At 36.0% G+C, this 114701-nt stretch overlaps 1 protein-coding gene and 3 pseudogenes across 2 annotated transcripts; 1 reads left to right on the forward strand and 3 right to left on the reverse strand.

The window, feature by feature from the left end:
- Positions 1-1794: 1794 nt before the first annotated feature.
- On the reverse strand, positions 1795-66652 carry Pgm2l1 (phosphoglucomutase 2 like 1). Of its 2 annotated transcripts, none has more exons than XM_047518605.1 (14): positions 66246-66652; positions 42112-42279; positions 39964-40070; positions 38763-38847; positions 34370-34453; positions 30638-30831; positions 26175-26364; positions 25766-25863; positions 24461-24641; positions 22459-22552; positions 22012-22141; positions 21372-21561; positions 10047-10180; positions 1795-7377 (listed from the first exon to the last, which is right to left on the reverse strand). In XM_047518605.1, exons 1-14 carry the CDS (start codon positions 66354-66356, stop codon positions 7275-7277), a joined length of 1869 nt encoding a protein of 622 aa, XP_047374561.1. In that variant the 5' UTR covers positions 66357-66652; the 3' UTR covers positions 1795-7274. The 2 variants fall into 2 exon arrangements, with proteins under 2 accessions (XP_047374561.1, XP_047374562.1); XM_047518606.1 differs by lacking the exon at positions 66246-66652 and adding an exon at positions 45560-45621.
- Positions 8046-8730, forward strand: LOC124958367 (chromobox protein homolog 3-like; annotated as a pseudogene).
- Positions 66653-88839: 22187 nt separating the features above from the next.
- LOC124960489 (aldo-keto reductase family 1 member B1-like) lies at positions 88840-89780 on the reverse strand (annotated as a pseudogene).
- Positions 89781-91823: 2043 nt separating this feature from the next.
- Positions 91824-97546, reverse strand: LOC124960755 (5-demethoxyubiquinone hydroxylase, mitochondrial-like; annotated as a pseudogene).
- Positions 97547-114701: the final 17155 nt, after the last annotated feature.

Raw genomic sequence — 114701 nt, forward strand, 5'->3', positions numbered from 1 at the left:
AGTCTCTTTTAGTCTACACCGTAACTTTTGATTTGGTAGATTAATTCCCCCAGTATGACTCAATGGAAGGATAACTAGTGGCCTCCCCTCTCTACCATTCTAAGGGAGCTGAGGGAATCTGATTCTTCCCTTACCAGCCAGCAGGCAGGCGTGGGACCATATCCATCTTTTCTCAAGGTGGGCCTTCTCTTGAGGTCCTCTGCATCCATAGACATAAGGGGTAGATAAAGGTGATATATCTGGTGCTGTGGGGGCAGCGGGAATCATGTCCTGAACAGGACACTCAGGCAATGGTTACTATGTCTTTTTTCCTACTTTTTAGCCTTCTAGGGTGCCCTCTGTTCCTGTCCATTTCTAGGTTAATACATATTTATAAAACAAATGAGTAAAGCAGAGGGATATAGGTCAAAGACTTGATTTAAAACAAATTACATGTAATGTTGGACCACTTAATGATTAGAATCAGAGGTAAGGAGGAGGAAATAAAGAAGAGAATCATAAAGTTATAATGAGGAAGCACTAGTTCAAGGAGGACAGAGGGTAAATAACAAATTTTTCATTATAATCCCCCTCTAAAACTTTTATACACACCAACTGTTCTCCTTTGGGGGTGATAACAGTCTTCTTAGGTTAAGTTAAGCCTCTTTGTCTCTGTTTAGGTGGGTCTCAAACCAATGACCTTGTCTTTACTGTAAAGACTATTAAAAGAACTTGTTAATTTGCACATTTCCAGTGCAGAAGAAATCAAAGATGACCTAGAGTTTTCAAACCAGGAAGATAAAAAGCCCATAAGGAAAGTCAGGAAGAAATTTTTTTTTTTTTTTTTTTTTTTTTGTGGTGCTGGGGATTGAACCCAGGACCTTGTAGCTTGCACAGCAAGCACTCTACCAACTGATATATCTCCCCAGCCCAGGAAGAAAATATTGAGCCTGAGATTTCAGCAGGATGTGTACTGTGGGTAGAGATGACCCAGTGGCAGCGAGAGGCCTCTGAAGCAGGTGGTGTTGCTGCTGTGCATTTCTTACCACGTGCAACTCTGTGCACATGCAGAACCAAGGACTAATTTTTTTGTCTGCAAGAGGAAACATGAGATGGGTTCATTCATTAAAAAAAAAGTTATTGGGCACCTACTATGAGCCAGGCATTGGTCTAGGCAGTGGTATATTTAAAAAGCTACACTCAGGAAGACGAATGATAACCACTACTTCAGTTCATTTGTTTACTTGTTTATGTGCTATAAAGAATAATAAAATTAAGTAAGGGTTAAAGATAGGGTCAAAATGGTTCTCAGCATTTTCAGTTAAGAAGGTGACAGAAGCACCTTGTAGAACACTATTCTCACTCCTCTCTTCCCTTTGAGTTTGATCAGGGATGAGACAGACAATGAAGACCAGGACTACAGACAAAACCACCCCTGGAAACTCACTCTCCACCACTATCGCATCACACATCTGTAGTTGCTACCTTGATGGATTTCCAAACCTTTTAACTTTCCTATGTTATTATGGAAGCTAGTGCTAACATGGGCAAACAAATTAGGTCTGCTGAGGGAAAGAAAAAGAAGAAAACTGAAAGAACTCTAGTACTAGCGTTTACTTCTAGGACATCAGATGAGTCAATCAGGAAATACTTTACTGAGTGCTCAGAATATTTAGACTCAAAAGTAGATTCTTGTATCTGTCATGCATAAATTTCAAAAACATTTTCAGTTTGGATGGAACATTTTCAGTTTGGATAGCAAGTTTTATGAACTACACATAAATAAGATAATAAAAATTACACAGAAACTCATGCTTATGAAGAGACCTGTTTATTACTGATAACACTTCATTTGGCTAAAACCACAAGAAATCCACACACAAATACATAAAGTGCAAATTCTCATAGGCAGTATTTATAATACACCCTGGTATTTTGTTGGGGAAAATGAGATGTTGACAGAAATTGTTAAAATAAGGGCACAAGTTTGAACTACTTCTACACATTTAGTCAGAAAAATAATTCATTCTTAACTGTATTTTATCTGGGATAGTCAACAATGTATACCAAGAGTTTGTTCTAGCCTATAACAAGACCTCACCATATATAGATGCAGATTCTTGCCTGAGTTGCACATGATGAATCATAACGCTGGACAAAAAATATGCCAAATAATACCAAATTTAGTTGTGGCTCATTTGGAAAGTAGTACTAATAGGCTCAAAATGGCACTTAGACTAGTGATATTAAGCCTACAGAGATACATTCTGAGCCTTCCTGGTCAACACTTTGCTTTTGGATGTAAAATACACATTATACACAATTTCCACATAGAAAAATGCTCGGCTCTCTCAGAAGAAGTTGAGTATTTAAGGGTGTGCATTCTTAGTAAATATCACTTATTATAAATTTCAGTAATGAAAGTCTTTAAAAAATTGAGTTAGAAAATCAAAATTTTAATTACTTTTTAAAACTATTCATGACTTTAAAATAAGATCCCTTAGTTACTGCATTTAAGTACTGAACTAGGTACTGTAGATATGAAAAATAATGAGCCCTGATTCTCGCTCTTAGGGAGCTGACAGGTGGGTGCTCCTTCTTAGTCAAGGAATGCCAAGGAATTGAAGAGAATAAATAGGCCAACACCTCAGACTACCTTGTAAGGTTCAACAATAATGTGTTTCAGGTCAGTTTAATTAGGCGTTAATATTTTAGGAGATCAGCTTCTATGGGCAGGGAATATCCTAGATATGTTCTATGCTTATGTTTCTCACTTGAGAGTCAGTGTGTGAACCCCTAGGGATATGCAGTCACTGGGGGTGGGGGCAATGAGGAAGAAAGTTGAGAGGCCATGTGATAAAGGTGGTGCTCCTTTCTGGTAGACCAGTTTCATTCAAGATTGAAGATTTAATTTTTATATTAAACAGTTTTATTAGGAAAAGGCAAAATTAATTTAAAGTTTAAAGCCAGAACATGAAATTTCATTGTCAGTGATGGGCTACTTCTGATTTTGCTCTCAGGTCTCCTTCCCCTTCCTTAATGCTCCTCTGCTTTAGGATTCTGCTGGTGAAAAAAACTGAGAAGCAAACTCTAGGTATGTCCCTTTGCCCCATATCTTAGCCACTTTATTTATTCTTGTAGGTCCTCTTCTTTAAGAACGTAGTCTTGACTTAACCAAGAGGAAAGATACCTTAGTGAATGGAATAGTATGTGACTATTTTAAAATAACCAATAGTCAACATTAACTGTTTCCAACTGAAACTAAAATCAAGTTTTGTAGAGTCAAACAATGAGCCAGTCTCTTTTTTCTATTTAGATTTCTTATGGCGTATGGTAAAATGCTTTGAGAGACAAATATCAGAAAAATTTCCTTGAATTGTGTGCTTTGGCTACCCAATGTACAAGGAAATCTCAAATAAAATGCTAGAACAAGTGACCATTTTGGTTAGTATGTCTACTTCCTCATCAGTTTCCAGAATAAGCTCAGAAAACAAGTGAATTGTAAAAGGCTATAATAAATTAACATATAGTAGTATCCAGACAGACTAAAACAGGCTATGAAATAGATTTAAAATTACTTCTTACAATGTCTTAAATATTCTGATAACAGTAACAAAATTTTAAAAGTTCATAAACAGTTTATGAATAAGTTTAAAGCTCTGTGAATGAAAACAGTTAAATTTCTTATCAGTGAGGTAATAGGGCAAAAGCTTTTCACAGTAACAAAATGTAGAAGAGTGTGTGGCAAAAGAGGGAGGTAGAGAGAAAAAGGCATAAAATTAAATGTATCAAAGAGAAATTTGGATTTTTCAAGCATTACAAACATCAATGGAAAACATCTGGAAAATAAAAAAACAATATCAGCAGTTCATAGAACAATTTCTCCATCAGCCTCCAGGTAACATGCTGTTGTATCAGCTACAGAAGAATTCTTCCTAAGAAATGGGAGGTCTATTTTCTATATGCAGATTTTCCAAAATGTCTAATCTCTCAGATCCTCTCTGTGGAAGTTTCTACATCTAAATAACAATCCTTTATGTTTAAAGCAAAAACCTCAAAATATCCTATAACACTATACATTCTTCAAGATGAACACACTTGTGTTCAAGTCTTACTTGATTTGCAAGGTCAAATTAAAAATAGCATCCAAGCAGGTTTTTATTCATTGCATTCATGCATCTACTATTCAAAAAACACAAAATCTTGTGAGCTAAAGTCTTCTAGATGTGGAGTGAAATCCAAATGTTACTGTTAGTGCTCTTTACAACATCATTTTTGTTCCAACCTGAATTTTAAAAAAATGTGCGGGAAGGAAGGAACATTTAAAGTCATTTAATATATCCCTAAATATTTTAAAAAATATTTCCTTAAAAATAAAAATGATTCCAGATAGATTTTATGACAATCTCCACTGAATAAGTTCTTAAACATTTCATGCTGCCTATTTTTTTTTTTTCAATCCAAAATTCCCTCTGGTCTATCTTCACTAGAGATGGAAAACAGTATGGCAATAGTACTTCTTGTTTTGAGTCCTTCAACAAAAAACACTGATTAATGACTCATGACTTAGTAAATAATCTTAACAGCTTTCTCTTCTTCAGAATTAAATGATTATAATTTCTTGAACTTTTTCCTGGAGGTCTTATTTGTATAAAATTAAATGTATTCAGGCAGAATTGGGGTAGTTGATTTCTTTTTATTTCTGCTCTATCTCCTCCCAAGTTCTCCCATGATTCTGACACAACATCCTAGCAGGAACTGATTCCATAATTAGCAATACTTCTTCTCAGTTCCCAAAACTTGAACTAATAAAATAAAACAGGTTCACTGCCTGCTCATATTAACAACAAATAAACACAAGTAAAAAACTGTGTACATGGTTTATTCTCTGTCTTTATGGTGTTAAGTTTGTTCTTCACAAGAAGAATTTTCTGTCTTATTGCCCTTTAGATCATTTGTTTATTTTTTACTTTTAATTTATTCTTTGACCTTGTCCCACTAATTCTTTTCTTTTCCCCAAAGCTTCAGAAAATACCAGTTTTGATTTATGTGCTGAATTAGAATGTACATACTTCCATGATATTATTAAAAACAAACAAACAAACAAAAAACGGCCCAGGGTTGAGACCCCAGGCTAACATTTCTGTCTTTTGGGCAGTCTCTGAATGTATCCTGTTAGGCAAGGTACACAATGTCACATTCATGTTAAATATCATGCGCAGAAAGACTCAAGAGTTTGGATAGAATCAGAGAGTTCCCTCAATTTATATATTTCGGGAACCTTTATAAAATTTTGTTAATTTTAACTTCAGACTTAGAAATTTTGAGATGAGAATCCAAGCTTCAATAACTTTTCACCTTAAGATGACTTACATGTTGCATTATATTAAAGCACACAAATGAAACTGTTTTCTTCATAAAAGGACAATCATGACATGGCTTTAGTGATTCTGAATGGGATGTTGTATCACTTTAAATTCATTTCAAATAGAGTTTTTGACAATCTCTGAAACACAGATACTAAAACCAAATATACATGTTTTCCGTATATATATATATATATATATATAACATTGTTCATACTTTGTAGAATATATGCCATTTCCTAAATTACAATCTATATTACTAAAAGCCAATAAAACAAAAATGTTTTATACATTTTTAAATAAAAATTCTACACAAACTCATTCATAAAAATGGTATTCTACATTTAGCTAGCTGTCTATTATCTATAGTCATACAAGATCCAGCTGTAAGAAAGCAAGGAAGGAACAAATTAACAATAGTGGCAATACAATAATTTAAAAATTATGTTTGTATTATATCAGCTTAAAAGTTAGTTGATGTCTGCAACAAACCAAACCATGACATTCAATCAGTTCAAACTTTTATATCTTTGTCATTATTTTTAGGAAATAATTTCTCTAATACCAGTGCTATCTCCCATAGGCAATCTGTTTAGGTGATTACACTCAAGGCCTTGTTATTCTTACCTCTTAGTTATACCATTTGTATTCTGAAAACTGTACAAGAGAAAATACACTTTAAGAAGATTAAACTGTATTTCTGCACTAAGTCTTTTCAGATTATAGAATCAACCAAAAGTGACTTTCCTCAAAATTACTGTTTTCCATATTAAAAAAAAAATAGTACTTGTGATGAAAAATTCCACAAAAGTCAGCAAGATGTTATTTTCAAACAGTATTTTTAGTGTTCAATTAATACTTAAAATCTGGGTGCTTTATTTCTTAGTAAAATTAGCATTATTTCATCAGCTAAAGAATAAATCTACTTATAAACATGTGATTCAAAAGTTAGACTGTCAAATTGAGAGCTATTTCTAGTTTCCTTTTTTCTTTACTTAAAGATTAAGATAACTGATGCAATTCTAATTTGAAAACTCTTGACTACAGTTACATTAAGCTTGCTTTTATTAAGACCTTCTTCTACAATCATAGGATTTTAAAATCAACAAACCCATTTGATACAGAGGAAGCACCCGTAAAGTTTGGAAGATTTTTCCTTAACTATTTGAAAATTGATAAGATTAAATTCAGTGCAGGAACATTGTTTCAGTTCATAGCATTCTCTTGAGAAGGCACTGAGAAATTTGACAAGAACAAAAGCCACTAGGAGTGTTGCCACTATTGTTTTATGTTCAGTAAACATCAGAGTTTTTAATACATACAGTAAATTTACACTGCACCAAGGGCACCTGAAGCAGAGGTGCTAACCCACATATTGTAACATCTGTCCTAAACTGGAAGTACTAAATACCCTATTTCAAATACTCTAATTTATAAGTTAATACTTGTGATACAACAATGACACTCTTCCATAATGCTCTAGTAAGAGTACTATTTTCTTGCCAATTTTAGTATTTAATTTCCTTAGCTACTACTATAATTATATAACATTTATCTATTTACCCTTTTTTTTAACCATGCTATACACAATTACAAGATACAGAACTAAGCTTAATCACACTACAGTAAGAAAACTCACTTTTATATTGTTAGTTTTGTTTTAAAGGAAGAATGATATATCACTATAACATTTTAATGTATTGACTTTCATTCAAGATTAGGAAAAACTTGAATTTCATTTCCCTCCAGATTTTTATTTTCAAATTGATACTCTTAATTTAGTCAGCTGAACAAAAGAAAAAGAAAAAAAAAAGGAAAAAAAATACTTGGCCAGATGAGATAGAGAATGCTAACACGAGGTTCAACACATGGAGTCTTGGGTTGTCTGTGCCATAAGCCAGTGCAAAGTCGTGACATGCTGACATGCCCCTACACAGAACGCCAGATCAGTCCATTCTTACTAGGCTCAAGAAAATTCTCTATCAGAGCGTCAATGAGTTTCTTCAACTCTTCTTCTAGCAAGGCAGTATCACTAAGGAAAAAGATTTATAGTTTTGAAATTATTTTCATAGATTTTAAGTTTGTTTAAATTATTTTTACTTTTTAAGAGGTCATATGCTGATGTAATGATTAAATAATTGATAAACAAAAGACATATTCACTTAAAGCTACCCCTTCAAATAAAATCACACACAAAGAAAACAACATGGTCAATAAAACTGAACTTCATTAATAGGAATTCCTTGACTTATGATAAAGAATGAATTACAGTATATCTAAAGGATTCTCTTAGGTCAGGCAATTTAATAATTTTAAACATCAATACCAGTATTATAAAAGAATGGCTTCCTGAAATGCTTTGAAGGAAACTCAGTATAGGTGTTGGGGGATAATGTGACATTATCCTTCAGGTTGCTGGTAGCAGAAGAATGAGGTGTTTAAAAAAATAGATACACATAAACTTACAAGCAAGTCCTTCAAAACTGTCACCGAGGAGCCTCTTTCAAACAGGCTTCACAGTCATCTTATAAGCTACACAACAAATCAGTTATTACTTTAATAATTGTCCTTTGTTTTTAACTAAATACAGCATTACTTAATTTGGTTAACTTTAAATGCTGCTCTGAAGACTTTCAGAGGTCTTTTTTCTCCCCCAATGGAAATAAAATCTTAATGAAGATGTGAGGAAAATACAAAGTAATGCGCCCTGGTTGGGTTCTGAAAGTTATTTCAAAAAATAGAGGGGCTTGAGATATGCAGAGCTGGAGAGGCTGCAGATTCACAAATTGGAGCGTCAGAGATGGTGAATAATAGCTCTTCAAGTCTGCAATAAAAAAAAGGCCTCCAATAAAACTACATTGCAAAAAATGGAAATGAAAGAATGGAAAGAGTAAAAAAGTTGAAGAGCTAGAGCCTGAAAAATTTATGGTGGAAAAAGTATTAGAGTGGCGTGTAGTAAATGGAAAGGTGAAATATTTCCTGAAGTGGAAGGGATTTACAGATGCTGACAATATCTCGGAACCTAAAGAAAATTGAGATTGTCCAGAGTTAATTGAAGTATTTCTTAATTCTCAAAAAGCTGATAAAGAAAAGGAAGGTACCAAAAAAAAATCTATCTGACAGTGAATCTGATGATATCAAGTCAAAGAAGAAAAGAGATACTGCTGATAAACCAAGAGGCTTTGCCAGAGGTCTTGATCCTGAATGAATAATTGGTGCCACAGGCAACAGTGGAGAATTGATGTTTCTCATGAAATGGAAATATTCAGATGAGGCAGACTTGGTGCTGGCAAAAGAAGCAAATATGAAGTGTCCTCATATTGTAATTGTTTTTTATGAAGAGAGACTAACTTGGCACTCTTGTCCAGAATATGAAACTTGGTAACTGTTTGCATTATTTTTTATATATATTTATATATATAGAAAATCTGGGTCTTGGTTTTTGATTAACTAGTGTGAAAAAATAATTACATTCTAATGAAAATCAAGTCTGATGTGCTGGTTTTGAGAAAATAGTATCAGGGGAGTTGTTGTGTTTTATTTTTTTGATTTTGCATCAATAGCACTGGTTACTTTGAACAAACAAAAGCTTTCTGTAGTTGCAAAAAAAATGTTGGTCAATGACAACACAACAAGGACAGGCAGTACTATTTTCAATAAGTTTAAATAGTTTTTGGATACGTTTATTAAACATGTTAACAATTGTGACATAGTCATAATTCATACTCTTAGAAGGAAATGAACTGGACAGATTGTGTCAAATTGAATTAGACACAGAAAACAAATATTTGGCAACACATTTTTTTAATCATTTCCTCATGCTCATCATATAGCAGTTAAAGTTTAGAGAGTCTTCTCAAGAACAGAAATTCATGGGCTGGGGCTGGGGCTGGGGCTGAGCGGTGGAGCACTTGCCTTGCACATGTGAGGCACTGGGTTCGATCCTTAGCACCACATAAAAATAAGTAAAATAAAGGTATTGTGTCCATCTACAACTAAAAATATTTTTAAAAAAGAACAGAAATTCACTATGACTTTGAAATTCAATTCCCAAAAATATAGCTTCTTTGGAAAACTGTCTGGCAGTTTCTTAAAAGGTTAAACATAGAGTTATATAACCCAACAATTTTAATCCTGCATACCTAGTCAAGAGAAATGAAAACATATGTCCACACAAAAATAGTTGTTCACAACTGTTCATAACAGTACTATTTATAATAAGCAAAAGTGCAAATAATCTGAACATCCACTGATGAATGGTTTAAAAACTGTGATATATCTATACAATGGAATATTTGGGGCCAAAATTACAAATTTTTTAAAAAGTGAATAAAATACTAACTCATACTATTAACATTGATAAACCTGGAAAACATGTTAAGTAAAAGATGCTAGTCACAAAGGACCACATATTGTATGATTTCATTTATATGAAATGTCCAGAATATGCAAATCTATAGGGAAAGAGAGTAGAGTAGTGGCTGCTTAGGGCTGTGAGGGAGGAAAATAGGAATTGATTTCTACTGGATATGGGGCTTCCTTTTGGGGTGATGAAAATGTTCTAAAGTTGACAGTGATGGCCACATGACTCTGAATATATTAAAAACCACTGAATCATACCTTTTAAGTGGATGAACTTACAGTATGTGAATTATATCTCAATAAAGTTTTTAAATATGTATCTAAAAAATCAATTCTCACCTCTGGTCAGGTGATGCACACATCTCTGCATAATACTTTATCTTTGGTTCTGTCCCACTTGTCCGAAGAGTAGCAACACATCCATTTTGAAAAGTAAAAGTAATCATTTGACTGTTTTTACTCACAGGCAGCACCTATGCAAGATTGCAACAACAGCTTAATTACATCTGGTATCTTATTCATTTTTCAAGAATTATAACAAACATTCCAGTTATGTGAGGTATCTAAACTAGTCTAATTCATTGAAACAGAAAGTAGAATGTTAGTTGTCACGCTGGGGGAATGAGACTCGGGAGTTGTTGTTTAAAGGGTCTTAGTTTAGCAAGGTGAAAAAGTTCTAGAGGTCTGTGGCACAACAATATGAATATACTTAACATTATTTAACTGTAGCCTTAAATATAGTTAAGGCAGTAAATCTTTTGTGTTTTTAGCCACAATTATGAAATTTTTAAAATTAAAAAGAATGAAAATATAAAAGATTACCTACATAATAATTGATAAGCATATCATTTACTGAACCCTTATAATAATCCAGGCTTTGGTTTATATACTTTACATACATGATTTCCAGGTTTCAACAATAATCCTACAAAGTTAGTATAATTGCCATTTTATGAACAAGGCTCAAAGACAGTAAACAACCTACTCAAGACAACTAGCTAAGTGAGAACAAAAAGTGGAAGTTGGAGCTATCTGCTCCAAAGTGCCTCTGTATTTGCAAAGTACTTTCACAGTTTATCTATGGCCTCCAAAGATGAATATACATATCCTAGAGTATATGCAAAAGAATGTACTAGGTGCTGACAAAAACAATTATTTTTAAAAAAGAAATCAAGTTTTACTGACATTGAATGTATGAATCAACACTGGTACTCTTCCTTGTTTACACATTAACCTGTTGAAGTATCTCGAGGGGACTGTGCGGTTGTCCTATGACAGAGAGGTCAGCAGTGCTACTCCTCCTCAGGTCTCCCAAGCCCTGGTCCTGGCCTAAAGAACCCTCCCTCAGTCAATGCATTACGATACACCAGATGCTTGAAACAGACCTTCTGCTCCTCTTTTTCACACACAGTCCATTAACTACCATGTCCTGTTTATCATATCCTTCATTCAATTCACCTTTCCAATTCTCTCCATCACTACTGCTACTCTATTAAATCCTGGCCACGGTTATCACTCACCTAGACTGTGAAACAGCTTAGTAACTGATCTGTCTGCCTGGAAGTCTGCCCCAGAGGTAATCCACTCACCAGGCCATTCTTGCTCTCAGCCCATACTCCAGTTACAGACAACTACTTGTGGTTTTCTGAAGGAGAACAAGCCTTCTTGTTGCCAGGTCTTGCACTTACTGCTTCCTTTGGCTGAAACAGTCTCTACACCTGGGTACCTGGTAACTGCACCTGGGTAACTCCTAATTATACTTGGGAACTCAGTAGTCTCAGTAAGAGGTCTTTCCCATGCTCTTCCATCCCTTGGTAGCATGTATCATTTTGTAAAGTAACTGCTGTTTACTTGTCTCTTTCCACACTCATTTTGTGAGTGCAGGAATGACTTTGCTATCCCTGTATCTCTAGTGTACCTGGGTTTGCAGCACAGAAAGATTTTGATAAACGAATGTACAGATGAATGTGAATCTGAAATGTAAAGATATAATTCAGGAAGTCTTTAACACTTATCAGGAATCCTAGGATAACAACATCTATGCTACCCATCCTACAAAGCTGTTTCAGAGGAGAAGAGATGAAGAAGCACCTTAAATAATTAAATCATAAAATTTAAAGACAGGCAAGAGAAAAAAAACATCACAGCAAAGACTAAGCATAGAAACATTAGAGAAATAAAAATAAGTCAAAGATTTTAATTTACAAGGACAGAAACACACACACACACACACACACACACACACACACACACACACGCCTGTGCACATACCTAAGACATTGACAATTAGGAACCAATCTTTGTTGACTGAATGAATTTGCAAAAAAATGGAATATGAATAGGATAGGATTCTTCTTCCCACATTTTTATTGGTACATTATAGTTATACATAATAGTGGGATTGTTTCATACCTGTATACAATATAACAATATAATTTGGTACAGTTTTCAAGTATTTTCTTTCTTTTTTCTTTTTTTTTCTTGTAAACAAATGGGGTACAACTTGTTTCTCTGTACATGAAGTAGAGGCAAACTATTTGTGTAATCATACATTTACATAGGGTAATGGTGTTTGATTCATTCTGTTATCTTTTCCTCCCCCCCACCCCTCCCACCCCTCTTTTCCCTCTATACAGTCCCTCCTTCCTCCACTCTTGCCTCCCTACCAGTCCCCATTATGTATCATCATCCGCTTATCAGCGAGATCATTCGTCCTTTGGTTTTCTGAGATTGGTTTATCTCACTTAGCATGATATTCTCCAATTTCATCCATTTGCCTGCAAATGCCATAATTTTATTATTCTTTGAGTAATATTCCATTGTGTGTATGTGTATATATATATATACATATACACACACACACACAAACACACACACACACACCACAGTTTCTTTATCCATTCATCAATTGAAGGACATCTAGGTTGGTTCCACAATCTGGCTATTGTGAATTGAGCAGCTATGAACATTGATGTGGCTGTATCTCTGTAGTATGCTGATTTTAAGTCCTTTGGGTATAGGCCAAGGAGTGGGATAGCTGGGTCAAATGGTGGGTCCATTCCAAGTTTTCTAAGGAATCTCCACACTGCTTTCCAGAGTGGCTGCACTAATTTGCAGACCCAACAGCAATGTATGAGTGTACCTTTTTCCCCACATCCTCTCCAACACCTATTGTTGCTTGTGTTCTTGATAATCGCCATTCTAATTGGGGTGAGATGGAATCTTAGGGTAGTTTTGGTTTGCATTTCTCTTATTACTAGAGATGCTGAACGTTTTTTCATGTATCTGTTGATTGCTTGTAGATCTTCTTCTGTGAAGTGTCTGTTCGTTTCCTTAGCCCATTTGTTGATTGGGTTATTTGTATTCTTGGTGTAGAGTTTTTTGAGTTCTTTATATATTCTGGAGATTAGTGCTCTATCTGAAGTATGAATGGCAAAAATTTTCTCCCACTCTGTAGGCTCTCTCTTCACATTGCTGATAGTTTCCTTTGCTGAGAGAAAGCTTTTTAGTTTGAATCTATCCCAGTTATTGATTCTTGCTTTTATTTCTTGTGCTATAGGAGTTCTGTTAAGGAAGTCTGATCCTAAGCCGACATGTTGAAAATTTGGACCTACTTTTTCTTCTATAAGATGCAGGGTCTCTGGTCTGATTCCAAGGTCCTTGATCCATTTTGAGTTGAGTTTTGGGCAGGGTGAGAGATAGGGGTTTAGTTTCATTCTGCTGCATATGGATTTCCAGTTTTCCCAGCACCATTTGTTGAAGAGGCTATCTTTTCTCCATTGCATGTTTTTGGCACCTTTGTCTAGTATGAGAAAACTGTATTTATTTGGGTATGTGTCCATGTCCTCTATTCTGTACCATTGATCTACTTGTCTATTTTGGTGCCAATACCATGCCGTTTTTGTTACTATTGCTTTGTAGTATAGTTGAAGTTCTGGTATTGCGATACCCCCTGCTTCACTCTTCCTGCTAAGGACTGCTTTGGCTATTCTGGGTCTCTTATTCTTCCAGATCAATTTCATGATTGCTTGCTCTATTTCTGTAAGGTACATCATTGGGATTTTAATTGGAATTGCATTGAATCTGTATAGCGCTTTTGGTAGTATGGCCATTTTGACAATATTAATTCTGCCTATCCAAGAACATGGGAGATCTTTCCATCTTCTAAGGGTTTCTTTAATTTCTTTCTTTAGTGTTCTGTAGTTCTCATTGTAGAGGACTTTCACCTCTTTTGTTAGATTGATTCCCAAGTATTTTATTTTTTTTTGAGACTATTGTGGATGGGGTAGTTTTCCTAACTTCTCTTTCTGAGGATTCATCACTTATGTATAAAAATGCATTAGATTTATGAGCATTGATCTTATAATCTGCTACTTTACTGAATTTACTTATGAGTTCTAAAAGTTTTCTGGCGGAATTTCCTGGTTCCTCTAAATATATAATCATGTCATCAGCAAATAGGAATAGTTTGAGTTCTTCTTTTTCTATTTGTATCCCTTTAATTTCTTTGGTCTTTCTAATTGCTGTGTCTACAGTTTCAAGGACAATGTTGAATAAAAGTGGTGAAAGAGGGCATCCCTGCCTTGTTCCAGATTTTAGGGGGAATGCTTTCAGTTTTTCAACATTTAGAATGATATTATCCATGGGCTTAGCACAGATAGCCTTTACAATGTTAAGGAATGATCCCACTATCCCTATTTTTTTCTAGTGTTTTGAGCATGAAGGGGTGCTGTATTTTATCAAATGCTTTTTCTGTATCTATCAAAATAATCATGTGATTCTTGACTTTAAGTCTGTTGATATGGTGAATTACATTTATTGATTTCTGGATGTTGAACCAACCTTGCATCCCTGGGATAAAACCCACTTGATCAAGGTGCACTATCTTTTTAATATATTTTTGTATGCAATTTACTAAAATTTTGTGTCGATGTTCATTAAGGATATTGGTCTGAAATTTTCTTTCCTCGATGTGTCTCTGTCTGGTTTAGGTATCGGGGTGATATTGGCTTCATAGAATGAGTTTGGGAGGGTTCCCTCCTCTTCTATTTCATGGGCTACTTTGAGGAGTATTGGAATGAGCTCTTCTTTAATGGTTTTGTAGAACTTGGCTGAGAACCATCTGGTCCTGGGCTTTTCTTTGTTGGTAGAGTTTTGATGACTTCTTCTATTTCATTACTTGAAATTGATCTATTTAAATTGTGTATGTCCTCCTGGTTCAGTTTAGGTAATTCATATGTCTCTAGAAATCTGTTGATGTCTTCTAGATTTTCTATTTTGTTGGAGTATAGATTTTCAAAATAGCTTCTAATTATGCTTTGTATTTCAATCATGTCTGTCGTGATATTTCCTTGTTCATTCTGAATTTTAGTAATTTGAGGTTTCTCTTTCCTTCTCTTCGTTAGTGTGGCTAAGGGTTTATCAATTTTGTTTATTTTTTCTAAGAACCAACTATTCATTTTGTCAATTTTTTCGATTGTTTCTTTTGTTTCAATTTCATTCATTTCAGCTCTGATTTTAACTATTTCCTTTCTTCTGCTACTTTTGGTGTTGCTCTGTTCTTCTTTTTCTAGGGCTCTGAGCTATAGTGTTAGGTCCTTTATGTGTTGATTTTTTTCTTCTTTTATTGAATGCGCTCCATGAAATAAGTTTTCCTCTAAGTACTGCTTTCATAGTGTCCCAGAGATTTTGACATGATGTATCTTTGTTCTCATTTAGCTCTAAAAATTTTTTTATTTCCCCTGAGGTCTTCTGTTATCCATTCATCATTCAATAGTGTATTATGATCTCAGTAGTTTCTGTTTTTTATTGTCATTTATTTCTAATTTTAATCCATTATGATCTGATAGAATATAAGGTACTATATCTTCTTGTATTTGCTAACAGTAGCTTTGTGGCATAATATAGGGTCTACTTTAGAGAATGATCCATGTGCTGCTGAGAAGAAAGTATAATCACTATTTGTTGGATGGTATATTCTATATATGTCTCCGTTAAGTCTCAATTATTGAGATGTATGGTTTCTTTGTTCAATTTTTGTTTGGAAGATCTGTCCAGTGGGGAAAGAGGTGTGTTAAAATCACCTAGTATTATTTTGTTGTGGTCTATTTGATTCCTGGAATTGAGAAGGATTTGTTTGATATACATGGATGAGCCACTGTTTGGGGCATAGATATTTATTATTATTATGTCTTGCTGATTTATGCTTCTCTTAAGCAGTATGAAATGTCCTTCTTTGTCCCTTCTAACTTTTGACTTGAAGTCCACATTATCTGATATGAGGATGGATATTCTGGCTTTTTTGCTGTGTCCATGTGCATGGTATGTTTTTCCCCATCCTTTCACCTTTAATCTGTGGGTATATCTTTCTATGAGATGAGTCTCTTGCAGGCAGCATATTGTTGGATCTTTCTTTTTAATCCAATCTGCCAGTCTATGTCTTTTGATTGATGAGTTCAGGCCTTTAACATTCAGGGTTATTATTGAAATATGCTTTGTATTCCTGGTCTTTTGGCTCATTTTTGTTTTTTGACATGACTTGGTTTCTCCTTTATTTGGCTATTCCTTTAGGGTAGTTCCTCCCTTTGCTGATTTACATCATTGTTTTTCATCTCTTCCTCATGGAATATTTTGCTGAGAATTCTCTGTAGTGCCAGCTTTCTTTTTGTACATTCTTTTAGCTTTTGTTTATCATGGAAGGATTTTATTTCGTCGTCAAATCTGAAGGTAAATTTTGCTGGGTGTAAGATTCTTGGTTGGCATCCATTTTCTTTCAGAGCTTGAAAAATGTTGTTCCAGGCCCTTCTAGCTTTTAGGGTCTGGATTGAAAAATCTGCTGATATCCCTATTGGTTTCCCCCTGAATGTAATTTGATTTTTCCCTCTTGCAGCCTTTAAAATTCTGTCTTTATTTTGTATGTTAGGTATTTTCATTATAATGTGCCTTGGTGTGGGTCTGTTGTAATTTTGTATATTTGGAGTCCTATAAGCCTCTTGTACTTGATTTTCCATTTCATTCTTCAGATTTGGGAAATTTTCTGATATTATTTCATTGAATAGATTGTTCATTCCTTTGGTTCGTTTCTCTGTGCCTTCCTCAATCCCAATAATTCTTAAATTTGGCCTTTTCATGATATCCCATAATTCTTGTAGATTCTGTTCATGATTTCTTACCATCTTCTCTGTTTGGTCAACTTTGTTTACAAGATTAAATATTCAGTCTTGAATATCTGAGGTTCTGTCTTCCAGATATTCTATCCTATTGGTTATGCTTTCTAGGGAGTTTTTAATTTGGTTTATTGTTTCCTTCATTTCAAGGATTTCTGTTTTTTTTTTTTTTTTCAGAATCTCTCTCTATTGAAATGATCTTTTGCTTCCCGCATTTGCTCTTTTAACAGTTGATTAGTGCAATCATTCAAAGCCTGTATTTGCTCTTTCCTCTCATCATTTGCTTCTCTGATCATTTTAATTATGTACATTCTGAACTCCCTTTCTGACATTTCTTCTGCCATGCTGTCATTGGATTTTATTGATGTAGCATCTAGGTTTGTTTAGGACATTTTCTTCCCTTGTTTTCTCATATTGCTCAGTATCTACCCCTCTAGTAGTGAAACTCTTGAGATATTGCAGATTTCCTCTGTTGACTTATAGTGTCCCTGTAGATTTCCAATAACTCATCTCCTAGCCTTCAGTAGCCTGAAGTCTTGGAGGAACTTGATAATGCGGTGTACCACAAGGAAGCTGCCCCTCTAGGGGTGGTGGCCTTCAGGTGGGGTATATTCCCTGCTAGTGGGCAGAGGAGCCTCCACTTGTTGACTGATGGTCAGCCAAAGGGGGACTAGACTGTGGGCTGGGGCATGGCTGGTCTGTGCCTGTGTCTCTGGTTCTACCACCCTGGTGGGGAAACCTTGACCAGCAGGGAAGATTCACCGGGTGGGGATGTCTCGCTGGGCAGCTCTCCTCTGAGAAGTTCCCTTTGATCCAGAACTACTGCCCGGGCTGGGCAGACCTCCTCTGCGATGTTCCCTGGGTCCAGACCTACCACCTGGGCCAGGGAGCCTCGCTCTGCACCGAAGTCTCTTGCTGGGCGGCCCTCCTCTACAATGCTCCCGGTTGTCCGGGTTCATGGCTCCAGCGGGGGGAGTCTCACTGGGCAACTCTACTCCACAAAGTTCCCTGCGTTCTGGGACTACTGCCCCTTCCAGGGAGCCTCGCCCAGTGGGAAAGACTCACCCGGCGGCTCTGAGTTGGTCCCGAGTCTCTCAATACCTCCTCTTCTTGACTCCTGGGTCCTGTCAAAGGGCCTCCAGTCTCCTGTAGGTGTCTCAGGAAAGGAGCTGCCCTTCCAATGATGATGGCCACACCCTTAGGAATAATTCAAAATTCCTGCACCAGCCTTTAAAGAAGCTGGGGAGCCCCAGTGAGGGTGCGCTGAGTCAGCACAGAGGCAAGTGCAGTGTCCCTCAGCAGTAGTGGGGCAGGCAGGCAGGCAGGCAGGCTCAGCGATGGCGTCTGACCCCGGTGTGGGGGTCAGGTGGGTCAAGTATTTTCTTTTCCCTTCTTCTCTTCCCTCTCTCTGGTCCCCTTCTACTCTACTGATCTCCCTCCAATTTTCATGAGATCTTCCTCCACCTTTCTTTTCCTCTTTCCAGTTGTCACAGATGAGAGAAAACATATGATCCCTGACTTTAAGAGTTTGGTTAATTTAACTTAACATAATGCTCTCAAGTTCCATCCATTTTCCTGAAAATGCTATAATTTCGTTCTTCTTTATGGATAAATGAAACTCCATTGTGTATACACACCACGTTTTCTTTATCCATTCATCTATTGGTGAATGCCTAGGCTGGTTCCATAGTTTGCCTATTCTGAATTGTACTGCTAAAAAACATATTTTAACATTAGAGAAGAAGAGTTCAAAAAGCACCTTAAATAATAAAATCATAAATTTTAAAGACAGGCAAGAGGGAAAAAAATCATACCAAAGACTAAGCATATAAACTTAGAGAAATAAAAAGAAATCAAGATTTAATTTAATTAATTTACAAGGACAGAAACACACACACATACTGGTTAACATACACAGAATATTATTGCTGTAGTATTCTGACTTTAATTCTTATACTGAGGAGTAATTTAGCTGTGTTATATAGGGGTTCCATTCCTAGTCTTTTGAGGAAGCTCCATTCTGATTTCTGTAGTGGTTGTATTAATTTTCAATCCCACTAACAGAGTAAAAGTGTTCCTTTACCCCCCAGATTCTCTCCAGCATTTATAATTGTTTGTAATCTGTCATTCTAACTGGAATGAAATGAAATTTCAGTGTAGTGTTGATCTGTGTTTTCCTAATTGCTAAAGATGTTGAATAATTTTTCATATATTTGGGGGTCATTTGTATTTCTTCTTTTGAGAAGTGTCTGTTTAGTTCATTTGCCCATTTATCAATTGCTATTCAGTGTTTTGGTGATAAGTTTTTGAGTTCTTTATATATTCTGGATATTTATCCTCTGTCAGAAAAGTAGCTAGCAATGATTTTCTCCCATTCTATAGGTTCTCTCTTCACATTCTTAATCACTGCCTTTGTTGTGCAGAAGCTTTTCAATTTGATACCATCCTGTTTATCAATTCTTACTGAGTTTAAGAGATTCTATTGAGAAAGTCCTTGTCTGAGCCTTTATGTTGGGAGTATGGACCCTATATTTTCATCTAGTAGTTGCAAAATTTCTGGTTTCATTCCTAGGTCTTTGATTCATTTTGAGTTGACTTTTGTGCAGGTCCAGAGACAGGAATTTAACCTTATTTATCTGCCTATGGTGAAACCAGTTTTCTCAGAACCATTTGTTAAACAGACTGTCTTTTCTCCAACATGCTTTTGGTGCCTTTGTCAGGGATCAGATGCCAAAACTGGCATGAAAACTGAGTATGCAGTTTTCGTTAGTATACCTCTGTCGTATAATTTGAAGTCAGGTGTCATGATGCCTCTGGCATTGATTTTTTTACTTAGATTTGCTTTGGCTGTTCTGGGTCTTCTATTCTTCCAAAATGAATTTTAGGACTACTTCAGTGAAGAATGTCATTGTTATTTTGATGGGAAGTGCACTGAATCTGTATATTGCTTTTGGTATATATGCCTATTTTTTTTTTTTTTTTTGTGGTGCTGGGGATTAAACCCAAAGTCTTGAGCATGCAAGGCAAGCACTCTACCAGCTGAGCTATATCCCCAGTCCCTATATGCCTATTTTAATAATATTAATTCTGCCTATCTATAAGGAATATGGGTATTATCCCAAAATACATTATGTCCCTAGAATCTTTTAACAACATTAGAACATTACAAATGGAAATTTAGGCTAATAATCATTCATAACAATAACAATAACAAAATGAATATGACCAGCAATCTATTGTATATAAGTATTTGCTTGAGCACCTATCACACAGCCAAGGGCTTTGAGAGGCATAAAGTTCCATTAGAAATGGGCCTGCCAAGCAAAACACAACGGTAACATAAATACACCATGTAACAAAACCTCAGGAGGAAGCTATCTGATTGTGGAACCTGGAGGTCATATTTACCTTAAGCCTTAAATATTGTCAAGGTATGAATCTATAGCAGTGGAAGAAAAGGTAAACTAAAGAAACAATTTGATTAGAAATACAGAAATTACAGAAAGAAAAAAGGTAAAAATATAATTTAACAAAGAAAAAAGAAATACGAACTTTATATATATATATATATATATATATATATATATATACACACACGTACATATATTTGAAATTATGTTACTCTTTTTGGCTAGAGATACAGGAAGTAAAGTTGGAAAGGGAAGTTAAAAGTAGACAAATAGCCCCACATGGGAGGCCGTCACACCTGTAATCCCAGTGACTCAGGAGGCTGAGGCAAGAGGATTCCAAGGCACTAAGCACCTTAGAGAGACAAAAAAATGGCTGGGAATGTGAATGACTTTAAAATTCTAGGGTTTTAGAAAGACTTTATTTTCGACATTGTTTTAGCATCATTGTACATTCTCTTTTTCTCTCTGTCTATATCTTCCTCTTTCTGTCCTCATACCCTTTGCCCCAGGGTATTAGAGATGATTACCTGGAAATCTATGAGGATCACTGGTCACTTAAAACTACTCTGGGGATAAAAAATGGATCCTAGCCTCAAGAAACTCACAGGTCTGAATTTCTACTATTTTGGTATAATATGAATTATTACAAATTAGCAAAAAAATTTTTTTAAATTGTTTTTTAGTTGTTGATGAACCTTTATTTTATTCATTTAGTTATATGTAGTGCAGAGAAATGAACCCAGTGCCTCACACATGCTAGGCAAGTGCTCTACCACTGAGCCACAATCCTAGACCTTGTTTTTTTTTTTTTTTTCAAACAGGTACTTTCAGGAGCTTCCAGGTTGGTGAGCACATGGACCTTCTGAGAGGGTGGCGTGCCTGGAAAGGGCATGAGCTCCTACTCTATACCCAGCCCCAATACTCTTCCCTATGCATCTCTCTGTCTTGGTTTTCCTAAACTGTAACCTTTACAATAAACTAGTAAACATAAGGAGACAGGATTAAGCCTCATATAAAACCTACCTCTGGACTTTTTGATGACATGAGCCATTAAATTTTCATCATTGTTAGAAAAATAAGGTACTTACTGATTTCTTATTAGGCTGGCTGCTGTCATATCCAGTAGTAACATCCCGTATATGCAATATAGTAAATGTCCCACAAGATTTTGGATATTCTTTTGGAGAATCAAAATTGCGAAGCCTTTCGAATATACTTTTGATGGTAGGTGGATCATAACACAAGAAATATGAAGTTTTTGACATATGATAACCATATCTGCACAAAGATTTAAAGTACTAAAATCAGATTTCAGATAACTTTGAAAATGTACACATTAAAGACAAACCTATTAGAATAGTTAATAGAAAGGGGCAGTCCCTAAATCAATTTTCATGTTTTTTTAAAAAAGGATGTTAACTATTCTTCAAAAACAAATTTAGAAGCCAGGCATGGCGGTGTATGCCTGTAATACCAGTGGCTTAGGAGGCTGAGGCAAAAGGATGGGGAATTCAAAGCCAGCCTTAGCAATTTATAGAGGCCCTAAGCAACTTAGTGAGACTCTGTCTCAAAATAAAAATATAAAAGGGGGGATGCAGGGGATGTGGTCAGTGGTTAAGCACCCTGGGTTTAGTCCCCAGTACCAAAAATACAAAACAATACAAAAACAATTTATAAAACGAAGGATGGGACAAAAAAATTGAAAGAAAGAATTGCATATGAACTTACTTTTCATAAACCTTAATAAGTTGCTCAGTCAATGTTATATTCATGGTTTCCAGGTAAGACGCCATCTCAGCAACAACAACAGCTGCACTCACCCCATCTTTATCCAAAACAGAAGTTCCACATAGAAAACCTGGGAATTAAAAAACATCTTTAGAATAGGGAGAAACTTAATTCTATAATTTCATTAGTTTCATATTTCTTCAGAAAAGGACTAGTGAATTTAAGAGCCTAGAAACAGATGAAATCCACCAATATTGAAAGTATTCAGGGAACCTTTAAGTTTCTTTTTTTCTGATGAGACATGCATTTACATATTTTTGAATTATTTGCAATTTTTACAACTCAAAATATAAAGTCAGAAGGCAAAAAATTCCTCTCTACAGGATTGTCACATTTAAAAAAATGTTTTCAATCCAATTTCAAAAGATTTTAATATTTACTACATACCAATAGACTCTTCAAATGCAAAAAGGACTTCTTTCCCATTTTCCAGGAGATCTTTTATCCTACTTCCAATCCATTTAAAACCTGGTAATGTTTCCTGAAATGCAGAGGAAGTACTGTAGTTTAAAGTGACTCTTCCATAAACCTGGAGAAAACTCTATCGATAAATGCACATAATTCCTGAATGGTGGTCTTCTATTAGATTCTTGGGTCCACAAAGATTTATACAGTAGTAAACATATAGTCTACAGTATAGTAATAGATGATTTATACCAAATATAATCCCATGTTTATATGTGCTGCTGAATATAGTTACAAAGTAACATAAATATATACCTATATTATTATCTATAACATAGGTACTGTATTTATTTGTTAAGTACTATATTAGTCCTATTTATTAAATACTCTAATAGGTATTTAATAGCACTATAATAGCATGATCTTTTCTTTTTTTAATATATTTTTAGACGTTGATAGAACTTTATTTTATTCCTTTATTTATATGTGGTGCTGAGGATTAAACCCAGTGCCTCACACATGCTAGGCAAGTATTCCACCACTAAGCCACAACCCCAGCCCACAGCATGATCTTTTCTAAAGTTCATAAACAGTTGCCAGAAGAGAGGCTCAGAGATTAAGTAAATGTGCCCAAGATGAAGCATATACAAGATGAAGGCAAGTTTCAATTACACTGCTTCCCAGCAACTGTCCTTTAAGCCATACTATACCACTAAGAGAGCTGGTGATTTAGTCTTCCCAAGTAATCAAAAGTCATTATGTTTTTAGCAACACATTATCAAAACATATGCTTGAAACAAGTACACCTTTCCATAACACTGTGACCTAAATAAAACCACCAAGACAATTACCAAGTAATTCATTAATAATTATATTTGAGGAATTTTCATCGGATGAGCTTTAAAGACATGCCCTGTTCTAGAGTCAACACATGCACACTTTTTTTTTTTCTGGGGTTTTCCAATACTAACTTTTTAAAATATCTTTTTCAGTTGTTGATGGACTTTTATTTTATTCATTTATTTACATGCAGTGCTGCAAATTGAACCTCACACGTGAGGCAAGTGCTTTACCACTAAGCCACAATCCCAGCCCTACCATTACTAACTTAAATTTCCTAAATCACTTTTCTACCAAAAATTCACCAAAAATAAAAATGCTGGCAATCCCCTCAAACCAAAACAAATTTATAATACTGATCTTCAGAATCAGGTTCTTTTTTTTCTTTTGTGCACATACTTTTCTTGATATAGAAGAAAAACATTATAGTAATTCAGAATCTTAGGCTTGAATAAATTTTCAGTATTTTCTGCTATTGGTATTTTTGGAAGTCTAAGATTAAAAACTGTATTTCATAAGAATAAGTACAATTTTCTTTTACTCAGTCTTCAGACTTCTAGCTTGAGTATGACTCAAGGAAAATGCCTTGAGGTAACACTTTCACTGACATCTGGTAAAGATGGCTTTGGTCCAAGTAGCTGCAAAACTGGTCTGCCTAACTGTTTGAGGTTCACAAAGATTAATGATGTGGTTGAGATAAAGTCATTATGATGATGATGAGGAGGAGGATGAAGATGATGTAGAACCAATCGATCTTAGTTTGCAAGTTAGAAGTCTACTTAAAAGTTTATTTATTAATACTGTGCTTGAAGAGTATAAACAAAGGGTTGATGGCATTTACAAGCTTTTTGGAGTAAAGTCTGTGTTGGTGATGAGGTCACTAGGAAACAGATTTTCCATCTGAAAACCAGATGTATGAAATAATATGTGCTAATGTAATTTTTGGAGAAAATGTCATCAAAAATTCACGTACTAGATGAATTTGTCTCTGGGTGTCTAAGTAATTAAAAATATTGAGCAACTATCAATGATTAAAAAATGGGGGAATCATAAATGAGTCAATGAAAAGTCAGTTTTCCTGGAGTGTCTTTAGTGTATAGAAATAGGTTTAGAAAAGTAGCATGTAGATATTATTTATTCTTACTTCAAAATGAAATCCTTCTTCAAGTGCAATTGCTTTCAAAATTTTAGAAGAGACAGTGGTGGCTAACATATAAACATTCTTCACATCAGCATTTCTTGGTTTATTTTTCTTCCAGCAATCAAACATCCACCATCCAAACAATGCTGCCAGCTCATTTCCTGTGAAGACTTTCCAACGACCACTGTTGAAAGAAAATTCCAAGTCAAGACCTTTCTAGCTTCTCACTAAAACTTCTTTACTCTAAGCCCTACAAATTCTCATCCTTCAGATAGGAAAATCCTAAAGCTAGGAGACTTTAAAAAATTAATCATTTTTAGTTATATACAACATCAGGATACACTCTGAAATTATTACAAAAGCAAGAAAAACAACCCGTTCCAATTCAGTTCTATAATATGGGACTTTTGAGAAAATATTTACTACTACTTTTACAAATGACCTGGGGTAAGAGTGGTTATAATTGCTCTCTCTCTCCCCCACCCTTCTTTTTTGTACTGGGGATTGAACCCTGGGGTATTCTACCACTGATCTATATCCCCAATCCTTTTTATTTTTTTATATTGAGACAGGATTTTGCTAAGTTGCTGAGATTCAACTTGAACTTGGGATCCTCCTGCCTCAGCTTCCTGAGTTGCTGGGATTATAGACATGTTCCACCACACCTGGCTATTTTATTCTTTTACTTAATGAGAAAAAATTGTGATAAGTGTTTAAGTCTACATAAAGACATATGTCATATCAAAATGCTGAAAATACATAGCAACCCAGAGGACTAGGATTAGGAAATGATTATGTTGATAAAGCAATCTGTTGAAATAGGCTGTGTTTAAAATTAATATTTTCAAATATATAAGAATGAGAAAAATGCTCACAGTATAATTGGCATGGAAAATAAGATATAAAGCTATATATAGTATGACCACAATTTCACAATTTTATAAGAACAAACACATCTTTCTTTCTTTCTTTATTTTTGCGGTGCTGGGGATTTAAACCCAGGGCCTTGTGCTTGTGAGGCAAGCACTTTACCAACTGAGCTACATCCCCAGCCCCTCACATCTTTATTTGAGTAGGAAAAAAAGGAAGGAAATGTTGAAGTAAAGACTTAGGTAGTTATCTCTGGATGGTGGGGTTATATAAGATTTATTTTCTTTTCTTGTATTTTTACTTTTTTTTTTTTTTTTTTGATGCTGGGGATTGAAATCAGGGTCTCACACATACTAGTCAAGTCCCCCACCTTGTGTTTTGTAGTCCCAACCCTTCATAGCTCAAGCTTTTAATCAAATAACAGATTCTACTACTTACTTCTCCTGAAGTTCTGCCACTGCCAGTCGATCTGCATCAGGATCTGTGGCTAGCACTATCCGGGCATTTTCTCTCTCTGCCAGTCTCAGAGAAAGTTCCTGAAACAGTAACCCCAAATGCTGGATTGTATTGAAGAACCTAATCAATACTAATATTCCTAAATGTAGGCACTATGTTAGCAATATGAATTTTAGAAGGCATACAATTTGGCTAAATTTAAAATAAGTTGCTTGACGTAGGGACACCTATCATAGAGATTTCAAACAAAACACAATTATGACTCCAGAATAACTTAAATGATATAAACTAAAATGGTTTCTGCTTTTGTAAGTAATCTCTGAACTGTCAATAAGTTCTATTTATTCTGATGGTTTAATTAACTAATAATAATTTAAATATTAAAAAATACCAGCACAGATTCTCCTTCTTCAGGATTTGGGCATTTAACAGTAGAAAAGTCTGGATCAGGATCTTTTTGTTCTGGTACTGGAATTGGAGGCTTAAAACCAAACGCTTGAAAAGCCAACTGTACGTAGTCATGTCCGACCCCATGAAAGGATGTATGCACAAATTTCAAGGTGGTCTTTGAGTTTAATTCCCTGTAAGGTAAAAGTCACCAATCAACATCATAAAACTTGCTACCTGTGATATAATTCAAAACACTTAAGTTTGAGTGATTAAAGCCTTCAGCAGAACTGTAAGATATTTTTAAAAAATATTTTTAGTTATAGATGGACACAATATCTTTATTTTTTTAAAATGTGTTGCTGAGGATTGAACCCAGTACCTCACACGTGCTAGGCAAACACTTTACCACTGAACCAACCCCAGCCCTGTAAGTCTTTTTTTTAAACTATGTGGTATTAAAGTAAATTTCAAAAGATTTTTTATTCAACTACATTCTCCCTTTGTGGTTTAACTTCCTAACCTGGATTGCTTCCCTCCATATGCTATACCAATATCCTAACCAAGCTTCTATAGTATCTCTTGCCAGATCCATCACAAAAACTTCCTAATTAGCCTTTCTTATTCTCTGCAGACCCCTCCTTTTTTTCTTTCAAGTCCAGCCAAAGTACCTAATTTCAATCACCTTCTTTTATTGTCATTTTGGTTACCCTGATCCTTCAAAACCTTATCCTTCACTGAACCCAGCAATGTACCTTTTCCAGACCTGTACCAAAATAGCACAATACAGCTAGAGTAAATCTCAAAAAGGGTTGAAGAGTTTCACTTTCAAAGGGCACTCAACAATGCCAGGCAATCCTACTTTGTTACTCAAAAAGTTTACTATTTTACTCTCTAAAATGGTGTAAAATCTTTTCTTCTCTCTTATTCCTTTCCTCTCCCTTCACCTAATACATCAATAATATAGATACCATCTGATGGGAACTTCCTAATCTTCCTACATCAAATCCACAATCTAACAGCATCCATGTATCTTTTCCTTCTTCTGACAACAGTGAGAAAGTGTTCTTTTTTCTCTCAAAGGTCAGTGCCTCCACTTTGACTCTGGTCCCCATCTGTTCTCACTCAAGAACTTTACAATTCTAGTCACCCTCTCCCTTCTGCATCATTCCCATTAACATCCACTCGCAGTTTCTTTGGGTGTTCCACACCAAAACTTTCTACATTCTTACCTACTATTTACTAACCACTCTCTGTAATAAGTAAAACTATTAATTAAAATAAAATTTTATTATGACAATTTTCAAAATACACTTAAGGAGAAGAATGCCTAATATCAATATACTTATCACTTCAATTCAACATTTATTAACATTCCATTAATTTAGTTTTAAGACATCAAACTATTTCACATACAAACGCTTTAGTATTTAAAAACATAACCATAATACCAATATTGTACCTGGCAAAATCAACAATAATTTCTTAATGTCATCCAATATCCTACCTATGTTCAAATTTTCCCCAAATGTCTCAAAAATACAGTTGGTTTACTTGAATCAGAACATGAATGAGGTCCACACCATCTGGTCACTATGTCTCTCAAGTCTCTTGTTATCTATACACATTCTTTCCTTTCTTCTCCAATCCCCATGCCTTATATTGAAGAAACTGAATCATGTGCCCTGGAGAATTTCCTACATCTTGGGTGGGCAGATTACATCCTTTTCATATTAACATGTTCCCCAAACCTGCTTTTTCTATAAATAGGTAGGTGAATCCAAAAACAACATTAGATTCAATTTCAAATCTTTAGGCAAGAACAGGTGTTGAATCAGGAGGGGAGGAACATAATGTGAATCTTACTTTTGATTCATCATCTTGTCATCTTGATCCATCCATCAAAAATTTCCCAATAACTTTTCACTTACAAGTCTTAGCAGCCCTTGATGATCATCACCTTTTATTAGTGGTAATAAAATAGTGATGTTTTAATTCTTTTATTCATTATGCAATTAATTGTTTTTTCATTAAAAATATTTATCCTTCAGCAATTATTTAATTAACCTCTAAAGTCAGTTCATATAGGAAAGACAAAAGAAGATCTAAGTATTTATCAATTTGCTGATTGAAAATTCAGAATTTATCAAATTTCACAATGAGTAATTTTCAATCTAGCAACTCTCAAAGGTGACCAATGAAGTGTTTGTGTAGTGTTACTACCAGCCAATGACCTTGTATGTTTAATGTCTTAATTCATTACAGTGAATTTTGTTTTGTTTTGTTTTGTTTTTTGTTTTTTTGTTTTTGGTTTTTGTGGTACTGAGGGATTAAACCCAGGTCTTCAGGCATGCTAGGCAAGAAGTTCCCTATCAGTGAACTACTCTTCCAGCCCTTGTTTTGAGACAAGGTTGTGCACACCTATAATCCCAGTTACTAGGAAGGCTGAATCAAGAGGATTGCAAGTTCATAGTCAGCATGGGCAACTTAGTGAATATTCTTTTTGATGCCCAATTGTCCAGTCTTTGGTCAACAGAAGCCCCCTTCAAGTATGCTCTTACATCCTTCTGATATGATCCTGGTCTCTCCCAGTACTTCCCTCACTTTATAACAGAGAGGGACCGAGACAAAAAAGACAGACAGAGATAGAGATACAGATACAGATACTGAGATTGATCCCAGAAGCACATTTTTTTGCCCCAGTCCTGGATTCATCAATTTCTCCAGAAGCCCTAGTTCCTTTTAGTGGGAAATGTTATTTAGAAACTACAATCTGTGCTTTAAGTCTTTTTAGCAACAGAATTAGTAATTTGAAATAAAGTAAATAAATCATGAGTTCATACTGTTTCAAATTCAAACTTAAAATATAATTTTAGAATTACTTTAGTTTACATTTACTTCTCTTATAGTAAAATTTTAGTTCCTTGTTGACATCAAAATAATTATCCATTTGTTTTATAATACATCTATGTATATGTATATGTATATGCATATCTATATCAATAAAACCATCAACGGTACTAATAATAGAGATACCAAGTATGATTCAGGTGTGTGGTTCTTTATACTTAGATATGACCCATTAGAAAATATAGTAAAATTTAAAGTTATTTGAAATCTCTCTGTGTGATTATACTTTTAGCTTGATATATAATTAGATTCATTTGTTAATTTGCTTTTGCACATATACTTTTTAAAAAATAATTTAACCTTTATTTTATTTAGTTGTTTTTATGTGCTGAGGATTGAACCCAGAGCTTCACTCATGCTAGGCAAACACTTCACCACTGAACTACAGCTCCAACCCCTGCACATAGACTCTTTAAAAAACAAGAACTTAAAAAAGCAAAGATAGAAAAGATCAATTTGTTTTTGGTGGTACTAGGAATTGAATCTATGGGCATTCTGCTACTAAACTATAACACCAACCCTTTTTATTTTTTATTTTGAGACAGGAACTCAATGAGTTGCTGATGCTGGCCTTGAACTTGCAATCCTCCTGTCTCAGCCTCCTGAGTCACTGAGATTATAAGCATATGTCACCATGCCTGGCTCAAATTCCTTTTAGATTTATGATAGCTAGCATTTAGCTAGTACTATAGCCCACTTATCATTCTGAAAGGAGAAGCAAACAACTGATAACTGTGATCGGTAAACTTTTGAAAAATAGAGAAAAAGTTAAAATCAATTTTGTGGGATAGGCATCTTACATAGAAGAAATACATATAATTAAGTATAATTAGTTTAACAGCTTTACTGAGATATAATTTGCTTACTAAACAATTCACCCAGTTAAAGTATAACATGAAATGGTTTTTACTATATTCAGAGTTATTCAACCATTAATTATCAGAATTAATTTTAGAATATTCTTTTTTTTAATTAAAAAAATTTTTTTAGTTGGCAATGGACCTTTATTTTATTTATTTATATGTGGTACTGAGAATTGAACACAGTGCCTCCCACGTGCTAGACAACCACTCTGCCACTGAGCCACAACCCCAGCCCTAGAACATTCTTATTACTCCCAAAAGAAACTCTAAACCTCATTTTTGTCACCTTCCCAACTCTGATTTCTCCCACCCATAGGCAACCACTACTCTATTTTCTATTTTGGTCTCTGCAGATTTACCTATTCTGGACATTATATATGAATAAAATCATATAATATGAGGTTCTTTGTAACTGGCTTCTTTCATTAGCATGTTTTCAAGGTTTATGGACCTTTAACATAATCGATACTTTCTTTTTATTGCTAAATAATATTTCATTATATGGACAAATCACATTTTATTTATCCATTCATCACTTGATGGATGTTTGAGTTACTTCTACTTTTAGTCTGTTATTAGTACTACTTAGCTATAATTTTAATATAATGAATAGAAAACATTTTTATCACTTTTTCTTCCCTCACTTGCTAACCTTATCCTAAGGTACTACCATCCTATATTCCCACTTGATTACCTGTGAAAACAGATCTTTTTCAGATCTTCCATGTATCTCCTGCAAATGTCCTGCAGAGGATCTTTCTTCAGTGGACTGGTGTCCACTAAATTATCATTCCAGGAACCATTCCAGGGTTCTACACATTCCTCTATACATTTCAGAATTTCTTTATCATGAGGAGATGTGATTTGAGCACCATTTTCCCAATAAACCTAGATGACAGGTAAATATGGCTATAATTGATGTATTGAAATACTTAAATGACCTTTTCTTAGCTATAATAGAGATCTTTGGCTTTAAGAAGAAGCATATCAAATGAATCGAGAAAAAGAATGTCAGCATGAGACTAGTAAATACCAAAATACATTGATAATGATTCCACAGGCTCAATAATAAAATAATTATGTATTATTTCCTTTTTTAAGAATTTGCTTGGAAAACAATACAAGTAAAATATAAGCAGGGCAATATGACAACATTAGAATATGCATTCACCACAGTATCCAATCATACTCTTAGGTTTATAACTGCATATTAGAGATAATCTAAGAAACCACAAAATATCCCATAAAACTTCATACTATTAAACTCAACATTATAAAGTGATTCTGTTTTGTGATACAGAAGTTGTTTTTATATTATAAATTAAAGTAGAATTTATGTCACACCAAATAAAATCTGTATCAGGAAATATAATTAACGTCAATTATCCACATACATTTCAATAAGCTTTCAGTTTGTCAAGTACTTTAATCAACACAGCATTAGGAGCTGTTACCAAAAAAGCAAAAAACATAAATTCTAATAATTTACAGGATCTCAAAATTAAAAGGGACTTTGCTCAGAGAATATCTATGCTTATTTCTACCATGTATATGACATGAATTCTATTGCATCCCAAATGAAGGAAAGAAAAATACACTTGAATATGTACTATGTACTAAGCTCTATGTCAAGCAATATGGTGAACTATGTACATTGTTCTTGTTCTTATGTACATTATGTGTCAATTAAAATAAATATATATTTTTAGGGGATGGGGTTAGAGCTCAATGGTAGAGCACTTGCCTCATGTGTGTGAGGCACTGGGTTTGATCCTCAGTAACACATAAAAATAAAGGCGTGTCCATCTACAACTAAAAAATTTTTTTAATAAAATACAAAAATAAATACACATTTAAAAAAATTCTTGTTCTGGGCTGGGGAGATAGCTCAGTCAGTAAAGTGCTTGCCTTGCAAGCATAACGCCCTGGATTCGATCTCCAGCACCGCAAAAAAAAAAAAAAAAAATTCTTGTTCTGAAAACAAACACCTCAAATGAAAGATAAAATAGCAAAAAAATTACAATTAAATACACAGCTTAATTCACAAGAGAAAAGGGAAAACTCTAGGCAGTGGGGAAAAAGGAAAGAATTGAAAACCAGAGTGATAAGCTTGTAGGGCTAATGTTATGGGTTGCCTGGGGTTTGGGAACTGTTGGTTTATCTAGTTCCTGGGTTGAAATGACCATGTTCAAGGGAGGGAGCTGGAAATGAGACCCCCCTAATAAAAATGGGAATCTTAAAGTGTTTCATGATTAGTCAAAGTATAGAATAGAAAGAGTTCTGTTCACTATTATAGGGAGATCATGAGCAAGCAGGTCTATTTCTTCTTGGGTTCTAGGCAATTAAAAATGTTTTCCAACTCTTTGTGTCTGCTACCTGGTTCTAAGTCCCAAGCCACTTCCACCATGATGTTCTGCCTCACCTTGAGCCCAGAGCAACAGAGTTGGCCATCTATAGACTTAGACCTCTAAAACCCTTTACGATGTGACTTTCTGGAGAAATAAGTCCCAGATGCTTCTGAGCAAACAGTGATCCCACTAACATTAAAGCTAGAGGTGTTGCTTGGCCATTTTAAGCCTCTTATACCAGTAGACCAGCAGACATAAAAAAGCATTAACACACTGGCAGGGCCACTTGACCCTGATTTTCATGAGAATGTAAGACTGCTACTACAAACCAGGTGCCTAAGCAAATATTTTTTGCATTCAGTTTACTGGGGTATGGTACTTCTATGTCTCGTTTTAACTGTAAATAAAAAAAGTATAGCAGCCATGGACTAATATAAGCCTTATTACCAATGACCCATCAAAGGGTCACCTCACAGTGTGATCAGCTGAGAGATCTGACTCCATGAGAATGTTATAGGCCAGACTCTAAGGGAAATGACTAAACAGACTCCATTTTGCTCTGAGACTCCATGTTATGTAGGAAATAAGCTTCTCCTATGGGAACACCCCAACATCAGTTACTTAGTGTGACATGTTTAACAATACAGAAAGACAATTCCTATGTAAAGAAAAATTGCTTTCTTTTGATTTCTATTGCTCCTAAACAATATACCATGTAAACAGTGATTGTGTGGATGTTAGTAACCATTCTTTAGTTTGTACCTAGGTAAGGGTCATTTTGACCCACTTCCCCCTCTGTTGATGATCTCATGATGTTAGTTTGTAATTTTAAATCATAGCAACAGACACTTATGATTGATGTGATTTTTGGTGTAAGAACCCCCACAACCCTATGGTTGGGGCTGTTCTCCCAATAGCCATTTTTTGGGGCAGTATGTGAGACAGTCAGCCGGCCGGCTTAATAAAGACTCTCAAATTTGGACTTCTCAGTGGTGATTGGTCTGTTCTTAAGTTGCACCCCATAACAACAGGACTAGCACCTAGACAAGAAAAAAATAACTACCAAAGGAGCAGGGAAGTATAAATGGTGTGGTCAAAACCAGCGATATGAGTAATCAATTAATTCATCAGAAGCAAATGCAACAATCAGAGCTGTGATCCATCCCATAAATCCTCCTTTTATATGTATTTCCAAGAAATTCTGACCAACCAGAATCCTAAATAAGCTGGGCCTGAATGTAATGAGTCAAATGAGAATGGGAATGATACAAGTGAAGGACTACAGTGATATTCTTAGTACCCATCCAGATCCCCTTAGCCAGACTAATTTATCTATAAATTAGCTGTTATGTTGCCTGCAGCTGCCCCATTCTCTGGAGGACTGTCCTTGTCAAAAAGTCCTTGGGAAGTTACCCCATTACCACCCCCAGCAACTCCTGGTCAATGACTGACTAACATGGGGGTATGAAGCCTCAAGATGGGACCAGCTTGATGATGTCCTGTGACGCATAAGTTTTGCTCCTGCTGAGACTACAGAGTTGCTTGGTTTCTCCCCACCATCACTCCGCCCTCTATCTGCTTCTCTCATTTTCCTATTTCCAAGAGTATTCCCTTAATAAGCTACTTTCACAGAAATTCTCATTTCAGCTTCTGCTTCTGGAAGACCCAACCTAAGATACTATCCCTGATATTACTTGCCTACCTCTTTCAGAGGTAAACACTCTTAGAAATATTTTGTTTATATGCTTGTGCACTTTACTATATATGCATAGATATCTGAATAATATACAACATTGTTTGAATATTTACTAACCTTACATAAATTGTATTAGTCCCCCCCCGCCCAACCCAAAAATTCAAATGTGAGAATTGATAACATTGTTATCAATTGTTAACACAGAAATTGCTCCCAATGAAAGCCTTGAGATTCTGGCAGACATTAAACAAAACCTGCTCGGAAGAGATGCTCCCACATTCCAAGCTGTAAAAAAAAAAAAAAAAAAAAAAAGATTCTCTCTGTAAGCCCTAAAAAACTCAGTGAGAAAACTATAAGTAAAGGTCAGGAGTCTAAGATTTACCTTGTATCCATTGTCTTCCTTGCGATTGTGAGATGCAGTAATCATCACACCTGCAACTGCTTTGAGTTCCTGGACTGCGTATGGCTAAAAAATAATAACATCATATTTTAATTTTGTTTCAATTGATGTTAGAGGAACTTCGATTAAATAACAGAAAAAGGCATTATGGCTTAAATGACCAAAAACTTCATCAACTCCATGTTAGTTGGGTGGAGTTCATTTCTTTCTCTTTTTTAATTTTTTTAGTTGTGGATAGATGAAATATCTTTATTTATTTATTTTTATGTGGAGCTGAGGATTGAACCTACTCCCTCACATGTGCTAGGCAAGCGCTCTGCCACTGAGCCACAACACCAACCCCTTCCTCCCAGTCTTGTTTAACTTTGTCCGATAAGCATTTCTTATTCTTTTGTTATTTAACAATATTTAATGAATACCTACTATCTGCCAGACATTCTACCAAACTCAGGAGATGTGACAAATAGAATCATAAAATATTGGAGTTGGAAGTAAATTTAGAAATCATCTAATCCATTACACTTTACATTGAGGGTTATCCAACATTATACAGTCAGCAGTAGAAAATTCAGAGGGAGAACATAGGTTTCTTTTTTTTAAATTTTTTTTAGAAGTTGATAGACCTTTATTTTATTCATTTATTTCTATGTGGTGCCGAAAATTGAACCCAGCACCTCACACATGCTAGGCAAGTAAGTACTCCACCACCTGAGCCACAACCCCAGCCCCAGAACATGTTTCTTGCTTTCCAATTTAAAGATTTTAAAATATATTTTGTGGCCTCTATGTCATATAAGGTTCAACTCAACATCTTCTCTCACAGTTAATTCTTAGGTTGCATTTCCCTTCTCAGTAGTAGCTATTATTTGTCTCCTTAGGATATTTCCCCTGTTTCTACCATCATGTCTGACCGCCCTCCTGGTCATAGTTGTGGGAGGGGAGTGTTGGATACATGAGCCAGGTCTGACTATAGTAATCTATTGCCTTGGTGTGATTCATTCAGAAACTGTTTCATCGCCCAAGGCTGATCAGAGCCTTTCCCCAAGATATTCTGACAATAGTCAGTCAAGGAAAACTGCCTTTCACTTGAAGTCATGATGATAAAAGGGTGTGAAATCTGGGATTGCTAAAAATAACTTCCCTACCAGCTAGAGCAAATCTACCTGCAACAAGAGAGAAAAGTCAATACAACAGGACTGATGATGACTGGAACTAACAACTCAGTGGCAGAATCTTACAGAGATGGTCTATATTTCTAGATTCTCCCTGGATTCTACTATTTTATTTTATTTTGGTACCAGGAATTGAACCCAGGGGTGCTTAACCACTGAGCCACATCCCAAGCCCTTTTTACTTTTTATTTTGAGACAAGGTCTTGCTAAATTGCTTAGGGCCTCACAAAGTTACTGAAGTTAGCTTTGAATTTGCAATCTTCCTGCTTCAGCCTCCTGGAAATACAGGCACGCACCATGGTAACTGGTTTTGGCTTCCATTATTCATTGGAGATATGTGTGTGTGTGTGTGTATGTGTGTATGTGTGTGTGTGTGTGTGTGTGTGTATACACATTTTATATATATATATACTTTATATATATAAATAAATTTATATATAAAAATATATATAAATAAATGTATATATAAATATATTATATATATAAATATATTAATTTATATATAAATATATATAAACAAATGTATTTATATATAAATATATTATATTTATATATATAAATATTATATTTATAAATATTATATATATAATATATATTATAATATAATATGATATAATATAATATAATATAATATATATATATTTTATAAAATATATATATTTATATATATATAAATATTATATTTATATATATAAATATTATATATTTATAATATATTATAAATATAATATAATATTATATATTTATATATATAACATATATATTTATATATATATGTAAATATATATACATATATATAGCAATTACTTTAATTCTTGAGTCAATAAATTTCCAATAAATCACTAGAATATTTATATAAACATTTCTATTGCTCAAATATTTGGTAAAACTTACCTATAAAATCATCTGGACATTGCATTTTAGAATATTTAAAAATACAAGTTCAATGTATTTAATGATTATAGGTTTATTTCAGTTTCTATTTCTTATCAGTTTTGATGTATCAACTATTATTCTAGGAAACTGGCCAATTCATTTACTCATGCAAATTAATCTGTGTTAAGTTGTTCAGAATGTTGTGATTTTCTTAATCCCTACTTTATTATGCTCTCCTTTTAATTTTTAAATTTGTGCCTTCTTGGTTTCTTGAGGACCCTTTATGGAGTTTTGCGTATTTTGTTATTCTCTTCAGAGATCTAACTTTTGCTTTTGCTGACATCTTATTTATTTTTTATTTACTTGATTTTTTTCTCATACCTTTATTATTTCATACCTTTTACTTAATCTGGATTTGTTCAGTTTTAGGACAAACATATTAAGTTAAAGCCTTAGCTTATTATTTTCTAATCTTTTTTCCCTAATGTATTTGTTAAAGCTATAAATTTCTCTTTACATGGGGCTTAGCTTTAACCCATAATTTCTGCTATTTATTTTTTTCATTATTGCTCAGTTTTAAATACAGGCAGCCTTTGCTTTGCACAGTTCCAATAAACACTAATTTCTACTACCATAATGTTGTTGAATAGTACCAACTTCCCAACAATAGGTTCAAGTTACCATGGTATATTAACCACTCAAGCACAAATGTGATTGCTAACCCCTCAGTTCACAAATCACTATATCCATCCTGATCAATGACCAACTACATCACTCTTTTAAAGCCTGTCAGTGTTCAATCACAAACAGCAAAAGCACGTAGCTATGTTGCCTCTTTATTTCCCGGTGATAAATCCACATGACAGTTTATAAAAGTGGATAACTGAAAGTGAGAATTAGTCAACAAAGATGGAAGTGCTGCAAAGAAACAAAATATAATAATGGTGGAAGGGAAATTTGAGTTGAACATAAATGGAATTATAAAAGAAAGAGAAATGCTTAGACTGCCACCATTCAAGATGCAATCAAAGAATCTCACCTGCACCATCTGCAAGTGAACACATGGAGGAAATGAGGAACAGGTTGTAATTAAACAGAATGAAAAACATTTCAGAAGAAGTGATGTCAGCAAAGCACTTTTTAGGCAAAACACATTAAAGGAACTCTCAGATATTTCACTACATTAAAAATAACACAGGATAAAATGTTGGAAGCTGATCCAAACTTACTAAGATATGTACTAATTTGTCAAGACATAGAAAAAATGGTTACTCATATCAAAAGTTACATAACAGGAAGTAAATACTATTCATACTCTTGAAAAGTTTTTTTAAAATAAAGAAAACACTTTAGTTCTCAATGTTTCTATTATTTTAAATTATACGGTTATTTTTACCATTTTCCTCTTCCCTTAAATATTTTTAGTCAACAGTAAACTTTGGTGTTTTTAATGTATTGTCCAGATATTTTAAAGATCATGGAACAGCTGAAGTTTTCCCCACTGATGACTAAGATTACTTTGCATGCTTTTAGCCTGCAAGCTGTCTTTACAATTCTATAGTATCATTCAAAGCAAGAACTGTCTGTACCTTTTCATCTTCATTATGGTATCTTCTTTAGCCATGAATTAGTTATGAATGTGTTTTAAAAATTCCAAACACAGGTAGTTTGGGGGAATTTTTTACTTTTATTTTATTGTATTGGGGCCTAGGTATACAGCTTGTTTGCTTGTTTTTGGTACTGAGGGTTGAACCTAGGGGTACTTTACCACTGAGCTACATCCCCACCCTTTTTATTTTTTATTTTGAAATAGGGCCTTGCTAAGTCACCGTGGGTAGGCTTGAACTTGCAATACTCCTGCCTTAGCCTCTGGAGTCACTGGGATTACAAGTGTATGCCACTGTATCTGGCCAGATATACAGCCTGATAAGCAGTTCTCTGGCTATTGAGACTTCAATAATAATGTGCATTCTACCATCATGGAATACAGGGTTTTTACACACACACACACACACACACACACACAATCATACCAGTTAACATTCTTCAAAACTATCTGTCAGCCTGATTAATCAATTTCCGAAAGAAGGGTAATGCAATTTCCCAACATAACTGTGAACTTGTCAATTCTTGATCAAATTCGTTAGTGGTTCAACAATTGATTGATGAAATAAAAATAAACTCAGAGTAAAATTGGTTTTCCTTCCTTTGGTTCCTCATATCCCTCAATACAGAAACATATTCATGACAAAGATTTGAATTCTAATTGATTTAAAAAAATCTTTTCAAGGATTGAAACTGAATGCTCATTAACACAACATACTTACTACAAAAGGTGTAGGAACATATCTTGAAAAAAGGTACACAGGAACATCTTTAGCCAGCAAGACTGCAGCAGTGAGTTTAGCAAGCCTAAAATAAAAGAGATCTCACTTATTCCTTAGTTTACCACTTTTTCTTTTTTCTTTTTCTTTTTTTGGTACCACAGATTGAACTCAGGGGCACTAAACCACTGAGTCACATCCCCAGTCCTTTTTATATTTTATTTAAAGACAAGGTCTCACTGAGTTGCTTAGGGCCTCACTAAGTAGCTAAAGCTGGCTTTGAACTCGTGATCCTTCTGCCTCAGTTTCCCAAGTCACTGGAATTATAGGCATAAACCACCATGTCCAGATTAGTTTACCACTTTTTAAAAACCAACCTTCCACATAAATAAATGTTTCATATTGCAATTATTCTGAATATATGGTATCTTAATATAAACCAGTTCTTATAACCATTGATTATTTAAGCATTGTGTTCCAACTTGAAAATGTTAAATAAATACTATTTTTTTTAAAGAAGCTTTGGGGTATGGATATAGCTCAGTGATAGAGAACCTGCTTAGCATATGCAAGAACTGGGTTCTTCCCCAGTACCACACAAAAAGAAAAACAAAAACAAAACCAACACAAAATAAGCAAAAAAAAAAAAAAAAACCCTAAACTAAAAGGAACTTAACAATTAACAGAATTGACAGAATTCAAAGAATTCAAAGAATTCTTCTTTTTTTCTCAGTCATCTTTTGATGGGTCCTTTACTAAGAAATATAACCTGCAAAAGGTAACAAGAACGGAGGAAAGTGGAAAAAATAAAATAAATCCAATATGTATAATTACCCTGAAAAGAAGGTATCACATCATAATTATCTATTTGTGAGAAAACTCTAAAAATAATCAGATAGGATTTTAATGAGAGAATACAAGCTACATAATCATTCCTACCCAGTACCTTCACCAATATATTAACTTACAAGCTATCACATCATTCTGAATATGACCTCTAAGTAGTTGAACAGCTTATTTCTTTCTGTAAAACTAAAGCTTATCTTTGAAATAATTTTACTTCTATTCCAGCTCTAAAATAAACATTGGCATGTGTTCACACTTCTGTTTGACAGTTTCCTGCTTCAAAAATTCTACTACTTGAAAAAAAAATTAATGTTTTAGTCCACTTCAACTTAATCTTTGAAACAAATTAACACTATACCTCTGGCTGCTGCAGCTGCTAGTTACTTGACCCCGAGTGTCATATCCAACAACAAAGCCTCTCTGCTTGAAGTCTGAGAAACATCTCTCAAGGTATTTGTACATCCCCTGAAGCAAATAAACACAAAAGATCAGTTCCTGCTGAATGCTTGCATGTTCTAAGACTTCAAACCTCTTTATGTTTGGTGAGCAGCTTACTGGTTTCTGCCTTTATGCTCACATTTACTAATGTGGACACAACATTGTTCAATCCACAAATGTGGATAACAAACATTTCTTGGATTTTTAGACACATTTAATACAATACAAATATAAATTTAGAAAATATAAAATTCATAAAACATGAGAGGAAAAAAAGGTGAAAGGTGAGTCAGTGGCTAAAAAATATTGTCGAAGAGCCAAAATAAGTCGTTTCCTGCTTCAAGGCTCTAGAGAACAGAATTTAGCCATTTAGGCCCTTGCTAAATCATATCATCGCAGTTAACCAAAAGATCTGACCTATTTATGATAAATATTTTTAATCAGCCACACAGTTGGAACATTTCTTAAGATGACTGATACCATCTATAATTTCTTGGTTTTAAAATCTCACAGGAAAAGAAGTCAGATTAGTAACATTCGCAATCAAGGGGGACAAAAAAATGAAATATTTCACTTTGAAACTATAACAATGATAAAATAAATCTATTTATCTTAGAAATAATTTATAACTTTAATAGGCATTTCACCTAAAAATAACATTTATATCCTTACAATTTTTTAAAATTACACACACACAGATACACACAAGGATAGGAAATTTAATCATTATAACAACCCTGAAAAGAAAGAAATACAAATACCATTTTTGTCTTTTAATATTTCTTTAAAAAAAGAGGAAACAGAATAAGACTGAAGCCCCATGTAATGAGACTTGCTCAAGGCTCTTCATTCAATTAAAACTTAAGTTATTTCAGTTTATTGAATACCTATGATAGGGCAGGCACTGTTAAGTATGTGGCAGCAACAAAGCCCCAGTGACGTGCAGTACATGGGTCTTTCAAGCACACTTATTTCTTCCAAGTACTCCCTATGAGTAATTGAGTGATGGAGATAGAGACAGGTTACTGGGGCCCAAATGGGCTAGTTTCATCAATTTATTTCTAATGACAACACTATCCTAAAACCTTACAGACCCTCATATTATTGTCTACTATGAGAATCCATTTTATCTTATTCCCTTACACCCAGAGTATGAAAAGGGTTAGGGCTTAAGAACCAGATCTCATTTGGCCATGTTTATGAGGAAACTCAATAGATACATTAAAAAAAAAAAAAAAAAAGACTGAACTGTAAGCATTTCTGGGTGAGGACAAGAAAAGATATGGAGAAGGGGAAGGTAGGGAAGGTGACATGTATCCTACCTATCTGGCCAGCCTGTCATCCCTTCTTCTCTATCCCCTGCATTAGCCCTTGGTTTTAGAGAATTCTTTTAGAACAAAGATAAAGATGATTTCGTTTGGCAGTATTGATTAGAATTATGTCCACTGAGGTATTCTACAGCCTGGAACTATTTTTAGTATATGCTAAATGCATTACTGGCCTCAAAGTGTGGTTCCTTCAAACAGTGAGGATGATTCACTGGGAAGAGAAGCAATTTGTTTCTAAAATAACTTTCATAAAAATAGAAATAAAAACAAATTATATCTTATAAAAAAAACTCTCAAATGGTTTGGAAAATGATGTTTAAGTAGAATATTTTCAACTAAAATTTCTGGTTAACCTTTATGAATACCAGATCTTAGTTTGTTTCTTTGTGTTGTCTGGACACATCAATATCCATTTCTTGGTTTCAAATGCAAAGTAACACTGGCCAGAAGTCCACAATGGCTACCAAAATAACTCTTAATCAGAAAGTTAGTCTGTGATCTTGAAGATACAAAAATTACTTCTAAGATAAGTCTCAGACAAGAACAAAGGTCAGAATTTGGTCTATACTCCTTACTTATGTGAGAATACAGTCCCAGACAAAAGGTTCCCCACTGTCCCCAACCCATCTACTGCCCCCACAAGCTCTATTTTTTTTTTTTTTGTAAAGAAAGACACTACCTAATTTATAAAGCTGAATGACAGAGTGAGAAAAAGTACACGACTAATTTATAATACCTACCTGTGTTGACTGTATTACTGTAAGATCATTAATATAGCAAAACCCTGCCCCCATGGCAGAACGAAGTCCTGCAGTCCCAAAAGTCATTCGGCAGCAAAGACGATCCCGCAACTCCTTATTCATCCCATTCCGTAAAAGATTTTCAATTTGCTCTTTTGTTTTAGGATTCTACAAAAGAAGTTAAAGCTAAATCAGGATTATAGTCCTAATAGCAAACTCTTGCTATATATATGCATATATCACAAGGTTTTACATTCACTGCAAATTCCATAGTGCTACTTATTAAATTAGTATATAGCATAAATGTAATACCTGGTTTTATTGAATCCCACAAGGTCAGGTTCCATTAAAAGTGATTTATATACTTCCAATTTTTAGAACATTTTAAAAGAGCATACTCAAGAATGTTCTTCTTAACAATTTGATAAACTTAAAAGCTAAGGATCCCAAATAAACTTGTCAAAGTGACATAATTTAGAATCTATATTAAGTTTTAAAAGAAAGATGAATGCTACTGGATAAATACTATCCAAAACATGCCTACCAACTACCTACCTAAACCTCTGCAAATCCAAATAACTGGATAAACTTTACCAGTCTTCAGAATCACAGAAAATCATTTAATTTATCTGTAGCTGAATACAGAAAGGTCTTAGGTGTTGAGCATATTATGTTGGATTTTCAACATAGCTTGAGAGACAGGGCAATGCCAACATTCATGTTTTAGGATTCTGTATTTCCTTAGCATATACTGCAACATATTTTCATAAATCTCAAGGAAACCTATGACTGAAAACTGTGCTTTACCAAAAAGTAGCAGATTTGGGGCTAGAGGTAAACGTTCAGCGGTAGAGCATATACTTAGCACATACAAGGCCCTGCATTCATTTTTTAAATTAAAAGTATAAATTAAACAGTAAATTACAATACAAAACAAAATTTAAATGGAAGTTTCTAATATTTCTTTTTGGAGAGTCGATTACTAAGAAAATAAGGTAAAATACAACCTCTTAGGTTAGTACGGACTGAGTTTGTACTATTTATATCTTCTGTATCTACAACCTATAATGAATATTTAGAATTATAAACCAAGGCAGCTAAAAGGTGCTATTAGAGTATATTTATACTTACAAAGACAAAAATATATTAATATATAATTTAACAAAGCAGTTTTCTATTTATAAAGAAAATTAAAGTAAACAGTACATGGTCAAACTAACAAGAAAAACATTAAAATTCTGGTTAACTGGAATTTTAATCTGCTTACAATTGATGAATGTTGAATATATGTACGCGCGTGTATGTGTGTGTGTACTAAAGACTTAAGGCGTTTCCATTTTAAATGGCACAAACTAAGAAATACACAGCCTACATAAAAAGATGCATAGCTCTTAAAAGGAAAAATCTAAATGATAACAATAACAATATCTGGGTTACTGGAATATAATTCCCAAGTCTAAGATATCACCAGATTTGATAGAGACATCGAAGAGACTCACAGAAGGTTAATATTTAAAGATTGGCATAAGAACAGCAAAAATTGAATGGATTTTTCACATGTAGGAGGTACATGGCATTATGTCAGTGCTATTGCAAATCAGGATGATCTTTCCAGAATGATTTAAATTAAAAATAAAAGCAGAGTATTAAATTTTAAACTGCACATGCTTATTGGTTCACAGATTTTTCTGTCCATGGCACTACCTTAATACAAACAAAAATATTTATCCATACAGGAATATTCATTGCAGCATTACTGCTGGTAGTATTATTACCACAAAGAAACTAAAATTTATAGAAGGAGCTCAGAAGCACTGAGCTAGTACTGGAGATTTAGACAGGATTTGAACCCACACTGGTCTGGCTCTAAGGACTATATTATCTCACTAAACAAAATAACTGTATTGAGCAGGTTAATAATGCTTCTAATAATTTAACTTTAGCTACAAAGCAAAACAATATTCATTCTTATTATTGCTATAGAAGTATAAAATGATACCCCAGACACAAATGCTATGAATTTACTGAATATTTCCTAATGTTTAACTAAACAGCTACTAGAGTAGGCCCTGAAAATTCCATTTCCTACTACAAACCTCAAATTGAAATTTCTGGTTCTTAAAAAACTTATAAGGTTGAGAAAATAAAAACAGATAAAGAATTGGGGCTGTGGATATAGGTCAGTTGGTAAAGTGCTTGCCGCACAAGCACAAGGCACTGGGTTCAAATCCTAGCACTGCAAAAGAAAAAAGAAAAAAAAAAAAAAGAATCATGATGCATTAAACATAATTAGTAAACTTGCATGATAAGAGATAAATAATTATGATAGGCATTTAAATATACTTTAAATTCAGATTTCTCTACTATTTAATATTCAGACATTAAATTACATGTTGTTACAAACTAAAAAAAATATCTATGGGGGTTGGGGTTGTAGCTTGGTGGTGAAGTACTTGCCTAGCATGTGTGAGACACTGGGTTCAATCCTTAGCACCACATAAAAACAAAAAATAAAATAAAGGCATACTGTCTATCTACAACTACGAAATAAAAATTTTAAAAAACTATCTATGTAGCCATAATTAGCTTATATTTTCCATTCAGGTAATAAATTGCATTTGTATTTTGTTGTTAAAATCTTAAAACCACTATGATTTTAACATGACAAATGAAGATTTAAAAAACTATAAGCAAATTATTTTTAAATGCAATTTTCATATGTAAAACACAGGTATAGGAAATTAAAAGCAAAGCAAAAGAATTTGTAGAAAAAGAGTATGTATATATACCATCCAGAAATATTCCATGCAAAAAGGGTTAAGAATTATGATCCTCAAAAGGGGATATCAGAGATGGGGTTTAAGATAGAAAAGTGAATTTTTTTTTTTGTATAGCTATAGTATTGTTTGAGTATTTCCTGTACATATTACTTAATTTTTAAACTATGTCTATGTGAATACTTTTCACCTCACAAACTGCCTTTATTTTCCCACTCACAGAAAGCTTAGTAATACAATCTGAATTTATAAAACATATATTAAAGTCTTCTCAAATACAAATTATTGTTTGCTTTCTAAATGTGCTTTCTTATTTACAATTCATTCTGTACTTAAGGACAGGAGAAACCAATCAGGAGGGAAAAAAAAAAAAAGAAGAAGAAAATTGTTCAGCTGTAACCAATTATTTAAAAAGTACAAGTAGTGTTATTTAATTTACATAAAATGAAAATTCTTTAGAAGTAAATACATTCAATCTGAAGTAAATTTACTCTTAGCTGGCATCTTAGAATCTTAATAGTATCTCCAAAAAGTAATCCTGCAGAAAATCCAGAGAGATTTTAGTGACTACTAGCATTTTCTATACTTCATAATGAATAAAATAAGTGTTTAGTATGAAATCAGTAAGCTAAAGAATACAGAAAAATTCATGCATTATTTTCAAATTTTACCTGTATACCAAAAATTTTCCTTTAGGTTCTAATCCTATGGATTGCTGCAACTTTATATGGCTGAAATGAAGAAAAGAAAGTGTCCTCTTACATAATACTCATGGAGGGTTTTTTTTTTTCCATATTGTAGAACCATAAGGCCCAATGCAAAGAAAATATGGAAGGAATTATTTTTTAAATGTAAGTATATTAGAAGGGTTTCTTTTAACAAATATAACTTTTTATAAAGTTCACAGATGTGAAGAAAGCTACATGCCAGACCAAAATCACACCAACTCTTCATGCCATCAAGTGGAAGTATCAGCATTCACTTAAGGATCATTCTAGACTCACCAAAGTTTTCTGAACCTGCCAATAACTTGGGACCCCTGTATTATTTATGCACAACAAATACAAACATATATAAAAGTGTGTTAAAAAAGAAGTGATCAAGTTTGCCAAAGAAGAGTTCACCTGCCTTTTTTTCTATTTTATAATCCTAATAGTTTTATAAGTTGTATACAATTTGAATCTATTCTATTAATATTCTAGTTCTAGATCCAACAGCTTAGAAACAATCTAAATTATGACCTTCGTTATTTAGAAGATTGGAACAGATCTAAAAGAACATAATATATATTAATAATCCCAAATCCTAATATTGTTATTCATGTAAGGGGAGCAAATATGCAAAAGTGACTCTTTAGTAACTTGAATACATCTAAAGTTATAAAACTGCAAATAATATTCTAAAATATTACTGTCAAAGACTTGTGCCTAAATAACAATATTAATTTAATATAACTCCAGAGAAAAAAATGTAAAGCTTCTTTCTAAACAGAAGTTAAAATAGGAAACTGCAATCAAAAAGCTGAAGGGTGGACACAGCTGACATTTACTTCTGAGCGTCAGCCAACTAGACGATCCATTTCCAGAGTCCTGGAGTAGGGCAGGTTTTCCAAATTGGATGCTTCCTTATGAAGTTCAAAATATAGTCATGCTAAACCAATCAGTGTTTTTCTATTTAAAGGATTTTTGTATAATTTTAAATTTAAAATTTTGGTAGAAACTAGCATGAGTTGGCTTAGATAAAAAAAACTCAAATGAGTATACTTTTCATATGAGATTTACTTGAATAATCAATAAATACAAAAATCAAACAAGAAAATGATGTAATCTACCTCCAAAGCAGAAAATAAGCCTTGAAAAAGCATACTGTTATCATTTAAGGATAATATTGGATATGCCAAGATTAGTGTGAGATATAAAAATTAAAATTTTAATTATTTTAAAACTTAAGCCTACCTAAACGTGGTCCTTGGGAACTCACTAAGTTGCTGAGGCTGGCGTTGAACTTGAGATCCTCCTGCCTCAGCCTCCTGAACCACTGGGATTACAGGCATGTGCCACCATGCCAGGCCCTAAACATAGTCTTAAAACACACTGTATTTTTTTCTAACAAAGCACATATGTTGAGCCGAATTTTACTATTCAGTAACACTTATCTCTGTTAGGTTTTAACAAAAAAAAAAAAAAATGTTTAAAGAAAAAGTATTTCTCATATAAGTTAGCCAACATAAAATATTTCAAATGCTTATAATCTTGCTTAGATATTCTGACACATCATGTTTTTCTTGACAAATGAAGGATCCAATTATTGGTCAACAATACAGTGGATAATTACAGGGTACTGGAAAGATGAATTAACTATAATTCTGATCTCCAGTCTGCAAATGGTCAGCTAGATAATCATGAACAAATCATCTGATCTCCCCTTGACCTTTAGATTCCAAGAAGGTGTGTTGAATTTGACATCTTTTTAAGTTCTATGGGTTTTATCAGTAAGCCATCATGTAAGGTACTAAGAATACTAAATTCAAGGGCTCTAGTCAGTAGCACGTGTTACTAGTTTTATGACTCTGAACAGGTAATTTCATTGTAGTATCTTTACTTGTAAACATAGGCATAATGCTCTAATCTTCCTGGGCACATGGCTAGGATAATATGTTTTGGAGCCTTTCTTGGAGATATATGAGAGATGTGACAGAGGTATGGTCAGTGGATAAGAGAAAAAGAGATGTGCATCATTTCCAAGCTTAACCTATAAACCTCCCCTGTCTATCCTCTTTTTCCATTTACTTAGCAACCAAGAACCTAAAGGATTTGTAGTAAAAGGATGGAAGAAAGGACTTCATGGAGCAAAATGCCCTCTTCTTTACCTTCTACCTCATGGGCCAGCATTGCACTGTAAGGTGAATAGGAAATAAACTTTCATTGTTGGACCCAATGAAATTCTGGAGTATTTGTTACCACGGTTAGCCTGCACTATTTTAATACAGTTAGCATACAGAAAGAACAATTCATATCCCTCAAACATTTTATAAGGTGGTTTACTGAAAGAAACAGCTTCATTCTTCACGTCTGTTTATTTTCAGCTCATGCTGTATCCCAGTTGGGCTCTTCCACAATGTTCTTAGTCTCTTTATTGCCTAAGACTTGGAGGGCTTGAGTTCTTCTAAATAAGCCTTCTGAGGCTCATCAGTACAATTTAGGGGCTTAAATTTACCTGAAAAGGTCCCCTCCTAGTTTTCAGTTTCTTTATATATTTTTTAAAAAGAAAAGATACTTTCCAATTCTAACATTTTGATCGTCAGACCCAAGACTGACTTCGGAATCTAGTCAAGAACTCAACCTCTTCTTCACTATTTGATTTTTTCCCCCCCCAATGAACCTTAAGCTCTGAAAAATTGTTTATCTTAGCTAAGGGCTACATCTTAGTTTGCTTTATAGCTAGGTATAGTTACATAACAGCTCTGGTCAATAGCATGAAAATGGAAATATGTTCTACTTTCAGGTCTTGTCTAAAAAGGATTAAATGTATCCTTTCTTAAATCTTATCCCTCCTCAAATGGGCTCAGCAATATGAAAGTTGGAGTAGCCACCTAGGGGTAGTCACATATTGAGGACGGGACAGCCACCGTACCAGACCTGAATGTTGTGAGAGAAATTATCTTGTCTCTTCTTTAAGACACTATATTTTAGTCTTCAAGCTCAGACTGTGCTCTAAGTAATACAGTAGGTAATGTTTGTGCCCAGAGTGAAATGAAGACTGAGTCTTCTGATAATCTTGTCCCAACCTAATCTTTTCCATAGAGTTCTATCCTCTATCAGTTCTCCTTCGTATCCTCAATCTTCTTGCTATCCATACATTAAATCAACATTCACCAAAGTCCTTATTTTTCAGACATTTGAGGTAAATGATTATGTTCTTGGTATCCTATATTTTCCCTATAATACAAGTGCAGTGTTACCAAAATAAGCATTAGAAAAAAAAGTTAATAAAAGATAGTGGGAATTCCCTTAAAAACAGTAGTCAATTATTCACATAATGGGGGTACTTTCAGTTGAGAGTGTTCCTAAACTTCTTTATATCTGTCCTCCACAGTTCCTTGTATACAGAAGATGCTTAATATGTGTCCACTGGTTATGAATCATAATAGTGACAAAATAGTCATGATCTTTTAGAAAAAAGTAAATATTAGAGAAACAAAATATGTCAAGAACTTCCAATAGAAATAAATTTCCTAAATAAGGGTATATATTTTTAAGATAAAAGACATAAAGACAAATAATTTCATGTTTTCCTTCAGGATTAAATATATACTTCATGAAAAAAAAACACTCAAATATATATGTACATAGAACATTTACTTTTTATCCACCCTCTACTGGAGATTAAACTGAGGGATTGGCACTTAAGCATTCTAACACTGAGCTACACACCCAGCCCTTTAATTTGTTTTTTTTTTTAATCTTGGGACAGAGTCTCACTAAGTTGTTGAGTCTGACCTCAAACTTACAATCCTGCCTCAGCCTCCCAAGTAGCCACTGCATCCTGCTCTACTGAAATTTTAAATACACAACACTTGATTCCATAATTCCATTTCTAGGAATTGATTCCATAGAGATATTTATACATGATATTTATACAATCAGATGAAGATTGTACACTAGAAACATTACTTAAATATTGTAATAACAGAAAGAGTGAGAAAAGCAAAAAGAAATAGAAATATATGACTGGTTAGTTTAGAATGGAGCAGATATATATACATATGTGTTTATATATATATATATGATAAAAATATGTTAAATGGGAAAAAAGCAAAGGACAGAACATTGTCAGGACAGTATACTACTATTTATACTACTTATATTAGCAGCACATTAAGTATCTGTGGAAATATATATATGTATATATATGTATGTATATATACACGTACACACTAATGATAGTGTCTCTGGATAAAAAACTAGATGGTTACAGGAAAAAATTGAGAGGTTACATAGTCAAGTAGCTTTTTCATTTGTGTATATATGGGCTATTTTTTAAATAATTAAAAAATTATACAGAATAGAAAATATAATAAGCATGGAAATGTGTTCAGTAGGAAAAAACTACAAATTTAAATGCACTGTGCTAATAGGCAAAGAAAAAACTAGATAAGCTTATTGACAAAGATTAAATCAGAAAAAAGGGAAAAAAAGATAAGGATTCAAATTAAAGTGTAGGTTTTTCCATTAATTCATACTAACATATTAAAGTCATTTATATATATGTTATAGTTTGGATTGAGGTGTCCCCCAAAAGCTTAAGTGCGAAATAGTGCAAGAAGGTTATGAGCCTTAATCCAATCAGGGAGATAATCCCTTGATGGAATTAACTGAGTGGAAGCTAACGGTCGTGGCTGAATGAGGTGAGTCATTGAGGGCCTGCCTTTGGGGCATCTAGTTTGCACCTGGCCAGTGGAATTTTTCTCTCTCTTCTTTCTGATCATCACATGAGCTACTTTCCTCCACTACACTCTTCTGCCATGATGTTCAGCCTCACCTTAAGCCCCAAGTAATGGAGTCAGTTAGACTGAGACCTCTGAAACTGTGAGCCCCCAAATAAATTTTTCCTCCTCTACAGTTGTTCTGGCTGGGTCTTTTAGTCACAGCAGCAAAAAAGCTGATTAAATAATGTAAAATAATTGATGGAGGGGCTGGGGTTGTAGCTGAGAGGTAGAGTGCTTGCTAGCACTTTTTTTTTTTCTAAAGATGTTGATAGAACTTTATTTTATTTGTTTGTTTACATGTGGTACTGAGGACCAAACCCAGTGCCTCACACATGCTAGGCAAACACTCTACCACTGAGCTACAGCCCCAGTCCTTGCCTAGCATGTGTGAGGCACTGGGTTCCATCCTCAGCACCACATAAAAATAAAGAAATAGAACAAAGTATGGTATCCATCTACAACTAAAAAAATTCTTTTTTAAATAACTGATGAAGGAAAAAGATCTAGATGTGTGATCTTACATGCTTGAGAATGTATTTAGTGACCATGCATGTGAATGTGAGTACATCTAGAAAAGCCCTGTCTAGTACCTGGTCATTCACTGATGCTAAATATTATCTACTCCCTTCCTATCTTCACCCCTCACAACTACGCTAAAGGATGCAGGTCAATATCACAGCTTGTTTTATTTAGTCTTTTATAGATGGGTCACTGAGAGTAAATTCTGGGAGCCAGTCCAGGAAATTTGTGTCTAAACAAGCATGCTCTAGACAAATCTATATTTGGCAACATTTTAAGAGTATTCAGTATTGGATAATATGCTGGGTCTCACACTAAAATGATTTTTTTCTTTTTAATTTTTTAAACAGATCCTGGCAGATATAGGTACAGATTCTATCTGGAAGACAAAGATAAACATCTGTTACAAGGTAATCCAAAAGAGCACTACTGACTTGGACCTTAATGGAGCAAAATTTCTTTCTGTAGAAGCACCCTAAGACCTGACTCCAAAAAGGAAGAAGTTTCCTAAGTTCTATCACAAGTATACAGATCGCTGACTCAAAATGGTTCAAAGTAGTGAATTTTGGAATGTTTTATTCAGAAGTAGAATCTCTTGCAGAATCTCAACTCTTAGACTATACTTTGTTTGAAAAAAAATTTAAACATTCATTTTAATCTTTAATACAAAGGGCAAATTTAGGAGCACTCAAGTGTTTACTACATATTCTAAATTAATTAAATAGGGTTTTATCTATTACAAAGTTATAAAGTTATATATATACTTGCTCCAATTTATACTACAACTCATGCAAAAATTAAAATAAGTAAGGCCTAATGAACTTGTGGGCAAAATAAAATTATTGATATACTTAATAAATATTTGTCAAATATGTGCCATGTACTCTAAAATGTACATGAGTTTTTTTCTCCTGACACAAAATACATGGTATCTTTCCCAATATCAATCAATTATTCACTTCTGTCCATAAACTGAGCATTTAATAATTTAATTCTTGACACCATCAACCTAGAATTAGCATCAGAAATCACTAATTAAAAGGCTTAGCCCCACAAGACTGCCACCTCAGATGTCAATCCCAAATTCTGGGCCACAGTAACTTTTGATCTATGAGCTATAAGCCCACAAGATAGAATTCTCAAGACCATTTCTTTATGTTTAAGAACTTGCTAGAATAGCTCATAGAACTCAGAAAAACACTTAAGTTTACAAGTTTATTATAAAGGATACAACTCAGGAACAGCTAAATGGAAGAAATGAATATGGCAAGGCATATAGGAGAGGAGGCATGGTGTTTCCATTCTGTCTCCAGCATATCACCCTCCTGGTACTTAGAGATGTGTTTACCAACCAGGAAGCATTCTGGGTCTGGTTGTTCAGAACTGTAACAGAGCTTACTTTCCAGTCCCCTGGCCTCTCCTCCCTACAGGTGGTGGGTAGGTTGAAAGGTGCAATCCTCTAATCACTTGGGTTCTTCTGGTGACCAGCCCTATTCTAAGGATATTCAGGGGCTCCTCCACTTAAGTTACTTCATAAGCATCAACTCAGAACAAAAAACACAAAACACAAAAGACATTCCTATAACTCAGGAAATTCCAAAAGCTGAGCCAGGAATGAGGAACAAAAACAAATATATTCCTTAAAATAACACAATACTAGATCATTGTAAATCCAAAATTCTATGAAATTTAAACTGTATGTATATATATATATATATATATATATATATATATATATGAACACTCTTAAAATACAAGGACTAGAAACTTCCTGATTCCGATAATAGGTAGCTATATTAAAAATAGAAAAGAAGAAAAGAAAAACAATAGTCTTAACTGAGCCAAAAAAGGAAAAAAAACAAAATAAGAATATGAACTAAAAAACAAAGAGAAACAAAGCTCATATTTTTCAGATGAAATGATCTGCACACATGTGCACGTACACACACACACACACACAAATCCAAAAGACCTTGGCATGGTGGCACACACCTATAATCCCAGCTGTTAGGAAAAGAACTGCAAGTTCAACACCAGCTTGGGCAATTTAGTGAGATCCGATGTTAAAATAAAGATAAAAAGGGCCAGGGATGTAGCTCAGTGGCAGAGTGCTTGTCTAGCATGTGTGAGGTCCTGGGTTCAATCCCCAGTACTGCCCCCAAATATTCAAAGTCGCAAATAATTTTCAGATGTGTTAGAATATAGTAGGGCTGCTGGATACAAGATTAGTATACAAAAGTTAATTGTATTTCTGCACATCAGCAAACAGAAAAATAAATAATTTTAAAAGGCATTTTTTAAAAAGTCATATATTACCTAGTGTGGTAGCACACACCCATAATCCCTTCGGGGATCTGATCTGCCCTTTCTAACCTTTACATTTGATTTAACTGGAATTGGATCCTATTTTTTGTTAATTCCTGGCTGACTAATCTGCTGCACTATGGAATTAGGATGAGACAGATGGGAATTACAGAGGGGAATTACAGAGGGTAGTCAGAGATTCTTAGAGAAATGTTACTTTAGGATGCTTATAGAATCTTTGAAAAAAATTAACAAGTGATGAGACTTGTTTTTTCTTCTTGAAAAGACAGAAAATATTAATAAAGTTCCTATTTTGTTAATCATAACATTTTGCTTAATTTGAATTAGCTCTTTTTAAAGAAATAAATTGTGGATATAGTTTAGATTCTCCTCTACTGTCATTTGTAACTAAAAAGAAAAATAAAATTTAGAAAAAAGAAATTCTCACGTTCACTTCCCTGATCTTCCCTTCTTCCTTTCCTCATAGTTACTAATGCATATCTAGGAACTAGGGTTTTGTCTGGAACTTCTTGTTTGGTTAAAAAAATTTTCTAACCAGGCACGGTGGCACATTCTATAATCCCAGCTGTTCAGGAGGCTCAGGCAGAAGAATTGCAAGTTGAGGCCAGCCTAGGTAAATAAAAAAGTCTGGAAATCTAGCTCAATGGTAGAGTACTTGCCTCCATGCATGAGGCTCTGGGTTTAATCCCTAGTACTGAAACAAACAAACAAAAAGATTATCCTGGAAGTTAAATAACTCTATTAAAACACTTAAAACTATTTCAGTGCCAGAACACTCAAGCCAATATTTATTACACTTCTAATATAGTTAATATGTAATTTTTGAAATGTGGATGTTATCAACTGATCCCTAAATAATATAAGAATTTCAGAAGTTACAGTTCCTTAACAAAATGCAAGCCAACAATAAAATAACACTGCAAATATAGCTTAAGGTGTTCTCTAAATAACAATTTTATATTTTACAAAAATATTAATTTCCATTTTGGTTTCTATAAAATTTGGTTCTTCTTTAAAAAATTTTTTGATTTGTTATTTTTTAGTTATACATGACAAAAGAATGTATTTTGACATATCTAATGTACATGGAGTATAACTTCCCACTTTTGTGGTTGTACATGTTGTGGAGTTACACTGGTTGTGTATTCATATATGAACATAGGAAATTTATGTCCATTTCATTCTACTGTCTTTCCCATTCCTATCCCTCCTCCCTTCTCCCTAACCCTCCCCACTCCCTACTGTGAGTCAGCATCCTCATATCAGAAAGAACATTGGCCTGTTTTTTGGGGATTGGCTTATTTCATTTAGCATATCTCTCCAGTTCCATCCATTTATCTGCAAATGTCATAATTTCATTCTTCTTTAATGGCTGAGTAACAGTCCATTGTGTATATGTACCACATTTTCTTTATCCATTCACCTGTTGCAGGGCACCTAGGTTGGTTCCATAGTTCAGCTATTGTGAATTGAGCTGCTATAAGGTGGCTGTGTCACTACAGTATGCTGATTTTAAGTCCTTTGGGTATAAACCTAGTAGTGGGATAACTGGATCAAATGGTGGTGCCATTCCAAGTTTTCTGAGGACTCTCCAAATGCTTCCCAGAGTGGTTGCACCAATTTGCAGTTCTATCAGCAATGTATGAGTATACCTTTCCCCCAACATTCTCGCCAACATTTTATTGTTACTTTTACTCTGACTGGAACGAGATGAAATCTCAGTGTAGTTTCAATTTGCATTTCTCTAATCGCTTGAGGTGTTGAACATTTTTTCATATATTTGTTGTTTGATTATATTTTTTCTGTGAAGTGGTTGTTCAGTTCCTTTTTTCATTTATTCACTGGGGTTTGTTTTCTTTTCTTTTCTTTTTCTTTTTTGGTGTTTTTTGAGTTCTTTACATAGCCTGGAGATTAATGCGCTACCTGAGGTACAGGTGGCAAAGATAAAACTTGGTTCTTGCTTATACAAAATAAGTGGCTTAACCTCCTGTCCCTCAAATATCAAAAAAATTTTATATTACTACAAATAAAAACCTAAAAATAAGAGAACTGGGGCTGGGGTTGTGACTCAGTGGTAGAGTGCTTGCCTAGCATGTGTGAGGCACTGGGTTCAATTCTCAGCACTGCATATAAATTAAATACAGAAAATAAAGGTCCATCAACAACTAAAAATATATATATATAAATTATACATATGTGTATGTGTATATACATATATAAAATAAGAGAACTGATGTAGAAGCTAGAGAGAAAAAAAGGAAAAGAAAGTGGGGGAGACCTTATGAAAATCAAAGGGAAATCAGTATAATAAAGGAAAGGAACCAGGGGAAGGGAGGAGGGATTGAAGATGGAAAATACTGGGGAATGATATTGGCCAAATTATATAATTATATGGTTATATGCATGTAAGAGTATTTAACAAGAAATCCCACCATTATGTACAAATATAATGCACCAATAAAAATATAGAAAAGGAAAGTTGATAATATACTACAATACAAACAAACACAAATTGATTTTTTTGTTGTTTGTTTTGGCTTTTTTGGTGCTGGGATTTGAACCTAAGACCTGCATGTACTGGGCACACTTTAACACTGAGTTGCACTCCCATTCCTAAATCTATTTTTATAATTTGCATGCCTTGAAAAAAAATCTCTGCTTCATAAGAAGCCACTATGAATTCAGGCATATTTCAAGTATTAGGTTTTTTTTTTTTTTTTTTTTTTTTTTTTTTTTTGTGGTGCTGGGGATCGAACCCAGGGCCTCGTGCTTGCAAGGCAAGCACTCTACCAACTGCGCTATATCCCCAGCCCAAGTATTAGGTTTTTAACATTAAATTATATTTTCCAAATCTTTTATAAGAGAAAATGAGAATATTATCAAGTATTTTTGCCATTAATTCATATATAAAAGCAAAACACTACCTATTGTGGTTTATCCATACATCCTCTACAATATCAGTTTTAGACAGGATTTTTCTGTGTACTTTTTTTTTTTGTAAGTCAGGTTTATTGAGGTAAAACACATTTACATAATTAGCAATAAATATCACCCTTTTACATGTTCAATTTAGTGAGTATTGACAAGCATGTATAGTTGTCTAACCAATACTACAATAAAGATACCTATAGTTAGCAATAATGTATTATACACTTTCAGCCTTAGCAACTTAGCAATGCCCTAAGAAACTGAGCAAAACCCTAAAAATAAAATACAAAAGGTGGGTAGGGATATGGCTCAGTGGTTAAGTGCTCCTGAGTTCAATCCCTGGGACCAAAAAGTAATAATAATAATTAATAAATAAATATCCAGCGGTTATTTTAATACATATAGATCTGTGCTACATTTTCCACTGAAGAGTGTTTGAGTTTATTTAACCATTCCCCTATAGCTACATGTTATAGTTTGGATCGTGAATGTCCCCCAAATACCCACGTGTGGTTTGGTCCCAGAAGGATGCTACTGTGAGGATGCAGAAACTTTAAGAGGTCAGCCTTCTGGGGAGGTCCTCAGTCACTGGGGGTGTGCAGGGGACTCTGGCATCTTCTCTGTCTTTTGCTTCCTGTCCATCAGGTGAATGGTTTTGTTCTGCCACATGCTCCTGCTATGTATTGCCTTGCCACAGGCTCAAAGCAATGGAGTCAATGGCTCATGGATCAGAACCTCCAGAACTGTGAATCAAAATAAACCTTTTCTCTTTGTAAGTGGATTACCTCAGGTATTTTGTGTAATAGGAGACTGAAATACACAATGGGCATTCAGCTTTTTCTAATTTTCACTCATCTAAGTAATTAAATATTTCAAAGAGAAAATGATGTGAGAAAATTCTGAAGCAGAAATCAAACTATTACCTATGTTAAAAGATTTTCTAACAAGGTAAGGTTCTGTTTAGCTGAAAACTAAAATGCCTTTGTATCCAAGAAAATATATTTCATTTACAGTATTGCAGGTTTCATACTCTTTTGGCCATTAAATATGACCATTTCCATATTTTGGTAAGATACAGTGCTCATTCAGTTATTTTGTGTAAAAGATCCTATGCAGGATTGGTGACATTATCCCACTAAGCATCTCCCTGCCTCTTTTCCATCTGCATAAATCATTTTCTCCATTAACTCTCAACACCAGAGGGCAGCAGCCTTGGTAGTAACTAGCAGTAATGAAGAACAATTAACTAATGAAAAATATACTCCTTTAGTAAAACCTACACTAAATTACTAATCAAACTTTTATTGTGGGGAAATACTTCTACAAAACAGAACAAATGTGTAAATTAGGTAAAAATAATGAAACAAGTCAATCATGCTGTCTCTGCAAAAAGATGGAAAAATATAATTTTTACACAAGAAGGAACCATGAAAATCTGAACTAAAGGAATATAGTAGTATTTATATTCTTTTGTTAATTCAACATACCTCACAAGTAAAATCAGGGGGAACCAAATGATGATAAATTTCTTTTTATTAGATTCTCCATATACTGATTTTTAAAGTAAGAGTCAGGGAAAATAATTCTAGACCAAAGATATAAAACAAATAGGCTTTCTAACGGCCTTGTAGGAAACTTGAAGGAACTAAACAAAAATCTTTTCTGAAAGAAAAAATAAGGCAGAGTGTCCCCAAAGGACAATCAGAAGTAGCCAGTCTACCTATTTTGAAAATTGTCAGGTAGAAAAGAAAGGACTTTCAAATATGAATTTCTTCCCTTTCAAATACATATATTACTATATATATTATATATGTATAATAGACTATTTATATATATATATATATATATATATATTTTTTTTTTTTTTAAGTTTTGTATGTGGTGCTGAGGATCGAACCCAGTGACTCACGCGTACTAGGCAAGTGCTCTATCACTGAGGTACAATCCCAGCCCTAGACTATTTTTAGAATAGTTTTAGGTTTACTGAAAACTTGAGTATATATTCTCACATATACATCCCCCTTTCAGTTTCTTCTATTAACACTGTATTGTGGTACATTTCATACAATTAATCCAATTCTGACACACTATTATTAAAGTACATAGACTACATTAGGCTTCACTCTTCCTATGGTAAAGTTCTAAGGTTTTAGATAAATTATAAAGACATGTATCATTATTGTATCATACATAATAGCAATGCTGCCCTAATAATCACTGGTGTTACACCTTTTCCCCTTCCTTGGTAACTACTGATCATTTTACTGTGTCCATAGTTTTGCCAAAATTTTCCAGAATGACATGTGATTAGAATCATATAGTATGTAGCTTTTTCACATCCACTTCTTTTAGTCAGCAATCTGCATTTAATGTTTCTTCATGTGTTTTTATGGCTTTATACTCTATTTCTTTTTTTTTTTAAATTTTTTGTAGTTGTAGATGAACACAATACCTTTATTTTGTTTATTTTTATGTGGTGCTGAGGATTGAACCCAGTGCCTCACACATGCACTCCACCACTGAGTCACAACCCCAGCCCACCTATTTCTTTTTAATATTCCATTGTGTGGATATCCAGTTGGTGTATCCCATCACACAGTGAAGGACAGCTTAGCTGCCTCCAGTTTCAAGTACATTTTTAATTTGAAAACTAAAAGAAGAGTCTTAGTAAAATGAAATACTTAAATCACTTGTCTCCTCTCCTTCCTGAGAACTTATTAAAATGACAATGAGGAAAGAAAAGGAAAAAGTCAGTGCCTACAGTGGAGCAGATGTGACTTCAACAAATATTTGAATGACAAAGTCTGATGATACAAATCACAGTAACAAAGAACAATAAGTCAAAACCCAAAATAGATTGATTACATCTGCATTTTGATCTATAATCAAAATTAAATCTTATTGCTGGGCTGTCTGTAATTTCAGGAAGATTCGCGAGTTCAAAACCAGTCTCAGCAACTCAGGGAGGCTCTAAGTATCTTAGCAAGACCCTGTCTCAAAAAAAAAAGGGGGGAGGGGGCGGCTAGGGATGGGCTCAGTGATTAAGCACGCTGGGTTTCAATCCTGATTTATTAAAAAAAAATTAAATCTTATCTACAACATGGATGAACCATGAAGACATTATGACAAGTGAAATAAACCAGTCACAAAAAGACAAATACTGTCTGATTCTACATATATGATGTACCTAGAGTAATTGAATTTGTAGAAACAGAAAGTATAATGGTGGTTGCTAGGGGAAAGAGAAGGAGGAAATGACAGGTTGTTTAATGGGGATATAGTTTCAGTTCGGTAAGATAAAAATATTTGGAGATTTGTAACAAAAATGTGAATATACTTTCAAAACTATTGAACTGTACACTTAAAAATGGTCAAGATGGTAACTTTTATGTTATGTTTTCTACTATAATAAAAAAAATTGAATTGTGTGCTTTGTCTTCTAGTTTATCTTTAAAATAGTGTAAGCACTAGGTGTTATGGTTTGGATCTAGAATGTTCGCCTAAAGGGTCATGTGTTGCAGGCTTGGTTCCCAATGCAAAAATGTCCAGAAGCATGGCTTTTGGGAAGTGACTGGATCATGAGGGCTTTAAACTCATCAGTGAATGTGAATAGACTACTGGGAGGAGGGGGAAACTGTAGGCAGATGAAGAGTAGCTGGAGGAAGTACATCATTGAAGACATGCCCTTGGGGACTATAATTTGTCCCTTCCCCTTTCTTCCTGGCTGCCATAAACTGAGCAGCTTTCTTCCAAAACACCGTTCTGCTATGATGTTCTGCCTCACCTCAGGCCCTACATGATGCAGCCAGCTACCTATGGACTATAACCTCTCAAACCATGAACCAAAATAAACCTGTCCTCCTTTAAGTTGTTCACATCAGGTACTTTGGTCACAGGGACGGAAAAGTGATTAACACACTAAGTTAAAACCATCTAAATAGTCTTCACTTTAGACCCCACAGTGAATTCAGATTAAGCTTTCTTAACATTCACTTTGTGTCACCTGTGAGTTTTAAGATCAAATGCATTTTTTTCTTCAGGTTCACTGATTAAATTTTCAAAACGATGGCCTGTTTTAGTTTGCTTCATTTTTGGACTATAACTTACCTGTTCAAGTCTGTCCTCCCTTTTTTCCTCCTGTGGTGCTGGGAGGAACCCAGGGCCTCATGCATGCTAGGCAAGTGCTCTGCCTCTAAGCTACACCCCAGCTCTCCTTCTTCCCTCTTGCTTACTCAGGTCTGCCCTTCCAGCTTAGTTCCCTCCCTCCAACCCTCCTTTCCTTCCAAGAATAACTGCCTTTTTTTTTTTTTTTAATATTGTTGACAGAAAAAATGCCATCTTCACCATATCACCAACATCTTCCAGTTTTTTACTACTAATAGGGCACAGATATTGCATTCTTTTTCAAGACATATTTCTTGAAGCCCCTTGTGGATCTAGTGCACTGTTAACAACTAGAATATCTACATTAGACTGGGGTATTGCTCCACATTGAACTCTTCACATATTTCCTATTTCCTTTTGCCATGTTTTCCCAACTCTAACTTTAATAATTTTTATTATATTTGACAGAGGGTGGAGGTGAAATTACTTTTTATTCCTAATTTCCTAGAGCTCATTCTTGTTTTGTCTCTTTTTCATTGCATCTTTCTTTCTTTGATGCCATAATCCTCTATTTTAATTTAATTAGAAAAATTTAAGATCTTATGTTCCCAGATTTATCTTTGTATACGTCCACTGCTTTATCTTATTTTGCATGTAAACTCTTTTCTTCATATAGCTTGATCCTTAGTTACTGATATCCACAGACTTTTCGAGGAAGCCACCATGGGTTTTCTCTACTTTTGCACAAAGAATATATTTTCTGCCAGTATCCTCTAAACAGAATGGCCAGTCGGGAGGTCTGTGTTTATGACTTATTTTCCTGCAGACTTCTTTATTATTTAAACTTTCAAAGTAATAAATAAAGAATAATAGCATAAATATCAAAATTTAGGAAGTGTTACAATTTGGATGTGGTTTGTTTCCCTGTGGTTCATGTGTTTGAAGGCCTGGTGCTCAGCGTGGAGGTGTTGAGATGGTGGGAACTTTAAGAGGGTGGGGTCTAGTGGAAGGTAACTGGGTCATTGTAGGCACTGTCTTGGGAAGGAAATGCTGGTTTTGTGGAGGGAGTTCCCACACAGTTGTTATTTTAAAAAAATAAAAAATAAAGAAGGTTGGCCCCTCCCAGCTCTCTGGCTTTTCTATCTTACTATGTGATCCCTCTTGCCAGTGCTCCTGCCATGATTCCATCAGCCATGAGGCCCTAACTAGAGACAAAGCAATGGGACTACCGGGTCTTGTCTTTCTGCCTCCAAAATAGTGAGCTATATATGTATTATCCAATCTTAGGTATTTATTATAGCAATGTAAAATTAACTAATGAAGGAGACATAGAGAATATAGTGTGAGTGAGCGCCCATGTTTTTACAGCACAGGCATATGTTTGACATACTATCTAAAGTTTTTTTAAATCAAGAAATAATGACACTAGCATATTATTTTGTCTATTCATGGTAATTCCAAAAATAACTAATACACTGTTTAAAATGGCATTCAAGGAGCAAACTAAGGAAGGGAAGACATAATTAGGAGCACTGCTTTCCATGATAATCCCTTCTGTACTATCTTTAAAAAATCATAAGTATGTATTTATCCAAAATAAGCACAAATAAATTGAAAATAAAGTGATAGAAACTGAGTAGAAAGAAAATTTGGAAATAAAAAATTAATTTTAATTCTAAAAGAAAAAATTCAAACACTTATTTATATACTGCATTCTTGGACAAAGGGAGAATATTGTTGCCAAGGAGACCAAAGCAACTGTTGAGCAGCTCTTAAAAACAACAACAAAAAATCCATGACGGTTTATTCTGCAGGATCTTATGTCTTCTAGCTTTACAAAGGCAATAAAATGGTTTTAATGAGGTCCTTGAAACTTGGTTATGATATCACTAACATTACTGAATATTCAATTTATAAAGTGTATTACAGTGATAAGGTTGAAGTAAAAGTCACATGACAGGTTCTAATTCCAAATCTTCCACTTAAAAGGCCACATCTTCTTGAGTAAATCATTTTCCTTTTCCAGCCTATTTCTTTACTTTTAGAAATGGGCATCACTACCACCTTCTTATCACACAGGGTTGCAGTATCAGATGAGATTCAGAGCATTGTACAAAGATTGAAATACTATGCGAGTAAATACTAGGAATAAGTACTAACATTTCCCCAAATTCATAAGCCAATATGTATGCTATATTCTTCATTGATTAAATGCCAAATTGAGTAAAGTATTAGAAAAATGTGAACAAAAAGGTTATATAAACCAGTATCATAAAACTTGTATTAAAATGGTAGCAAATTCAAGTTCAGATTCCACAAAGGATGATTTCCACAACTTTTCTGGATCGCTACACAATGAAATTGGACTAGATCCAACTTTGCAGAGGTGCTTCATGGGTCTATTTTCCATCATACAATATTGATTTAAAAGGGAATTCATCCACCACCTCTTTTTACCTGGGCTACATTTTGCATGAAAAACCTTCTATTGTCAAATGTTTGAAAAATCACTGGCTTATACCAAAGTCTTTTATTTTCAAGCTTTTAATAAGCCTAACCTATCTTCAACTGTTTAGTCTACTCTTTCTCAAAGCAGACCTACTTTCTCAGACCAGAATACTCTACTTAGTATTTCTTAAAATTCAACAACCAGTTTCTGCCTCCACATTATCGTCAATATATAGGAAGTTCAACACCTTTGTTGTTGCTACTATGGCTGTGGTTGAGGTGCTCTGCACTGCCTCAGTCCCACTCCCTGTCTATCCATCCACCCAAGCTTTGCCAGTGCTAATATATAGAATTTATGACCACTTTCAGTTAAAATTTACAATGGATTATAAACAGGACAGTTACCATGTTAAACAGAATCTGGTTTCTAGGTAAGCATGACTTGTCTGTAATTCGACAATACATGATCACACTGAAAGAAAGAAGTGATGAGGCGGTAGGAGACTCAGCCCTAGAACACAGAGGGAGAGTACTCTGGTGGAAGAGTTATCTATGCACTGCCTGGAGGAGGAACACCTAGATCTATAGACTTATTGGGTTCTAGAGGCAGGATCATCCCATCAGAAGATGAATGCATTTACTTGTTATAGGCTGATGCTGTTAAATTTATATATATATTTGACTCCCAGTGATTTGGTTTCACAATCACCAAAACCTTCTTTTTCTTTGACTTCCCTTATAGTGCATCTATAAAATGTCCTGGCTAGAAACAAATCCACTTAGCTATTAGATCTGTACCATAAATTAATAAAATAGTATTCTTAAATAGGACATCAGTTTCTACCTTGAGTATGATGAGTCCATCCTGAGACAAGGTAGGCTTAACATATTAGACTGAAGGTCTGGAACTGGTAGGTTAGACCCTAGACTGGTAAATGTACCAACAGAAAGTCACTCCATGGAAACTACATGGAAAACTCTAGATTGCCCCCAATAAACTGTGTATTTTGCGCTATTTTTAACACTTACATATACTTTTATTTGTTTAAGGCCACTAACACATACTAAAGCCCTGCTATGACCCGGTCTTCACATACCTGTCCAAAAATTTTATGTATCCTGAGCTACAGCAGAAACAAATGTGCTAACTATTCACATTAAAGTGTTAATCTCTCTGCTTGTCATTGTCCTCTCTACCTTAACAAGTCTAAATCTTAACTAATTCTGAAAACTCAACACAAATAACCTTTTTTCATGAAGATATTTTAAAGTATCATCAAGGCTAAAATGAGTGATTTTGGTGGCCAAGGCAAATAGCAATCTGCCCTGAGGTCAGTTTATAATTTATCACATACCACTGGAGTCATTAACAATCAGCAGCATTTGGTACCCAGGGCCTTATGCTTAAAAGGCAAGCACTCTACCAATTGAGCTATAACCCCAGCCCCGGTAGGTTCCTTTTCTAATAGGTATTAATCGGGTGTTAAATTTATTTTCTCTATATTAAAAGACTATGTGTGCTATCAACAAATAATGGAATAAAATGCTATAAGTCTGATTTATTATTTTACATTTCTGTCCTCTAAATTTCAGTGCCCTGGGACTTAACCTATCTTACTTACAATATCCATCTACTGTAGATACACTTTTGTGTATCTACACAAAATGTATGTTTGTGTTTGTTGTATTTTTTCATTTTGTGAATGAAGCACATTTATTAAAATTTTAAATTTAAAAAGGGATCATGAAGATATTTATTATATCTACTAAAAACTAATAAATGTATTTAAATCTATCCTTTTGCTAAGGCACTTATTTTTGCTCCCTGCATTACATTTGTTAGCCTCTGTTTCATCTTTCCTTCTATATTCTTTGAAGGTCTGATTCATGTCTGTCTAATCTTTCTATCTCCACAGGTTTTCAACCAGTGCCTTGTATGTAGAGGGCACTTTCAAATAAATTTAGACTTTCTCTTCCACTTTTAATGAAGGTGCTCCTTGTTCTTTTTATATGTATTCTACCTTTTCATAAAGTATCCTTGACCATCCCAATCCACAGATCACTCCCACTTTTGAACTCCTATGAGACTATCTATAAACCATTAATTGCCACCAAAATTATCTAGCAGTTATTATGTGCAATTTATAGTTTTTAAAGATTTCAATATATCTCAACAGTATCTAGGCATAAGATGGGCAATTAATGAATGTTAATTCATTCAACCAATCTTTTAAAAATTAACCAGGACATTGATTAGGGAAAATATAGTAAAAACAAGCATCAAAGGGCAAAGTCTTGCTATTTCAAATGTGGTCCACAGAAAGGATCATTGGTATTACCTGGAAGCTCACTCTAAGGCAGCCTATCAAGCTCCACCCTGAATCTGCATTTAAAGACTGGTTTAGACTCTAGAAGAATGAGAATGCCCAAGATGCATATGACCACGCAATGCCGAATACCTCATCATATAGCTTATCTGTTGGTTATCCTTATCTGCTGACTGACAGCTTATTGAGGACAGGAACCCTTTCTATATTCCTTACTACTAGTATTTCTTGACCCTAAATAGGGCCTAGAACATCACCAAATGCTCAGTTTTTTTTTTCCACTGAACGCATGAATGATTGAACAAAGTAAAAACAGAACTTTTTCAGAAATCTAATCCTTTAGAAATTCTTTTGTACAACGTGATTTCACATACTAGCATGCAAACCCCTAATTCAACATTATTAATTCAATTTTAAATGTGTTGCTTTCTCAGCTTCAACAAATGTATTTTTTATGCACTTGACAAAGCAAAAGCTTGGTTTATCATCCTCTGTTAGAGCCTCCGATGGCCTGTATTACAAGTGAGACAGCTGTATTTTAATTTCTGCGTTCACAAATCTATCCCATATGCCTGCACAAGAAGGGCAGAGCAGAGGAGAGGGTAAGGCAAAAACAGTTCTGTATCAGGAGTATCATATGAAACCCAGTAAACGCTATTCTTTGAGCAGGATACTTCCAGAAAACAAAGGCCAGCAAGGAAAAGAAATTAGTGTTAAGAGAATCTTTGCCTTTGGCAAGAGCAAAAGGTGATACTACAGAATACCAGAGAGTGATAAAGACCAGTGACTACCTAGTGACAGAAGATGGAAACACACGAGACCAGCACTAAAGCGGATAAAGGTTAGAACCTCCGAGAAGGATGCCAGAAACCACTTGCAGGTTTGCAGAGAAGGAAGTTAAAAGAAAAGATATAGCTCTGTGAAGGGCATAACTTACGATGACGATTATTTTTGAGAATGAGAGATGACACACACTGAAGGGAGGAGAAAGAGGGGTTTGCAATTTAGTGCACTGCAAAAGGAAGCGACTGCCGATGCCCCTGACCAGCCCAGACTACCACAGGAAAGCAGCCCAAGCTTAAGCAGGTGGCAACGCCCGGCTCTCCTGGCCATCTCCTCCGAAGCCTGTGGAGCCCTGGATGGGCACTGGAAAGGGCGAACTGTGCGTGGGAAGACGTGCAGGAAGAGGGGCTGGATGACGGTTGAGCAGGTACCTACCTTATCCCAGCGGAGCCACTGCCCGATGGCCGTGTCTAGCTGAGGGTCGCCGGTGCGATAGGGGGCGTGGAGCAGGTTGGAGTTCAGGTCTCCCTCTGCGTTTTCAGCCATGGCAGCGAGACGTGGGTATGCGGGCCTCAGGAGCCGGCGAAGACACCGAATTGGGAACCTGGATGTGCTCACCAGGGTCCGGACTCCCCCTCCTCACTGAAGGGCATCGGAGACCAACTGCAGCGTGTTGGTGCCACCTCCAGTTGTAGCTTTAGGGAACCGAGAGAGAGGGCGGATACCACCGCCCGCGCCCCAGCGGACCAGGTCCGGGTCTCTGGGCGATCTGACTGCGGCGGGCGTGCGCGGAGAGAACAACAACAGTCCCAGATGTCTGGGTCGTGGCCGCAGCCGCCGCCGCCGCCACCACCCTCGCCGCCCCAGGCCCCGCCCCTCCCGCCGTCGGCCCCGCCCCTTCCCGCCCCTGCTGATTTGAGTCCCGGAGGCAAGAGGCGCGAGCCCGGGAGCGCGTCCCCGGCGTCCCCGCAGCCGCGCGAAACTGCGGTCCGCTGGTGTAGTGAAGAAAGGGTGCACGGCTCTATTTTTTAATTTGCGTTTCGCCAGGCGTCTTGTCCTCGCTACCATCCCCACAGTCCTATGCCTTTCCTTTCTCCTATCTTCAGTCAAGGCTCCCCGGAGTAGCCCGCCTCAGCGATTGCTCTCCGGTGCCCCCAGCCAGCTTTGTCTGGGGCACGCGCCTGGCGGCAAGGTGCGCGCTGGCAGCGCGCGGCCTCACGGGAGTGGTAGTTTTTTCCTTTCCGGCGCTCTGTGGAGACCGCCAGACCGTTCGCAGCAGTCTGCGCGCTCCCTTCCCTCAGAGGAAAAAGCTCTTCCTCGAGTCCGTGCCCTATCAACACGCCCTGTGCCTGTTATGCGGCGCTTTGTGGCATTAAGTTAAACAAGGAGTGGCGCGGTAAGGCAACAACGTGTATCCATTTATCCATTTAACGAGGCGCGTTTTGTGCCTCCAGCCATCCTGGTGAGGTAGGTGGGTGTGAGCCATTCTCCTTGAACACACAAAGAAGAAACAGGTGAAGCGAATTTTCTAAGAAGCAATGTTTTGCTCAGCTGCCACAGAGAGCTAGGAGATAGGAAGAACTAGATGACTACAAAATAGATAAGAAAGTGGTTAAGCGGAAAGATGACTAGAAAATGGATAAGGAAGCTGTTAACCACAATGTTAAGAATGTACAAGTCATGAATACACTAGGCAGTGACACTGGAATACAGAGGGAGAAGAAATCGGTTCTCCAAAGTGGAAATAATCTTTGATTTCTTCTCATCTTCAATGGCATGTACACCTTTCAAGTCACATAACTTGAGGTCGGGGAAAATGCTGTGTTCTTACCTGTCGTCCAGCCCAACTGCTCCCTAGTTTCTTGGTGTGGCCTTCTTACAATAGTTATGATTTTGATCAAGTATATTACAACTCCCCCTAATCAACTTTTTGTAAGGAGGATAGAATAATATTTACAGCACAGCTGCACAGTAACATAATAAGTGGTTTTAGAATGTTTTAAGGTTCTCAGATAAAAGACATAGTAAATTCAAAGCATTACTTTCTTTCCTTTAAGCTTCTGTTTGCCATAATAAAATCCAAACTACCAAAATACAAAAAGAATTGTGCCAGTTTCTAAAAAATGTCGTGCCATTGTTGGAAATTGGAGTTTTTGCTAAGCAATTGAATGTTTCTTTTATGGACTCAGCAGGTTCTTTTCATCACAGCAAAGCCTGGAAAACAACCATGTGTCCAGGAAAGAAATTAATCTTCTGTTATCATCATGATTATTGTCCATGACAAATATTAAAAGTTTATACTAACCATTATGCTAGGAGCTGAGGCTGCAAGAATGTTTGTAATTGTGTATTTCAAGAAGTAAAATCTGTCTAGAGAGAGGGGATATATGCAAGAAAATAGAGCCATGATAAATAGCAAATATTGTTGTAAACAACTGATAATTTAAGTTTGAGGTGACCAGTAAAAGCACTGAACTGCACTCAGCTTTCAGGAACAGAAAATAAACAAGTCAAGGAAAAATGTAGAGGGCATTTCAAATGCATAAGCCAGTATTTCTCAAATCTCCTTAGGAGATTGTTTAAAATGTACTGTATATTCCTGGATACTGCCCTCACAGATTCTGAATCAGTATATTTGGACAGGATCTAAGTGCCTACATAAAAATATCTATTGACTGTGAAGTGGCCATAATCTTGCAGTTCGAAGTGTGATGATAGGACCAATGTATTGGCATCCTCTGGGAACTTACTAAAAAATACAGAATTTCAGATCTTAAACCAGCTCTACAGAATCAGAACCTACATTTTTACATGATCCGATGATGATTTATATTTAAATTTTAGAAGTAGTAGCTTTTATGAGATAATTTTATTCATTCCTGCAATATGCTACCAAATCAACAGAACATTTAAAAAATAGAATTATGTAAGGCAGATGTAGAAAACAGGAGAAACACAAGCTTTAATTTGATACCAGAGTCAGCTAAACTTCACTTTTATCAGTAAGATCATGACAGACATTAACTGGTTACCAGAAATCTTCCAGCAGATTAAACTTATTGCTGAGGCATTGATAGGTAGCCAAAGTCATTGATGGGTAACCCAAAACTCATCAAATCTAGGAAGAATGTCAAAGTGTTTCCAGAAGGGGGAGTATAGTAGTTTCTCTAGTCTGGAAAAGTTCAGAAGCTTTCATTTCTGTTGGAATTTGCCCTTGGCATCATGTATTTTTTATTTCCTAAGTCTGTCAACCCTAACTGTGGTTATGAAAGAGAATATTCCTCTTGGTTCTCAGAACAGAAATGTCTTCTGAAGAATGCATTGTTAGAACATCAAAGGCTATAACATCACTGCATGATGAAATCTTAAGGAACTACCATTGTACATGCAATCTACCTTTGACCCAAACATTGTTATGTGATGCATAATTGTATAATATAATTAATATGTAATATATATAACATGATCATTATAGTTATGATATAGTATATTGTATTAGCGTTCTGTTACTCTGAAAAAATGCCTCAGATAAAAAAAGCTTCATAAGAGGAAAAGTTTATTTGGGTTCATAGCTTCAGCGGTTTCAGTCCATGGTTGATTGATTCCATTATTTTTGGGCCTGCAATGAGGCAGCATGTCATGGCAAAGCTCCTGGGAATGATGGGCAGGAAGTAAAAGAGAGTCAGGAAGGAACCAAGGTCTCAATATCCCCTTCAAGGGCACATCTCCAATGACCTAACTTCCTTTTACCTCTTCAAAAAGGTTCTAGCACTTCCCAATAGTGTGACAGGGTGAGGACCAAAACTTCAGTATAGGCCCTCATTTGAGGAGACATTTAAGACCCAAACTATAACATGATATTTTTATAGAATATATTAATATATTAATATATGATACAAAAACAAGTAATGGACTTAATATTGTGGAATCACCCCCTCATATGGTTCAGAAAAATAATCACATATCATATATATATATACACTTATATATGTGTATTCATATATTTCTATATATGAATATTTATTATATATTATATGGTTAAATAAGTAGTAAATGATCATGCAAGCAGGGAGAAATGTTAACAATAGGTGAACCTGTGTATGGTATATATAGGTATTTTTTGTACTATTTCTATTTTTCTAACTTTAAAATTATTTTCAAATAAAAATGTATATAAGAAAAAACTCAATTGTCCATTTCTTGATTATTTTTTAAAAAATTGAATTCGAAGACTTGATGCTCTCATTCTGCTAGGGTAGCAAGAGACTACATTTTTATTAATATCAGAATGTTCCCTCTTCCAGCTTTTTGTGGTATAGGGGGAAACACAAAGAGTGAACAACTCTAGCTCAAGTTTCCTGCTAACATCTGCATTGTCTAGGGCCATACTGATCACTGACATTGGAAGTCTGACAGCTTTCTCCTTGCATAATATTCATAAGCAATCACCAGGAAACTTGGTTGAGGCTCTGAATTTGAAAGCCTCTGTCTAGGTTTACCATTCAGTCGTCCCCTCCAAAGTCCTGCCAATTCCTTGAAGTACTGCCACCAAGAAGAGTTCAAGGACTGTATCATCTTCCTATTTTAAGACTTTAAATCTTGAAGAAATTTACCATTCTGCTCTGTGATTACTCTGTAAAAAGAAATATTTTCTTGTTGCTCACAAAGATACTTGTCATAAACATTAGTGAGCTTTTTATTTAAAAAGAGAAAGAAAGAGAGTGTCAGAAAAGGAAGTACCTTGCAAGCAACTCTACTTTTAGCCCTATTACATATAACCTCCTCTTAGGCAGGGAGATACAACACCAACAAATAAAAAGGTAGTTAACTTTGTGTAAGGGAGAATGGATGCAGAACACAACCAGGATTACAGTAAAGTAAGGTGAAGAACCCAGATGCAAAATGCAAAAAAGACATTTAATTTCAGGTTTGCAGGACACAGTTGTTACCTGAGAATGAGTATCTCATTACATTTTCAGTAGCTTTACTTACATAAATCATGTATCATATAATTTATCCATTTAAAGTATACAATTCATGGTTTTTTTAATCGCATTCACAGGTATGAATAAACATTATCACAGTCAATTTTAAAACATTGTCATCACCTTAAAAGGAAAACTGTGCCTTTAGCTATCATCTTCCTATGGGTTTCTCCTCCCTTGGGACTAAACAGCCCCTAATCTTTCTTTCTCTGTAGTTTGCCTTTACTAGACATTATATCTAAACAACATTATATGGTATTTGTGACTGGATTCTTTTAGTTACCATAATGTGTGCAAGGTTCATCCATATTATAGCATGTATTAGTATTCATTCTTTTTTTACTCCTGAATAATATTTCAATGCATGGATATACCAAATATTGATTCATCTGTTGATACACCTTTGGTCATTTCTGCCTCTTGGCTATTATGAATAATGTTACTACAAAGATTCATGCAAAAGTTTTGGTATGAAATACATTTTCATTTCTATGAAGTATACAACTTGGTGAATTTACTGGATCATATGGTAACTCATTTGAGGAAGTTCTATTAGCTAATTATGCTGAGAATCTTTTTCTTCTTTTTTTGATACTAGAGATTGAACCCAGGGATGCTTAAAACACTGAGCCACATCCCCAACCCTTTTTATTTTTTTTATTTTGAGAGAGAATCCCACTAAGTTTGCTTAGGGCCTCGCTAAGTTGCTGGGTCTGGCCTCAAACTTGTGGTACTTCTGACAGCCTCCTGAACAGCTAGAATTACAGGCATGCACCACCATCCCTGGTGATGTGAGACTCTCTTTACATGCTTATTGGCCATTTGTATATCTTGAAGAAATTCCTGTTTAAATTCTTTGTCTTTTTATTATTGAGCTGAAAGTTTTCTTTTGTTTTTAGACATAAAGGTAAGTTATAACTGATACAAATCAGGTATATGATTTGCAAATATTTTCTCTTTCTGGATTTTTTCATATTTTGAGAGTGTCTTTTGAAGCATAGAAGTTTTTAGTTTTGGATGAAATCCAATTTACCTATTTGTTCTTTTGTTGCTTGTCCTTTGGTGTCATATCAAATCCAAGGTCATGAAGATTTATTTACCTTGTGTTTTCTGCTAAGAGTTTTATATTTTTTAGCTTACTTTCTGACCTTGATCCATTTTGAATTCATTTTTGTATATGGTGTGAGAAAGGGGTCTAACTTTATTCTTTTAGAATGCAGCTATCCAGTTGGCCCAAAACTCTTTGGTTAAAAAGATTATTCTTTCCCCCATCATATGGGCTTAGCACACTTTTTGGAAGTTAGTTGACCATAAACATGTGAATTTCTTTTTAAACTCTAAGTACTATTACATTGGTCTAAATATCTATGCTTTTGCTAGTACCACAATGTCTGGATTACTGTGGTTTTGAGGTAAACTTTGATGTGTGGAAGTATTTTTTTTCTTTTTCAAGATTGTTTAAACAATTCTATATTACTATTCTATATGAATTTTACAGTCACCTAGTCAGTTTCTACAAAAAAGTCAACTGGGATTTTGATTGGGATTGCATTGAATCTTTAGATCAGATTGGGATTAATCAACATCTTAACAATGTTAATTCTTCTTGTCTATGAACATAGGTATTTTTCTAATCATAGGTCTTCTTTAATATCTTTAAAAATGTTTGATGGATTTCACAGTATAGGTTTTGTGCTTTCCTTTGTTAAATTTATTACTATTTTATTCCTTCTTATCCCATTGCAAATTGAATTTTTGTTGATTTTCTTTTCAGATAGTTCAAGTTTATGGAAATAAAATTGATTTTTTTATATTGACCTTATATCTTGCAACTTTGTGGAACTCATTTATTAGTTCTAATAGATTTTTAGTGGATTCCTTAGGATTTGTTATTTATTTATTTAGGTACCAGGGATTGAACCCAGGGGTGCTTAACCACTGAGCCACATCCCCAGCCCTTTATTATCATTATTATTTTGTGATAGAGTCTCACTAAGTTGCTTAGGGTCTCCTTTAGTTGCTGAGGCTGACCTCAAACTTGTGATCCTCTGCCTCAGCCTCCCAATCGTTAGAATTTTCAATATGCAAGATTGTGTCACCTGTCCAGATAGTTTTACTCCTTTTTCATTCTGGATGCCTTTGACTTCTTTTTTCTTCTTTAGTTGCCTTGGCTAGAAGCTTCAACAATACAATGTTAAATTTTTTTTTTTTTTGTAGTGCTGGGGATTGAACCCAGGGCCTTGTGCATGCAAGGCAGGCACTCTACCTTGCTACTGAGCTATATCCCCAGTTCCAAAAGTGTTATATTTTTTAAAACCTTTTCTCTATCTATTGAATTGATTATGCAAGTTTTATTTATTATATTGTTATGAAAATTAATTTTTGGAAGTTAAACCAAACTTGCATCCTATTTGGTCATGGTATATCATTGTTTTGTGTTTCCTGGATTTAGTTTGCTAGTTTTTTGAGGATTCATGTGCTAGTTTTTGTGAGGATTCATAAGAGAGATTTTTCTTGAGTTTTCTTTTCCTGTGATAAAATTTTCTTGTTTTGGTTTCAGAATAATACTGTCCTCATAAAATGACTTAAGAAGTATTCTCTATTCTTCCAATTTTTTGGAAGAACTTATAAACAATTGGCATTAGCTTTGTGTGGTGGTGCATGCCCATAATCCCAGCAACTCAGGAAGCTAAGGCATATGAATTACAAATTTGAGGCTAGCCTTGGCAACTTAGCAAGACCCTGTCTTAAAATTAAAAGAAGGTCTGGGGATATAACTCAGTGTCAAAGCACCCCTGGACTCAATTCCCAGCACCACTAAAAACATGGCATTAATTCTTCCTTGAATATTTGGTAGAATTCATTGGTGAAGCCATCGGGGGCTGTACTTTTCTTTGTGAGAAGTTTCTGAATATTAATTCACTCTTTTCATAGACTAGATACATTCTCATTTGTCTGTTTCTTCATGAGACAATTTCAGTGTATGTCTTTGTAAGAATTTATGCATTTTATCCAAGTTATCTAATTTGTTGATATACAACTGTTTATACTTTTACATTATAACACTTTTTATTTCTGTAAGATCAGTAATAATGTTCCCTCTCTCATTTTTGCTTCCAGTAATTTGAGTCTTTTTTCTCTCCCAATCAGTTTAGCTAAAGATTTGTCAATTTTATTGACCTTTTCAAAGAACAAACTTTTGGTTTCACTGATTTTTTTTTATTGCTTTCCTATTTTTTTGTTTCATTAATTTACACTCTAATCATTATTATTTCTTTTCCTTCAGTTTACTAATTCTCTTTCCAACAGTATCTAATCCACTACACTGATCTTTTGGTTTTGTATGTGTGCATGTGTATGTATCCAATGAAACTCTACTTGCAAAAACAGGTAGAAGGCCAGATTTGTCCCATGGGCCACAACTTGCCTATCTATAATGGTTCCTAACTGTAGATGCACATCTTTTTGTGAAATCAACCCCTGGGCTTCACCCTTGACATTGGAGCAACATTAATAGTTTTTATTTGTCTATTTGGCTCTCCCAGGTATTTCCAATGTGCTGCCAAGGCTAAGAGCCATTTCTTCAGGGCAGGTATCTGACATTTGGGTTGATTGTTGTTAAGACAGTAGAAATTTATTATCTCAGAATTCTGGAGACAAGAAGTCAAAGGTTAAGATGTCAGCAGGGACAAACTCCCTCTAAAGACTCTTTGGAAGAATTCTTTGCCTATTATAGCTTCTAGTGGCTGCAAGTGTTTCTTAGCTTGTGGCTGCATAACTCAAATCTCTACCTCTGTCTTCACCTCGTCTTCTCCTCAATATCCAGAACAGCCAAATGGAAGAAAACATAGGACATATTATGGAGGAGCACATGACATGGTGATTTTGTAGCTTCCCAGGACACACCACCCTCCCAGCACCTTAATGAAATTACCAAGCCAGACGTTCCACCTTTGGATTTTTTATTTTAATTTTCATTTTTTATTTATGGAATTCTTTAAGATTTTCTTTAGTACTTTTCCTCATTTCTTATTCTCTATGGAGATCTTCAAACTTGGCTTTTACTTTTTTTTATCTGTAGTCAGCATAATTGTTCAATGTCTAAAATCTTTATGAGTCAGTTTTTTCTTGTCTCTTGTTTTTGCTAGATCCTGCTTATAGAATTGAGTTATTTGTGAGCCTTGTGTGTTGGACATTATATTTGAAAAATCATTTGTGGGAATAAATTTAGGCTTGCAATGAAACTTCTTTTCTTTAGAGAGGATTTGCCATTTAGTTTGCCTGATAGTTTGATTATTTTAAGGTTTGAAATTCTCTGGAGCTCTGATGCCTCTTATGTCTTCTGTAATTTCATGGACAATATTTCTCTTTTAGTTTATCCTCACTCTAAGTGTGTAGCTCTTTGGGGTCCCAACATATTGTGAGAAGGCTTTCCTGTTAGGCTGTCAACTTTGTGTAACCCTGGGACTTTATTTTCTATCTCACTGCCCTATTAGAGTTTCAAAATTTAAGTTCAAATTTTTCAGGATTGGCAAATGCTTTCAGGGCAAAAGCCACATTTTGTATAACTCTGGGATAACATTTTCCCTTCACCTTTGCCCTGGTAATTTCTTACTGGTCTGTCATTTACCCTCTGTAACTTAAAAGAAGGTTAAAATTTATTGTTGAGCTTTGTTAATCATCTAGTAGCTGTAAAATATGTCAAACTGATCTACTGTGGTATTTTAAAATGATTCTCATTTGAAAGACTCTCAGGTTGTTTCCATTTTTTTCCCTGAATAAGTAACAACAATAATGAATATCTTTGTGCATAAAGTTATTTCTGCCTTTTGCATTTATCCATACATCTAAATTCTTAAGAAAACAATTACTGGGCAATATACTGTAAATATTTAAAATGTTTGATTTCCAAGAGTTTGAACCAATTTCTTAGGGAATCAAATTGTGATCTTAATCTTTTTCTCTCTGTTATAGTAATATTAGTATATTTTAAAACCAAGTACAATAAACTAGTCCTGGATACCTGAATAAACAGGCAGAAGGTGGAGCTTTGTTTCAAAATATTAACTCTTTTGCATAATTATTTAAGTTCAACTTTATGCAATGAACATTAACTTGTTTATAGTGTACAAGTACCTTTTCAGGTATTCTGGACTCAGGAGTAAACAGGATAAACAAGCCCATTCCTTGTCCTTATGAAGTTTTGGGTAACAGACAAATAACACATCATTGAAATATACTGTGATAATTGTTTTGGTGACAGTAGTCCATAACACTATGGAACTACAGAGGAGGGGCACTAAATTCAGACTGTGAGGGCTAAGGTAGGTATCTGAGAGGAAGGCTTAGCTAAACTTGATAAGTCTTGAAGTCAGAGAGCCTAAATTCTCCAACTCTGGTCATTTTTTTTTTCAAGATTATTTGAATTTTCTAGGTCCTTTGTATTTTCATGTAAGTTTTAGAACAATTTCTACCAAACAAGTCCACTGTGATTAGGATCACGTTAAATCTCTAGATCTATTTAGGGATAATTAAACCTTAAAAATATTGAGTTTTCCAGTCCATCAAAATTGTATATCTATTTTTAAAAGATTTTCCTAATTTTGCTTAGCAACAATATGCAGTTTTCAGTGTAGACATCTTAGAAGTCTTAAATGTATTCCTAAGTATTTTATGCTTTTTGTGCAAAGGTAAATGGTTTTGTTTTTATAACTTAACTTGGAACTGAAGAATAAATAAGAGTTAGGAAATAGGGATATGGTATCCTAGGCAAAGGAAACAAAATATGAATATTTGGATACAGAAACCTAAAAATCACAAATATCTGCTACAAGCTCCTTTTATGATACTGACAGGGAAGAAATGGTGCTGAGTAAATAAAACCACAAGGCATATTCTTTTTGAATTCCAGAGTCTGTAATTATATACCTAACAATGCAAAACTATGTAGCAATATCTATCAGGTAGACACTCATATCTAATAATAGAATAATAATTTCTAATAAATTGCTACTTTTGTTTAAGGGTTTTTTGTTGTTGTTGTTTGTTTGTTTGTTTGAACCTAGGGGAGTTTAACCACTGAACCATATCCCCAGCCCCCCTTTTTTAAAAAAATTTATTTTGAGACAGGGTCTTGCTAAATTGCTGAGGCTGAGTTTGGACTTGGAATTCTCCGCCTCAGCCTCCCAAGCCACTGTGCACCCAGCTTAATTTAAGCTCTTTTGTAGAATAAATTTGAAGAACTTATGCTGCCTTACTTCAAGACTTACTAAAGTTGCACTGATCAAAAGTGTGTGGGACCAGTATTAAACAAATAGATTGATGGAACAAAGTAAATGGCCCAAAAACAGACCCACAGTCCTTTGGTTCTCAACAAAATCACCAAAGCAAGTCAATGAGAAATGGAAAAATATCTTGAACATATGTTGTTGAAACAACTGAGTATCACCCATCTGGGCAGAAAAATCAAACTTGACCCCTACCTCCCACCAAATACAAAAATTAATTTGAGACAGATCATTGAACCAAACAAAAAGCTAAACTGTAAAGCCACTACAGAAGAAAACAAATTAAAATATCTTTGTTCCTAGGAAAGATAAAATGCTTCTTAGCATAGAGAAAGCATTAATCATGGAGACATAAAATTGATAAATTGCATCATTAAAATTAGAAACTTCTATTCATCAAAAGACAGCCTTAAGAAAATTTATTTTTTGGGTTACAAGTTAGGGGAAAATGTTCTCAAAACATGTATCCAATAATAAATTGCTAGTGAGAATATATATGCAGAATTTCTACAAAACAATAATAAAAAGAAAAAAGCAAACAGGGCTGCAGATATGGCTCATGTGGCTCAGTGATACAGTGCTTACCTAACATGTGTGAGGCCTTGGGTTCAATCCCCACCACTTCAAAAAAACAAGCAAGAAAAAAAATCCACTACATCTTTTGATTGCAAATGACAAAATCAAACCTAACATAGTCGAAGCAGAAAACTGGGTTTTCCTGTCAGTGTAAAAGTACTTAATACTACTGAACTATACACCTAAAACTGGTTAAAGGGGCATATTTTATTGTTACATCTGTTTTCAAATATCTATTTCATATATAATTCAAATTTTTAAAAATTGAATTTATTTGCTATATACCTGAGAACGGTAGGGGAGGAGCTAGTGTCATGTACCCCCTGGATCCTGACAAAAAGACTGTCTCCATCTTTCAGCTCCACTTGTCTGTTTTCTCCCAATTGCTCCTACTTTATTTTCAGAATAAGACAGTTGTGATTACACAACTCCAGGCAAACATCATCCCAGCTTGAAGCCCCAAAAGGAAAGAGAGGATTTCTCTCTCTGGTTCAGTAGATAGAAATTTCAGGGAATGCTTGATCCAGTTTGGGTCACATACTCACTATCCCTGTGGCCATAGGGGGAAATGTAAAATGATGAATCATGCCTTTAGAGTCATATAAAATGGATAGCGATGAGGAGCAGTTCCTGAAAAGGGAAAATGGGATGCTATACAGACAAGAAAAGCAGATGTCTTCCATATTGATTTGTTTTTTCTTCCTTGACTTTAAACAAATGTTACCATCTATCAATCATCCTTCTCAATTCCTTCTGAAGAGTCCTAAATCTCGTTTGTATATTCAACAACTTTATATTGTTGTGCCATGCAGTCTTCTAAATGTAGGGAGAGTGATGAGTAGATCATGCTACTCTTGTAGCACGAATGATTTCCCCTCTTTTTAACAGTCCCACATCTTGGCATTTCCAGATACCATCATGAAGAAACTTTTTTTGTTGTTATTGAAGGAAAATGTTAAATAAGTCTGCTACATTTGAAAGGTCAGAAGTAACTTTCCACTTTAAGTGATATACCAGTAGTCTTTACCTAGAGCACCTTAATATATGTGTGTCATTCTGAATTTCAAAAATTGTGAAGTGACTTATTTGCCTCAATCCTAAACCTTTATTTCCCCGGTTTGTGTTCATTTTCTTTTCTGTATACCTCATACCTCACTTTGAAATTATGTTGCTTTCTGTTTAAGAAAATAATCTTTACACTTGTGGATACTGGTACTTTGTTCTCCTATCATTCTTTTGTGTGAGGGTTCTATTTATTTAATTGAAAGAACCTGTAGTCTATTCCATATTCCTAACAGTGTTTTATTTCCTGATGAAATCGAAGATCCCCCTTCAAATATAATATGCAGACAGTATGATACATTGTAGACAAAGGGAAATTAAATCTGTTGGAGCCAGCTCTTGGTGAGAGATTATGATTTTACAATGATATGCCCTTAACCTGATATATCCTGGAAATTTTCTAGAATTAGAAAAAACATGACTCATTCTGGACTCAAGGAGACAGAGGGGATAAAACACATTATTTGATAAGGTGAAAACTAAAAGGTATGATTTTCTGTGGATTTTGTTTGAAAATTTCTATGTAAATCATAAATCGGAACAATTTATAACATGTATACATACATTATTCTTGCTCACGTCCCATGTGGGCAAGGGAGTGGGTACCTGTTGGAGGGATGGGCTGGCTGCGAAATAAAAGCTATGAAAGTAATATATCAAGAAATAAAAACAAAAAGGTAAGAATTATATATTTTCAAACCAGGGGCAAGATCAGTTGAGGCGACCAGAGGAGTCTGACTTCTAACAAAGAAAAAGCCCGGCTTGCTTTATTTATAGTGGTACAGATCAAAAGGGATGGGTAGGTATAAGGTTTCAGTGTAGCAGGGGATCTTGGGTAAACAGGTTGCTTCGTGCTTGGCAGGTCTTGCTCATCTCCGCCCATCTCCGGGAGGCTGTTTGAATCTAAGGCTGTGAGTGAAGACAGGACGCCAGCATAATCTGGGCTTTCTTGAACAGGGGGAGTTCACCCAGGAGTTCCCAGAGAAGCAGCTTCCCTGCCTTAATGGCTCAAACAAACCTATAATTAATATTTGGCCTCCAACACATTATTATGTGTATGTATATTATATAATGTTTGTATACTCAAGAATTTTATCTTTACTTTTTCTGCCCACCTTTTAGTTAAAATTATCAATGAGAAGTGAAATGGTTAAAAGTATCAGTTATGATTGCCTTTCAGCTGCATGTAGTTAAAGCCAAAATAAGTAGCTTGACAAAGAGAGGTACATTTTTCTTTTCTATTTAAATAATAAATTCCAAGGAAGGCATATCACATGCAGGTAGTAAAAGAAGTCTCCCAATCTCCTTTTATCTTTCTGCTCTAACATGTTGCTCTCATCCTGATGGCCAGAAGATGATGACTCTGCCATCTTCAGCCTAATGTCTGAAGTTTAGGCAAGACAGAGGGTGAAGGGCAGAAGGTTCATATCAGCCAGGCCTGCCTGCATCCCCCTTTTAACAGTTTTCCTCTGAGCCCCTCCCATATACTTTTCCTTCTAACTCATTGGCCAGTACTATGTTTTATGGATTCCTAAGAAATCGGTCTTGAGCTGGACCTGCTGTTCCCTTGAACAAAAGAGGATTTCTGATGGTAAGGAAACAGGAAGAATGGATATTCTGTATGTAATTAGCAGAGCTGCTGCAGGTGTCAATAGGGGGAAAGAAGGTTGGACTCAAGAGCTCGATAATCTACAAATTACGTAATGTATTAAAGAGTTTATTACAGTGTCTGCTTTAGAAACTGTAACATGGATCTTATGAAGTTAATGAGCATATCAGTATCATTTATCCAACATCTAGATAAAGACCTAGACTGTCTCTATGGCAAACACAGCAATGAATTTCAATCTAGCAGTGGGAGCCAGTGATGATGAATTTTATGAAGAAAATATTTTATGGTGTAAATTCTGTCAAACTGATTTAATGCCATGAGCAATATTGTATTTTAAACTATTTTCTTCCAATTTTCCATTTTTGTTTTTATTTTTTCTAAAATTACTTTTGAAATAAGTTCCTTTCTCCTTATATCTTACAACCAAGAATTGACTTTTTTGATCAGTTTTTGCCCATATCTAATGGACAAGAGTTTCCATAAATTCTACCATTGTGCGATTTCTTTGGTGGTCATTATTTCCATAAGATCAAATTTTTTCTGGAGTGGATTTTTAAATCTAGGTCTCTTTTTTTTTGAAAAACCGATGAGTTGCAAGGAAAAAATAAGGGGTGGAACAAACTATAGATTACAAGAGACTTAAGAAACATGTCAACCAACTGCAATTTGTAGATCTTGTTTGATCCTGATTTGAAGAAATGAGACAACCTGGGAAATTTGGACATTAACAAGATATTTAATGACATTGATGAATTATTCATTTTAGGTATAGTATTTTCATTATATATTTTTAGGAGCATCTCTTAGAAAGACCTAAAATGTTTATTATTGAAATAATATGAGGTCTTGAATTTGCTTCAAAATATCCTAGAGATAGCCAGGCACTTGGGAGGCTGAGGCAGTAGGATTGGGAGTTCAAGGCTAGCCTCTGCAAATTAGCAAGGCTCTATCTTAAAACAAAAAATAAAAAGGGGGGTTGGAGAGATAGCTCAGTCAGTATAGTGCTTGCCTTGCAAGCACAAGGACCTGGGCTCGATCCCCAGCAAAAAAAAATAAAAAACTATAAAGGGCTAGGGATATGATTCAGTATCAAAAAAAAAAAAAAAAAAAAGATCCTAGATATAGGTAGGTTACACTCACAAAATTAGCCTTGATAATTATTGAAGTTAGGTGATAAGTACATGGAACTTCATTATTTAAGTTTTCTAAAAGATTATTCACAGTTTATTTTTTTCTTTCCAAAAATTAACAATTAGAAAATGCTTAACAACATTACCCTATGTAAATTTATGATTACACAAATGGTATGCCTTTACTCCATGTACAGAGAAACAACATGTATCCCAATTGTTTACAATAAAAAAATAAAAAATAAAAAAAATAAAATCAGCATACAACAACAACAACAAAAAATAAAATGCTTAAACTGGGCATAGTGGCACATGCCTGTAATCCCAGTGACTTGGGAGACTGAGGCAAGAGGATCACAAGTTTCAGGTCAGCCTTAACAATTTAGTGAGACCCTGTCTCAAAATAAAAATAAATAAATAAGAAGAGTTGAGGTTGTAGCTCAGTGGTAAAGCACCCGTGTGCTTAATTCCCTGTACCACAAAAAAGAAACAACAAAAACCCACAAAGATGCACTTAAAATTTTTTTGTCTCTGTCCTTCACAAGTAAAAGCTTATGGAGAAAAGTTGCAATTCTGTTCAAGTAAGGTTTGACCTTCTAGGATTTTGTAATTCAGCAGAATGACGTGAAGACAAAATCTATCATCACATGTCTGGGCAACATTTAGAGTGGCCAGTATAGCAAAAGTGCACCCCATCCCACCTCTTCCCTTCCTGAAGAAACAGAAACAAGAAGAGCACTGAGCACTTGACAGTTCTTTGAGAACCATAAGCTGGAAAGGGAATCCTTGACACATTTTCTCTTGAGGATGGCGGATTAACTATTAAAATGATGGCCATGGGTAACTTGGGAACTTTCTCCCCATTTACAAATTATTTGTGGTCTCTCTTAAGGGTGTATGTGAGTGATACTTTGCAGTACCCTTGCGTGTTTTTCTACTTCTCTCTTCACAAGGTAAGCACTGGAGCCATAGAGTGTGGTCTATCCTCCTGTAACTAATCTTGTTGCCCAAACATTCCTTCTCAGGCAAGTAAGATAACTGAGCTCTGGATTCAAATTCCAGTTCTGTTACTTTCTAACTCAGTGGTCTTAGACATGTACTGAACCTCTCTGAAGTTCTCTCGAATAAGCTAATAATAGTGTCTAATACAGGATTCTTGTGAAACTTAAGTACCTTAACATAGGCATATACTTTGTCTGGCACTTACCAACTGTCCCCAGTATCTTAGCTGCTGTCACATTTTTCTGTTTTTAAAAATATGTTTTACTTTTAATTGGCACATAGTAATTGTACATATTTATGGGGTACATGTGACATTCCAATATATGTATATAATCTGTAATGGTCAGATCAGATCATTTGTCAGACATCTATCATTTTTTGTGTTGGGAACATTCAGAATTCTATTATCAATTTTGAAATAATCAATTGTTGTCAGTCATTGTTGCTCAATGGTCTATAGAACATTAGAAGTTATTACTCTTATCCAACTGCACCCCTGCACCGGTTATCCATACTTTCTTCATCTCCCTCACCCACACCCTTACCAGGCTCTGGTAACCACTATTCTAGTCTCACATCATCTGAGAGCAACTTTTTAGCTTCCACGTTAAAGTGGAAGTGTCTTTCTGGGCCTGAATTATTTCACTACCATAATGTTCTTCAGTTCTATCCATTTTGCAGCAAATGACAGAATTTGATTGTTATATGGCCAAACATAATTCTAGTGTGTATATATATCACATTTTCTTTATCCATTCACTCCTCAGTGGACACCTAGGGGATTCCATGTCTTGGCTATTGTAAATAGTATTACAATAAACATGTGAATGCAGATATCTCTTTAATGTATTCATTTGAGTTCCTCTGGATATATAGTGGGATCAAAGGTTCCATAGTTCTATTTTCGGTTTTATTTGTTGTTGTTTGTTTGTTTGAGGAAACTTCATTATGGCTTTACTCATTTGCATCCTTAGCAACAGGGTATTAGAATTCCCTTTTTTCCACATCCTTGCCAGCACTGATTATTCTTTGTCTTTTTGATAACAGCCATTCTAATTAGAGTGAGAAGATTCTCACTGTGATTTTGATTTGCATTTCCCTGATCATTAGTGATGTTGAACATTTTTTCATATATTTCTTAGCCATTTGTATATCCTTTTTTGACAAATGTCTATTCAAGTCATTTGTCCTATTTTGTTTTTTTGTTTGTTTGTTTGTTTCAGTTCTGGGGACTGAACCCAGGGCCTTATGCTTCTAGGCAAGCACTCTACCACTAAGCTAAATCCCTAGTTATTTTATTTGTAGTTTATATCTCACCAAGTTACCCAGACTGGCCTTGAACTTGCAATCCCCCTGCTTCATCCTCCCAAGCACCTGGGATTTGCCCATTTTTAAATCACTATGTTTTTTTGTTGTTGTTTTTTGTTTTTTGTTTTTTTGCTGTTGAATTGTTTGAGTTCCTTATATACTTTTTATTAATCCCTTGTCAGATGAATAGCTTGAAAATATTTTCCCCCATTCTGTAGGTTGTCCCATGAATGGTGTTCCATACGATTCCTAGACTTTCTTCATTCTTTTAATTTTTTCATCTTTCTTTCATCTGCTTAATCAAATGTTGAGGCTCTAAATTAAAAAAAAGAACCAAACAGAAATCTTAATTTCTTTTTCATAATCTGTAACTCTGCTGAATTTATCATTCAGATCATGAATTATGTTCCTGATTTCATTGAAATGTCTGCAATTCATCAATTTCCTTTTCTTTATGGTTAGTCTCTATAGAGTTATGTTCCTTTGGAAGCATCATGTTACCTTATATTTTCATGTTTCTTGTATCCTTGTGTTGATATCTGTGCTTCAGGCAGATCAGTAGCCTCTACTGATTTTCTAGGGTGACTTTCATACAATAAGACTGTCCTAAAAATGTGTCTTAGGGTTTTGGTTGGTTAAACTGCATTGACTTTGGTTCCAGGTAGGTTTGCTTATTTGTTTGTTTCTAAATTGTGTGTGTGTGTGTGTGTTTGTGTGTTGCTGGAGATCAAACCCCAAACCCGGGGCATTGCCAGATGCTTTAGTGTAGTGTCTACATAGCTTCTTTAGCTGTAATCAGTGTCTCTGATGTCTGTCATCTGCAGGTGTCTCAGTGGCCTAGGGTGCAGGGGTTGTGGAATTTCATCACCAACTAGGATGCAGCTCTCTTAGGTGGGGCAAGTGTGCAGGCAGTTCTGGGCATGATGTGCCAGGCTTCAGATTTGGGGTGCCCATCATTGTCAGTGGGATTGTAAGGAGTTGAGGCAACCCTGATGCTTCCCAGGGCCAGGGTTGATGGGCAAAATCAGCTGTCTACTTGTCAAGGCCTTAGCAGGCTGAGATTCTGAGACAGGCTGACTGGCTGCTTCTTGGGGTTGTAGGAGGATGGGCAGGGCTATGCGACTGCTTCCCATGGAATTCAACTGGCTTTAGCACTCAGTACAGGCTGCTTGACTGTCTTACAGAAGTTTCTCTACTTTGGAATATATGGGATTTTTTTTTATTGTAAAAAGTGGGATATAGAAATAAATCCTATGAAAATTTGATTCTCTAAAACAAACAAACAATAACACCAACAAAACCAATTTTACCATGTGCAATATTAGGCATGACCAGGTTTATTCTAATTTATTTTAATTATTTCTATAAATTGTATTTATTACAAATTAGAAATCAATAACTTGTACTCATTCCTTAATTATCCCTAAAAAACTTGTGAGAAATTTACAGCTACAAGTAACTGCAAGCCTTAACTCAGTTGGTTACAACCATAAGGAAACACACAATTTCTTGTGCAGAACTCAGGAAATTCTGCATTGGGACCACTCCAGGATTGTTTTGATTAAATGGCTCAGAACTCTGCCATCCTCTATGTATCATCTTTAACCTCATGCTTGCAAGAGGCTGCTACTGCAATTTCAGGTATCACATTTGAACACAATAATGTCCAACAGCAGAAAAGGACTGTGCGTTTCTTAGCTAAGAAACCTTTTTCAGAGATCCTTGGCAAACTTCTACTCCAATCTAATTGCCCAAATTAGACACAGCTTAATTAATCCCTGGCAGGATGAATGAGACCACATGAGTGCCTTAGATCATCAGAATTTCCTCTTGGAGCAAGAGCTAGAGGGCCTTGGGCAGGAAAGAGGGAACCCACTCAAAGAGGAGCTCTGCGGGGTTGTAACTGAGTGGTAGATGGCTTGCCTATCACATGTGAGGCACTGAGTTTGATCCCCAGCACCACATAAAAATAAACAAGTAAAATAAAGGTACTGTGTCTACTTACACCTAAAAATATTTTTTAAAAGGGTGGAACCCTTGAAGTACAGGAAAAGGAAGAAGTGGCGATGGAGAAGCTCCAGCAGTATCTGCTAAAGATGGAGAAAGACAAGAAAAGTTAACAATGGGAAGTGAGAGAGAAATATCAATGACAGTGAGAGACAGAAAGGCCACAATCTCCTAAACTCTTGAATGCTCAGCAGCATCAAAATATCCTAAGAGGACATCAAAATGTCATATCCAGCCACAGGAACCTCAAGAGAGAGAGAGAGAGAGAGAATGGAATTCACAAAGACGTTAGTAGATGCTTATTTCTTATGTTTGAGTACATGAACCTTTACACTAAAGGAAGTTATAATTTGGCCTTATGAAGTACCTGTTCAAACAATTGGTATACACTGTCCCAAGAACAGTCCACTCTCTCATGTTGTGTGCTCTTTGAACAGTTGAGAAATTATTTCTATGCTTGATCTCAATCAGGGCAAAGTAAGCAAGAATAGAGCTCAGTGGACTACCTGTTTATACATAAAACTCCCTTTTATCAAGAAATGGACATTTTTGTCTGAAGTGAGTAGAATCATTAAAATCCTTTGTGAGTCATTTTTTAATTTTTTTCATGATGTCTTTAAAAACCTAAGGCAATTAAAGCAAATAATCATTGGCAACAAGCCTCTTTTAAACAGGTTGAGCCGGTTTCCCCCACTTTTTAACCTAAGCATGTAAAACGGTTAAAACTAACCACAAAGATTATAGTTTATTTATTACACATATTCAAGATGAAAGAAAGGAAGTGGTCTCAGCAAGTCAGTTGGGGATAGCTTAAATTCTGTATCTAGCCTTGCTGTATGTTTTTTTTTCTTTGTACATGGCTTTGGTTACCATGACAACTGGAGGCATCAGGGAGAAAAGATTATTTTGACTGCTGTACTAAGAGACAGAAAGATTTGGGATAGGTATAGAAACATGGTGTGGCTGGTTGATTCAGGAAAGGGAACAATGACAACTAGGGACTATGTGGATATGTCTATACTAAACATTTCATGTTATTTCATAAAGAAGACAGGCATGATGCTAAGGAACACATAACAATGCAGAGTACCTGAGTAAGATGTGGAACATCTAAGGATCAGGGGGACAAAAAAGCTTCATGTAACTACAGGGTTCCTTGGTTTTCTCTACCACTGATTCTGTGCCCTTGTCCACAGAGCGTGAGTGGTAGATCCACCCAGTGCATCAGCCAGGCAAGCAACACCCCACCTTTATTCCACCTTTATTCCATAATGCTCCCTATTATGAGTACATCTTGAAAAGAACAATACGATCATTTTAGCAGTTGTTCTTGACAGCTCTTCTCTGAAATGAAGCTAGCAGAGTCCCCAGCTTGTAGAGTAACCACAGCATATTGGGTACAACACTTTCTGCAGGAAACCTGGGGATAGGTCCTAACAATTGACAAGCTGAGACTAAGTTAGAAGACAGCTATTACTGCCTAAGTTGGAACTCCTGTAGTTTGGAATATATTGGTAGAGGCTGGTCCTTACATAGGATGCCCCCTTAGCAATTCATTCTGTTCAGTTCTGCCCTGAGTACCTCTACACCTTGGGGTCTAGCTGCCACTGGTATAGTTTTAGTATTGATTCTAGTTTCTACCTATTGTACATGAAGATCCATCCTTCAGTTTGTATTTTGAAATTTATTTATTTACTTTCTTATTTATTTATTTACTTATTTATATTGGGGATCAAGTCCAGGGGCACTCTACCATTGAGCTACATCTCCAGCCCTCTTTATTTTTTGTTTTGAGACAAGTTCCTCCTAAGTTACCAAGGTTGGCCTTGAACTTGTGATCCTCCTGCCTCAGCCTCCTGAGTTGTTGGGATAACAGGCCTGCACCACAGTGCCAGACTTTTTATTTAAAAAAAAAAAAAATATATATATATATATATATATATATATATATCTTTAAAATACATATTTGTTACTTTTGATTAGTGGCAATGATGACTTGAAGTAGGACAGAGCAATGTACTTGGCCCCCAAAATAAAAAATGGAAAATTTATTGCTTAAAATTGATGATGACTCATTTGACCTTCAGGAACTATTTCCTAATGAATCACTGACTTGAATTATGTCACTTAATTATTCTAAGTCTGCCTCTTTGTGTTATTTCCTCTACTTCCCTGACCTCATGTTGGTGAAAAGGGAGTTTGGTAATGTGTAACCTTTGAAAAGTGCATTCATCATGCAGCTCTTAAAACCATGTAATTTGAGCATTGTAATGCTCATTTTGTTTCTTTCCACTTGTTCTCAGTTTTTTATTCCTGAATGTTTTGCAGTCTCTCTTTATACATGCTTGAATTACAAGTATACATGAAAAAGGGCAGCTTTATGACATGTTAAGACAAGGATGCTGTGTTCCAGCTTTATAATAATAGCATTGGAGAAAAACATTTTATTTCAAAAAGACTGAATGTGTTCCACTTCAAAAGAGTTTCAGTTAATTAAATTTAGGCTGAAAAGCCTAAAGAGTAATTCTTTGACCCTATAGTATTTTTATTTAGCTATTAATGAGTTGTACTTTCATTGCATTTCTGGCTTCACCTATCTAATACTTTGTTTTCAATTAGTTAAACAAAAATGGATATGCAAGTTGAACTGCTTTTCTTATATTCCATTAATTCTTTTTACTACCTTATGTCCTGCTTAAAATGATTTCATATTTTTTTTTCATAAGAACTTTTTATTTGAGGCAAAGAGAAGTCTGGCTGAAAGGATTACAGTTCCAAGCAGTCAGATCTCAATGGTTAGTGGCACTATTTTAAATTTGTAGTTTTTGCTTCTCTTTAGTCAGAAAAGTGTGCTCGGGTTGTGCTTTCCCAGATGAGCAAGAAGAAAGGCAAAAGAAGATTGACAGAGACACCTAATCTACTGATACTGCTCTTCACATCCAATGTCAAGCTAGCAACCCAGGGTTGCCCATTGCTGAGGGACACAAGTCACACTAACTTGCAAGGGAAAATGAGGCAGGAACAGGTGCAAGTTCCTTGTGGAAAAGGGCATCCACAGCTTCAAAACCCTGCATGGAATGGGTAATCCTTATGGGTGACACAGCTCACCCAGGCACATACCCTCCAGTTCCTGTTGTAGCTGAGTAAGGTGGCCATGTCCTCACTGCTTAACTCAGAGTCAAAGATGTGAAAGTTCTCTGCAATGCATGCAAGTGTCACAGACTTGGGGATCACCACCAATTTCCTCTGCATGGGGAATTGGATCAGCACCTGGGCTATGGTTTTATTGTACTTGTCTGCAATCACCTTGATCCTGGGATCCTCCAGGAGGGAAGGGTCCTGGGGCTTGGCCCAGGGCCTGTCAGGAGAACCCAGGGAGCTGTAGGCAGTCACCACAATGCCTTTGGAATGGCAGTACTGAATCAGCTTCTCCTGAGTCAGGTATGGGTGGCACTCCAACTGGTTAACTGCCGGCTTATATTTCAAGTCAGGTTTGTTTAAGATCCTCTCGATCTGGAGATGGTTGAAGTTGGAGATGCCAATTGCTTTCACCAGCCCTTCATCCACCAACTCTTCGATGGCCATCCATGTGTCCACAAAATCAGTGTCACTGGGAACCACACTTCCTGCCACATCCAACGGAAAATAGATGTCACCATGCTTAAAGCCCATTGGTCAATGAATCAGGTAGAAGTTCAGGTAGTCCAGCTGCAGGTTGCTGGGAGTCTTCTGGAAGGCTCCTTTCACCAAGCTCTTGTCATGGAACGTGCACCACAGCTTGCTGACAATGAAGAGTTCATGGCACTTCACCACCTGCTCCTTGAACTTCTCCTGAAGGGTCACCCCCACCTCCTTCTTGTTCTGGTATACCTGAGCACAATCGATATGTGGTCAATTGCTACCTTCATGGCCTCAGTCACCTGGCCCAGAGATGACTTCCAGGTGCCCAGCCCCAGGAGGGGCATCTTGGCACCGTTATAGAGCTCAATGTGACTGACCATTGCTGCGGTGCATTAGAGACCCCAGCCCTCAACCATGCAGCTCATGATTTCATATTTGTTGACTTGGTATGATGATTCACACTTCTCACACAGTTAATATGTGAATGTTTTACCTCTTGGAGCAGCAACCTGGTCATCTGTTCTATCTTCTCCCCCACAGCCCATCTGCTTTCTCTTATGAACAGCAGTACTGCTTATATATATCACATGCTGTCTTTGACAAAAATTCATTCATTTACTGACTACCAAAAACATCCAAGGCAAAATTATATAGTATATGCTGTGAGAAATACTTAAAAACCCACTAAATCATATAACATTTTACAATTAAAAAAAGTTTACAATGTGCCGTGGGTAGGAAATCATCAAGGAAGAGATAGGGTTCATTTGAGATGAACCCTAAGGTAGATGGAAGGATATTGACAGACAATTGAAAAGGAGGAGATTCATACATAGAGAGATGTGCAGTAGGTAAAGTTCATCCTTCTCTCTCCTACAGTATCCTCTTCTTCATCCCAAACTTGTTCCTACCTCATCTTCCTACTACCTACTCGAATGAATGTAAGCTTTATAAGGACAGGGATTTTTATCTATTTTGTTTAATTCTGTATTCAACACCAATAATGCTTGGCATATAAGAGATGTTCACCAAGTGTTATGAATTTTTGTCAAGTGAATAAACAGATGAATGAAAAGAGAGAATAACATGTGAGAATTGGAGTCTCTAAACTCTGTCTGCTTATTTTACCCCTCAAATATTGGCCAGTACAATTCATTATCAAACTTTTAAGTGGTTTTAAATTTCAGTTTATATTTTCTATTAATATTGATCTAGGATTTCATTAAATAATTTGAAAATTTGAAAATCATAAAATATTTCATCAAAGTATGAAGTTTTTAGTCAGTGTTGGTTCATTCTTTTGGTAACAGACCTTAAGGAAATGATTATAATTCAACTTTGCAAATAATTTCCAACTTGGTATGTTCTTTGCTGTCTTCATCTGTTGTGGTGGCTAGAACAAAACACCACAGACCAGGAAGCTTACAAACAACAAAAATGTCCTGTTCACAGTTCTGAAGGCTGTGAAATACCAAATCAAAGTGTCAGAGTGGTGTCTGGTGAGATTCCCTTCTGCATAGACAGCAACCTTTGTAGCGCAGAGTGGAAGAGTTGAGGTGTCTCAGGCCTCCTTCATCAGGCACTAACACCATTCGAGAGGCCTCTACTCCAGTGGCCTGATCACCTCCTAAAGGCTCCACTTCCTAGTACTATCGCCTGTGGGTTGGGGATTTCAACATAGGAATCTTGTGGGGGGACATGATCCCACCCACATTGTGCACATTTCAAAACAGAAACGATGACAGTTTTCAACTTACTCAGTGAACTTCATAATCTTGATCAGTAAAGCTTGAATATTCTCAGGGTTTATTTTTTTTTTTAAGTTTTTAAAAAAAATTTTTGTAGTTATAGGTGTACAGCATACCTTTATTTTATTTGTTTATTTTTACGTAGTGCTGAGGATTGAACCCAGTGTCTCACACATGCTAGACAAGTGCTCTGCCACTGAGCTATGGCCCTAGCCCCTCACATTTTATAATGCCTTCTATCACTAGTAAACTCAACCTTTTTTCCTCTTAAAGATTCCTCAGTCTGAGGAGATAGCCCAGTAATAGAGCACTTGCCTAGCAAGCTTGAGGCCCTGGGTTTCATCCCCAGCATCACAAAAAAGAAAAAAAAAATGATTCCTATTAGCTTATTGATTCATTCTTGAAACTGTAGAACAAAATTAACCATGAGACCAAAAAAAAAAAAGGACTGGCTTCATTTGCTATAATTTGAACAGATCTGGTGAACTGTTAACCTTAGGCATAAGACTAAAGAAAAAGACCCAACACTGGAGGGTTTTATTAATGAAAAAGAAAAGAAAAAATCCATCTAGTTTATTTAACAAAATTCACATAATAATTATACAGTTCCTTCTCTGTAAATGTCACTTGTTAAACTACTACCATCTTTCATAGACATGGATAAGTAGAAATATTTTAAATTATTTCTGATAAATACATTGCTACACTGCATCTGGCTTGGATAACACTTTTCTGGGTGGCATATGCTGGAGCCAATTCTGTGTCATGGTCAAGTCCTAGATCATGGTGTTCAAACTCTTTATCTCAAAATTTCTTTATCACCTGAAGAAGCACCTCATATTTTTCAGGGTCCTCCTCCATTTGCGTCCTGATCTGGTTGCTAAAGTGATGTGCTATGGACTCTTCCACCACTACAGTGCAGGCCATCATGCTTTCCTTACCCAGCAAGGGCTCAGCCCCCAGTGCAAAGCCCACCATGTTCCAAAAGGGTATGAGAATTGTCAGTCGGACCCTGAAAGCACCCATCAGCTCACTGAACTTTTTCAAATGGTCCTTTTCTTGATCCCACATTTTCTGAATGACTGATCCAACACTTGTCCTGCCCAGGATTACCATCTGGCCAGGATGGATATGGTTTGCTCCATTTTCGCCTGCAACATCCACCCAGATTATTTGATCCCTGGCTGTCTAACATCATCACTGAACTGTGAAACCTGACACTGATTTTCCACAAGCTGAGAGGGACCCCTGGGTGCTGGTGAGCAGACACCACAAAGAGGAAGCTGCCACCGCCCTATCAACTCATCTCCCAAATTGCAAGAGCAGACACCACTTAGCTTCCCAGGCAATTATGCTCTTGGCAGGGACTCTCAATTTATATTTTCAAAATTGTGAGATTGCACATATTTTGCACATCAAAGTATATATTTTGCAGCCATCATTTTAATTTAGACCAGAAGAGTTGTATTTCTTTTTTTTTTCTCTCTCTCTCTCTCTCTTTGGCTCCAGGCATTTTAAGGAAATCTCTGTTAGATTGTTGACTAACCACTGAAACAGTGGATCAGTCTTCACTGACCATGCATGACAATGAATGCAGTCTACAAAAAATAGTTTGAAATTAAATGAACAGATCACTACAGTCTTCAACAATTGACAACATCAAAACTCAGTAAAGGGTGAATATCTGATTTCCAAAGTTACTATGTTATAATTTTAAAATATTCAGTTTTCATCAAGAAATTAATTACAAGGCATACAAAGATACAGAAAAGTTTGGTTCACTCAAAAAAGCAAAATAATTTCATAGAAACTATCTTCCAGACACTGAATTTAGTAGACTTGGGGAAAAAAAAAAAAAAAAAGAAATCATAGACAAAGAACTAAAGGAAACCAGGAAAACAAACTATGAACAAAATGAGACTATCAATAAAGAGAAATTGTTAAAAAAAATGAACCAAATGGAAAACTTGGAAGCTGAAAAGTATAGTATTTCAATAGAGGAGTTCACCAGCAGATTTGAATATATATGAGAAATTAAATTTGAAAAATAGGACAACTGAAATTGTCCTGTACAAAGAGCAGAAATGATTAGTCACAATTTATCCAGTCCCTATTGGTAGACGCTTGCATTGTTTCTAATTTTTTCTTAATAATAACAATGTTGCAATGAATATCCCCCTATACATTGGACTTATGTGCATGAGTTACTTACCTTAGGGCAATGGCTCTTAACATCCCTCCACATACACAAAATATTCTGGTTTAATTTGTTTACCATGGGCTCTGGGTATCAGTATTTTTTTTTTTTTTTAATTCAGGTAATTGAGAACCACTCAGTTGGGTATAGGTGTAGATTTGGGATTACAAGGTCAGAAGCTAGGCATGTCTTCACTTTGTTAGTACTGATAAATTGCCTTCTAAAGTAGTTATCAATATACAATCCCAATAGCAACATACCTGAGTTCCTGTTTTCCTACATTCTTTTTTTTAATTTTTAATTTTTTTGGTTGTTGATGGACCTTTGTTTTACTCATTTATTTATATGCGGTGCTGAGGCTGGAAGCCAGCACGTGACACATGCTAGGTAAGTGCTCCACCGCTGAGCCACAACCCAGCCCTAAGCTACAACCCCAGTTCCCGGTTTCCCCACATTCTTATCAACATTTTGTTGTTTTCACTCTTTGCAATTCAGACAAGCTTAGAGTTGTATGCCATTTGTTTTCATTTGTATTTTACTGATTTTTTTAAAATGAAGTTGAGCCTCTTTTCCTATATTCATTGGTCTTTGAGGTTTCCTTTTCTGTGAATTGCCTGCTTTTACCTTTTGTCCATTTAAAAATTTTGTCATTTACCTTTTTCTTATCAATATGAAGGTATTCTTTGTATGTTCTGGATATTAATCCTTAATGCTTTGTTGGTAACAAATATCCTTTCCCAATTTATGATTTGTCTTTTTACTTCATATGTTATTTCCATCACGCAGAAGACTTCATTTTAAATGTGATCAAATTTAGCAATCTTTTCCTTTAAAGTTTGTGCCCTTTATTTTGTTTAATAAATGCTTTCCTAATTCTGATGTCATAAAGATGTTCTTCTATAATTTTGTCGTAGATTATTATAATAATAGCTCTAATGAATCACACCTTCATTTATCCATGCTCTTATCTGCATTGATTCTGGACTTGACTGAATAGACTCAATGACTTGCTTTGGACATCAGAAAATGTGATGTAACATGAGGCTGGAAAAGTGCTTGTGTACCGGAACTTGTGTCTTGGAACATAGCCACGTTCAAGGCTTGCCTGCTAGAGACATGTGACCTAACTTATGGGCAGCAACAACTGCCAGTAATATGAGTCTGAATTAGACTACCCTAATGTTGCTGATCCAGCCACGTGAAAGACCCCAGGTGACATCACCTAGCACAGCATGTATAGGCCCTCATTTAATCCCCAGTACCACAAACAAAGCAAAACAAAACAAAACAAAAAACCTTTCTTCTAAAGTTTTACTTTTCAGATTTGGCTTTATAATCTATCTTCAATTAATTTTTTAAAAAAATATTTTCTAGTTGTAGATGGACACAATATCTTTATTTATTATTTTTATGTGATGCTGAGGATCGAACCCAGTGCCTCATGCATGCAAGGCAAGCACTCTACTGCTGAGCTATAACCCCCACCCTTCAATTGATTTTTGAGTATGGTAAATAATAGGGGTCTTACTGAATATATTTTTTGTAAGCATCACCTAGTTGAACCCAACCTAAACTGCTGACCACAGAATTAAAAGTAAGTAAAATAATGGTTGTTTCAAACCACTCAGTTTTGGGGTTGTTTGTTACATAGCATAAGCAATATAATTTTTCCTTAAATAACCCTTCAGGTGGAAACCTTGAGCATGGTGGTGCTACTGGAGAGGCTGAGGCAGAAGGATCATAAGTTTTAGGCCAGCCTGGGCCATCTAGTGAAACCTTGTTTCAAAATAAAATTTTAACAAGGACTAAGGATGTAGCTTAGTGTTAGAGTGCTTGTGTAGCAGGTACAAGGTCCTGAGTTCTCTCCCAAGTTCCCTGAAAGGAAAGAAGGAAGGAAGGAAGGAAGGAAGGAAGGAAGGAAGGAAGGAAGGAAGGAAGGAAGGAAGGAAGGAAGGAAAAGGAAGATAAAGAAAAAAAGAAGCTCCAAAAACCTTTCTTCAAAAGTTTGCTTTTCAGATTTGAATTTATAATACATATTCAATTTACTTTTAGTGTGGTAAAATATAGGGGTGTCATTGAGTATAGTTTTCAAGAAGCTAACCTATTTTTTAAAAATGTTTTTATTAGTTGTTGATGAACCTTTATTTATTTATTTGTATGTGGTGCTGAGAATAGAACCCAGTGCCTCACACATGCTAGGCAAGTGCTCTATCACTGAGACACAATCCCAGTCCCCTAACCTATTTTTCTAGCATTATTTATTTAATAATCCATATATGTTTATTTGAAATGTTATCTTTATCATGTACCTAGTTCTAGTACATGTTGGTCTCTTTCTCAGCTCTCTCCTTTGTCCCATTAGCCTATTTAATTATCTCAGCACCAATACCACTTTCCTTATTACCAATTTAAAGTTTAAGTATCTGATAGGAAGCCTGTTTTATTTGCCTACTTAATATCTTATGGTTCCTCTAAGAGAGCTACAAGTCACCTTAGTGAATAGGCTGTTCTCTAAATTCAGATTTGACATAATACATTATTTTCAATTATAGAAAATTATCTCCACCTAGGACCAAAGCCTCATGAGAAAAAGGTAAGTAAAAAGATAGTGAAGACTTCTAGAGATTTGAGGTACTCAATAAGGCCAGGGGAAATTCTCAACTTTGACAGAGTTCATGACATCAAGTGTGTGTCCCCTGTTAGAGGCAGTGAGTTCTGCTGCTAAAGGAATTTCCAAGGGTTGAATGAAAGAAAGACTCAGAAACCTGAAACTTCAAAGACCTCAGAATAGGTACAGGCTCTGAGTGATGTGCCTGGCTCAGTCCTGGTTGCGTGTCTCTGTTCTGTTTTGGTCCCTCAGTGGTTGCTTTTATGGCTGCCATGACTGCTGTTGACAGTATTTGGCCCAGTAACAAGCACCCATAACTTGGTGCTTGTTTTGAGGCAGTGTTCTTCTCTCTTTGTAGCTTGACTATAGGTTATCCTCAGAGTTTCTTCAACTCTCCTAGATGTTTCCTATTATAGGTGGTGCATTCCTGATGCTGTCTCTGGAAAAGGGGAAGAAGACATTAGTTCCTAGGGTTCTTGCACCCTTTACACCTGTTCTACTCCCTCTTGGATGTTAGTTAACTGCCTGACTCCTTTGCCTGATTCCTCAGTATAGCATGAATCTGATTTTGGTCCTCCACATGTCTGGTTGGGTAAGTCTGCTCCACAGAAGTAATGTTCCCCATGTGCAGGTCCAAAGCCTAGTTTTGGGGAGAGGTCCAATTCATGTTCTCTAGTCCAATTTTCTGGAAATAGATACCATATCTTAATTCCCATCTGACTCCAAAGAACATTTCTGAATTATTTCAGCATTCAGCTGAAGAGAGGTAAAAAAGATGGGACACCTATCAGATCTCAACTGTTTTTAAAAACTGATCTGAGCTTCTCTTGACCAGTGTGTATTTCAACATATATGCAGCTCCCACTCTTCCCTTTCAATATTAGATCCCATTAATGATTGTGTTATTACATTATGTACATTATCTTAAATCTATAAGAACCTAATTATTGTCCTTATTTTACAGATGAAGTTTAGGGAAGATAATGACTTGCTCAGTTTCATAGACTGGTAAGTGGAAGAAATGGAATTTGAATACATATGGTTACAATTGCAAAAATTCTGCTGATAATAATTAAAGCTTAAAATAATAATAGCAGTAGTAGTACTGATAGTTTTGTTTAAACCACAGTAAAATAATTGTATAATCTAATAATAATAACATAATTTATTTTTGAAAAAATAAATAGGTGCATAATAACACTGCTACATATGTATGCTATGCTTTATGATAGCCCCAGCCTTACATTAAATTCATACATTAAAAAGGTCAGTGGAAAACCAGGTAAGATCTAAATGTTCTTTGATTCATGGTGATATAGAATATTTTTTAGGAGTAAGGAATTGTTTATGTGTTTATACAGTTGATCCAAGAAGTAAGCCACTGTGCCAGATAGTGCCAAAACCCTTTTCTGTTTTCTGGTCTTGGCATTCAGATGCTATTAAAAAAAAGAAGAAGAAAGAAAGAAATGCTCTCATTCTGCAGAGATTACTAACCTAAGGGTACTGGATATCTTCTACTTGCTCCTTTAAGTCCACCCTCCACCCTTTTACAGCCCACTCAGTGCCTCAGGAGGTTGACCCTGAGGAACTCATCCACAGGCTTCCTTTCCTTCTGGTTTCTGTCAGGGTTGAACTATGGTTCCAATTACCTGGAACCAGCAGGTAATTGGAGGGAGGAAGATGTTGGAAAGCGATTTGATCTATCCCTTCCAAGTAGTCCTTTCCACATAGCCCTGTCAGTCTCTGGCTCCTTCCCCTCATCCCTTTAGGCTTGGAAGTGGTACCATCTCCCTACCAGGCTTTTTCCAGCCCTGGGGCACTGCACTATGCTTGGTGGTATTTTTATCCATATCTTTGTAAATAGTTTGTTTATTAGACTCTCCTCAGATTATTCAATCTGAAAGCCACCTCTTTCCTACTGCAACCCTCACCAATAGACTGATCATGTCCCTGCCACATAGTGGCATCTTTTGTAGAAGAGAATAAGAGATGGAGGTGGGGAGGAGGGATGTGTCCAGGTGCCTTTGAGACCCTAATTCTAGTCCCCAAGGTCCTAATCTCTGCAGTTCTTCCTTCCATACTATGAATTACCTCATAGTGTGATAATTAGTTTATTTTTATTACTGTTAACTGTATTCTCCATGGCATGCCAGCAAGTAACAGGAGGCCCATTAATGTTTGAGTTGGGTTTTCTGTTACTTGCCATGAATTTTGTGATTTATGAAACTGCAAAGTCCAGAGAAAGGCTGTGCTTCAGGATTAATTGATTTACTAGCTTGACAGTGTCACCAGACTCTTGTTTGTCATGTAGTGTCAGTTTCATTCCCAGGCTGGCTTTCTATAGAGTTGTAGAAAGACATGTGCATGTACCTTCACATTTGGTGGGAGACAGTGTCTGCTAAGTGCTGTCAGAAAGTTCAGGAAGTTCCTTCCCAGAAACCTTCAGCAGAACTCTCTTTGCTTCTTATTGGCTGAAATAGTGTCACATGCCCATCCTTGAGCCAGTAGCCAAAGCCAGGAAATAAAATTGTGCTGATTTATGTTAATCTGAGCCAGGAGCTCTGCCTCTTGAGTCAGGAATGAGATTACCTTCTCCAAAAGCACTTGGGCTCCACAGTTTAGAAGCAGGGGGAGAATGATAATGAACAACAATTAGGGGAGCTACTAAGAGAAAAGGGAATTAATATTAAGGAGATAACCACAATATCTTCTATACCTTCCCAGCTGCAAAAGCCAATAGTCTATTTCCTGCTTAAACTATTTTATATTGTTTCCCTCTTGTCTAGGAAGATCTTGGTACTAGTCCTATCTCTGCCATTGACAGCTGTGTGACTTTGGGCATGGACAAAAGTCATCTCAGTCTTAGCTTCTGCTTCTGTAAAATTAAGATTATCTACCTGACAAGATTACTGGAGGCTCACATGGGATGAGATATTTTTTTAAAAACACCTTGTAACCCATATTAAACAAATGTCAGAATTTCTTTAACTTTTATTTTATTGTGGTGAGAACACTTAACATGAGATCCACTCTCTTAACAGATTTTTAAGTGCACAATATAGTATTGTTTTCTACAGGCACATAGCAGTGTTCTCATAATACCCTGGAGATCTTGTTGCTCTCTTCGGTGAACAAATTAAATATTCCCACCTGACTTAAAAATGCTAGATTGTTAACAACCTCCCTAAGGTTTATCCTCTCCCCTTTCCTTAGACTTTCCACTGAGCTAGTTAAGAGCCAGAGTTGGTTTGAATTAGAGGTTCTTCTCTAAAGCCCTCACAACCAAAATGTTTGGTTATTCTAGTCAGTCAGCCCAAAAGTACTTATTAAGCACTTTCAGGTGTCTCCTCCTGTGCAAGACACAAATATAACTATAACAAACAGTGTGAATTTTCACAGAGAAAGCAGACTTCTATGCATCTGGAGAGTAGTCAGGCATCAAATAGTCATTGTGTTACCTTCAAGCATTATACAAGCTCCCATCAATGTAAGGACTTTTCTGACTTGACTGTGATAGGAGTAAAGTATCAAGGAAGTGACGGTATGATTAGGAAATGTGTCAAGGTGGGTTTTATAAGTAGACCATAGAGAGCTTAGGAAACTTATGAATCTCTGTTCCCCTTTCTAGTCACCTGGAAATGAACACCCTACTGTGAGAAAATAGTAACTGGTTTCAGTTTAAAAAATGGCTTTTAGTAATCAGAATAATATGGAAATATGGGCAAAGATGCTTCCTCCCTGCAACCGCACAAAGTTGTTAATTACAGTGGATATCTTAGATGCTAAGGTTGTCATGGTTCTCACTGAGAAAACATTTCCCACATACTTCTCCTCTCTTTGCCCTGTCCTATTCTACATGCATTAGTGGATAAGGGAAGGAGGACTCAGGTTTATACATTTTGATAAAAGGCAACACACACACACATACACGCACACACATTCCTTTAATACCCACTGGCTTAAGAGCATGCATTTTGAGCACCAAGGGCTTCACTCTTCTCATCCAGTGTTTTCTCCCATAGTACCAGAGAAGCTTAAAGGGTAACTAACTTCTTGGTCCACAACATCAGAGCCAGCACATAAGCTTAAGTCCTGTGATTCTAAGTCCAGTTTCTTTCCCACTGTTCTATAGCTGCTTCACTCACTGTCAACATAAACCTCAACAGAGAGTATTTGGAAAATGTGTTCTATTATGTTTAGGGTATGATGATAGAACTACAAGATAAATAAAATATATACGTGCATATATATAAAGGTTCTTGGTTTTATTAGTATTTTTTATCCAGTTTGGGATATAGGACAGATCCACAAAGGATTTTTTAAAAGGAGCATGTGTTTAGTGCCTAATGAAACATTTAAACCAGTGAAGCATGACAAGTAATTTGTTGCTAATAATAAGGTAGCAAATTTTGCAAATGATTTGCCTTTAAAGCAGTTATAGGGATAATAAAGACTTTCTTGTTCACTTGCCTTTCAATAGAATTCTTTAACTGTGAGGAAAGGCATAGTATTAAGATGCCAGTTAGTTGGAGATTATAAATTGTGCATAAAAATAAATAATTTTACATGTAAAGCAAATCTATTAAGTTCTTTTCCCCTGTGGAGATGAGAAAAAGACTGAGAACAATAAATACATACACAGGACTTTGGATTTTCATGATATAGACAGTTATTAACAGTTGATGATTTTGGACATTTTTGTAGAGGCCATGAAGGTAAAGACACACCTTGATGTAAGTATAGTATTTAAACAGACTGTGGAGAGATTATGGGGAAGGGGAGTATGGCTTCACTCCAGGGCCTAGAAGTGGCAAGTAAAAAAGTGACATAGAGCAAGGAGGACTGACATTGGATGAATGATTACTACGAGACAGGAAGTTTGTTACATATTAACCTATTTCTTTTAATGCTCACAAGAACCTGGGATAATTAGGATTACTTTTTCAATTGTATAGATAAGGAAATTGATCTCAGGAATGAAAATGTAAATTGTCTTCAGTTAATTAGCTAGGAATTGAAGGAAACTAAATATCATCACAAATTCTTTTCAGTAGCTCCCATCAAGGCCACCATCTAGGGAAGTTGGTCTAGCTGGGAGGATAAGAGGCCAGTGGAAGGTTCCTTTTCAAGCCAGACATGTATGTGAGGTGATGGTGAACCTTCCAGCCCAGCTGACCCTCCAGCTTAATGTAGCCACATTAGCAACCACAGGAGAAGCCAGCAGATGAACTGCCCAGCCAGTCCACAAAATTGGGAGAAGAAATTACTATTGTTCTTAGCTGCTATACTATAGAGTGATTTGTTATTAGAGAACTCAAATGGACAGCTTTTGATGTTAGGTCTTCCTTGTTGCAAAGATAGTATTCTTTCCAAAACACATATTACTACTTTGTCACCTATAATAGAGCAATACTTGATAAGGTACTGTATTACTCTCCTTTGAATTGTTTTAACAATTACATTATTAGATCCATAGAATTGGGAAAACCCAAGTGTGTTTGGAAAACAGTAGACCTGCTAAGTATGATGGAAGGTTGTTGTAGAAGAAATAGTAGAAGGAAGAGTCTTACAGCATAGTGATTCAGAGTAAGAGCCAGGTTTGTCTCAGCTCCATCACTCAGCAGTTTTATGACATCAGGCGTCATAGAATTTCCCTGTTTTGGTATTGCCATCTGTTAAAAAGTAATAAGAATAGAAACTGCCTCAAAGGCTTGTAAATGAGGTAACACAAGTAAAAACTTAGAGCAGGAGCTGACTCATAGTGAGCACTCAAGACATGGTCACCAAGCAGATGGGCAGCCCAGCCTGCCATCAAGGTGAGGGAGACATCCCAAAGGCAGTATTTTATTCTGATAATGTGTTTGCCTATGACAGTAGCACAGATCTTCTAAAGATTTAAGTGTCTGATCAACTTATGCTGATGTACTACTGAATTTTTTTCATCTCTGTCAAAAGCAGGGAAAGCTTATATTATAATGATAGTGAGTATGAGTCCCTTTAGGATAATAAATCCTTAATATCTGCATTATGTGTTCACCTATAAAACATTTCAAATCTTTTTGTCATTTGATTACTACTGTTCAAATAATTAGGAACATGAAGTTAGAGTTCTAGTCATTGATTCAACAAATCGTTTTGCAGTATTTGTCATTGGCATCAGGCTGTTTGCTGGGTCATGGGGAAACAATGGTAAGAGGAAACAGAAATTGTCTCTGTTGTCACAGATTTTACAGAAGAGCAGAGAAGTGAGATGAAGTCAGCAGGTGATTACTATGGCATGAAGACCTTTTTATTGGGGTAAGTGTGGGGTACGACATGATGCCTCTAGGAAGTATTCCTGACTCAGGCAGGGGAGAGAAACCAAATGAAATGCATTTCACCTCTTGAAATAATGTGATCTAAATGGATACCCAAGAGACAAATAGGAGTTGGCCAGGATTGTGCCTGAAAATTTTGTAAGTTAGGACTAGCTCACTTAAATAGTGAGCTCACGCAGAGGAGCAGTGAAGAGAGTGCCACATCAGTGAGGTGTGATTTCTGGTATTGGAATTTCATTCCCGACGGCTGAGAATAAGACTATCTAGTTGACAATAACCCGGAGGTGAGTAATACAGTGAAAGTGATCAGAGAAGGCATCTCAGGAGGTTGACCTAGAGAGAAAAGAATGGGAAAAAGGTGAGATTGAGGGATTGTTCATCTCTTAGGTCATAAACATGCAGAAAAACAAAAGAAGCAGAATGGGAAAGTCAAGTTTCTATAACCTAGAATCTGATCTTGGTTTAACCATAAGTTCCTTTTTTATTATGTGATGTCAGATAAGGAATTTTCCTTCTCTGAGTCTCTGGTTTTTCCATCTATAAACTATGCGGGTTGAAGGAGACAAAAAGTGAACACCCATCCTGGGAGTCAGCAACACTAATACTCCAGCCACAGCCTGACCAGAGCATAAAGGAATGTAGGACCTGATGCTGAGCCAGTGAAGTCACTAACAATTCTAGAAAAGGGAACTAACCTTTCTAATTCCTAGCTCACTTCTCTGATTAGTGAAGGTTTGCAGAAGAAAGCACACTATGATTTTATTTAGTTACCTATCTCTCTCCTGCTCTTGGCAACCTTCTACTTTCCTCTTTCTATTATAGAACTCAGAGAAGGTATATGGGAAAATGATCTTAGAGGAGCAGGGCCCCAAACAAAGATACCTGATTGCAAATGGTGGCACCTCAGATCTCAGTGGGAGAAGGATCTTTAGAATATTGTAGTGGACATCAATCATTTTGTCTGCCTAGTACCCATTCTTTCTTCTTGAGGACAGTGTCCCCTTCTTTTTCAACACTGATTCCCCCACTTCAATCAAGTAGTTCCAGTGAAGCCTGAAAATCATTAGCACAAAGGTAGATGTGTCACTTCAAGCTAGGGTGAGGAGAGATTTTGCCAATTTGAAGTAAAAGTAGGGGCTCAGTTTCTCTCAGATGGCAAAACCGTGAGATGGAACCAGAAGTTATTAGTAGTTATGTCCTTTTTTGTGAGGAGGAAACTGGTCTGTAGTCAGTAGGCTGACACTCAGAGAAAAGAGGAAGGTGACATTGCATAGGAGGGTGAGAAGGAGGGGAGAATAAGAATATAATCTGCTGGACATAGAGATACATGCCTATAATCCCAGCTACTCGGGAGATTGAGACTGGAGGAACACAAATTCAAGACTAGCCTTGGAAATTTAGTAAGATCCTGCCTCAAAACAAAAAATATAAAGGACTGGAAATGCAGCTCAGTGTTAAAGTGCCCCTGAGTTCAATCCCCAGTACCAAAAATAAAGAAAAGAGAAGAATACACTCTACCTTATGGCATTATTATATCTATTTCCAGCACTTTTTTATGTGAAGCAATAAATTTGTCCTTTGACATTTTGGGCTTTCTGTCCCCAGCATCCAGCCCTGTCCCTGACCCCAACTTTCAGGTCACAAACATGCAGAAAAACAAAGGGAAGTTTAATGGGAAAATCAAGTGTCAGATAACCTGGAATCTGATCTTGGCTTAGCTGTGAGCTCCCTTTTCTTATGTGATGTTGGATAAGAAAGTTTCCCTCTCTGAGACTTTGGTTTCTCCATCTATAAGCTATGTGGGTTACACCATTTGAAAGAAGACAAATTTTCTGCTGGAGGTGACTACATGTGGTCCAGCTTCTCTGGGGCAGCCCCTCACTTCTCATGTGTTCATTATTTTTATGGTTTACCAGGTGATAGTTCTAGTGTGTGTGTGTGTGTGTTTGGTAGTGGGAGTGGAACCCAGGGGTGCTTTACCACTGAGCCATATCACCAGCCCTTTTTATTTTTATTTTGAGACAGGGTCTTACTAAGTTGAATAGGGCCTTGCTAAATTGCTGAGGCTGGCCTTGAACTTGTAATCCTCCTGCCTCAGCCTCCCAATTCACTGGATTACAGGCATGCACCATCACATCCAGGTAGAATAAGATCTTAAGCCCAGGATGTAGCTACTACTATTTACTAGCAATGCCAAGTTCTCTGTCTACTTGGGCAAGAGCATTGAAGTGGCTCAGAATATGTTATTCATTCAGTCAAGGAACATCATTGATCCTGGGCCAGGGCAAAGTGCCATTCTAGGATCCCGGGTATAGAGCTAAATAAGACATAGTCTCTGTCCTCACAAAGATGATAATATAGCATAATATATAGCTCAGTAAACTGGAAATTAAGATAAACTATGGTGGATGGAATGGTGGAAGGAGTCCTAAGTATCTATGAGAGCACTAAACCTTATCTCTTTGATAAGAGATAGGGAAGGACTATCAGCAGGGCTGGTCTCAGTCCTCATAGTACCTTTCTGTGAATCAGAAAGAAAAGAAAAGAAAAGAAAAAAAAAGCACCTTTTCCTCAAAATTCTTGATGCCAAGTGACAGAAAACTTTTATAAGTCTATATTTTGCTGTGTTCAGCACAACCTAGGTGTATACAGCCAGTACAACTGTGTGTGACACTCTGTGTCCCAGAGGAAATTACATTTAAGCTGAGATCGAAGGACCAATGTGCATTAGCAGGCTGCCTACCTACAGGCCCCAGGCCTGTCCCAGAACTGGGTCAACTGCCAAACGTGCCATTATTTATTGAGGCAGTATGGCCCTCCTGTGGCTACTCTGGTGTCTTTGCTAAAACCACAGTTCCTTCTTCTCTTCAGTCTGGTCTCCCATGAAGCCCTGAGCACTCTCTCCCTTCAGGTCATTCAATCTCCCAGATCTGTTTGTCTATCAGGGACTAGGTTAAGAGTTTATGTTTCTGGACTGTAGCCCTCAGTGGTGCTTAATTCAAAAAGGGAGTAACCCCAAGAGAAAACCTGATCCGCTCTGGGAGGGCCTGGCCTGGACGGTTAAGTATCAGAAGGCCTGAGGATTGCATAGCCTCTTTATGATTGGTTGCTAAATATGTTATTCCCTGGACTGCAGTTTTTTGTTTTGTTTCCTTCTTTTTCCCTTTCTTTCTTTCATCTGTGTCATTTTCTTAGCTCAGTGGAAGAAACTAATAAGGGTGCAATTGCCTCTGTTATTCTTAGAGTCCTAAAATGTTTGGCCTGGGGAAAAAACCCTTTCAGCATTCTAAGTGGAAATAAACAGCAAATGCAGATTTAAAGGGGTGTAGAAATTGTTTTTTTTTTTTAAACAAGAAAAAAAACTGGAAGAGAGTTCAGTACAGTTTCATCTTTTCTTTAGTCACATTGAGTGCTCATGTGTTGATGGAATATATATGAATCACAGATCTTTTAGAATCAGCTGACAGGTGGAACAGCTTTCCTTCTCCAACCATCTGCGCTTCTAGATAAAGATAGAACAGAATCATATTTTGATGCCCTGGGTGTCTCAATCATGAAATTAGCTCCACCTTAGAGATGTCATTGGTCCCTATTACCAGACTCCATGACCATGGTAATGCTTGTTAGGTTAAGATAGGTTGTGAGAATGTTGTGATATGATGATATATTATTTCTGGGTTCATGGGAAATTCTTTCCATCCTATTCTCTCTCTCATGCCTCTTTGTAGGCTCTTCCAAGATTACTTTAAAGAAGCTGTTAGAATTCCAGACTATTCAAACGGAAGAACTTTAAGGAGTATCTGGCTTAGCTCTGCAAGATTATAGCCAAGGAGCACAGGCCCAAAGGGGCATTGGGTGACAAAGGTCAGCCAGAGAGTAAGAGGCAGAGCTTAGATATCATAGCCAGTGCTCTTTCTATCACTGATGCTTTCTTTTGTGCCAGGTGATTAGATTGGAATAATTTTGGTACAGTTCTAAATAGCTTTCTGTCTTACCTCTTCTAGCTACAAATTCCTCTTTTCCAGTTCCTTCTTCTTCCCTCCATTCTCAAATTTTGAATCTCGTCCAGGAGCCACAACAGGTGTTGGGCCTGCCTCTCAGCAAATCCCGAATCTTGGCTGGCAGGGTCCTGGGGGTGGAGCATGCCCTTGCACCACCAAGCTGTCTGTCAGATCAGTTTCAAGGTCTCTTTGGCAATCTCCAAGGCCAATTCTACTAAAAGGCTCCTATGTCCTTGGAGCATTCAGTGAATGGCATGAAAACTCTTTAAAAGTCTGTTCTGAGCTCCCCAAAGGTGAGGGATGTTTTATTGCAAACTTACCTTGAGCTCCCTAAGGATTCTTTTCTTTCATTTTAAGCTTGACCTTGTGTTAATATACAATGTACGTTATTAAGACATGCATATTGTTGACAACACTGATCCTAACAACTCCCCTAATTGCCTGAAATCCTCCCAGACTAGCATTTTTTTAGCTTTAGTTATGCCACTGGAGAGGGAAGGGTTGCTGCAGTTCCTAATGCAATATCTTTTGTACATGCATTAAATATTTTTAATAAATATACACAATAGGCCTCAGTTTGAGTTTAAATTAAGTCCACTTAGGCCAGCCTTAGCAACTGGCAAAGCACTAAGTAACTTAGTGGGACCCCGTCTCAATATAAAAATAAAAAAGGACTGGGGTTGTGGCTCAGTGGTTACGCATCCCTGGGTCCAATTTCTGGAACACCCTGCCAAAGTATGTCCATTTTTGTAATTCAGACTGTGGGTATATGCAGCAGTGTGGCAGCCCTAGTGGGTGTGCTGCTCAGATCTCCCATAGAACCTGCTGGGAGGAGCATAGTCAGCTGCTGGCATCTAGCTGTACCTTCCAGAATCTACTGCAGTGTTTACCCTAACCCACCCCACTCCATTACACTCACCCTGGTCCAACACAGAGCTCCTCAAATGGACAATCTCAGCTTTCCATCAACTGGGCTGAGACTTTCTCAACATCAAAGTCTGAGACTCCCTTTATGTGATCCTGCCCCCTGTTTTAAAACTGGTATTAGACCTGCATCACAACCTAAGGCTCTCCCACCTATACCAGATGCTGCACACCTTTATCCTACCTTTATCCTTTCATGGGTGTTTCCCCCAATAAATTTCTTGCACTTCTTACTCCATCTTGGTCTGTCTTCTGGTGTACCCATAGAGGCACTCCAACCCAGTAGGCCCGACCCATCAAAAGTCTATTTTACATGAGGGTTTTAGGTCTCTCCTGGGAGAGAACTCATTCTAAAGAAAGTGAAAAGATAAGCAATGTAGGTCCAGTAACAGAATCTTCAAAATTAAGGAGGAGTGGGTTCAAATTCAACATTGGGTTCATTGTGCAAATCTGTTTCTTGACTTCATGGCAGCCGTACTCTGCCTATTGGCCCTACCACAATCCTACCCTTGGCTCATATTTAGTAATTTGTGGAAAGAAAATGGGGGGTTAGGGAGGAATCAGAAAAATGTAGAAGAATTACTTTACCAAAAACTCTGAGTCAAAAGGGCACATGTAATACCTATTAGAGGCCCAAGTGACAGTGTACAGCAAGATGGGTGGAGAGGAGCTGTTCTCCCTGCTGTACATTCCATATGAAGGATTCCATGTACTGAGAACTCCAAGAGTCTATGCCTCCCGGCATCTCATCAGTGTAGCATGTGAGATTCACCCTCTGAGCCTCTCAGTTATTAAGAGGAGCATTTCTCAAGGAGAAGGGACCTTTGTTAACAGGCAGAGGCAAGAGATCACAAAACTATAAATTCAAATCACAGACCTTCAGAGTTGAAAGAAACTATAGAGATCATCTAGTCTGCTGGTTTCCAAACTAAGTACCATAGAGATTTTCATGGGCTTGGAAGGAGTGCTAAAGATGAAATCTAAAGGTGTGATAGTTCAAAGAAGGGAGCAGTTAGGACTGGGGATGTAGCTCAGTGGTAGAGCACTTGCCTATCATATGTGAGGCCCTGGGTTCAATCCCCAACACTAAAATAAAATATAAAAAAAAAAAGAGGCAAGAGGTTAATTTGATTCAAGAGAATATTGAATAAAAGTAAAGGGATAGCAGGTGAATTTGTCAATAGTTAATAAATTGTGGAGCTGAGAATTCTGATTTTCCTGTTTCTTGTGTGACTTTATATGGGAAACTAACTTTTAATTTTGTAATGTGAAGATTGTGAGAAAATTACCCAAAGTGGAAAGAATTTTGAGGTCGTAGTGTATGTTTTGTCTTTGTATTTTCCCTCCCGGGAGAGAGGCATATTGGATCTGCCTTTTGGATGCAACTGGGTGACTCTAAACAAGTATGCTTTTCCTGGAATCTGGTTTTCATTAGTTTTATATCCTCAGGCTCACAAGTCGGCTGGGACAGGGATGCCGACAGAAAGGCCTAATGGAAGGAATATGTGTGCTTCTAATGTGGAATAAGAACAACCACACCCTGCAGATCAAAACCCATGGAAACTTCCACTGCCCTAAAGCAGTGTATAGAGCAGCATTTCTGAAAGAGTTTTAAGAGATATTTAATATGCTCCTGAAAGAGGTTTTCATATCAAATAGTTTTTGACTGGGTTCCATATGATATCTCTGTCTTGGAGATTCATGTTGCAAAGAAAAAGTCTGAATAACTCTGCAAAAGTTGTCTATCTAAACTTAAACCAATGTTTTACAAACTTTCTTGTTGATGGAAACTTTTATTCATGGGATATCTATAATCACTACGCAGAACACAATTGGGAAATGCTTAGAACAAAGAAGGTCTAGGTTGCAGCCCTGGTTTTGCCACTAACTTGTATTTTTTACTCTTCTTTGAGCTTCAGTTTCCTCATCTGCCTAAGGAGATGATTAGAATCAATGATCTAGAGAGAAAAAAGGGATACAATTTATTGAACACCTAGCCTGTGTCACCATGGGTCATACAATCAGGACTTTGTGTTTAGAAGAGCCTTACACTTTGTTTAATACTCTGCTGTCACCATCTTGAAATTCTTTATCATTTTTTAACAAGGGGCCCCATGTTTTTATTTTGTAATGGCCCTGAAAATTATGTAGTTGGCCTGTGTACCATTATCTCTAATCTTTACATCAGTCTAATGAGAATGTATGTGTATTATTATTATGATATGTAGACATGCTAGTTGAGAATCAAAGAGGCTAAATAAATTGCTTAAGGTCACAGAGGGAGTGAGTAGCAGAGCAAGGATTCAAGTCTAGTCTAACTGGTCTTTGTTCTTCTCACTAGACCAGCTGCCAGTGCACACAGTTTATTATTCTAAGATTCTTTTGTTCTTTAAACTTCTACTAGATCTGTCTCAGTGTTTAACAAAATAATTGTACTAATCCCATTTGCTGTCTGAGTGCATGTCTGGCTAAATGAATGGTGAGTGATAAACTAGATGTCAGGGAATGACTCTAGGAGTTAGATGGGGAGTCAGACAAACTGGGTTCTGCCATTTACTAGCCATGTGACCTTGGGCAGCCCACTTTTCTAAGTCTCAGTCTACCTCATAGGTATGTTGTGAGGATTAAACAAAATAGTACACTGCCTAATACATGGTAATCCCTTAATAGATTATTACTAATCTTTTATTAACCTGGCCAGACTAGATTTATGATATTAAAGCTCCAAATATTGTAACTCATTTTAGTTTAGTAACTAGTACGGAAACATTGCATTTCTTTACTTAACAACAACAACAAAAAAAAGCTGAACACAGCAGTGTACACCTGTAGTCTGAGCTACTTGGGAGGCTGAGACAGGAGGATCACTTGAAATCAGGAGTTCAAGACCAGCCTGGGCAATATAATGAGATCCTGTTTCAAAAAATAAATAAATGAAATTTTGAATAAATAAAAATTTAGAAATCAAGATGAATTTTAGCTAGATGTGGTGGCACATGCCTGTAATCCCAGCAACTCAGGAGATTGAGGCTGGAGTATCCCAAATTCAAGTCCGACCTTAGGAACTTAGTAAGACCCTAAGCAACATAATGAGACCCTGTCTCAACATAAAAAATAAAAATAAAAAGGGCTGGGAATATGGCTCAGTGGTAAAAGCTCTCTGGGTTCAATCCTCAATACCAAAAAAAAAAAAAATTAAATTTTGCATCACTTCCACCTACAATTTCAGATCTTTTGTGGGGGTGCAAAATCCCAGGTCTTACCAAATCTAGAAAATCTGGCAAATTGTCTTCAGTTCATTGTAGTTGTAGTGAAGATGCTGATTTTCCAAGCAGGTGTGGACTGGTCAAAAATCCCTAGTCCAGTTGTTCAAGACATCCATTTATACCTTCCATTATATACCTGGCCGCCATGAACTTCTGATTGGCTCCTAAGTCATGGTTTGGTATCCACTCCCCAGGTATCCTGGAGTGATCACTGCCAGGGATAGTGGGAGGGCACTGAGAGAGGGTCAAGCACAGGTCATCAACACCCCTCTGCCCTTCCAGTTTTATAGAATCCAGCTCTGCTCCCTTTAATCCCCAGAGCTTTCCTGCACCCAGGCATTGTAACTCTGTCCCTTCGGAAATTTATACATTGGAAACAGCAACCTCTAAGTGTTTCCTGCCAGCGGTAAGGAAAGTCTCCAACCTTTAAAGGACTAAATGTTTTTCTAAATAGGGTGTAGAATAACATTTCCTTTAAGTCTTTTTACTAAGTACACAACAGAAAATTAATTCACTTAATTATACAATGTTGTTGAACTTTTCATTTTTGTGAAGGCTCCCATGACCCTTTCTCCCTTAGTCACTACATCTTACATCTAAGCCTGTATGTCCTATCTTCACTGCAAATTGGAGAAGTAGAAGGGGTGAGGCAAGTGGCAGGTCTGAACAGATTATTTTGCCAGTTCTCTCCATTTCTAGATGAACCATCACAACTATTTGGAATTCCACATTTCATGTCTTCAGAACCCCTTTGGAATAATGAGGGCAGTGGGTAGAAGAAAAAAGAAAAAAAAAAATAGGCTTTGGAAGCCTTGATTTATGAGAATAAGTTTAGTATATGTAATGGTACAGAGGGCTCAGTGCTAAGGGTATTGGAAGAGCCTAGGACACGGGGATCCCTGGAATACATAAAGCAGAAGGGAATAATGGGCCAACAGTTTTTTCCCCCATCATAGACAATTATGCTGGGAGTTAAGGGTGAAATTCCGTGCTGTGAAGTAGAAGCAGAGCTGTAGAGCTATAGTGCTGGGCCCTCTAGTGGCTGGTTGTTTTTATTCAATGAATTTAACAGGCTGTTTCTATCATTGCCTTTTCTCCTTTTTGGTTTGGGAACCAGACTTCATCCATATTGTCATCCATTCCTCTAAGTATTACTAACACTGACTTTGGAACAGGCTCAGTATTAGGGTACAGTTCTTGAAGGAGATATTGATTCCCTTTGGAAACAAACTACAGTAGAGAACATTTCATGCAGAAGGATTTTGGGGGGTGTTCTTGGAAGATATATGGGTAAGGAAATGAGGAAGCAGGAGTGAGCAGAGGAAGAAGCTAACTCACAGTGTGGTTGCAACTGATGACTCAGCTGATCCTATTCTGGAGCTGAGATGATCCCTCAGAATTGTCCCAAATTGAGGTGGTAGAGCAAGATCTTTGTATCCCTGCATCACTGGTTGTGAGAGGCTCCTAGAGGGAGTGTAACCTTAGTGAGACAGTCCCCTATGGCTCATGGAATTTCAGTAGGGAAAGCAGTTGTTCATCAAATTAGTTTTTCTTCCCTTTTTACTTATTCTGACTTCCTTATTCCCAGGAGCTCATTCTCTGTCAGTTTAACTACTACCACAGGTGGGGGTCTCTAATTTCAACCGGAAGATTATGTTCTTGACTTCTTAGTGGCACTTGAAAGAGGATTCTTGCACAATATTGGCTAAAAGCCTTGCTTTATCTATTTCTCCTATGGTAAGATAATATCAATATATTGATATTATTATTTTAATGAGAGGAGAAACCAGACTCAAAGGTGCCAGAAAAAAATGAGAAAAAGTCTCAATCTCATGACAGGATTAGTTGTTTATACCTATAAGACTCCCACCCCTGCTGAAGGGAACCTCCTTGCAACCCTCCTCTGATCACTGCACCTCAGTAGGATGGCTCACAATAATGACTGACAGGTTCCTTGGCCTTAAAGGAGTATACATTCTGCCAAGTGGTTTATGTCCCAGCCATCTATCACAGTTCCCTGTGGATCAGATCAAGGTCAGACATGACCTGAAACACTTTGACTCTTTTCCTTCCCTGTCTACTTCACTCTCTCACTTGTAAGTTTTTCCTCATCAGTGAATGCTTGTCTCAGGTTCTGTTTATAGGGAACACAGCATCAGGCCACTGGTGTTAATACTCAGCTCTCATTTTCCCAAAGCACCTTCTTACTCTTTTCTGGGGAATTTCAGATCCACACTCTGGGTTGTGAGTGCCACAGGACCTAAATTGGGTTGAGGGTGTGTGCTGAAGGCACTAGATAAAAAAGTGGGTTCTTCTGAAATAATCGTAAGAAAGATCTGCAATACAGGGTCATTCTGAGGTTAAAAAAAAATTAAATGAGTTTAAAATGCTTATCCAAGTGCCTGACATGTAGTACATTCTCTTAAGTATTAGAGCAGGAATTTCTTCGTTTTGTTCACTTATGTATCCCAAGTATGTCCAAGTGAGTGCTTAGCCCATAATATGCACTCAATAAATAATCTGTTGAAGGAATGTTTGGAGGGTTCAAGGTGATGTGCTGGGATTTAACCAGCAGAGGGCAGAACCTGTGCAAAGATCAGATGGGCTGAGGGAGATGGTTGGGACAGAGCTTTCAGACAGGCTGGGGCAGATCCAAGGGAGGGCTGAGAGAGCAATGCCTAAATCATAGCACATTAGAAAGTTTAAATATATTCCTCTAAAATCCTAGAATTTTATGTAGTCCAACCCTCAGTAATGTCATACACTCAACTCCTATTTTTTGAATTCAGACAGATAATTAGTTCTAAGTCCCTGAGCTCCCTAGATTTGCCTTAGTATCTGTAGTTCCTCTTTTGAACTTAGAAGTTACCCAAGACTTCTCATACATCCCCTTTTGTGCTTATGCTAATTTACACTGGGTTTCTGAAATTTGCAAGCAAAAGCATTTGAGTTATTTTATTCTTAAGCCCTATGAGTATGAAAAGTGTGCAAGGGAGAACCTCCCCTACCAATGGGGACACTAAAGTCTTAGAGGAGCTATACCAGGCCTGCTTCCTGCTCTGTCTCTCCAGGAAGGTGTTACCCCACACTTTGATCTCCAAGCTTCCTTTGTCTTATTCCCTTCATTCCCTTTGCCCACTTAAATCTGTCCTATCTTTAAAAGCCCAGTCAGTGACTCTTTTAGAGCTACTCAGTCTCATTTCTCAAAACCCTTACCGCACTCTCCCCTGGCCATTCATTCTTGCATTCCATTGCACTCCATATTTTATTTGGAGTTTGGACTGGGCAGTCTCTAAAGTACAATCAGCTGTAGACTTCAGACTCTGTTCTTTCCATAGGTCACATCTCCTTAAGAAGGTCCCTACCTTCTCCCTCAAGAAAAGATGAAGGAGGGCTTGAACACACATGGGGCTCAACACGGATTTGCAGGTAGTCATACAACTGCTTGTGGGAGAGAATGCATCCTGTAAACCTCCATTCAACAAACCCAAAAGGCATTTATTTTTACTTTTTCAAAGAGGAAGTAGCTCCCCTTCCTCCTGTTACATAAGTAACATACTTATGGTCAAGTAAGTCAAGTATTACATACTTTTATAAAGTAGAAAGGGAAAAATCATACGTAATCCTATTCCTCAGAGATCAAATTTTCTTTCAGAGTTTTGCTATATACAAACATGTATGTTTCAATGGGGTCTGCTGGGTACCACATAGAGATCTCTTAAATTGAAATCAGACAGACAGATGGTGGGCAGCTCCAGTCAGGGATTCCAGGCAAATAACTTTTAAAGAATTCACTCACCACATTGTACAAATTAGATTGAACCACATGAAATTACTGATATTTGGCAACTTCTGTCCTATGAACACACAGTGATTTTATATGGTTCAACTTAATGCAAATGAAGCCTCGAAGGTCAGAACTCATAGGTTCCTTGGAGACTTTCAAGTCTAATTATTGTATTATGCTGAAGAAGAGAAAGGACTGAAGAGAGAAATGTCCAACCTAAGGTCATTTACCACATTAGTGGCAAAAGCAGGGCTTCTCCATCTATTGAACCATGTACCTGCCCTTCGCACTCTGAATCTGTTAATATGATAATCTTACAGGTGTGATAATAATGATGATAATGTTCTAGAAGCACATTTCAACTTGGTATCAGAAGATGTGTCAGAATTTAATCAAAGCAGAAGAGGCTGCTTCAGAGGTAGTGAAGTCCCCATGACTGGAGACATGGCTGGC

The sequence above is a fragment of the Sciurus carolinensis genome, chromosome 11 (assembly GCF_902686445.1).
Source record: "Sciurus carolinensis chromosome 11, mSciCar1.2, whole genome shotgun sequence".
Taxonomy (NCBI): domain Eukaryota; kingdom Metazoa; phylum Chordata; class Mammalia; order Rodentia; family Sciuridae; genus Sciurus; species Sciurus carolinensis.

Bases quoted from the DNA above. Each gene is read 5' to 3' on its own strand.
- Pgm2l1 (XM_047518605.1), bottom strand. From the start codon at position 66,356: ATGGCTGAAAACGCAGAGGGAGACCTGAACTCCAACCTGCTCCACGCC. The intron at 24,642-25,765 runs GTAAGTAGTAGA...TTCTTTCAACAG, and splicing joins GTGGCAGAACTTCAGGAGAA to TGGTCGTTGGAAAGTCTTCA. The intron at 22,142-22,458 runs GTATGTAGTAAA...TTTAATTCCCAG, and splicing joins TGCATTTGAAGAGTCTATTG to GTTTTCTATGTGGAACTTCT.